This window comes from Hoplias malabaricus, chromosome 5, assembly GCF_029633855.1.
Source record: "Hoplias malabaricus isolate fHopMal1 chromosome 5, fHopMal1.hap1, whole genome shotgun sequence".
Taxonomy (NCBI): Eukaryota; Metazoa; Chordata; class Actinopteri; order Characiformes; family Erythrinidae; genus Hoplias; species Hoplias malabaricus.
This window is the reverse complement of record NC_089804.1, coordinates 45364560-45479867: the sequence shown is the minus strand read 5'-3', so window position 1 is coordinate 45479867 and position 115308 is coordinate 45364560. Positions and strand designations below refer to the sequence as shown.

The window sequence follows — 115308 nt, the reverse complement described above, 5'->3', positions numbered from 1 at the left end:
AAAGACTTTTTCCATGTAATGGAAGACCATTTCCATGTAATTAAATCACCCTAGAACATCAAAGAGCCTCATCTAGTTTGAATCACACTTTGCATACAGTCTTTGTTGAAGGCTTCCTGAGATCTACGATGAACTTAGTGCCTAGCATCATTCACATACAGGCAGAAATGAGATTCTTTTGAAAATATAACACTTTACCAGTCACGAACAGTCCCATATCTGTGTCTCTTTGCCCACTGTAACTGGGCAACTTTGTGAACAGAAGTGAACAAAGGCCTCGTGTGCCACTCTGCTCCATATGTTCAAGGTATGCAACACCCTACGGAAAGTTCTTTCAGAAATGTGTTTGGAAGAAACTGCGTTGAAATCTAGAAGCAATTCTTGCCTGGATTTTTATTCACAAGGCATGAAACATGCCAGCGGTCCCTGTCTGTCAGCTTTCCCTTTCAGCAACAGTTCCAATGAGAATATCTTATAGACAGAGACATTTGCCACTGCTAATACACACATTAAAATATACTTCAATACACCTGCAAATTTAGCTACTTTCTTCACACTATGGCCTTTGGCACACCCAGAAACAATCACTCCTTTTTGTCAATGATTAACCTCTGCTTTGCAACCCATTTTCCACACACTGAATAAGACATTCACTGCACTGTACCACCTCTTCTCAATCTATAAATCCCATTGCACACCCTGCAGAAACCTTAAGTTGCTAAAACCTAAACACACAATTTGAAAATTATAGCATATGACTTTGTGCCAAAGGTCACAAGTGACAAGCAGTTCAAAAAGAGCCTTTCTCAGCACATGACTGCAAAGAATCTTTCATCATCTACTAAATACTGTGAAAAGATTTTGAGAATCCAGAGGAATCTAGTCAATGGAAGACACGGTCAGAAAACACAGTTAAATATTTGTAATCTTCAAGCTCTCAGGTGGCATTGCAAGATAAATTGTCAATTTTCTGACCATCTGAGTCTAAACCCGAAAATAGGGCACTGGGTGAAATACTGCATTAATATCGTTTTTTATTTGGTGCATTTCTTTCTTTTTTCTAGTTTTTTATTTCTGATCTTCAAAATCTGTATTTCAGGAAAAATGAAAATAATGACTAATTAATTTGATTTCTTGAAATGAAAGCAATAAGACTATACCAGCAGACTGTGAGAAAAAAACACCTGTTTTGTGATTGGTCAGTGAGACTGCACATCACTGTGAAAAAAGATTTTGTTTGAACTTAACAAGGATTTACAATTTATTAAGATCTGTTGAAATATTAAAGATTACCCTTTGGCTAATTAATTACAGAATTTTTGAACTCATATGATCCCTCTGCCCTCCCTCACCTCAAGGACGGTGTAAATGTTCAGGTTGTTGCTCTGTGTGTCTGTGTCTAGTATCGACCCTTGAGAAGTATGAAGATGTTATTGGCTGTTTAATGGAAATTCAGAGGTTTACAAGCAGAGAGGTACAGCATGTCCTACAGATCCAGTATGTGCTTGACAGAGGGGCCAGTTTTTATCAATTTACCTATTTACCAGAGTGTGTCATTCATCATTTGAATCATTCAAGACTGTGAAGAGATGTGGAATAATTTGGTTTCATCAGCTGTGCACAGGAAAATGATGGCAAGAACACTGAAGTTTGCTGATTGTAGTACTTTTACACCCAATGTTTTATACAAGGGCGTAGGAGTGAGTTTAATATTGGGGGGACATATTTTCTTAATCAAAGCCAACCCTCTAACCAAAATATTAGCTAGCTATAAGCTGATAGCTATGTAAATAAGACAGTAAAATGCTGCATTTATAATGATGTGGTACAACATTTGTGAAATTACATTCATTCATTCATTATCTGTAACCTCTTATCCAGTTCAGGGTCCTGGTGGGTCCAGAGCCTACCTGGAATCATTGGGCGCAAGGCGGGAATATACCCTGGGCTTGTGAAATTACAGTAAAGAGGTAATTATAAACAAATTGCACCAATGTGTTTTTGTTTTCTATTTATATATATATATACACACACAGCCTAAACTTTCACTAACCCTCAGATCCTCCTCTGTTTCCTAACAGTTATATACAAGCCACTTTCATAACTGTAATTATCCATCGTTGTTATCTGTTGTGCTCTTGTTACTGACCACAAGCCCAGAGCTGGTAAACACTAAACTAGACTCTGACGGTGAATCGGAGGCCAGTGAAGCTGATGATTGGAGCAGATTTATATTTGAACAGATGTATGAGTTGTTACGTGTGAAGGCACTACTGCTGCTTATTGCAATCAATTGAATAAGTTCCTCTAGTAAGTCCATACTTACTTCTGTGAGAGCAATTCCTGGCCTCATTTTGCGTATGCTACGTGTGTAGCTTCATAGATAGAGTGTTTTCTTGACTGGCCTGCAGTCCAGTCTCATATGGCTCTTTATGAAGCAGAGAACTACTGTATGTCGAGCAAACTGCAACAAAAATTGTATCTTTAGTTAGCTATGATTAGGTCTCTACATGACAAAGTTTTGAGTCACACGGTGGTGCAGCAGGTAGTGTCGTGGTCACACAGCTCCAGGGACCCGGAGGTTGTGGGTTCAAGTCTTGCTCCCGGTGACTGTCTGTGAGGAGTTTGGTGTGTTCTGCCTGTCTCAACGTCGGTCCAAACGTGGGTGGATTGGCAACTCAAAGGTGAGTATGTGTCGCCCTGTGAAGGACTGGCACCCACTCCAGGGTGTGTTCCTGCCTTGCGCCCCAGTGACTCCGGGTAGGCTGAGGACCCACCATGACTCAGAACTGGACAAGCAGTTACAGACAATGAATGAATGACAAAGATGCAAAAGAAGATGCTTTCACTCATTTATTTATTTTTATTTTAATTGTAATGTTGCAGGCATATTTCTCTGTACATGCAATGTATCCTTATTTTATAAATGTGTACAAATGTGCAAATTAGTACCTGAATATAGGTTAAATTAAGGTAGTGTATTCTTACTATATCTATGCTTTCAGCAGTATATGATGACTGTACACACGAGGCTAAAGGAAACCTAAAACAGGAAGGATAATATGTAATTTTTTTTTTTTTATGTATTAATTTTTTAAATGATTACCTACATTCTACAGCAGTGCTAGAGATGTGTCTAGCATAAAGACTAGGAAAATCATCTTCTGCTGTGTCTAGAAAGTGGGGAAAATTGTTTTTAGGTCAGTGTTTGGTATGTGGTGTCAAATGAAAGTTCTCTCTTAAAAGAAGGATTGCAAACTTTTTCTCAACAGATAAGGAATACAACAACCTAAAAGCTGGTGTCAGCAAAGACACTCCTTATCTAAATCTGAGTTTGGATCCTTTAGCTGAAATCATCAAAAAACTTGGAGTGTCATAAAATTCATCAAAAAAATCCAGACAAGTGGATTCTAAAGAGATTCCCAATTGTTGTGTAATATATTTGCATTAATACACACTGCGTACTGTAGAGAAACTTTTAAATAACAATGAAATGAAAAAAGAAAATTATTTAATCTGATGTGGGGATATGTTACTGGACTACAGAATACTGTATGACAAAAACAGAGATATAATTGCTGCTTTAAGGTGTGCCTAAAGAACAAAGAAAAGGATTCTGCAAAGTCAAAAATGCTAGACACATTAAAAAGTATAGAATATGCAAGCCTGCCCTTTGACCCTCCCACCCAACACTGAAGAATATTACATGGGAACTGACAGCAGTCGCCCCTTCTAAAGCTTGACCCTGTTGAACAAATGAAACACTTTCACTGGCTTTGATATATAGCACACGATTTTATTAGCATATTTAGCTTTGTGACGTACAGCTTGGGAGGGGGAAAAAAAAGTCACAATGTCATGTTTGAAGACATTTTACCTCAGCAGTGACATGCCACTGGAGAAATCTTCCTTTCAAATCATTGGTTTTCATTAATAAAAGTGATATGTTAGGAGCCACCCATGCTGTTTCGCATTAAACAAACAGAAATGGATTTTTTGTCCTTTTTTTTTTCCTTTTTTTTCTTTAAAGTCTGTTTCTTCACATATATATTTGTCAACACTTTTCTAAAGAATTAACATATTTAGCCACATGTACTGGGGGAAAAAGTATCCACTGTTATAGAGAACACAATAAATATAAAAAAGAAGAATTTTATATAATTTATGTGGAATTAAAGAGGGAAATGGGCTGCCAGTAAGACTAACAATTACATAAATAATCATTTACCTGAGGTTTTTAGTTCGTTTTTTGTAATTTAATACTTGACGTCAGCCCAGAGAAGGGCGTGTAAATGGCTTTTAATCACAAAAGAAATGCACACCCGTGTCCAGGCTAGTAGTCAGAAAAGAGGATCGTTTTACAATGAGCATCCATTTTTTTTGACTTTCTGCTGTCAGCAGTTTGAGAGAGGAATTGAAGGTTTCATTCAAGGACAGCGCTGGCCTTAGTGCTGTTGAAATCGATGTGACACGGGCCCATTTCCCTTCAATAAACAAGGAATCAGTTTAAATTAAGCAATGCATGGGAACAGGAGGGAAAAAAAAAACAATTTACTGCTTTGAATCTAATAAAACAATGTGAAAACAACCAAAAAGAGAATTTCAAAAATCTGTACATGTAAACATCACACTTCCACTGAGTCCAAAATGAAGAGGAAATAAGAGTGTTTCCCATTGGTATATAAGGTACATCTCCAAAGCAGATCTTCAGTAGTTCCTGGTATTGTAAATCAGGAGAACAGAAGAACCAGAAATTTAGGGAACAAAAGCACCACTAAATGATATAGACAGACCATGGAGGGGAACCAAGATGATTCAACTGTAGCTGTACACCACTGTGGTAGAAAAATAAAAAGTTTTTTTTCTCCTTATATTTTTGCTGAGCTATACATCTGGCCAAAAACATACCTTTTTAAGTGTGTTTAAATTAGCAGCTACCGTAACCAGTCACACCAGAAGGCACAGTTTGAATCAAACTGTGTGTATACACTGTACATGTTGTCATTGTACCTTTAAGAGGTCACATGACCGTGACAGCCCACATTGAGATAAGACCTGGTCCTATATGGTAAACATTTCCACCCACCAAATAAACAAAGCCCTGAAGGCCATCTACTTCTGTAGATTCATATTTATTCATCAATAGCGTAAATATGCACAGATCTGAGGCTTAACCATTTGCACTCATTATGGATCTGTAACCCAAACCATCAGCAGGAGTGCGAATGACTGTCAGCTTTTCAAGGCAAAGTACAGTCACAGCAGAAAACTGAAACCAAGCAAATTTTTCCTCTTTCATGGATGCATCTAAATAAATAATGGATGCTATATTGTGATATGAGATAATGTTGAGGCTATAGTATTTTTATACAAGAAAATTAACATAGGGAAATTTAAATATTTAGATAAAAATTATTTTACTTCAACACCCAAGGGCATTTACACAAAACACACACCAATCACCCATAACAATATGGCCACCTCCTTATTTCACTGACCAGATTGTAGAACTACCAATGTTCACCCATCACAGAATGTAGTCCATGTCTTGCTCTGTATACCTTGTTTACTCCTTTCACCCTGTTCTTCAAAAGTCAGGATCCGCAAAGAGCAGGTATTATTTGGGTGGGGGGTCATTCTCAGTGCTGCAGTGACACTGACATGGTGGTAGTGTGTTGCACTGATTTAAGTGGATCAGACACAGGAGGACCCCTTGAGTTTTTAAACCCCTCTGTGTTGTTCCTGAACTGAAAATAGACCACCAAGTGGAGCTGAGAGAATGAACCGTGAGGGTAGAAACAACGGAGGTGGTCATAATGTTATGGTGGGTTGGCGCGCTCCTTCAAGCTTTAAAATATCTGGTGAGATTTCAAGACTAAACCTAGGGAACTAAAAACTAGGCTTAGTCCACAGAAAGCATTGGAGTAGGCTGTCCTCAGTGTGTCTCTAGTGCCTGGTGACTTGGGTCTGGTCAACTGCTTTAATATTGACATCCTTTGTTGGAATGTATAGGCATAGAGGATAACTTCACTTGGGATGTTGGTGTTTTACAAAATATTTCTGAAAAGACCACTTACTCGTAATACAAAAAGGAATTTAAAAAAAGAACGGGAATCATGAGAATTATAATAAAAAATAGAAATCAGATAAAAAGCTGTCGACAGAGGGCTGCTAGGAGTCCTCTGCAGGTAGTGAGAAGGGTTGGACGTCCGAGACGCCGAGAGATGCTCTGATTATGGCTAAAATACCCCACACTCTTCCATACGCACTGTAAACAATAGCTGCACACGGAGAACACAGAGAAGGGAAAAACAAACAGCGAATTAATTACACCTTCCAAGATTGTCATTTGCCTTGTTTTTTGTTTGTTTTTTCTTCTTTTTTTTATACAGTTTGTATCAATAAAAAGTAGCTGTCCATGAGCTGGAGAGAGCAGTCCTCACAGAAGCTTGTTGAGTGGTTTAGGAGCTTTTAGCAAGAGCCTCTTTTTCCTCGATGATCTTACAACCTCTCCACAAATGACATTAGCAGTCCCCTGTCTATATTACAAATGCATAACTGTCACAATCTCAATTTTTTCAAGAACCTTTAGCCGAGCTCAGTGGCGTGTGAGGTTGGTAGAAGTATGTGAGGTTAGTATAAATTCAGCAGCGATCGACACAGGTCATTTTAATGAGCGGTGAGACCCATCCCCCACTTGCTCTGACCCAGAGCATAGAGAGAAAGCCAGGATGAGAGAAGAGAGCAAGAGATCAGCACTCTTACTGGGACTACATATATCTACCAGTCTCTACACTCTTAAAAACAGGCGGCAGAAAGGGCCGTTTGTAATGAAGCCATTGAGGTACCACTGATGGTACCCAAAAGAGCCTTTAAACGGATGATTATTTAAACAGGATTCATAAATGAGATGAAATTGCAGAAGAAAAAAAAAAGAACATTTTAGCAACCATTAAGTGTGTAGAGCTGACAGAATAAAGACAGGAAATTTTGAGAGTAAAAGGGAGAGCAAGAAAGAAAGGAAAAAACAACAACAACAAATAGAGGTACATGTTAAAGAGCCAGAGGGATGGATCCACTAAAACAAGAGCAATATTAGAAAGGAACCTAACATAAGCACAGTGAGGAGAGGACTGGTCATTTTTGCATATTTCTTTATCCTTGTCACCATACCTGCCACGCATCTATTCAATGATTAATCAGTAATTTCACAGATTGGGGGAGAGAGAGAGATATCAGTGGCACTGCTCTACCAAGATCATTCACATAAATCTCATCCCATGGTTGAATAGTGAATCGGGAATTGCCCACCAATAAAGTAATTCTTAATATACTGTGGAGCAATGTAAAGCTGAAGTCTGCACACTGCTAACATTTCATTAGCTAAATAAACACAGGTTATTTTAACACCCAGGATGAATTCAGTATAGGGACAAAAAGGGTATACCATATACCCACTGAAGTGTCAACAATATCAGTCCAATCATACAGGAGCTGCTTATAAAGTACTGTACAAAAGTCAGAGACCACTCTTTTTTTAAATTAATTTCCAGTGAGAAAAAAAAATCTATGCTAACATAGAGAAACTATTTAAAGACATGAAGTAAGGGACTCCTAGCAAACATTAAACAATAAATTATACTTTGAACTTGAGTAAATCTGTGAAAACTTGCAGTAAGGGGTGGAAGGTAAGTTTAAGTGTCAGGAAGCTGTTACTGAGAAAAAGAATATGGGGAAATGCAATAGAACACTGAAATATAACTCTTAACATATTTCACAGACGTTTTATAAATGAAAACAATCGTGTAAGTGCTTTTTCTGCTGCTCACAATCCAAATAACGACAACCAAATATTATAACTAAAATTGGGAGATTCTGAAACATTTCAGATTTTTTTTTTTTCAAATCTAAAAAAAGGTAAATGTCCAGAAAATGGAAGCTGTAATGGGCGACCTTAGGCCACCTTTAGATTTAATGGAAAATGTAGAAAACAAAAGTGGTCTCAGACATTTGCAAAGCATTGTAGTTCAATTAACTTTTTTTTCCTCCCTCTTTTAGGTCTTTTGCTATATCTGCTTCCTGAGGGGTGTTAATATCACTTTCCATATGTGCACGCGCACGCACACATACTCTCTAGGCACAAATTTAACCCCAGATATTTACTTTAGTTTTAAGATGAATAAACCTTAAGGTTCATAGCATAAGGGTTAACAGAGACAGATCACACCCACACTGACAGAGTAGCAGTGCGCTTCATTCTGGAACTCTCATAATTGGATCTTGGTAGTTTCCCACCTCTCGATTTCTCTCACTCTCCTTTAGGACGAATAACGCTTTTGATTATCTTTTGCATTGCGATATTCTTTTTTTTCTTGTTCCTCACTTGCAGTGCAACCTTGAGCTTTTTAAATAAAGGAGCTCCACAGTAGCAGACCAGCACTGCCTCAGTGTGCAAAGAGGAGCAATATTACAGTGACACTCCAGTCAAGCCTGCCTCACTAACTCAATAACAGCTTGCATTTTCTATTCTCATCCTCTAATGTCAGTTTCCCAGAGACTGCACAGGTGAGACAGAAAAGATTCTTCAAGTTGTATGTGCGTGTGAGCGGATGAAAACTCATCCCTACTGATCTCTGAAGTTAAGCACAGACTGAAGCAAAAAGAAAAAGAAAAAGAGATGCAATTGCAAATAAAGAACAGCCCTCAGAGAAAGATTACAGACAAATGTAAAATGCTTTGAAATTCAGACGGCAGTATTTGTTTCTAATAAGGTTTCAAATTGATACAGTTTTCCACTTTTTTATATTCCAGTTCAGGTTCCTTTTTTGCATTTTTGTCATTTTTTCATCTTTGAGGTGCTCTGGTTGTGCAGGAGGCTTGAGGTTTCAGGTCTGTGGCGTAAAGTCCAAGTCCTTTAGCAGCAGAGTGAATTAATGGCCTTTTAGAATAGTCAACAGATAAAAAGACTAAACAGATCTTTCCTCCATGTCTCTACCTCCCTCCCTCCACTGCTCTAAAACAGGGCATGGAAGAGGGAGGAGCTGAAGAGGAGAGGCTGAAGGGCATATTAAAAACAAAAAAAAAAAACAAAACAAGAGAGACAAAGAGGTGACCTGTAGGAAAGGAAGTGGAGTGGAGAGTTGGCATCCAGAGATGAAATGCCTCAAAGAAGGGCTACGGCAGGTGTACAGGCCCAAAAAGACCTTATAATGAAAGAGGAGATATTTACCTCATCAAAACACTTCATTAAGTTCTAATCATTTGATTCCAGTGTATTTCCAGTGTACTTTTGTAATCAATACTTTCAGATTTCAATATGTACATCATGTTATAGGAGCTAAAAATAAAACAGTCAATTAAATAACCAGAGAAACAAACAAATCTCACTCCCTGTATGTACTGCCTCCTGCAGGTCTTGGTGAGGCACTGGACAAATAAGGTAGCGAAGGAGAAGAAGCGATTTTCTCCCTTTGGGACTCACAAAATCAAAAAAACAAAAAAACACAGTAAGGGGCTGGGACACACAAGGATGGGGTTTTCAGACAGGCTGAGGTATTTCCAGGTGAGCTCCACCTGTATATTCATATGCATAAGTTACACAATTTTCTCCCCACAGCAAAAAGAGTCGTTAGGGGAGGAGAGGTCAGAGCGAGTGGAAAAAAAGTGCTTCAGAACACAGAGCGCATTTATTTACAGCGAATGCTAATGTCTCTTTCTCTTTTTTGTTTCTTTTCCTTCCATTTTCTTAATCATTGTCTTTTTTCCAGGCATCTTCCTTAGCCTCAACTCAAGAAAAAAAGTGTCTTCATTTAGTTAGTGCTTAACCAGAGTATTGGCACAGCATAATGCCTCCTTGTAAGCAGGTTAAGAACAAAAGAAAACAATCAAAACAAAAGAAATCAATTGCCCTGAAAAGCAAAGGGGGACGTTTAAAGAAGAACAAAAAAGTGATTAAAGAGCCTTTTAGTAAGTAGGCCTTGGGGCACCGGGGGTGGAGGGGTGTATGATTCACAGGATCAGCATACACATACAGCCAACACAGCTGTACACAGTTCTCTTCTTCTCCAGTGCAGTATCCCGTCCACTCTCCCTCTTATATTAATCTTCTTTCCTCATCTTTTCTTTCTGCTCACTAGTTCCATCCAGTTCATATAAAAATGTTAACATGATGGTGATGCAATGATCGAGATCTCTCTCCTGATATCTTCAGATCTGTAGGCGTCTGGGGATGAAGGACCTAGTTGGCAATGACTTTGAGGTATGGAGGACAAGGGCAGCAAATCCAAGATGAGATGGAATGAGAGAGAGAGAGAGAGAGAGAGAGGCGAAAGAGCAAGAGAGATACAGTATGGTATGATAAAGGATTGACAGCGGAATGAGAGGAGGGAGTGTGTGCGGTTCAGTTCTGTTGCAGTATGAGGTTCTCCAGCTCGTCTGCTGAGCGCAGTAAGAAGGCTGCTGATTCGCGGTAGCCTGCGATCAACTGACGCACCGCTGCCACCTCTGTATGGCTGAGCTGAGCAGAAGTTCCGCCCCCTGCACTACGTCCGAGACTACTGCTGCTCGACGTAGATGAGTTAGAAGCCAGAGACTTCATACTGAGATCAGTGGGCCCTGTGGAAGGACAGAGTCCAAATTAATTTCCTTACTTAGAAAGAATATTTCAAACAATCATTCATTCATTCATTGTCTGAAACAGCTTATCCAGTTCAGGGTTGGAGTGGGTCCGGAGCCGCCTACCCAGAATCACTGGAGGCAAGGCAGGAACACACACTGGAGGGGACACCACTTCCTCGCAGGGTGACACACACACACACACACGGACACTTTTCTGTAGCCAATCTACCTACCGAGGTTGGAGGAAACCGGAACACCCAGAGGAAACCCAAGCGGACACGAGGAGAACACAGCAAACTCCTCACAGTCACCCAAAGCGGGACTCGAACCCATGTGACTGTGACACTACCTGCTGCACCACCGTGCCGCCCCCAAACATAATCAGTCATGTTTTTTTTTATTGGATAATGTTTAAGTGATTATTTGACACCATTTATACCTGGTCACTCCATGTGTCTTTAGTGTCAGGACTATATCCAGACAGAGTTGATTCATCTATAAATATAGGTGTACAGTACCAGTGAAATGCTTAGACACTCCCACTCATGGAGTTTTCCTTTGTTTTGGCCATTTTTCAAATATTGTGAATGTACAGTACCAGTCAAAATTCAATTGTATGAGAAACACATTGTAAATGAATGTAGAAGACACTTAAACTATGAAGGAACACATATGGAATTATGTAGTAAACAAAAAAAATGTTAAACAAACCAGATTATGTTTTATTCTTTAGATTCCAAAGTATCCACCTTTTGCTTTGATGAAAGCTTTGCACAGTCTTGGTGTTCTCTCAATCAGCTTCATGAGGTCGTCACCTGGAATGGTTTTCAGTGAATGGCTGTGGCCTCATCATTTCATTTGTAGGACTGCTCGCCTTCTTAATGTGTTTCAGACCATAACTTGGGTTGTGCAGAGGTTGGGCTGGTACACAGTTCTTTACAGTAATTAGCCCGATTCCACCAATGACTAATGAGAAGATTTGTCCAAACTTTTGACTGGTACTGTAAATGCACCCAAAATGCATATAAAATAAATTTAAATTAGAGCTGTCCATGAATTAAAAAATATATATTAACTAAATAATAATTGCTTTACTTTGCTTAATTCTGATTAATCGCATTGTTCCTTCTTAAGGCTGAACCACTAATGTGTCACTACATTCTGTAGAACAGTGAATTTTGGAATTTTGGGAGGTTGTGGCAAATTTTGGCAAAAAATTTGTGTTAAACGCTTTCATTTTGACAGCACTAATTTAAATATGCGCTCTAAACCACTTCATGAAATTGTTAGACATGATTTTTAGCCAGATGTTAAACAAGAGTGAGTGAACTCATTTCTACAAATCACATTCAACTGCCAAAACTCAAATACAGACTAATCTCCTGATAAAACAAAAATTCCAACCAATACAAACAAACACCAAACTCCTTGCTTTACAACGGGCTACAGCGCATATTTGATCAGGCAGCATCTTAAACACAAAGTAAAATCTAAATTACATCCTATTTTCATCATTATGAGAAATTAAGAAACCAAAATGCAAGTTTAACGACTTTCATTTTGAAAATGCAAGCTATTCCTGAAGTGAATTTTCTTAGGTTTAATGAACTGTCACACTTCCCCAAAGGAATGAGCCAAAAAAGATGGCAAAGCTGGATAAGAGGAATCTAAAATGATCCTCTTTGCGCGCTTAAGGGTGCAGTGAATATAAATAGAATCGACTCAAGGAAGAGATGTTCCAATTATCCAAAGAGCTTTCAAGATCTACAGCAGTGTTTCTTAACCTAGTCCTCGGGGGCCAAGCAAACGGTGCACATTTAGCTTTATCTCAGCTTCTAACACACACACACACACACACACAAAAACCCAACTCATTAAGTACACTGAATACCCGTTACAGGTGTACTGGGAGTTCAGGGTGAGTGAAAAATATGAACCGTCTGCTGGGCATGACAACTGAGAACTACTAGAAACTCAATTAAAAGCTAGTATAAACTTCAACTGAGTTTGACAGACCATTCCATGGCATTCAGTCATGACAGCATACATGAGGCCAGGTACTGATATTTGATGATTAGTTGTGATTACATATACCATTCAAACTCAATCCCAAATATCCAGCACTCAAAATAACGCAGTTTCACTGCTACAGCCCAGTTTTGGGGGATATTAAAACCTTGAAGCCCACATTTGGCACTGATCATGGTGAAATTAAGTTCAAGTGCAGTGGTTCCAGTTAGAGATGGGTGATATTGCAAAAAAAATAAAATCTTGATCTTTTTTTTTTTTTCATATTTATAAACAATCCTCAATTACAACTTCTTTTTTTTTTAAATGACTTTTTAAAAAATAATTTCCATTTAACAATTTGTAAATAGCAAGCTTAATTTTGCATTTCTCTTAAAAAAAAATAATTGAACCATTATATTCAGGAAAACTGTTAAAGCTGAAGTTGCACATAAGCTGTTGAAGTATAATACACCACGTTACTTGAGGTTTGTATCGCTTGTATTTTTCAGGCATTGACGATTGCTTATTAGCAGTGTCCCTGAGTGATTGATGGAATGTTGTCTGAATGGAACTTATCACAACTTCTGTCCACAATTACACATAAGATACACACATCTCACATCAGAGAGATTTGCTCATACCACTAATTATGCACAATCTGTGTCTTTGGTTGCTTTTTAAATTGTTTTCTTTTCTTACTGCATAATTGTTTCGTAGTGATTTAATCCGACTGCAAAATCTTGTTCTTCCTCCTAGTAACATGACTCGGGATTTTGCTCACCATTGCTCTGAGCTGAAGGAGTGGTTAGAGACACAGGGTGCTGCAAACTGCCTCCCAGGCTGCTGTACGCACGGTATGTGTAGCCAAGGCCTCCATTGATATACAGCTGGTCCTGGGAGTAGGCTGAAGCTGCTAGAGAATATGCAGAGTGGGTCAGGGGCATGGGCTCACGAGAAATAGCCTTATCCAGAGCTATTTGGTCCTCCTGAAACACAGACCACAGACAGACGGAGAGTGAGAGAGTCAGAGAAAGAAGAAAGAAAGAAAGAAAAAAAAAGTAAAAGCCTTTGAACTTCTATGTTCAGCACAGCTGCATTTTTCAAATATAAGACATTTGATCGAGCTGAAAAACACTTTATCAATGCTTTAAGTATCCATGTATTTGAGCAGGAAAAGAAAAATTGAACAGAGCATGGGATCTCTGGCAACAGGATAAAAATCACTGGTCTCAGATAAAGCCCCCTTCTACCCTCAAAGATACTGACGTGTGTTTGGTAGACGTCCATCCGCATCCTCTTGGCAGCATTTCGTGTTTCGCTCTCACAGGCAGCAGCCAGAATATTCTCTGCCATGGCTGAGGTCAAGTGTGGTGGCGTGGGCCGAGTCTAATAACATTCAGAGATTTAACAATTACAGTTTAACACAGACATGTTTAACAATTACAGAACGTCTTTAAAACAATAAAGACAAAAAAATCCTTTTCACACATTAATTTCAAGTAATTCTGTCAGTAGAGCAGTAAATGAAATAATTAACTGTTTTGGGGGAATAATTACATGATGTTACAATGGCCACAAGGGGTCACTACAATGTAAGTAATTGCAGGTAACTACAGCAAAATATACAAATACCATTTGTGGTGAAGTAGAGATGAGACATTTGGTAAAATTGATAAAAAAAAATAAATTAAAAAAAAATACAATTTGTCAGTTCTCTTGAAATACTATTTAACACAATATTAAAAAGATTTCTAATGTTTTTATTGAACAACTTGATATTATTTTGTAAATATAAACATAAAAGAGTTGGGACAGAGGCAAGTTTTCAAATGTGTGACATCACATTACTTTAACACTTTGTTAGTTTGGGAACTGAGGATGCTAATTGCTGCAGCTTTGCAAATGGACTTTTTTGCCCGTTCTTGCTTGATATAAGTTCTCAAATCAGCTGCTCAAAACACTGTGGTCATCATTGTCTGTTCCTCCTCTTTATGATGTGGCAAACATTTTCAACAGGAGACAGATGTAGACAGCAAGCAGATCATTCAAGCAAATATCTATGGAGCCACACACTTCTAGAATATGCAGAATATTACCTTGCACTGTCTCACTGAAATAACAGTTGGAAGAAATTGTTTGTCTTGATAGCGGCATATGTCTCCTGTAAATTCCAATATACACCCCCACTGTCAGTGTTACCTTTCTACATAGGCAGGTCACAAATGCCTTGAACACTGATGCACCCCCAAAGCATTACAGAAATAGGTGTTTGCAACTTCTGCTTCACTATACTGTTCCATAGTTTCTGTGTGGCTGTGTTTTTGTTTGTCTTGGTGTTTTTTCTCTGTACTTGCCGTATTGTTAAGCAGCCCTGAGTAATAGAAAGGCATTATATAAATTCTATTATTCATTAATATTATTTTTAATATTATTATTATTATTATTATTATTATACAGGCAGGTTTCCTCTGGGTGTACGTATATACAAAAAAAAAAAAATTTTCCATAGGTGTGTGTGTGTGTGTGTGTTGCCCTGTGAAGGACTGGCGTCCCCTCCAGGGTGTGTTCCTGCCTTGAGCCCAATGATTCCAGGGAAGGCTCCGGACTCACTGCGACCCTGGATAAGCGGATATAGACAATGAATGAATTAGTATTATTCTCTCACCTGTTAAACATTCACCAGCTTATGGTGGAGTGTTTGAACATGATTAATCTGGAAAATTCTACATCAAGTTTACCCTTTTTTTTTGCCTCCCTGTTCCAATTATTTGGAGTGTGTTTCAGGCAGTAAATTAAGAATTTGTCTATATTTACAAAATCATAGGAAATATGAATGACATTTTTTTTATTTGGGACAGAGATTTTAAGGGAGTGTACCTCCATGCCGTTTTTCTTCATGCGGCGGCAGGATTTGAGGTAGGTGCGGATACGTTTCCGAGCTCGTTCCTGGAACTCTGGAAACTGGCGGCTGCAAGACTCAATGATGGCCTGGATCTTCTCTTTGGGCTGCTTGGAGATGGGCACCATACGGTCCAGGTTCTCATCAACGAACAGGCGCACAAACATCTAGGAACAAAGGAAAAGTTTCTAGAAAATGCACTGGCATTACACTGGATTTCATTTGTTAACTCACTCAGGACAAAAGTTTAGGCATATTACATTTAAACAATTTTGTAACTGCATTTAAGATCACTTCAGTAGTGTTTCTAATACCTAAATTTACACTTGAACTTGTATTTCAATTTCATCACTGTCCAAAGAAACACACATCTCCATAAGAGCAACATTATAGGAGAAAAGTGAAATGGTCCACTATGGAAACACTTATGATCCTGAATCTAATTATTTACAGTTGTGGATACAGAAAAATTTAAAGTAATAAAAATTAAAAAGTAATACAGGATGTTAGAGTACATTCAAATGTTTGGACATTTTTTTGCCAAATTACATTTTACTGTTTTATTTCTGAGAAGTAACAAACAAAGCCTTTTTAGTTTATCACAAAGCACAAGCTTCTCAGAAAGTCCTAATGCAGAGTTACTCATTGGTTATCACTGTCACTGATGATCAAATCTGGAATGAGACATGTCATCAAATGTAATCAGGAACTGTAAGGTGAATAAAGCTCTATAATCTTCAAATCAAGTGCTAACACATACAATCATGGGCTCTTCTAAGTGAATGTCAAAAGATCTGAAAATTGAAGTAATTTATGACCACAAGGCAGTGGAATCTGTCATGTTTGGGGTTGCGTTGCTGTCAGCGCAATTGGCATGAGTGGAGGACAGAATGGATTACACCAAATCCTGGGAGCAAATATCAAATCATGTGTTAGGAGGCTCAAACTGTAAAGAGGATGCCTTCTACAACAGGATAATGATCAAAAATACACCTTAAAGTCCGTTAATGACTACCTGAAGACAAAGCAAGCGAAGCTTTTGGAACAGTCTACACAAGCACAAAAGCCTTTGCAAGCTATGGTTTCTGCTTAAGTGTTATTACAGTATACTACAGTATAGTAATAGTATTAGTAACTAAAGACTCTGCAAGGTGTTGAAGGACCCAAATGGCCAAATGATTATGAAATTAATTTAAAAGCACATAATAAATCAATATACCAACTAGTAAAGAGACACATTTAAACGTCTCAGTTGCGAGCTAACAGGTGAGCATACCCCAGAAACTGTGTAAATGTTCGAGCTCCCTGCGTGTTATTTGTAGATCTTGCCAAGATCTACCCAGGTTTAATTGCCACTAGAGCCTTAACCTGCTTTAATAAAAAATGGAACCTGTTCTCTTTTAACCTGCAACCTGTGTCTGTGAAGTCATTTTTGCAGAAAACTAAGTCAGACGTTTAAGGCCTTTTTCGACCTGATAGTGTCAAGACAACACTGATGATTTTGCCTCTTTATTTATATATGATTCTGAAATACAGTGTAACCCTGTATTAGAATATGCCAAAATGGTGTGTTTTAGGCTTAATTATCTAAAGAGGCTGTTTTTGCTGCTTCTCAATACAAAAGATGATGTGTCCTTTGGCCAAGCGTACCAAATATGCAACAATATGTATATGTTTCTCACGTTAAAAGCCTTTAGCCTCTCCGGGTCCACTCCCTCTGTGTCATTAATTTTGTCACTGTCATCGTGGTCGTCGTGGTCATCATCATCATCATCGGCAGCCTGAGAGCGACTGACTGTCAGGTCCTCAGCACACATCTCCATCTTTATGGAGTCATAGCTTCCTGAGCCATAGTGAGGAGACTACACATGCACAAAAACAAGACTATGATGAGCTTCACGTGTCTGAATGCAGAGAAGACTAAGTCAAATGAATTCAAATTAAAGTTTACAGCTCGGTAAACTAGAAATGCTGATGAAAACTACACTCTCAAGGTCTATCAGCCATATTCAATTCTTTCTACAGCTCAGTATACATGACTAACTCTCCCAGTCCCTCAACATTAAATTCCTTCCTGCTGCCAACACATTTCTTCTCTTTCTGTCTAATAAAATACAAATCAAAAATGTGGACTTCTGTCAAAAGTGTGTACGGACATAAAACATGAGGTATATAGTTTTCTGAAAAAAATCTCAGAACGGAAGTGAAATTATGTCCTATAAATAAATTTCAGGCTTGAGGTTTGAGCACTGAATGAAGTATAACACACTTTCATTTCATGAGCTGTGCATTATAAGTAAGGACAATGCTAAACACTGTGGGATATATTTAAAATTGTAGCTCTAGCTATTTAGAAATTGCAGGGTTTAAATGGGGAGATTTTGAGATAAAAACAAACAAAAAACTAAATTCTAGTGGGAGGTGATCTGCAAATGACATTAGAATCAAACCTGACTGAATCCTAACCAAACCCAATACAATTCATTCAGACAAATATTTATAGCTTGTGTGTGTGTGTGTGTGTGTGTGTGTGTGTGTGTGTGTGTGTGTGTGTGTGTGTGTACACCTTGTTGCCGTAGTCCCTGATATCTCTGTCTAGGCGTAAGTCTGAGGCGAGTGGGGGTTTGGAGAATTTTCTGCGGAGTTCCTCTGAGTGTTCGGGATTAAATGTGGCTAGCATGGCAGCAGCAGTGGGCAGACTTTGGCTCATCCTCTCTCTCAGGTTCACAGGCTGCTGGTCCTCTGAAGAAGAGGAGGATGAAGTCATGCTGAAGTCCAGTGGTGCTGATGTCCCGTTGCCGTTAACCTGACTGTAGGAGCCTGTCACTGGTCCCGCCCCTGCTCCTTCACTCAGAGCAACGACACCCATAGAGGGAGGAGTCATGCTGTGGATTCCATTGCCACTCCCACTTTCTGAGGATGAATCATCTGGAAACGGGGGAAAAGGGAAAAAAATAATTATGACACAAAAAGCAAAACAAGCAAAAAATAAATAAATAAATAAAAAATAAAATAAGGAAACTCATAGCAAAGAGATTTTTCATTTAAACACTGTAGCCTATATTTCAGATTTTTATATTCTAAATCAGACAGGCACAAACCCTAGGTCCCGTAAAACATGACTCAATAGCTACTCATCCGTGTAAAACAACTACATTTCATTATTAGAATTCTAGTAAAAACAAGCAAACAAGCTAATATTCGTATACAAATATTTGTATGGAAAATACTCTTAGGAATGGGATTAGTTTTACATTTAGATTAAGACTGGATAACAAAAACATTACTGATGTTTCCACATCTACTTATTCCTACCTGAAGGGTACAACTCAACAATTTACATACACATTCCAAAACAAAAGTTATGGTTAAATTAAATGTCAGGACATGTTTTCTAATTTTGAGTAGCTAAATACGTGTGTACAGATGTGTGCAAATATAACTTGTGTGACATCAATGTGTAAATCTAGTACCAAATCTTATCCCCGTTACTCCTACTAAAATTTCTTATCTATATTACATCATCCCACCTCCATGTCTTAGACAGCCTATTATTTTATTGCCTTAAAACTATCAGATATAAAACGGTCACACTCTGTATTCAAAGAAAAATAACTGTATTCCGACAGGTGGACGTAGAAACAGAAAAAACAAGAGCAACAAAATTGAGGACAATACAATACAAAGTTGTGAATTAGCAATGAGTAATAATTAAATACTCTACAACTTGTGCGTCAGTCACGTGTGTCTACTATATAATCATCCATAAAAGTTATATTAACCCCCTGTGGATGGATATGTTTTGAATGTTTTTCATTATGTATCTATGGAACGCATGAATGCACTTGAAGAAGCATTTATTTATACTTGTAAACTTAAGTCTTGGAATTCCCTATAAGCCTGTTATGGCTTTTTGCCTTCGATTATGAAAGTACAGTAGTCAAACTATCTGCAGAGGGCAGTGTGGAGCAGTGACTCACCATAGCCGTGTGTCATCTGTATACAGTAAACCTGTGAATGTGTATTCAGAGGTACAAGTACACGTGTGAGAGAAAGCACAAGTGTGCACATGTATGCGAATTGCACTGCAGTACCGCACAGCTGTAAATTATTAATTCAATCAAAAAGTGGGATTTAAACACAGCCAATAGACTGGAGAGACTGCTCATCGGCCCATCCCAACATCATTTAAAAAAAGGAAAAAAAATCACCACATTACAAACAATATATGTGCAAGGAATACAAAGGCAAAATATGGGCAAGGAAAAGTGAAACAGTGAGGGAAGGATAATGCCCTGGCCAGCTTCTAAAGCCTGTCCAGAGAAATGAGAAAGACGAGAGTGGGAGGGAGGACGTTTATGTCAGAGAGGGTGAGGGCGAGAGCGAGCGCTGGGGGTTGGGAAGTGTGGCTAGCACTATTTGGATGGGCAGGAGAGGTAGAGGCTGAGTGGTGGTGGAGCCTGAGTGGGGGATGCGCACACAGGACGTTAGTGAAAACTAGGGGGTGGGGAGGTGGTGGGGGGTGGAGATGCAGGTAGAAAGAAAGCGAAAAAGGGAACCAGGTCACAGTAGGGTTAGGTCAGATGAGGAGGATGCAAAAAAACGAGCTGTGTAGAAGCGACAGCAAATCACTATGCAAAAATGTGACAATATTAAAAGTCAAACAAAAGAAAAGCATTCTATTAATTTTGCTTAATGCTAGACTTAGATATGCTCCCTCTACAAAGCATTTTGATGGTTACTATAAAAACGATGGATAAAGCTTTATAGAAAAAAAATCTTATTCAGTTTAAAAAGAAGTTTAAGTTCAATATATCACTTTGGATGTATTACAAAAGGTCACCACATAGGGATAGGTCTGGAATAAGTTAAGTTTACATGAATAATCACCAAACTCAACCAGCCCTTATGTGACCATCTTTAGGCTATGAGCTGATCATTGTTCAGTGTTAATATTTTCAAATGCAGCTTCTACATCCAGATACTAATCAGACCGTGTTTTACCAGGCAACGTTCAAATTAAACCCTATGCTCCATGGCTGACTGTCCTCCATTTACTCTGCAACAAGAAGAGGGTGGGAACAATATTAGAGAATGAGGGTGGAGCTATATAAGGTCAGGCCATGAACATGGACAAGCCTCAAATATGTTTAAAAACAAACACACACACACAGACACACCTAATCACAATGCGTTTATGAACATACACATTCAATATGCCCTCAACTACCCCAGAAATCAGGAGATTTTCACATGGTTTGATCACAATTGTAGTTACACTTGTCTTTTAAATAATTATATTGACATCTAGAGAGGGAACACACTTTAAATCCAACAACAAAAACAGCTATAGAGACTTTGTGTGGCTTATCAAAGACATCCAAAGATTTCTCCCTGTGGTTATCTCCTCTCCTTCTTTGCTGTGACTGTGTAACATGTTTTTCCTTAGAAAAGTCAAGACAAGTTTGAAATAACTGGGATTTTAACACTAACCGCTGGCATACATATAGTTGAATACACATACAATACACACTTTGCCACATTAGCTTAGTAGTTCAACAGCATGATTCGAGATTCACAACCAATGCAGTGTAGCATATTCAATATGTCAAACAATTAATAAATCTTTATTAGTAGTATTTTTAAAAAAATGCTGCACAAATCTTTGTAAAAACACTAATTAAGAAACAACAATAAACAAATTACCCAGATACAAAGTAAGTAAGATTAGTGTATTAGCAACTCCTAGATCAGAGAGATCAGTTCACTAAAAACACGGGTATCGAAAATGCCAGGGGACAGGCACAGAACATGTGAATGTGGGGACAGGCACAGAACAGAGCTGAAGAGATGACAGTAAAAGGAGGAGAGAGACAGAAATGTATAGAGTGTGTACGATAAACATGGTAGAGGCAGACGCCTATTTATTAGAGTATAAAAAGTATTCATGCATAGAGAAGGCCAGCCAAATACCTGTGAGCACTGCCACAAACCCCTCCATTTTACCACACAGTCTTTGTTTTTCAGAATTTGGCACGATTTGGAAATGCCAGTTCCCTTTAAACTGTCTTAAAATGTACAACACCATTTGAAGAGGGCTTTGGATGAATGATTCTACATTATGATTAATACCAGCTTCATCCGTATTAAAAAGGTGTTTTTAAATAAGTGTATTTCCCCTTGTGTCTCAACCTTTAATGACAACCAGAACATTATAATTGGTGCCCCCCACACACACACCTCTTATCTGGTAACATTACTGTTAATTTAACAGGGTCAGTATAGATGTACCTCTGTGCAATACCAATGTTTTGAAACTAAAGATATATCCAACAATAACCCCAGTAACCAAAAAGAAATGTCTTGAAACATGTAGAAAGAAAAATGTAAAAACAGTGAGGACATTCTGGCTTCAAAATATACGCATAAAAAAAGAAAAAGAAACAAACAAAAAAATAAATAAATACACACTGTACACACCAGACTGTCTATGACTCACTGATGTGTCTTCAGACTGTGTTTTAATGGTAACTGTGACAGCTCACTTTTAATGCATATAGGGGTGTGTGTGTGTGCGTGTGCGTGTGTCTACATGTCTACTAGAGGAACTGTATGTGTCTGTTACTGGAGCTTCGAGGTGCTGAATGCACTATTTATCTCATTTTCTCTCTTTCTCAAAAATGAGAGTCTACAGACCTTTGAAGTGCAGATGTGGCAGTTTAAAGCACTGCTGACAGATGATTTGGTGGGTGACAGTAAGTGTGTACGCACATGTGTCAACAAACATAAATCTGTACAGAACAATGGCACAAGAGGAATTTAGTTACTGATTATGAACGGTTACACAAATGCTGCACACATTAAAGCTTCCTTGACATACAATTAGAAGCATGTATTGTTTCTTTTCTAATACTTTGTCAAAAGCTCAATTGCCTTGGTGACAGCTGCCAGGTAGGCAATTCACCAGTCTCTTGAGCTACATAACATGGTATGTCAAATGTTTGTGGGTACCTGCTCATTCGACATTTCTTCTGAAATAAAGGACATGAAAAGAAAGTTAGCTCCTCCTTTGCTGCTATAACAGTCTCTACTTTGCTGAGGAGCCTTTACTCGCGATTTTAACAGGCCTTTACACTAGACAGAGAACAAGGAAAAAGGTGACAAACAAGCATGCAGGGGAAGAGATGGATTACACTCTACCAGAGTGCTCTTGTATGGTCAGTGGGGTTGAGAGAATGGCCAGTGAACATTGAAATAAGGAGGTGGTCATAATATTATGGCTGATGGGCATAGTCATATGAATTCAACAGTAAAATGTTGTCAGCAACAACAATTGAAAAAAACAAAAGTACATTTCTTTTGACTGAAAACAATATCTAGTACCTCTGAAATGCATGGGAACATTTCACCTGTAATGAAGCGCACACACAATCTCTGAGATAGTTTAGTGTGTGAGAGGGTGCCGTATGTTGTATTTAGGCTGCCAGATACAACATACATACAGTATTCCGTTAATAAGCACAATAACACACGTCTTTCCTCTCTAGCAAAGAGCAAAACAACAAACCTTTAAAAGTGTTTCCAGATTAATGCACTTTACTAATCCTCCAAAGCAGGCAGTTACATTATCAAGTCTTGTTTCTTATTTGAGGCAAACAATGAACACCCAATAAAACCTTCTTACTATGTGCCAGCAGTAATATGACCAGCCCCAGCTCTAGACACTCAGCTGGCATCTGTCCAGAACAGTGCTTTAGCCAGTTTACATTCTAATAACTAACAAGCGACTGTGTGTTAGAGGAATGTTTCTGCTCTGCTACGGCGCCTCCTTCTTCCCTTAGTGAACATTTCGGTGAGAGTTGTCTGAACCACCTTAACCTGCACCATTGTACATTTCTTATTTGACTGAAGGCTGGCTGCCACAACTCTGACTGGCTGACTGGCTTTGTTTTGGAGCCAGTCATGTAAAGAGATGCCAAACAATTTGCAGGAAGCGTGAAAGATTAACAGCACTCAGAGGAGAACATTTATGTATAAACTGTTCTTTCATGAATCATAAATTCATACATTGTCTGTAAGCACTTATCCAGTTCAGGGTCGCGTTGGGTCCGGAGTTTACCCATAATCACATCTTCTGAAATAATGAACACCAATGTACTGTAGTAAAATATAAAATGAGACAATATTTATCGACTGAATTTGGAACATCTACAGATTAGGTGAGTGGCTCAGAGCAGCTGTTTATGCTTGGTGTGTGTGTGTGTGTGTGTGTACGCACACGTGTATGGTTATGGTTGTTTGAATGTATTTGCGCATGTACCAAATTCCTCCTACACGGCACAGTAATTGGCAGATTTGTAACTCATGCGGATGACCTCCAATTAGCCGGCTCTTCTGATGGGACTGAGCCAATCCTGTCACTCATTTAGAGCTGCTGCCGCATCACTGCATCTGAAACAAGCACCGCCGCCAGCCACACACACACAGGCATGCGCACACACATGCTCCAACACCCAGCCCATCTCTCTAGCCCTCTCTCTCTCTCTCTGCCCAAGTCTTTATTTTCCTCCTGAAACGCAGCTCCTGTCCTCTACCCTCCCCCACCCCATCTCTCCTCCTCCATTTGTCTGCACAACAGAGACCCACCCAATTTTCTGTCCTCCACCACTCCTTTCCTCCCTTATAAAAATGAAGCACAACACTCCCTCGCTCCTTTACAAGCTCTTATGTGTGATTGAGCAAGTGAGAAAAGGAGAGCGAGAGAGAGCTGACTGTGCGGTCCAGAGGCTCTGAATGTCACTGTGATTCATGGAGCCGTTTAGCACGCTTGGGGACAGGACAACACGAGAGGGTGTGTTTGAGAGAGAGTGAGAGAGCTAGAGATCGAGAGAGATAGAGAGAGAGAGTCAGACACAAGGACACACACACACATATATATACACACACACACTGTTCGATTGAGTCTAGGAGGATGTTGTCAGGTTGTGGGGTTGGTCCACACACGGTCAATCAATGCATTACCCATGATGCTGTGGTGGGGGGCTGTCATAGGGCAGGCAGAGGAGTGCTGCATCAGCCACCAGCTGCCAACACACTCGACCCAGAGCATATCCCCAAAGCACATACCCACATTTAGGAAAGGAAAAAAATAAAAAAAATTCAACAAACTTCACTTTCAACAACTGCAAAAAAACTGTCCTTCAAGAAAACTATCACACTTTTGCTTTCACTAATATAAATCACTATACATACATTAAATCACTGAACTCAGCCTCACGCTAATTACATAAAATAAATATGCAGTCTTTCTTAATGGTACTCGAAGTAACAACAGTTTAATTTAAGAAAAAAAACTATATATCAAATATCACTCTGTCTAAAATCTTTCAATCAATATGATTTAATCTTGTACAGCAATTGTATATTACACGGAAGGCAATATAAATCAATGGTTTCTTTGTAGTCTGGTCTGGTACATTGATTTAAACTAACGGCACGGATTAAAGCCAGACATTAATTAAGAGAATTGTTTCTTTAATGTAGCAATGGGACAATAAATTCAAGTCAACTTTGCCATGTATGCAAAACAACCTGCAGCTCCTCAGTCAGGGTGTGTGTGTGTGTGGGAGACAGATGCGAGATGCAGGAATCTAGATCACCATTCAACCAGCTCAATCTAACATCAGAGGAGCTGAAGCTTGAAACCAGTGAACTATAAATACTGCTCGACAACGTGGCGTTTTATAAATACTCAAGCAATCACATATAAGAGCATATATCATGCATACAGCACAGGTGCATATATGTTCAGCATATACAGCATAGTGCATGTTTTAGGCCTCAAACACATTGCTATTAAAAATTAACTGTTTATATGTATCGCTGTGTTAAAGCGTGTTAACTTAAATATTTCCAAGGCTCTCAACGTGGGGACAGAGTTTTTAATCCTCTTCTGATACCGCCTACAGTGTTGTTAATTAAATTTTAAGACATGCTGGGGTGCAGTAATCAGTCATGGAAAAACATGCCTCATATTAACTGCATTTCAATATTAAAATCAATAAAATAAAATCAAAAACAACAACATTTATACTTTTCCCTTTATTCAAAATCACTTAAAGGAGATGTTGGTTGTGGGGAAATGCTTATTTTTTTGTTTTGTTTATATTCAGAAGCTCTGTGTCTTCAGAATGGGTATACAGACCCATTCCAAAAAATATCATGGAAAAGTTGATTAATTTCCATAATTCCATTCAAAAAGTTAAACTTTCACAGGTTATAGATGCAAGGCCCACAAATTTAATGATTTCAACGATTATTAATGATTATTTTTTGTTTATTTTCACATAATTTGGGCTTCCAGCTCATAAAACCCAAGAAAACAGGATTTCAAAAAAATTAGAATACTGTGGAGAAATCAGCCCAAACTACTTCTCAGTTTTTGCAGAGAAAAAAAAAAAGAAATCTGGATCACATCAAATCAATCAAAGTTTGGTACTTTCAAAACGATATGTCAATCTTTAATACTTGGTCGGGAATCCCTTTGCTTTAATCACTGCCTCAAATCACTGCCTGGGAGTTATGGGAGCCCAGATTTCCTTGATGCTTGCTGTCAGCTCTTCTTTGTCGCTGGGTCTGGTGGCCCTCATTTTCCTCTTGAGAATACCCCATTGATTCTCAATGGTGTTTAGGTCCAGCGAGTTGGCTGGCCAGTCAAGCACTGTAATGGCATGGGCATCAAACCAGGCTTTGGTGCTTCTGGTGGCATGGGCAGGGGCCAGGTCCTGCTGGAAGATGAAATCTGCATCTCCATAAAGATCCTCAGCAGAAGGAGACATGAAGTCCGCTAAAACATTCTTGTAGACTGTTGCTGTGACCTTGGATTTAAGAAATCAGTGTTTACCAACACCTGCACCGGAAATTGCACCCTGGACCTCAAGCAGTTTGGTTTCTGTTCCTCACCCGTCTTCCTCCAAAACCTTGGACCTAGATTCCGAATGAAAGGAACACTTTACTTTCATCGGAAAAGAGGACCTTGGACCACTGGCCAACAATCCAGCCCTCCTTCTCCTTGTCCCAGGTGAGATGCTTCCTACGCTGGCTCAGGTTCAGAAGTGGCTTGACCCGAGGAACCCGAGAGTTGTAGCCCATCTCCACGTCTGAATGTGGTGGTTTTTGAAGCTGTGATTCCTGCCTCATTCCACTCTTTCTGGATCTCTGTCAGATTCTTGAATCTTCTCTTTTTGATAATCTGCTGAAGCCCGCGGTCATCTCTTTTGCTGGTGCATCTTCTCCTGCCACATTTTGTCCTTCCACTAGACTTTCCATTAATATGCTTGGACACAGCACTCTGTGAACAGCAAGCCTCCTTAGCTATGGCCTTTTGTGGCTTACCCATCCTATGGAGGGTATCAACGATGGTCTTCTGGCCAGTTATGTCTGCAGTCTTCCCCACATAGAACCAAACTGAGACAACTGAACCAATCTGAAGCAATTTAATGCCACCTGGGGAAACCTGTGCAGGTGCTTTGAGTTTAGTAGATGATTAGTGTGTCACTCAGTTTAAATCATTTATGCCCTGCAAATTTTGAGCCTATTTATCCACAGTATTCAATTTTTTTGAAATCCTGTTTTCGTGGGGTTTATGAGCTAGAAGTTCATGAGCTGGATATTATGTGAAAATAAACAAATAAAAACTTGAAATCATATAAATTGTGGGCCCTGAATCTATAATCTATGAGAGTTTAACGTTTTGAATGGAATTATGGAAATTAATTAACTTTTCCATGATATTCAAATTTTTTTGCAATGGGTCTGTATGTGAGGGAGAAGGAAAAAAAAAGAAAAAAAATAATTTTTGTATGTGCCTGGAATTTAAATTGTATGTCTTCATTCACTACCAAAAAACCTCATTTGTAACTCGAGTTGTTTAGTTTTGTAGCACTTGGCCGTCTCCGGAGTTTGGAGACATTTCCACCTTAAGTCATTTTTGAGATGCGTGCTTTTGGTGAAGATTTTGTTCTGACCATGTTGATATAAACTATTTTTGTGTACATATATGGCATATACAAGCCTAGCCTTTTATGAGTCATGTATAGTCGTATATGTATCCAAAAAAAGAAAGAGGGATGAGGGGGGGAAGAAGAGGGGAAAAAAAAAACACACATTACAAGCTACAGTACACACATGATCACAGAAAGCACACATGCTGAATCTACCCAATATACACACATAGACAGGCTGTCTATGGGGCCTTGTGACTTGTGAACAGGTCATATGATTCAGCTAGTGACACAAACAACTAATGCATAAAATTGCTCCCTCTCATTCACTCTCTTATACACACATGCTCTCAAGCACATATTCAGGCACTCACCCAGCCTGACTCTAGCACATGCTTTCATATGTATGTATGCATGCATATACATTCCTGCTTGTGTAAATGATACATGTGTATGTATGTATGTATGAGCATCAGTGTGGTATATATTATGCTAGATTTGTATGCAGGTATTTGAGTGCGATTATGAGTGTATGTATTATGTATGTTACGTTAAAGTCACTGCAGTGCAAGGACTGACAATGAGAGAGATTAGGACTGACTGGAACCCGGCACCAGCACCACGGCACTGAACCAACCAAAATAAAACCAAACCCAAAGATGTCTGCTGTAACAGTAAAGCAGCAGATTCTACTGTTCCCCAGCTCTCTCTGATCTCTAACACATGAATTCTCTCAAACAGTTGGCAGCCGCAGTTGCCAATATGCTCAGCAACAGATTTTAAATAAACACCCTACAGTCTGACAATTGCTAGGATTTTTTCCCCCCCGAAAGCACTCTGAAGTACTTTTAACAATCACTTGTTTATTTCACAGATTGGCTTTGCTCTTCATGATCTGAGCATCTCTGTTTAAAGTGGTTTATTCAAACATATCCCTGTCAACTGTCAAAGTGTATGTTTTTTTTAGCTCAAAATATTTGTACACAGAAGAACATATCTTATATCGATTCAAATTTGATGAAAAGGATCAGTCTTTTTTTATTCTCACCTTAAGCGAATTTGGCAGGCTGATTTCACACATCTCTGTGAAGCCCTGTCGCAAGTGTTGCACAATAATTCTGGGTAAAAGTTACAATAAATAAATATATAAAAATCCACCCATGTTTTGGTGTAGATTATCAGGATTTTTAAAAAACACACTCATGTCTCAGTTCACCTCCAAATTAGATTTCAGGCTAAAAAGCCATAAGCAAATTAAATGACTTAAGTCATGACAGTTTATATAACATCCTAACCAGAATTTAGTGCTTTCTTATTAGATTAAACAGACAAGAAGAAGGCCGAAAAGCCCTTTTCACCATTTCTTTTAATGAAAGCCAGAATGGACAGAGAATCTTGAATAACTGCCATAGAATATTAAGAGACGCATTTTGAAGCTTCTTTTGACAGACAAGAAGAATGCAGAATAACTCTTTCCAGCTTGTTTATGATGAAAGACAGAAAGGAAAGACAGTCATATATGATTAGAATAACTGCAAAATTCAGAGACGATAAATAGGACCTTCGTTTTCAGCAAAAAGAAACGTTTAATCACCTTTATTACTACATAACTACATAACTTAGTGTTTAGGCGTGCAATTGGGATAATCTCAAAATTACAAAAAGAAATAAATGTACAAAGCATTTATTTAAATAAAAATATACATAAGATTAAGAAGGAAGAAAAGCACCCTTCCTCAAACACCCAAATATTTATAAAATTAATACAATTCTATTATTTGCACAGATCTATGAACAGGCAAATGCCAAAATGATACCAACTGCTGCTACACAATATTCCACTCACACATCCTTAGTGTTTTTGCCTAATGCTCCTGGTTTTGCTCAGTTGCCGTATCCATGGTCTACATTATTTCAGAGCTAAAGGTAAGCTGAACAGAAGGCTGGCAAACAATCAGTTCTACCTTATGAAATATTGCAGAGCATAGCTCAGCTTTTGTAGAATCTGTCGTTAATTTATTATTAATTAATTTTTCTTCATTAAGTTGTTTATTCAAATGACATTTGTTGCATACATGAGAAAATACCTGAAAACTCAAAAACACTGGATAGGATTGATATATTAGGTATATTTTATACTGATTAATGGATGTTTTAAAGCATGAAGCTCTGAATAATTTAAAACAAATATGGTTCGTTGGTATGGTGTCAGATTTTTAGTTTACTAAGCTGAATCATATTATGCACTTCCTCATTATACTATATTCCATCCCTCAAAATATTCTCATCTAAATGTAGGCATTTTAAAGAAAGTGTAAACTTCAGTTACTCATTACACCTGAATAGTTCAAAACGAGGCATCTTCACAAATCCAAATGTGGTGCATCTGACAGTGAATGTTTTAACACAAACATAACTGAAATGCTAAACTATGAACTGAGTTTATTGGGTGCAGAAGAAAAAAAGCCTTCAAGACAAAGTAATCGCTGCAGTTTGGTCAATGCCCAGGACTTGCCACAAGGCCTTAAGCTCCAGCTCTGCTACATGCCACAGCCATACTGTGGGCTGACTGTGCGATCACCAGCCCCATTACGCTTACATTATTAGCCACCTCAAGTGTTCTCAGCAGATCGATGGGCAGAGTGTGTGTGTGTGTGTGTGTGGAGAGAGGTGCTGATGAGATGGGCCACAAGTGGACTGGGGGTCCATGTGCACGGGAGGGTGAGAGTGTGTGTGCACGCGTGTGTGTGTGAAGGGGTTAGTGTTGGCCCTGTCGTTTTTCATTTGCGGCTCTGGTAGGTTCTGACAGCTTGAGGGTTTTTTCCCGGCCTCTGTGGAGCTGACCTGAGCGCGAGCAGTAACAGATGCTAATTCCTTCACTCCCACTTCCACAGCCGCCCCGCAGGGAGTGTGTGTATGTATGTATGTATGCGTGTGTGTGTGTGTGTGTGTGAGGCTCCCCTCTGCGGGATTACAATGGATTATCCAGCTAAGACGCAGCACGAGCTGCTCCCCATGCCTGGACAGGGCCTGGCATCGCCATAGCAACGAGACCTACCCTGCTGATGCCCCCCTATTACTGTGGTAGTAGCAGCTGTCCCCTTTGAGAGAGAGAGAGAGAGAGAGAGAGAGAGAGAGAGAGAGAGAGAGAGAGAGAGAGAGAGAGAGAGAGAGAGACGGACGAGACAGGGCAAGTGTAAGAGTGAGGAGATTTAAATGGGGGAGACTAAAGTAAAAATACTGATTGGGGAAGGGGAGGGGGAGAGAAACAGATGGAGGTGGATGGAGAGTTAAAGTGACAGAAGGTGAAAAGGGGAAAGAGGGAGGTATGGAAGAGGGAGGAGGAGAAAAGTACAGGGAGGGGGAAGAAGGGTAGAAAGAACGAAAGAGAGAAGGAGAGAGAAAGTGCTCCTGGTTGAGGTTGTCCTCTACTGTCTCAGAGCTCCTGACACAGCACATAATCTTCACCTCTGACTCTTCAGTGAGTTGCCTTGCAAATTCATTAATGCACAGACACATATACCTTATATTCAGCACACTCACAAACATCAAAGTCTACACTCTCAAAAATACACAAAGAAGTATTATAAAAATGTACTTATAGTAGTGCGAAAAAGTATTAAGCACCTAAACCATTTCTATTAAATTATCTCTGCAGTGTGGTGCAATTAGTTAGGGCTTTCAGACTGGAGTCATCAGAGCAACAGCACATGAGCAGGTCAAGCTAGGAGAATACGTTCAGATCCCAGCCCTGTATATTAATGGTTATTAATATATATATACACACACATTATATTTAGTCAAGTTTGTGTGCTGCAGTGAAATTTTGATGAATTGCTCTGCACTTTATTTTAATGTTGTACAGTATTTTACAAACTGAAAATATTGCTGTCGACATAAAAAGCTCAAAAATAATTTTCAAGTCTGCCTAGGAGTTAGGAAGAGACATTTACTGAATAAAATTTGTATATGCATTAAGGGGGGTGGGGGGGAGTTAAAGGCTCTGAGTGAACTTCCTCAGTTCGGTTCGAAATGAACAGAGATTCAATAGTTTTTCCCCCTTATCTCTTAACAATCTTCCTTCCCAGTCTTCTCTCAGAATGCAGCACCATCCTTGAGGGTAGTCCCTCTGATAAAAAGAGCCTTTGTCTTCTATCTTATGGATGTTCAATCTGTTGTATGGTCTCTGTAGATCAGGCATGAGTAGGGGAGACTGTAAATTTGGGTTTAACCTAGTGTTACAGATATGGCCAGACTTTGTGTTAAATATATATCTGATCATGTGCCTGGGACCTTCAATCCCTCTGAATGGAGAACACTGAACAGGGTCGTTGGCTTAAAATAAATAAACAGAATTAAAAAAAAAAAAAAAAAAAAAGTGTATGAGGCAACACTATCTGTCCCTAACATCTGTGCACTTTTCAATGCTATAAGAACATTTGAAAGACATTTACAAATGCTATAGAATTATGTGGAAAATTCCCATTTGTAATTATAGTTGAATATTATAGTATATTGAAGTGAAAGTAATGACTTGACGTCATTAAAACAAGACACGTGACAGCACTTAAAATACGTGGCATACGATAGTTAATTAATTCAACAAAATATAGGCTTGTGCAGTCGAAACCTAGAGAGTTACTGCAATTTCCCTCTGGAATCAAAGTATTTCTGATTCAGACCCTGTGATGTTCCGGATACAGTGCACGTGATGATAAGATGAGTGCTGTTGAATAGAGGTTTATATCCAGGGGAAGAATTGAAGCATGTGGACTGTGCAGCCAACCTGAAGTGTGGGCAGTAGTTTTGCTGGTAATAGGATGTGAGCAGACAGGCCTGAGAGAGAAGAGAGAGAGATGCCTGACCTCCCTATTCCCCTTTAACCCAATTCCCTGGATGTGCGAGTGTGAGCGTCTGAGTGGGAGAGGAAGTAAGTGTGTGTGTTTGTGAGTGAGTGAGAGAGAGAGTGAGATAGATAGATAGATAGATGGACAGATAGATAAAGCCCTACCCTTTTGTACCAATTTACTGAAGCACAGCTTTCTACAGTCCAGCAGCTATACAATGAAATTGTTGTTGGAAATGACATTGTTAATAATGCCTATGTGATAAAAGCCACTTCTCACAACTGAAATATAGCTAAGAAACACAGTGCTGTCGTACTTTGTATTTCCACCCTGAAAGCTTAGTCCCTGAAGTTTTCCCAAACACTTTACTAGAATTTACTAGTGCTGTAACTAGTTAAACACTGTACAGTAATCTCTGCCATCTGTAATTTCCCTCATCCATTCAGGTGATATACATCTGTAATTAACAAACATTTATAAATGACAGCATCTTATGATAAGACTTATTACCAAGAAGTTTAAGATTAGGTGTTGCAGCCCTAAAGGATATTATTTATTTTCAAATGCAAGCTTCTGATTCTGCCAAGATATTTATTAATTCTACAGTGGCCTAATTTTAACAGGAGATAAGACTGATTCAGATTACTGACTGCTTTAGCCTTTAAAATTGTTGCCTCTATGATTTATAACCCTCTTCCCTACCCAGTTTATTCGGATAAGGTGCAATTATTGATGAGGGTGTTCCGAAAAGATGGCTCGCGAAAGACTTTCAGTAGAAATCAAACAGGAGGATCCTTGTTTTAAAGATCAATATAAATCAGATTCATTATTCAAGATGTAACCATCACGTTATGTTTGTATACAGATGATTCTGATTAAACTTTGAACAACTACTAAATGTTAAAACAATTCACACAAAACCTAAACACGTTTTACAGTTTAAAGAGAACATATGCAAATACTCACTTTAAATGTATGAACTACTATCCATGGATTTTTGGCGAAGCAGCGAGACAGAGGCAAGCAAGACGGAGAGTGTGCATTTGTGTAGGAGTAATAAAGAGGCAAACGCAGACGAAGACGTTTGTGTGCGTGTGTGTGTGGAGGAATAAGATAATGAGGAACAGAGCAGAACAGGGGAGTGTGTGTAGGCACAGAGGAGCAGACAGGAGGAGGCAAAGTCTCACTTCTGAATAGATATAATTGTATTTAGGGGAGACAAAAGACAAAAAGACCCTTTAACTGGGCAGATAGGGGACAGCTCAGCCTTGCCCGGAGCAGAGCAGAAGGGAGAGGGGGAGAAATGTACAGAAGAGTTTTTTTTTTCCTTTTTTTAAATCACAGACAGAATTACACTCATACACCATTATGCTGTATTTCAGGTGCGAGACAAAGCACAAAGAAAGCTCACCCACACGAAAACCCAATGTCGTCTTGACTACTAAAATCAAACTTTATAACTAAAAATATTTCAGGTGAATATACCTCAATTCTCATTTTGTGATTGATGTAAATATACTACGACTGTTTCTTTTTAAATAATTATCAATTTAAATGACCTTAAATAGGCACATCATTTTTTCACATATCCTCCAAACTATCAAAACCATGAGCTAACAAATGAAGTAATTTTATAATAACATATTAATATAAATATCAATCGCAAAATGATACATCAACAAGACTTAAGATGATTCCACTTGCTAGACATAAGTTATCTTAAGTTGTCTGCCACTAAAACGTAAGACAATCCAAACAGCAAAGGAATTCTTAATTCTGTTGTAAAATGCAGCATGTGGAACATGTGACAGAGCTCTGTCACTCACTACTGTACATTCAATATGCATGTCTCTCTGCCTCTCTCTCTCTCAGACATGCACACAAGGGACACAAGAAAATGAGATAAAGTGTGTGGAGAAGTGCTGCATTTCATATAACACACACACACACACACTTGTATATTTATAGTTATAGGCAAATTAGGCAGTTGCCTAGAGTACCATCAGCTGGAGAGGGTCAAGAAGAATGGAGGGGGGAAAGAAAAAAAAAATAGGCATTGATGAACTTGACTGCCCATCTAACTTTGAACAGCTCTTAAAGTGGTTGTTTAAGATAAGGCTGAGATATACAGCAAAAATACATCTTCATGGTATTTAAACATATCCAATAGAGCTAAACTGAATTGAAAATCGTGTGGTGAGGCCAATATACAATAAAAAGCAGTTTAGAAAATAAATAATCATAATAAATTAATCATATACGCTGCTGCTTCAACTGAGTGTGTGGTTCAGGTGAAGTAAAGGAACACAACTGTTTTTTTGTTTTTTTTTTAATCTCTATCGTTTTAATTTACAATCAAATTATTTCTTTTTAAAAATGCTTTTTATTTAATTCTTTTTAATACTAGCTTTACTAATCACTACTAATCACTAAACCCAAGTCCTGCGGTTTGTGAACAGGTTTGTGCAGGCAAAAGCGACCAGGAATGTCTTCTCATTTAAAAAAAAAAAAAAAAAAAAAAAAAAAAAAAAAAAAAAAGCTAAAATGGGCAAATATCATATGTCCACAACCATGTTTTAACTAGCTTCACTTTTGTAAATGTTATGTCAGCCTTGGGTAAATATGTAATTAATGCCACATTGTGTTTTACCAGCCATGTTAAACCACATTCATATAAAATAATAATATAATATTGACTGATTAATTTACCACAATCTTACTCATAACAAGTGTAGTTCTGGTAAATCGAAGGCAATCTGTGCTGATCCATTTGCATGCTTGTCTGCAGTCTGTCTCCCTATTAGACAGCTCATCAGTACGCAGCTGTTAGTGTTGGAGAATCAGCCTAGTTTTGTGGGGCCAGACGAGAATGTCTCAGAAACCACAAGAAATTCAGGGCTAAATGCTGAAAGGAGCAGGAACATTTGTTAGGGAACAATCTGAATGGGGTATTTGTAAATCAGCTCTTTCATAAGGATGACGCTCAAGTTGAGGACTGTGGGTGTCCCTCAGGACTGTCTGACAAAGTTATTCTGAAATGGTTCTGGAACAATCATTTGTTTAAACAGTCCCTGTAACAGGATAAATAGGAAAAAGGTCCAAATATTAGTATATTTAATAGGAAATATTAAGGTCCAAGGCTGGTTTTAGTGTGTTACACACCATCCTTTACAGCAGGATGCCATTTGGGTTTGTTTGTGGTGTTTGAGAGAGAGAGAGAGAGAGAGAGAGAGAGAGAGAGAGAGAGAGAGAGAGAGAGAGAGAGAGAGAGAGAGAGACAGAGAGAGAAAGATGATGAGAGCTCACAGTAGGTGTCTGTCCTTGGTGTGAGCAAATATATACTTGCACAAACACACAAAACCCTTGAGTTTTGCTGATAATAACACTAACCCCATATACATCCCAGCAGTGTACACACACACACGAATTTTGATTCCTTCTAATCCTAGCAGATAGCATTACGTATTATTTGCTACATGATTTTTCAGAAGGTCCTTATGGGTTTATTCCTGTATGTGTATGTTTCACAGTATTATTTTTTATGTAATGTCAGGATGCAAGGTAAAATGATTGCCTCGTGTTCTATATATACATTTAATTAAATACCTATATGTGGAAAGCAGAACCAACATTACTAATATACAGTATTACTACTCAGTGATGTCATAGCGACATAAAACTCTATGCAGGAGTTGGGTTGATGACATAGAATAAGAAAACAAGATTATTTTATAAACATTTTTAAGTAATAAATATAAAAACATGCTTGTGTACTTAGCTGTTCCTGACATGCTGGAGGCTGATGTAAACAGAGGTACAAGCAATGAATGACAGGAGCAGCTCTCTCCTGTGTGAGTAAAAGGCAAGCATGCTGCCTGGCACTGGGCCAGAAACATCAACCCTGCCCCCCCTACCACCACCCCACCCCTGAAGCGGGTGGGAGAGAGAACAGGGATGGTGGGCGGCATACAGAGCGGGAGGAGAGAGAAAGATGGAGAGAATGTATGGGATGAGGGTTGGGGGTTGACCACAGAAAGCTGCACAATGGAGAGAGGAGTGATATGGAGAGGGAGTGAGGGAGTTGGGGGGTGGGGGGGCAGAGGAAGGTACCAGGAGAAAGGCACGTGTGCTGAGTTAAAAAGACCAATTTTCCACTCCCAGTGGCGTGGAGAGAGGGAGGTGCAAGGAACGAGAGAGAGAACCATGGAAGAAGCAAACACAAGGACAGTGAGCAACAGCAAAACACTGGTAGGGCGAGAGAAGCAATAAAACTAAAGGAGAGAGAGAGAGTGAGAGAGAAAGAAAGAGAGAGAGAAATAGAGCAAGAGAGAGAAAGATAAAAAAAAAATCAGAGCAAATGTCTCCACTGGCAGCTGTAGAGCAAATACTTCACCACTAAAAGTATTCCCCTGAGTGTAGGAGATTGGATGGCTTCATGTCACCTCTCTCCTCAGCCATATTCACAAAGCTCTGATAAAGGGCCAAAACTTAATGACTATGCCTCCTCCTCTTTTGTTCCTAGTCTATGAAAATTATCTATGCTCCATCTACATATGCACTCTTCTCTAGCAACTGTTGACAGGTAGGACAAGCTTTACAGCATGCAAGTAAAATTTATAGATTTTAACCTAATAATACCATTTACAGCTAAACTAAAAGGAGTTTGTTTAGGTCTTTTTTTTTTTCGTATCTGAGTGGAAAAAAGGGCAGCACTGGGGAACACAGCTCCATGGTCCAGGGGTTGTGGGTTAGAACCCCACTCCGGGTGACTCTGTGTGACCGTTGGGTGTGTTCTCTCAGTGTCTGTGTGGGTGCCCTCCGGTTTCCCCCCCATTGTCCAAAAAACACATGTTGGTAGATGGAATGGCTACTCTAAAAGTGTCCATAGGTGTCAGAGTAAATGTTTCAGTGTGTGTGTGTGTGTGTGACCCCCTACCATGGACTGGTACACCCTGCCTTGCCTTGTGTTCCTGCCTTGCGCCCAGTGATTCCGGGTAGGCTCCAGACCCACTGCAACCCTGATCTGGATAAGCGGTTACAGATATTGAAATAATTAATTAACGGAACTTTGGCAAATACCGTACAAATGCACTTCAAAGCTGACCTTTTATTTAACTTATTTCAAAACAAAAAAGGACGTTAGACGTGGCTTTATGTAATATGAAATACCAAGACAAATAACTAAAAATCTCAGGAGTGTCCAAAACGAGTGTTCAAAAATAAAATTCCTACAAGTTTGTAACTCGGACCCAACAAACCATTTCCAAAGACCGTTAAAAACTCACCACTGGACAAACAGGCTCCACCCATGCTGCATGATGTGTGTTTTATCAACGATACTGAAAACCTTGTCTGACCTTGTAATATGCGCTGTGCATTTGCGTATATTAGGCAGAGCATGGCTACACCTTTTCATTTGCATTTGCAGACTTTTAATGAATACTGTAACAAATTCACTGTGCTGTGATGTGAAATGCAATCCATTGTTCTGCAGAAATGCTGCAGACACACAGCCAAGTGAGAGACGACGCCTCTGCCACCTACAATTGAACACTCTGAATTTAATCTGCACCTCTAGTAGGTTGTATTAAGGAAATCTGTTCAGTTACACAGAGCTACAGGGGCTGCATTACTGACAAACACATGCCTGAAGTTCTCCCCCACGCGCAGCCACAGACAGACGCAGCGGTAGGCTGACGAAGGTTGATTGTGAGGGGGAGAGAAGGCTAAGGCTACCTGCAGTCCAGGCTTTTTAAGAGAGTGACTCATCAAGAATCTATTCCGAGATGCCTCCCCCTCTCTCTCTCTCCTCTGTCTGTCCATCTCTACCCCTTTATCTGGGAGCCACTAAGAGAAATCAGTACAGGGCTGAGACACAATCACTCAAGGGACAGGCATTTGACATATTCCTCTCCACTAGCTGATTCTACCACACACCTACACCTCTCACTGCCTTCTCTATGTAACACCCTGCAGAGCAGTGGTCATCAGCTACTCTGACATCCAGCAAAGGCCTTGACTGGAACACAGTAAGCGCTTAGCAAAAAAAAGCAATAACTGGAGAACTGATCAGTGTTTCAAAATCTTCAAACATTTCTATTACATCAACTGAAAATATCAGTGACCCTTTATATTGTGTTCAAATTTCAAGATGAATGGATCAATAGATGCAAGGTTTTGTTCTGACAGCACTGATAACGTATCTGTGTGTAGATCAGCTATCCCCGAGTTTCACAACATTAACCACCACTGCTCGTGTAGCAGATCCTTTTTTGTGTCTCATCTAATCACCCGCATTAATGTAAATTACCTTCTCAAAGGCAGATGTTAGCCAGTGTGTTAAAGGCCAGTATGCAATAGTGTTCTATGGTTAGAAACATGACAAGAGGGTTTGATGAAAGTAAGATGAAAAGGCAATAATGAAAACAGACGAAGGAACAGATAGTTGTTTCTCCTCTCACTTTATATTCTAATCTAATGTGTGTCATGTGTTCAGTCAGATGTGCTTTTAAAATAAATGCATGTGAAACATTGTCACCATTACAAAAAAAAAAACATTCAGGTCAGGGTGCTTAACCACTTGTTGCAAATGTACACTTGTTTAGAATTGGCTAAGATTGGGCAAGACATAAGGAACATGCCTGATGCTGATTAAGTTTTAAAAAAATGCATGTCTGTTTGTTTTATAAGAAAAAAAAAGATGAAGTAAACATAACTCAATTATTAATTCCATAAGTTGCGTTTAAATATATTCCATTATCCTCTCTACGATTATTCTGGGTGTAGTATATTGGTACATAGTAAGAGCCTACACCCTGCTGTCTCTGTATATTTGTGTATATTCTTGCATATTGAGTGTATATTTTGTCTGTTCATTTAATATATTTCTGGTTCTTCAGTAGATTTAGTGTGATTACTTGTGCCTCAGAAATGTCCTGAGCATCTTGTGCAAACGGCCAATAAACTTGAAACTTGATCAATTCCATGGTCAGCAAACATGAATGAATTGCATCGACTCTTCAAGCCATTCAGTAATGGTTGCTTGCTTAGCCAGACCTTTATATGCAGGACATTGTGTGACCAGGTCATAACATTTTCATAAAATTACAGTGTTACTGTGTTTAAAGTAAAGCTGAAGGTCACCTGCTAGCAAATCCTGTACTAAATCTCCAGTACTAGAAACGCATACCTTTTCACTGACCTGGGTGCTTGTAGTCCGCTGTGATCTTCTTCAGCTGCCTCACTATATGATGTGTGTGTGTGTGTGTTTGTGCCTAGAGAGCATGCTGGCACTCAGCACCAGCATGTGATGCGAGTGCCAATCAATCCCTCAGTCTGAAAGCTGCTTAACCCCGACTTAACCCATCTGTCTACCACATGCATCCTCTTCTCTCTGGCTCTTTTTCCTCCTGTTGAAGAGGATGCTGGAGGGTCTTGGATGAGAGCAGCACAATGAATGGTTTTACTCTAATCTAGTCAAGGCTTTAAACACTTCACCCTCAGCAAACATCCATGTTCCAGAAACCTCTCACAATTACCTAATATGGACACAGCATATGAGTATTTTTTTCTTCTTTTTATTTCCTATAAAAAAGCTTTCAAGTGAGATATTAATTTGGACTAATGGTACTCCTCACTAGTGAGCTGACCAGTATTGGTAGCTAATCAGACACATCCACAGTGACCTCTGCCCTAGTACTGATGGCAGTAACAGGCCAATGACACACAAATAGACTGCCCCCTTAAAACAGTTAAAACACAGATCACAATAACACTTCAATTGTTGAACATCTGAAATTGTTCCATGAGACAGAGGTATACATTTCGTAATTAGAGCTAAGCTGTGACTGCCTAAGCTTTTCTCAGCAGGACCCGACACCCAACTGACCTACATTCTGAGTGACCCGCGGGAGTCGAGGGGGAGGGGATGGGCACTGGGAACCGGCCTGAGGGAGCCACACTTTAAAGGAGCTTCTTGTGCAGTGATGAGAATTTACACTTCCTTATCATTGTTGTAATTATAATAATATATTTAATATGTATAGCTCCATTCCAAAGCTCATAGTAGTTTTACAAAGCACCAAAAGTAGATGAGATCGCAGTATTACGTCAAAAACAGGGATTGAGAGAAGATTAAAAAAATACTAATAATAAGAATGGAATGCACAATTATGTGTGTATTAAATATAAAGTTGCTGTAAATTTAACAACTTTGTCTGATGTCTAGTGCCTAATCCGCTGGCAAAATGGAGACTATCTAATACTATCAAATATAATTTTTCCCCTCTAACGCCACTCCCAGGCTGTTGTGAAAACAATGAACAACTGTTCACAAAGAAGCCCATGCTGAGATAACAAGCTGAAACATGCTTCATGCTGAACAAATAACAAAAATAAAAAGGCATTAAATCCCAACAAAAATGCATATATAGATGTTGATTTGCCTGCTCCTATTTACATTTGCAAACCAAATACATTCCTGTTGAAATGTATTCTATTAATGTCATGACAGAAAACACTGCACTGTTTAACTCTAGTCTATTAGGCCTACTGTAAAATGACTGTGCTGTGTAGACTGTAGTACTGAGCAGAGTTTGAGTACAGTAAACTAGACCCTGGAAGGTTAGGGCAGATGTATTAGAGTTGTATTTCACGCCATCAGTCAGCCTAAAGGAATAAGTACTCCACCATGATACCTCACTTTACTACTTAATCCCCAGATTACTAGGCGGCTCAATCCGTGAACATAAAGTTCATGCATCTCAATCCACATGCTTAGCCATACGGTCATCCTAAACTCATTTCTCAGAAATGAGAGCATGCGTCCATGCCAGAGAGCACAAAATGCATCACATGGGCACATAAAAGTATTAACAATACCATCCTTAAACAGCTTCCAGAGAAAGACTAAAAGGCCCAACTGAAAACCCTCAGTGTTCAGCTCCCCTTCATTCGGCACTGTGCCACTCTCCTCACTGAATTAAATTTGCTCCAATTTTTGTTCCCCATAAAAGATTCAGCAGAAAGGTGATCTCAATCTGGGTCACTGACATTCTGCTTTCCCTTGAAGGAATGTCATTAGGATTTACATTATGTTTAATACTCAACCTCTCGCTTTCACTCATTTTACTTTACATTGAAGCACACTCTCACACTGATGCAGACACACACAGGCAAACTAGACAACAGTGTAAATTTGAAGTAATTCTCTTTTATTAAACATCTCTTCATTCTCCTTCTTTTTGCAATAGCGCTCTCTCAGAGCTCAGGTTTAAAATGCACACAGAGCCCATCATCCATTTGCCCATCTAAAGCCAATTTAGTAGCTAAACCTATTCGGTGTTGTTTTTCACCCCTCGCTCTTTCTCTGTGCAGTGATGGACAGTGGTACAGTCGAGCTGCTGTGCTGCATTCTGTTTCACACCCCCCCCCCTCCAAATGGCCTTGAGAGAGGCTCCACACTGCCCCTCCTTCCTGTATCCTACAAGGGTGCAGTCAGTGCTTAAAGAGCAACAACGAGACACACTTTTGCTCTATAGTTTCAACACTCCTCTCTTCTGGCACAGTTCTAGAAAAATTCAAATATACTCCAGTATTCTACAAATCTATAATCATTCGCCATACCAGCAGCAATAAACCACTCCAATACAAGTTTCAAGAGGTGTGTTAAAGAGGAATCCCATGTATTTTTTCAGAAATTCTTCATAAATTAATTCTCATTCGTAGTAACTTGATATGAAATTCTCAGGTTGAAAGAAACATACAGAGACAAAACTGTTCACAGCAGCGGCGATGGGAGCAATGGATCTGTATACATTACTCTATACAAAGATTTTGTTCGGATGCTTGAGACACTGTTTTTCAATAGTTCCAACATAAGCTTAAATAACATCTTACAATTGCAATTTAAGCAACAGTTAGCAAAAAGCTAATGTGCTTGTAATTGTAAAGCTAATTAAAAGAAACACAAACATTAAAAGAGAAATGCTTACTTCTTTAAAAAGTGAATGAGTTGTGCACTATGGACACATGCTCTATTTTAATCTTTCCAACATTGAAAGAAAAAAATGAGAACACATTAATGAACATATTCCGACCAGAGTAAATTTAAAATTACACTACAGAGTAAAATAGCTTTAAGTGTTGCAAGAAGAGAAGCTTTGCTTTGATATTTGCTAACATGGAACTCAAATACATGGGCTACAGAGGTCACCCTAGACAGAATCAGACAGTTAGCATTCTCCTCCCAGCACTATGACATTTCTAACAACTGTGAGTGTGGGTAGCAGGTCAGAGAAGGAAAAAACAAAAACAAAACAAAAAGCTTTAGACACTCTGGGTGAAGGCACTACAGAACAACGGCAGAGGGAAATGGCTAAATGAAAATGGGGGATTCTGCATAATAAAATTGCACTGCTGTTAGCTGCAACCCTACTCGAGAGCTGTTCATATTATTTTACATATGTAAGTATTTTCCTGTACAAGCCTGAAAACAAAAATAAGTAGATTAGCTACCTTACTTCCTAGCTGTGGTCACATCACAGTTCACAAACATTGACAGATAACTCAAAATAAGCTAGCTAAATATATACACACACACACACACACACACACAAAATGCAGACTTACTGCTACCTTTTAAAAGGTGTTAGAACACATGTCAGAATTTAGAACTATTTTCCAGTGGTGTACAAAGTACAAAAAGTAGAGGTCCTCATTGTAGATCTCCACTTGAGTAAAAGTACAGAATTATTTACCTTCAAATGTAGTTTAGTATCCAAAATAAAAGTACCGTGACGTATTATGGCTCTAATCTCCTATTATAATTTTTATAATAAGACTCAAGCTTAACACACTGCATGTGAAAAGACTGTCACTCTTGGTTCCTCAGTCTTTTAATACAATGTCATTAATGTCATCTGACATGGATGAACACAGCAGAAATGGCCAGAGATTAAATACAATGAATGTTATATCAACTCTTACATACACTAAAGGTGCTGCCCCTTCAAACCAACAGAGGTCACTATCTCGAGTATTAAGACCATTTTATGCTTGTGTGTTGAACCGATGCCGTAGGCAGCGCGGCCTGATGCACACCTCTCCAGAAATGTCACTAGTCGTGTCTATGCAAACCACAACGACACACTCCCTAAATAGTGCGCTTTAATTATTTGTAAAACTAATACCACTACATAAACTTATTATTTTAAGATTTATTTATTTTTTGAAATTCGGCCCTAGTGGTCTGGTAGTGTAATTGCAGCGCAACAAAGACACAAACAGACAAGTATAAACTTCCACAATGGCATAGAACTCTTATGCATGCTACAGAATGGGCACTGCATTGAGTCAATGCAAAAGCATAAACTGGCCTTTAGCGTGTTCTCCGCATCAGAACATAACATTTTTTTTATTCATTTAGGAACACTAGGTAAGATTTGGGGTCTTTGCTGGACCACCTCCCGGGCCGGCCTACAAGAGGCATATGCGCTTACTGACTGATTAACGTTGAAACGTGCATGTGCGAGTAGGTTAATTCGGCCGTATTTAAGATGGTGCCACTACAACACTATGCCGTCTGTTGTTAGTTCAGCCATATTTCACATTCCAGTAGATGTACTTGACTACAAAAAGACTAGCACCAAAACTATTGACTTATCGTAACAAATCTTAGCTACTTCTTATAGCAGATCATCATCAGCAAAACAACTCGTTACAAAACACCTGTTCTGACCGTGAGTGGGAGGGCCGGCTCTCTCTGCGGCTCCTGTGCTCCCAGAGGACGGAACAGCCAGTCAGTTAGCACAGCAGCTCACGCTCATCAGAATGAGTGGTGAACGTACAAATTGTGCGGCCAAAGACAGGTTTGCTTCTGTTTACCTTTAATTTGTGTCTTTTTCAGACATTCAGCTTTATTCAAACAGTAAACACACATCTTATGAATTTATGACAAGGGACCTTAGGCGCGATTGGACCTGGAAACGGTGAAACGTCACACGTGGCATCACACTTAACAAGCGGATATGGCTAATGGCAATTTGGCTAAACTAGGCTTGTCTAGTTTCTTTTTTGCACTTGTTTTCTGCTCCTGGGACTCCCCCTAGTGCAATTAACTTTGACATTTTATGACTTGCATAGGGCACTGTATATGGAGGAGTATGGGTTGGGAATTAAACAGCTATTTTCTCCATGCTTCTTGGTGTTTTAATGTCTCTCTTTAAGAGGTACTCTGGCCCCCTACTGGACTGGCATGACAATGCAATTATTTTCGGCTTCGTCGAGATGAGGATATTTTGCTTTACATTCAACAATAATCAGGATTCCTCTGCAGCATAATGTTACTTCAACTAGTGCATCAGTGGCTTTTCAGTTTGGTTAATTAAAGATTGTAACAGGTATTTTTTTTTTTCCTTGAAACTGTACTCGCTGTCAGGAAACTCACTACACCATCTCTCCCACACACTGTGTACATATTCTGTCAAGAATGCAATACAGACCGATGGGACATGCAGTAACAGCAGCAGCTCCCCAAGGCACTAGTGCGCCCAAGTTTCATTACAACGTGAGACAGAGAGAACCGCTGTTGAAAGAACTGGGGGATTAAAGACCATTTAGGGGGGGTGTTACAGCCCCTCCTTAAACAGGTGTAACAACGCCCATGCTGAGAACAGTCTGTGAAGTCAATGTTGCTGAGAGGTTTTGCACATTGAAAAAGTTTATTTAAGACAACTGCAATGTGAAAACATTCATCAACTAATTCCACTTACACAATTCTTATGACAAATGGGCCTTTAATAAGAGCTGAGCATTTTCTGAAATAGCATCACTTTTATTGGAACCTCTTGATTATCTCTAATGCATTTCACAAAGACAGCAGCATAGCATCCTCTTTTATTTTTCTCCTCCTTTCTATTCAATACACACAAAAAATACAATCTAGTCTGCCCCTCCAGCAAATCTGGCCAAGTTGTCCCTCACAGCAGCTGTGTGTGTGTGTGTGTGAGCGCGTGTGCATGCTGAGACTGAGCAGCGTACAGTATGAGCGGCCCACGTAAAGGCGGGTTCACGAGCGAGGGCAGACGAAGCCGGCGGCTCCAGGCTCTCTCTGGGTGGATAAGGGAGTAAAGAGGAAAAGCTGGAGGAGGCTGAGTGAGAGTCCTATGCTGCCTAAGCCATCAGGACCAGTCTCGCCCACCACATTGGCCTCACAAACACCACCACGCTCCCGCAGGCTCCAACACACACACACACACACACACTGGGCGACACTTGCAAGCCAAACTTTCCAAAGACCCTGCTTATTTTAAAAGAGTACAATGGCATTTACAATATATCAGTTATTAAAAATTACTGCCGATACTTGAAAATAATATTTGCGCAGTTGCAACAAAGGACCATATAAGTAACATTTACACAGACACCTCTTAAGCCAAAAACAACATTGTTTGATGCTCTTTTTCAAATAATGCATTTTGTCACTAAGGCATTTTGTTTATTATGTAATTGTCACCAAATAAAAATAAAAACAATTTCATAATACATAAGAACATAAATATTGGTTCTGTGCAAAGACAGAGGCAACCCCTTGAATTTATTTAATTAAAATTTTATGTAAATACCTGAATATTACAATCCTCCAATTTGCATTTCTTTATTTCGTTTTAACTATTTTTCAATAAAGAAATGACTTGTAATTCATGACATTGTTGACTGGAATGTAAAAGGAAGTACTGCGTACTGTATTAGAAAAATAAACGTCGGGGGACAATAAATCGTATATGTACATCGCTGTTGTACATAAATTCTACCAGTCAGTTGACAATGAAATGTATGTGTGTGTGTGTGTGTGTGTGTGTGTGGTATCACCCTCTAACCTGGGGTCCTGTGATGGTGGGGCAGGGCTACTGGTCCAGAGATGGAGGGATGGGGGAGGATGAGAGGATAGGAGGAGGGGTGTTGTTTGCTATGGACACAGTTCTGTGGAGGAGGAGCATGAAGAAGAGAGAGAGACAGACTGCAGCTCTTTATTTGGTCCAGACTACACAAAGCCTTCTCTCTTCTCTCCCTTTCACCCTCTCCTGATGGCAAACAGGCTCTCATTTTAATGGGCTGCAACAGTGGAGGAGGGTTTGTGGGTGGGTGTGTATATGTACATGGCGCAGACTGCAATGACAGAATCTGTTATTTGACATAAGATTAAGCCTCAAAATCCCTATAGAATAAATCCTTATACATTTAATATTTTTGTTGATGGACTTTCATAAATGGCTTAAAACAGGCGCATTCACCGAGAGAGAGAGAGAGAGAGAGAGTCAGGGAACCAGTGCAGCCACACAAAGGCCTCATACTGCAGCGTGACTATCCAATTGAGTATGAGTATTAAAGCTGGTTGAGCGTTGCTTGTGTGTGTGTGTACTCCTATGCCGCATGTTGTAAGTGTGTGGAGTGTGTAGAGGGCGAGAGAGAGCAATGTTGAAGGTTTGGTAGGTGAAGACAACAGTCTTTATTTTGGGTCTGTTTGCTCCATTACCTTCAGCACACTCATAGCAGCTTTACTGCAGCTATCCCCCATCTATCACTCATTATAAACCCTTTATGACCTGCAATAAAACTGCACAAGCCAGTCAAGGCCTCAGATTTCTATTAGGCACAGAACAGATGGGTTCCTTTCATACAACATCATATACATGTACACTAGTAGAAAACCACAGAAAGAGAGGGGGGAGGGAGAGAGAGAGAAAGAGAGAGAAAAAATTAGATGACTTTTTGCTCACCTTATTCTCATAAGATGTTACCAAGGGAGACGACTATATGTGGTGGACCTTTTTCTGTATGTGCAGTGTTGCATTATGCTGGCTGTATTTGATGAAATTCAATATCACTTTATTTTTCAAACGCAGAATATATGGCCAAAAGTTTGTGGATACCTGCTCATTCATCATTTCTTCTGATATTAAGGGTATTTAGAGCGCTGGTATCTGCTTTACTGTAGCAAGAGCCTCCACTATCCTACATTCTCATAAAGAAAAAAAGAAAAAAATATGGTAGAGGTACATTATTGTAACTAAAGGTACAAGTAATGTACGTGTAACTTTAAGGGTACAAAAGTGGTGTCAAAGTCTAGTTTTGTTCCCTAATCGTACATTTTCTTCTCCAGAAGGAAACAGGAATATATACATAAGCTTTCATTACAGAACTGTCGTAAGTCCTGGACATAAAAACTGGGCATATGAATTCCCCACAACTTTAGAATTAACAATTATTAATAGAATAAGGTACATTTACGTTCCCTAATTAAAAGTAAATGAATCCATGAGGGTACAACCACAGTGACCACTTTTCTAACAGTGTGTGGGAAGGCTTTAAATTAGACGCTGGAATATTTCTGTGACCATAGGATGGAACTTGGCCCTAAAACTATTAGAGCTCATGTACTGATGCTAGATTATTAGTTCTTAATTACAAAGATCAGTCCAAATGTTAGTAAATCTCCCTCAACCACCCCAGAGAATGCAGTTCCATTGCTCCACATCTTAGTGCCAGTGGAGCGTATACCCTGCAAGCCCATGTTTGGCAACGAGCATTTTGGAGTTGATCACGTGCCACTGCACCAGAATATTCCGCTTCATGTTTTTCTACAGAGATTACACAAGCTGTGTGCGCATAACTGAACTGTATAAACAAGGAGTTCTTCCTAAACATTTGTCACAGTTCAAAGTTAAATATTCAAATAAACTTTAATAGTGGGAACTACAGTACTTTGCAAATCTCTTAGGCACTTAACATTTTTTATTACTATCATTATTATTATTATTATTTAATTGGTATTTTCAATAAGTGTGGTGCTTGAATAAAGATATATATAATTCAAATAAATACAAAAACAAATGCAAACGAATTGTTTTTCTTTTATTGCCGGACCGCCTACAAGGCCAGCCTAGAAGAGGCATTTTCGCTTACGGACTGACTGACTCCTACTTATTGAAACACACGTGCGCGAGTAGAAACTGTTAGATGAGCCATATTTCACAGAGAGAACTTAAGGTGGCGCTGCTACACTGTCTGTTGTTAGTTCAGCCTTATTTCACATTCCAGTTCGTGAACTAAATTTGCAATCGTTTGGTGTGTTTCCAGGGAAAAATTCATTCCCAGCAGGATCCAAAGGACAGTAGGTTCTTCAGTGCGAACTGTGGCTGAATAATAGGAAATAAGGCACGAACACGCACCATTTGTGTGTGTTTCTGGGGCTGTATTTGGCACGACACCATGCACATTGGCCAGAGCCTCGGCTCAGTGTTCGTTAGTTCACAAGCTCAGCAGGACGGCTCAGAAGTCTGCAACATTTACACACGTATATTTCACAGAGAGGACTGCTGAATTTGTTTTATTTTATGTAAGTGTGGGTATTTGCCTGAAATATTGTAAAAAGAAGTGGTGATGAGACATTTTGTGGCGTTAGAGTGTTTATAACTCCACATAGCTGCACACAGCCACATTAAACTTCACGTACTTTAACCTGTTACACTGAATAAATAAGTAATTGTCATTCTTAAAACCAACAAAATGTTCTTCCTTCTTTAGTGGTAGATCATCTAGTATTTATAAAATGAACAAGAAAAACACTGATGCCTTATGAACAAAATGTTGTGCTCTTTTTTTCATTTCTGTATTCATTAGTCCTGCCCCCCATATTTTCTGTACAACACAATAGCATAATGAATACCACATGTAAACAAACTAGAAAAGCTTCTCTAGACCTTCCAATGACAAGGGTATGTATTTTGGGCTTTCCTGTTTTTGAAATGCCAGCAACACCTCTGTAACAATGACTATATGGCTAATGGGGTCTGACAAAACTAGGCTTGCTGAGTTTGTTTGCTCTTGTTTCTAAAAGATTGTAGATGTGTTGAGAGTGATCACATGGATTTGTTAAATCAACAGCACACTTGATTTAACATAATGAATTTATTATGACGTTTTTTGTTTTTTAAAAAAAAAAAAAAACCTTACTGCTCAGAAAAATAGCTTTATAGATCTCATTTGTTCAGGAGACTAAATATTTTGTACTGTATAATATTTAATAAAGTAAAAATCAGACTACTAACTGTTATGACTGTTCACAGACAACAATCAAATATATAAATTATCAATAGCACAAAGTCACAAATATACAAATGCTGTTATTGTATTGCTGGAGTAGAGCACGAAGTGGCCACATTTTATCTGTGTTTTTTTTAATGCATATTTACCTCTAATTCTGAAACAAACAGAAACGTCCAGCATAGACATACAATGCGATTAATGTCGTTTTTGTTATCTATCAGCGACAATGACTAAAAACTAATATTGTTGGGTGACCTCAATATCAGTACTCTGGCATAGATGATGTACTGCCCCGCATGTGGGATATATTACCCATGATGGAGGCACTTTATGGAGTTATATTTCTGATTATACACTGCTGCACTGTGTCCTTTCTCTACATACCTAACCAAGATCCCATTTACGCACACACACATACACACTACCGAGGGCCCAAGGTTATAGTCTGCCAGCATTTCCTATCTGCTAAGATGAAGGACTCCGTTTCATAACCCACTTGAACACACGCAAGCAACCCTCACACACCCTGGTCATGACTCTCCCCACCCCCTCGCCTTGTTCGTCAACCACAAATGTACTGGTCTGCACCTTCCCTAGGATTTGTTTAGGGAACAAATACTCTATTGCCATTCCAAATAATGCAGCATTGGCTCACTCCAGAAACAGGCATAAAAAACTAAGCACATGGATGGTCCAAGCCTCATCTCTGTGTGAACAACAAGGCAGCTCATAAAAACCTACACAAGGATAAAACTGAAGCAATTTATCTTTTGATTTAAACACGAGAGAAGGAGCCTCAACCTGTACAACAGCCCTGAGCTCTACCAGCTCTATACAGCTTTTCCATTACATAAAAACTCAATTTATCCCCATATGAACAAGGGCTACAAGATATGGACTAAATACTAGTAGAGTAATTATATCAATTCATACTGCAACTGCAATATGCCTTCCTATATATTAACAAGGACGAACAGTGTCATTGATGCAAAGCACTGGTTTTATAAAGCATCAAAAACCATATATGGTGTTTTTCCGCTGCATGGAACCAACTCGATTCGGCTGTTGTTTCTCCACTAGCCAAATCTGGCACCTAGTCCCTGGAACTGGGTCCTTTAATAGTCCCTGCTCACACCTGGTTCACAGCGAGCTGAGTAGGTACTAAAATGTGACCTGTAAATCTTGCAGAGCTCTGATTGGCCAGAGAGAATTATTAATCACCACAAAATGCAGACCTCCAGCACAAACTAGCCGCTTGTAAACTCTCTGAAAGAGACGACGCAACAAGTGCAGCTCTGCCGTGAGTACTGGGGAATCTGTAAGGACTGCGGCACAGAGCAGTGTTCAGTCCCAAAAAATAAAAACGCGTGAATGCACAATGAGTAAACAGTGCCTAACGTTACCTCTGCCACTATTGTGTGGTTTTCATGTGGTTGTACATGAGTCAACAACCGGCCAAGTCAATGAGATGCATCAGAAAAATACACTGCTGAAACAATATGCCATGACTTAAAACCAGCCTAAAACAATTTAAAGAAAATAAGCCTTAGAGAAGAGACACTGATCTAGAATTGTAACATGTCTAAGATGCTCACAACACACACCAAAAAATATATAAATAAGAATAAAGACAAGGGTCAAGGGTCAATTTGAATATTGTGAAAACCATTAACAAATGATTATTTTCGTGAAGCCATAACACACGCGCGTGCACACACACACACATACAGAGAGAGAGGCTAAAACTGCCAATATCCTCAAGGCTCCCAAGAAGATAAACTGGGAGAAAGAACGTAAAGAGAAAGACAAGCAGTTAAAAAAAGCAAATAACAGCCTCAGGGCCAGACAACACTACCAGGTGATAAATACGGAGGTGTTGCAAGAGACCTTGGATTTTCACTCGAGCTCCAGTACTTAGAGGGAGGAGGAAAAAAAAAAAGAAAAGAAAAAGGTAAACCAGATTTGAACTTAAAAGCATCTAAACAGAGCTTTAACAAACCATTCAGAAGAAAAACTATAAAACTACACAAGGAAGCTCTAGGCCTGAATAGTGAAATCATGTCTGGAACAGGATTTTTGAAAAACTGTAGGCGACGTATGCATTTGTAATACTACACAGTGTTTATACAATGTATAGCTGCTGTCAGGGGTCATTTCAGCCTTGAGCTCCCGTGACCTTGCTATGGAGCCAAAATTATGTTTTGGTGCATCACAGAAAAATGGAACCATCGTAGCAAGATCATGCCTCACTACAGAGCACTAAAGCTTAAGCTATCCATTAGACCATATGTGTGTGAAGAGCCATGGGTAAAGCTTTATCTGATCTCATTTCCCTGCAGTACAAAACTCCCCAATCTCTTCAGAGGATAAAGATCAGGAGGGGTAGAGGCCACAATCACAGACTGTGTGTGTAAAGGCAACCAAAACAGTCTATATCAGTGCTTCTCCAGCGCTAGAAAAAAAACAAGACTTCTATAAAAGCAAGAAGACACCCTGAAGACTAAGTGAGCGTCAGCATATGGACCACAGCAAAAGAATAACAAAAGAGCAGTTTAATCCCATCAGACTAAACAGATCAAAACAAAAAACATGCAATCTATTCCTATAACAATAATCCCCAAATAACTTTGAACTGCAGTAAAAATGGTTATTTGCTGCACGTTTCTTAACAAATGTTTAGGTTTTAAAGCAAATATTAATTACCACTAAATATAGCTTATATTGTTGTGAATATAAAAATATATCTCAAAGGTGTTTAGTGTGTTTCAGTTGATACAATTAACCACTAGTTAACAAATGTCACAAATGTTAACTAGTAATTACTAGTACTAGTAATACTGATGACACAAACATCTTTTAAACAACAAGGTTGTTTTTTACTTACACAGAGATGTAATATCAGCTGCTTCTCTCTGGAGAAGATAATTAGGGGCGCACAACAGGAATCCACCGATTTTTGCTCTAAACATGTAACTGTAAATCCGCCAATTTATTTATTTATGTTTGATTACTTTTGCTGATCTGTGCTGGGCTGTATTTTAATGCCATTGTTACACCCACACCAAAATGTCTCAGGACTCATGGTGTTAACCAGTCGGCTCTCGCTTTTGATGTGGTTTGTTTCGTTAAAGGCGGAACGATGTTATTTCTGTTGCAATTTTGGCTACTAGAAAGTACAGGAAATGTGCTAATGTGCTGTATGTGCTCTCGTCGCCCACACAAAAATCTGCTAAAGAAAAACCTGCCATCGGCTAATTTGACCGCAAAGAAATCAGAATCAGACATTTCACAACTGGTGCGATTCTGAAGATAATAAATGCCTTCTTTCATTTTGCGTTCAAAACTACACGCTTTAGTTGAATATGTGGCAAAGTAAACAAACACTAAGATGGGTCTGTATGTCTGTAAACTCAAACAACACCTATATGAAGATATCAAAATAATTATTAGATTTACTCAACCTATGTATTTACAAATCTCACTCACCACATCACTGGCCCAGTCCATGAGTCACAAACCTTGGTAAACCAAGAAAGGGACTTAATTAAGAATAAGAACAAGCTAATATTCAAACACAGATCAGGAAGTCCACTCCTCATATGGGCTTCTGAACACTCTCAGATAATACATTTTTGGTCTATTTTGTAGTAAAAAACCAACTTAAAGTGCTCATAACGCATGCTGATAATCTCCATAACAGTTTGCTCAAGTTTAGTTTGATCTCAGATGAGGATGTCAAGGATTATGCGACCATGGCATGAGAGGCCTTTTCTAATTTTGAAGAACAATCCGCCGCTTTTACAGTAGTTCATCTTATCTCATCTCTCCACCTGGGCCACCTGACTCCCTCTCTGTAAAAGCAGAGGAGCCGATAGCAGCGGGTCCAAATTTCAGGGGCGTTTTGGAGATTTATGGAGCAACCTTTACACTGCTTTTCTCAAACACACCCTACCAACTCCCCATAAAACAATCAGAGTGTGTGCTGAAATACAGTTATTGTACACACCCATTCTTACATGCATTCTTACACTGAATAGAGTTCTGAGAAAATCCCAGCTTGCCTAGGGTCGCCGTTCATCCAGGCGTTTTCTAGACAATCCGGTTTATGAAGTGTAAATAGCTTCTGGCATGTTTAAAAAAAATAAATAGACTGCACAACAACATGATAACTGAGAAGCAGCTGAGCTCATATCTACTTACCTTTTCCCATGAAGAAAAAAATCAAATAAAAGATACCAGAACCAGCAGAACACAAGTTAAATAATAGCCAATGTTCATAAGCTACTAACATGGAATCGGCTTCAAACTTTCCCAGCAGCCTTAAATTAAATCTTTCTCACTAACAGAAGAACGCTTGAATGAGAATTTACTGTTCACTATATTTAAGAAGTTTGAAAAGCTTATCATCCTCCTACGTTCAACACATTATTAGCAGCCAATTAGACCCCAAAATGAGTCACCAACAGAACATTTGAATGAAGACAATTTTGAATTCCGAGAGTCCTCAAGGTACACATTAATTTATCTAAAAACTATGAAAGTGTTTAATTGACTAACCACATAAAGTCTAGTTTTTGCAACTTGCAAGCCAGCCGTTTTGGTTATAGCCAGTGAATCGATCTCATTTGATGTTTAATGTGGCCATGGTGCATAACAAACCATCACAAAACAAATTACAGCGCTTACAGTGCATCTCAAGTGTGTGGGCTGAATCTGAATTTCTATTTACGTTATTCCTCTAAATAACTTCACAAGTTCTATTTGGGCTTCTACAACTAGATAATGAAGTTTTACGTGGCTGAGGTTGTAACCTGAAACAGGATGAATGTTTCTGTCTTTCAGAGGTCATATCTATAACCTCTTTATCCATGTCTGTGCACTCACACCTCATTAGCAATAAACCAGGAGTCTGTGGCTTGATCAGGAGTCAGCCAACTAATTGCACTTACTCATGGAGACACAAACACACACACACACACAGCAGTGTGCACTAAATCTCAGCAGGCTACCATTCCTGTAAACAAAACAAATTGTTAGCTATCAGTCAAGCCAGCGATCCTGAGCGTATAATAATTAATTCAGGCTCTTCTTATTTGAGTGTGGCGTAGAGGGGTGGCAGTTAATAATTAAGCAGCCTCTGGCCCTGACTCAGTGGAAACCATCCGCACCCACAGCAAACAAGGCCCCAAATCAAGCACCCCACACCTCTGAACGCCGACACACACACACACACATTTTACAAAAGCAGGAGAAAACCTGACAATCTTGCAGTCAGTGTTCTGTCCCTATGTTTATCTTCGGCAGTTTAATAGGCAATATATTGGCAGTAATAGAATAAAGAATATTTATTCTCTAATGACTCTCATTAGTGGACACATTATGCCATTATCGGGAGGATATGGGAAAAATGTGAAAATAGCATGAAGAAAGAAGTGGAAGCAAGAGAGAGAGGAACAGAGAGAAAGAAAGAAAGAAAGAAAGAGAGAGAGAGAGAGAAAGGAAGAACTGCCCATATGTTTTAGACAAAAATACATTTCTCAAGAATTCATTTGTTTTTCACTCTCCCTCCCTCCCTCATAATTTCGCTGTAGATGTTATCTTTATGTAGGCTTTCACTCTCTCTCCCATTTCCCTCCCCCACGCTTGCTCTTGGTCCCCTACAATAACTTAGAAAACATACTCCCAATCAAATAGAACGCGCACTGGGAAATGTCATATGTTAATGGCCCTGCATTTTTAATAGTATTTCCATTAGGTTATCACATGATTATCACCCTCCGCCTTCTCCTCTCTCTCTCTCTCCCCCGCGCGCTCTTTACTGTCTATGTGAACTCATTCAAGCTACAATGTTTAAGATGCAAGATGCAAAACATTTCCAACTGCAGCACAGACTACAGAATAGCCATCTGTTCCGCATGAATTCTTACACTACGCTACAGTCAAGGGCTGGAGATCTGGGTGGATCTGCTCTAAAGCTCACTGAGCTCTCTGGAGCTAGCAGCTAGTCACATGCCCACTTTACCAGAGCCCAGGGTTCATCGAGAAAATTATCACCACTTTTCGGCTCAGGAAATTAAAAGCCATGCGCTTTATCCATGTACTATATCCAGTGGTTTACACCTTGGTGGCTGTGAAGAGCTCGAAAAATGTGTTTTTACACAGAAATATCTACACTGTGATTTGTCGTCTTGTCTCTAGGTTACAGAGTCACTTTGGGCCTCCGTTCAGGCACAGAACAATTCAAAGGTAAACACAAGTCAGTAAAGACCTGCTGGAAGCAGAGAGAATGACCTGACTATGTCAATAAGCCAGTGCCAGTCAACCAAATGTGGCTTGCAGTCTGTTTCTGTTTTGAGCTTTGTGGTTTTTATTTTTCTGAAGTCATTGCTGGATGTTACCTGTGGCTGTTGGGGTGTGCTTTTGTGATGTAAATTGCCAAAAATAGATGTCTATTGTCCTATTGCCCTTTTTGCATTTGGACAGAAAAGGTGCATCTCTGTGTTTGAAACCAAGAGTCTCTCACAGGCAAAAAAGGGATCATACACTAGTTTGGAACCTTTTTTTTTGGTCTGTCTACAGTTTGTCAGTAATTTATCTGAAGCAGCACTTCATGCAGATCCCACTGAATGAGTAACAGTCTGTCTGAGCAGGAGGTTTTGTCTGGCTCTTCAAAACACCAGCTCAGAACAAGCAGACCAATGTCTGCTCCTCTCACCTCGGAGACACTCTGCCCACTGCTTTCTGTTTGACTGACTCTATTGTTCTGCTCTATTCAGTCTGTGCAATACTGATTAGATGTAAAATCTGTACCGCTGTATTATCTCACAAACAGTTCATATATATTCACAACAGTGCCACAGTGAATAGCGCTGGGCTATGTCTAATCAGACAGGTAAAGTGCAGCTGGGCTTGGTTTGAGACACAGCATTAATCAGCCAGTGCAGCATGTTAAACTAGGGATGGGCAATTAATCAAAAATTAATCGAAATCAAAATTCAGAACTTCTAATCAACATAATCTTCTCTATATCGATTATTTTTATTCCGTTATGTCCCCACCTAAACACAGAGGCTGACCAAGCAGCTAGTACCAAAGAAAAACACAGCGTCTGTGGTTCGAATATACTGTATTTTGACTTTCATTAAGACAACACTGAACAAAAAGAAGTTAAATGTAAACGCTGAGTGACCAAAGCACACACCAAATATAAACAGTGCTCATAAAAGCTCCCAGCAACATTACAAAAAATATCCCATGTTTAACAGTGGAACATATTTACATTACAAGCCTCATGACTGAACTATGAGTGTTAAAAATAAACTTGTTCATTAATCGTAATCATGGTAAAATGTACAATTAATCATGATATTGATTTGCGCTCATATCGCCCAGCACTATGTTAAACCATTTATGGTGGAATCAAAAACATAAATAAGGAGCTTGTACATAATAAGTACAGTCATTCCATATGTAAGAAATGTGTGTTTGCATCTTACACAAACTATAACCCTGATCTCGAGAAACAATTAAGTAGCAGTACGAAACAGTACTTCATAGAAATGAATCTGTTCATTCATTATTTTGCCCTGGCTCAAAGCTGAATTGACCACATGCTGAAGTCAGATGCACGGCCCTCTAAAAGTCAGTTAGAAGTATGAGGAGACACAGCCCACGTAAATGATGACAGGACGCAAGTATAACATGTAGAGGTCCTTTAGTGCGCTTGCTGAATTGCAGTGTGAAACCAAAAACTAACATATACAATGTAACAAAACACAAGCCCATGTTCAGACCTTCATCTAGACCTGCATGTGTGTAAAAAAATAATAATAATTTAAAATACATAAATAAATTCATTCATTCATTCATTTTAAAAAGCTCACAGTTTAATTTATCGTAGCACCATCTTTCTGTGGCCGGTTTAGTATCTCACACTAAGTAGATCATATTTCTTTTTATTTCCAGAAAAAAAAAAAAAAAACATTAAGTAAAAAACTGAATAAATAAATCATGTTACAGGTCGTACGCTGAGGACGTAAAAGGATGGGTTTCCTCCCACAGCCCAAAACATGGAGGTTACGTGAACTGGCTGCTCTAAAAATTGCCTAGGTGTGAGTGAATGAGTGTGTATGTGAATGAATGTCTGCCATTTCTCACCAGTGTGTGTGTGTTGAGTATTGAAAGTGACATTCTTTGCAGTGTTGATTGTAAAGAGTCATTTAGAAAGGTGCTACACAACTGTAACTGTACATAAGTTAGTAAATAAATAAATACATCTCACAAGAAAGAATAAAATATGAAGATATGGGGGTAAATGGGTGTTTTCAAACCTGGCACTCAAAAAAAAAGTCCTAAAAGAGACACAAAAAAGTGAAACACAAAGCGGTCATTCATTGTCTGTAACCACTTATCCAGATCAGGGTCGCGGTGGGTCCGGAGTCTACTGGAATCACTGGTCGCAAGGCAGGAACTCACCCTGTAGGGGGCGCCAGTCTTTCACAGGGTGATACACACACACACACACACAGACACTTTTGAGTCGCCAATCCACCTACCAACGTGTGGGAGGAAACCAGAGCACCCAGAAGACACCCACGCAGACACAGGGAGAACACAAACTCCTCACAAACAGTCACCCGGAGCGGGACTTGAACCCACAACCTCCAGGTCCCTGGAGCTGTGTGACTGCAACACTACCTGCTGCGCCACCATGCCTCCCCCCAAAGCGGTCACCACCAGATAAACACTACTTAAAGCTTTCATCTATGAGAAAAGGGAGAGCTTCAGATGTTTTCTCTGCCAATGTCAATTCACTGTGAGAAGACTCAGCATTCGCTTAGTGCTGTGGGTCTGAAAGGATATGTAACTGTCAGAAAGCATGCAAAGAAAAGTAAAAGACCCAAAAATTAAGATGCCCAGAACCAAACAAAGCTGCTGCTGGTGTTCTTAGAACTATGGACTGCTCCCCACACGACCAGTGAGTGACTTGTACACTAAATACTAACGCAATCCTGTATGTGTAATACTTACAAGGTGTGCACTTACAAAAACAAATCCCTCATATGCGTCGTGCACATTTGCTGCAGCTACTGGAGCCATTTTCTTGAATACCACAACACCAAGGATTTGAGGGCAGATCAATTATAGTGGAAGAGGAGAGGAGGAGGGGAGGAGAATGCCTTCTGTCTGGAGGACAGAACAATTCTGAAGAACAGAAGAAGAGAAGGATAAAACGTCCTCAGCTCTGGCATGTTGGTAAAAGCCTGCTCTTAAAAGCACATGTCTCTCTAATGTCCTACATTTCCTCTAGGAAGAAAACAATCACACACCTGTCATTATGCAGCTTGAAGAGCTATCTCAGAACATCAAACACTGCTCTCAGTCTGCCTTTATGCATACGCTCGCGGCGCATACCATATGCCTTTAAATGACAATGGTAGACTCTTCTTCATTACAATCTGGTGAATAGCGTACTTTGTGACATTGAAGCTGCAGCAAACCTCAACTCTAAAAACGAAAGGCAAATGCATCCAATAAAGACTTACTAAAGCACACTTGGCAGTATAAATCTTTTATATTGCTGTGAGAAGCTAATGGGTGTGTAGCACATCAGGTCATTGACGTGTTTCTTGTAGATTGTTTGATTGTTGACTGCAGTGACAGCTTCATTATGCATCTGTGAGCCTGAAGGATGTGCTCTATGGTGAGTTTTAACTAAGCCAGCGTTATTCTTATCTAATTATTTACTTTTACACTTAACCTCCATCACTTAGGCCCAATGGGAGTGCCATCAAAGCCGTGCTGTCATTCTTTCATGGCCTACTTTCCCCTCAGCCACCATCATTCTCTCCTTTTCTCTGTGTTACACACACACACACACACACACACAGCAGAGTAACAATGAACTGTGAAGGTTCCACAGGTCGCTTTGCCACAAGGGTCAAAGCAAGTCCACCCATGTAACATCAAAGGTCATTCAAAACAAATCCATCTACAGCTGCATCTCAGGTTCTACAGAGTGTGTATCTGTTTTTCAAACTCGACCACAATCCAGTGACAGCCTTTAAAGATTTCTGCTGATTCTATACGTTATCACATACGTGACCAGAGAGCAGCCCGATATCTGAATTAACAATTAAGCATCGTCTCTCTTCCGAAGGACCCCTGCACTGAAAAACCCCCTGGGACTATTAGTTAATGACTGGCTTTAGCTACTTGCAATTGCCATAAATATTGCTACAGACAAGATTCAGTTACCTGAAGCGGCAATAAACATTACAAAGAACCACAGGAGCTTATTTACTGAAGCTTTGTGTGTACAAAAAAAAGCCCATTTCATTTAAGCTAAAATAAGAGGGGGATCCTGAATGGGCAATCTGGAAAAGTATGCAGCAGCGGAGAGTACTACTCTTCTCATAGAAAATTAAACAAGGACTGATTAACATCCTCTGTCAAATGTAACCACCTAATTAGGCAGTATAGTGCAGGCTGCACTTCAAATAACATCAACATGGCTTTAATACTTGTTTGAACCTGAAGCGTGAGATAAAACTGCGCCAAGAATTGCCTGCAGTAACCGTAATGTCCTTATTTCGTGATCAAATATTGCCTAAGCGCAACAGATAAAGCCAAGATTTGACATCTTCAATTAACCACCGTTACCATTTAAGGTGGAATGGAAAATTCTAAAGACATAAAAAAGTATCAGCCCCAGTTGAAGGGCTTAACTCCTGACCCAAAACAACCAGCTACCAAACACAGTGCTCTGCTGAAGCAGTAACTTCATTAATTGAAACCTTCATTTCATGAAACTTATTTTATTGACATGAAATTTGTGTCAATATATTTATTAAAACCAGGAGTCTGATGAGAGTGTTTTTGGGGAAGACAAACAGGACACCTCATTGCCTAGGCATAATTGCATTTTATTCTTATTAAACATAATTATGCATCTCTATGCAACTCTGTGAGAGAGGCAGACTACTTAATTCATTCATATAATGGGGGTTTCTGCAGCATTAAACTAAACAAAAGACAAAGGCTACAGAAACACTCGGTGCATATTTCCACAAATAGATTAATTCTTCTCTGATTTATAAAGCCTGAAAGCATTTGAGTAATTGCTTGTGCTTTTTCACACCCTGTTGAGTGAAAAATCAGACAGGTAAATGCTACACGTCTGCTGTTACCAAAATACGGGTGTAAATTGTGTTGTAAAAACAGTACTTTGAAAAAAAACAAAACAAAACACACACGTGACATGCTCACAACTACTGCAGAATAAAAATAAACAATCCAAACAAGTGCTCTTAAGAAAACTACAGAAGAGAACCATGGGGTTAGCAATGTGCCATGAAGTATCCAAGGCGCTCTCCGAGGTGCTGTATCTGCTAGTGCCCACATTCATTGTTCAGGCAGCTCAGCCTCGTACCAACAAGATCAAGACCGGCACACCATTTGTAGAAAATTTAGGACTCACTATCACATTTAATAAGCCTTCATCAGGTTCGCCACGCACCATTCTTTTGCTTCACCATCCCCTCATCACATGCTCACCATATCACATCTCATTAAGGTAATTAGCCCAAGATCAAAATTCATTTTACCCACACAAACTTCACATGCTTTAATTATCTATCATTAGGTCTGTGAAAAGTAATACTAAAAGCACTCTTCAGTTATTCAGTTAATGAGGTCCACCGCTGCACAAATAAAACCCACAAGCAAACTGTTTTCATTTAGCACTGAGGCTTTTGAAGACAAAAACGACTGTTTCAACTGGAAAATATGTAAAGCCTCTCCACTGGAGCTGCAGAAGTCTGTTTTTTCTATACACCCCCCATCCCTCCTCATCTGCTCCATCTGCCCATTCTTTCTGCTTCCCACCCCCCAACCTCTCTCTCTCTCTCTGGTTGTGGGTGTTGAGGGGAGCAGAGCCTCAGCACAGAAAGCTTCATTGTCAGCCTTCACACTCTTTCAGTGTGTGTGCGTGCACACACACACACGGCAGACCACAAAGGTGACACACAACAAACACAACACACAATGGATAAATCTGGCTTCTCTGTCACACTTAACACTGACACTTACAAAGTTGTCTGCAATGGCCCGAGTTCCAAGGTCAACCCTGTCAAACCTCTGACTAATGTTTGACTAGGTCTTCTAATAAAACATATGGCCATGCAGCACACAATGAAACCACAGACGCGGGTCAGCTGCCATAGGAAAACATGAACGTTTCTAATGTAAAACAGGCTTCGTCACTTGCTGAAAGCAGCCTAGATTAAGGGTGTGTACAACAGCAGAATACTAGAGCATTAATACACTGTCTATCACATTGAAAAGAGATGTCAAACCTTTAACTACTATAGACAAGCCTTATGTGCCATTCAAGTACGAGTCAATAACTGGACATTCGCTTAATCACAGGGTGGGAAAACAGAACAACAACAAAAGCTATTAAGGCTAACTTATACCCTCATCAGGTGCTAAAGAAGATTCTATACGTAACATTTCTATTTAATGAACAATACACTAACTGTGTTATGTTTTTTTAGATGCAGCACTCACTGAGAAAGGCTTTAAAAAAATATCCACAAGTAGCTTTTGTTGATCTTTTCTTTGCCCAAATATGCTATTTTTAGAGCCAACATATGGATTTGCCAGAGAAAGGTTTTTCACTTTTTATGGAAAAAAAAAATCACTTCTGATAAAATCACGCTTCGTCTGACTTCTTAGTATCCCCTTAAAATGTTCTGTGCAAAGCACATGTATTTTAGAGTAGCACAGTACATAAATACCAGAGCTTCAGCTGGGAACTTTTGGTGCTGGTTAATGTTTCTAAGTGTCAATCAAGAACTAAAGCACATCCGATATGATTCTAAAGATCTTCTTTGTAATGCAACCTGCAGCATGCACAGCAATAACAAATAATAATAATTAATCAAGTCTACGCAATCTTTTGCCACCTCTATTTCTTTCCTCCCGCTTACTCTCCCACATTGTTTGTCTGTTTCTAATTCTCTAGTCGATCCCAGGTGATGGGAGGGGAGTTAGCAGTGGCAACTGCACTTGTCTTTCTGAGCTGATGGCTCTGTCCCTCACTTCCAAAGGGAGAGCTCCTTAAGGAACAGCAGCTTAGCTCCCAGTAGAGGCTTCAACACACGCAGGTCAGCCCTGTGCTCTCTAGAGCTTCCCCGTAATCAGTTTGGCTGCTGTAACAACACTGAGATATGACATACTCACTCTCAAGATGCCCGAGGATCCCCGAAGAGAGCATATACAGCACAGAAAAGCCATAAGTAAGAAGACAGCAAGAATTCACACAACTGGTTTAACCCGGCTTTCAGACGGAGTGTTAAGGGTCTGACATAAATCCTTCCAAAAAGGGAAGATTTCAGGAAATGTTCCCAGCTGCTGTCTTGCTGAAGACAGATACCTATGGTAGACAGACACCATGGTGTTTCAAACAATTACCAAGGATGTCACAGGGGCTTTCAGAGACTCTGTAGTGTGACAGTACAGGATTTGTGCGTGTGCATATGTGCGCGTGTGCTTCTAATAGGTTTCTATACATTACTGCTATAAAGAGAAAGGGGGAAAGACAATGGGAGAGAGAAAGGGAGCAAGTGAGACTGTGATTGTGGAAAAGATAAAGTGAGAAGAGAGGATAAGTGTGATGGTGAAAGGGGCAAAGAAGAGAAGAGAGATTGAAAGAAAGTGATCGTGAGTGAGGAAGAGAGAGAAAATGATGAAAGGAAAGAGTGTGTGTGTGAGAGTGTGAGTGAAAGTGAGGAAGAGAAAAGCAGAAAGAATTAGTCTGAGAAACACTCAGACTAGTGCTGGGCGATATGAGTGCAAATCAATATCACGATTTATTGTACATTTTACGATTATTAGTATTAATGAACAATTATTTTGTTTTTTATATTTTTTATCCTCATAGTTCAGTGACTCCTGTATGTTCCAGTATTAAAGCTGGGATATTTTCTTCTATTGTTGCTGGGAGCTTGTTCCTCTCGTTTTCTGAACACTCTTCATATTTGGTGTGTGATTGTTTTTTTTGTCAGTGTTTACATTTGACTTTAATTGTGTTCAGTGTCGTCTTAAGGTCAAAACACAACATGTCCAAACCACAGACACTGCTTTTCTTTGTTACAAGCTGCTGGAGTCGATCAGTCTGCCTCAGCGTTTAGGTTCTCCTCCATGTTGCAGATAGAGGCAGAAACACAGGACTACAGTGTAGTAGTGTGGTTTAGAAAGGACAGTACATGAAGACACCATGGGGACATAACAGAATAATAGATTAATGAATAAATAATTGAATAATTAAAATAAGATATAATCGACATAGACAAAATTATGAGGATTAGAAGTTCTGAATTGCCCAGCCCTAACTCAACAAGAAACAGAAAGACACACAAAAACAGGGAGAGAGACAGAAAGAGAGAGAAAGTCAGAGACAGAGCAAGTGAGAAAAAGAGGTGTGTCCTCTGCCCTCTAAAAGCAGACCCCTCAATGAAGCTAATGTCACAGCACACGCACGGCAGGTCCGTAGGGGACCATGGTAGTGGGACGCTTTGACCTTTAGAGGAGCTCAGACACACAGGCACACAGACCTGGAGGTGAGCGTCATGGGGAGGTGGACTTCCTTTCCCCGCAGGAGCTCCCTGCAACACCCTCTTCATCAGTTTTCTCACTGCTCCTTAAGCCTCACTTCCTCCCTCCTCCTCCTCCTCTCCTGCTATTCCTCCTCTCCGCTGAACTCTGGCAGCAGGAGTTCTGCCCCGGAAGCACAGAGGTGGAGGCTGTTTGATCAAAATCGATTCCTACATTTCTTCGCACTTCACCTTGGCCCTTCCACTCTTTTCACATCACCATGTGTGTGTGTGTATGCGTATATACACTTGTGTTCAAGAATGACCAACGGCGCACACTTCAGCATAAGGACGTATTGGTTTTCCACACCCACACACACCGGGTCATTTCATTTCAAAGTCCATCACTTCTCTCCTCCCCAAAGCGGGGGCTCAGACTCTCCATTAAGATGGAGATGAGAGTGAATGAGTGAGAGTGAGTGATAAAGAGAGGGAGAGAGGATGGGCGTGAGATTAAGAGCGAGGGCAAAAAGGGAAAGAGAGCAAAAGTGTGCGAATGACAGAGGAGACATGGACAGGGAGAATAAAAGAAGTGAAAGTAAAGTGAGGTAAACAGAGCAGAGTATTAAAGAGAAAGAGAGATAATGCTGTGTGTGTTGACCATTTAATAAACAGATGCAGAAAAGGATTGTTTGAGCGAGAGAGAATAATAGAGCTTAAAAATAAGTTCACAAGCGCTCCTACCATCTTCCTCTTTGTGGGTGTTTTGGGGGCTGTGCATTCTCTCTATGCTGGTAGGCCGGTTGGGGTCAGAAAATGTGCTGTGGTGCTCAGCTGAAATCCATGTGGGGTCACTCATATCAAACTCCTCACTGCTTACTGAACTTTCATCCTGGAGAGAAAGAGAGAGAGAAAAAGTGTAAATAAGAAGGAAAAAACAAGACAATGTGATGAAGAAAAAGGATAGAAAAAATTAGAGGGACAAAACAGACAAATAGGAAAGAAAGAAAGTGCACAACAAGTGCAAAAGTGAAATACAGAAGATGTGGGAGGTTAGTCAGAGTGAAGAACAAGTGGTTAAAAAAAACAGAAAAAAGAAGGGGTGGATGAAGAGAGGAAGAGAGAGAATTAGAATTACACAGTGAAGGCTGAGACAGTGGTGTGTGTGTGTGAGTGTAATCAGAGCGGAGAGCACTTTTGGAAGAGATGTTGACAGGCACATGGGCACATGCTGAGGAAGTTTGTCAGAGAGAACAGTCACCCCCCACTGAGTGACAGTAAGAGCTTCGTCAGGGGGGCATGCAGCCAGACACACACACACACACACACACACACACTGGGAGAGGCGGAATCACATCGTACTGTAGGGCCACAAGGCTCGACTTAGGTAGCGCACTGTTCAGCATGATTATTAGAACACTGCATATGAGAGAGGGATCTTTTAGCACTTTGGTTATTCACTTTATAAGAAAATAACGCTGTTCTCTTCAGCTGCACCTGCTTTGATTTCCCAGTACAGAGGTGATGCTCAAAAGGCTGCTTTCCTCCAACAGCACAGCTTTAATCAGGGTCAGTGTCAAATCGTGCTGTGTTACATGTTACTGATAAATATGAAACACACGGGAGCTTTTTTTTTTTTGTGCGCTACCTGGCAGAGTGTACATGTGTGTGTTAGTATTCTGGTTCAGGTGAGTGGACCGTGTTCTTACAAAGCCCCAGAGCTCCAGCAAATTCCAGCACACTCATCTGTATTCATGGCTTCATTTCACAATCATTTTATTGTCTGTGTGTGGGCTTGTGGTGCGCTTGTGTGTAGTTTAGGTTAAAGAGTGTGTGTTTAACAAGTCTACAGAGGCAAAGAAGAGAAACAGAGGTGTGTGTGTGTGCGTTTGTATAGGTTTGTGAGAGGAGCTACATTTAGAGAAACAGCACTCTTAGTAATAAGGTCCAGAGAGCAGTAGCTTGTTTTCTCAGATAGGAAAAAAAGATTTTAATTCCACTCCCCCCCTACATCCGACCCCTCCCTCAAACACACACTCATTACACTCTGTTCTCACTCTTCAAATATGCAAATCCAATGCAGAGGATGTATTCAGATTTTGAGAGTGGAAAAGGAGACTAAATCAACTAGCTGTGAAACAGCATTCACATGATATTCACACAGATGTAAATGTAAGTGTCACAGCAGGGAAAGATGTACGTGAAGCACCGTTAAAGCAGTCAAAAATCACGCTTCACTTTTTATAATTAGAATCTTAGAATTACTATTGGCCACTGTGCTTGCACACGGAGGAATTTGTTCTTCGCATTTAACCCAATCCGTGCAGGGAAACAAATATTAACACACACACACACACACTAATGAACACTGAGCACACCTGCCCAGAGCATTAAAACATTCGGCTTCAAAACAGTCATTAAAAGTAAGACGCTAATATTTTGACCTTGAAATTACCGCTTGAACATCACTGTAAAGCTTTATTCATTCATTCATTATCTGTAACCCTTATCTAGTTCAGGGTCGTGGTGGGTCCAGAGCCTACCTGGAATCATTGGGCGCAAGGCTGGAATACACCCTGGAGGGGGCGCCAGTCCTTCACAGGGCGACACAGACACACATTCACTCACACACTCACACCTACGGACACTTGAGTCGCCAATCCACCTACCAACGTGTGTTTTTGGACTGTGGGAGCAAACCGGAGCACCCGGAGGAAACCCACGCAGACACAGGGAGAACACACCAACTCCTCACAGACAGTCACCCGGAGCGGGAATTGAACCCACAACCTCCAGGCCCCTAGAGCTGTGTGACTGCGACACTACCTGCTGCGCCACTGTGCCGCACTGTAAAGCTTTACTGACCTGAAATTAGAACAGAGCCTCTGACATTGCTGCTCCAGACATAGCACTGCAGAAACTGCATTATGTAACTTTTGGAGGACGGCAGGAAACCATCCCCTTTCCCTCACCTTGATTTCAATAGAGTGCTGTGAATGTGACTATCACTCTGCAACTCTAGGGGGAGCTCAGGAGCAAATTTATCCTTGCTTAGCAGATTAATAAACAAATATCCCTAGACGGTTTAAGACAAATAGCTCAGCACATAGTATTTAATGTATTCACAGACATGGCTATGTTCATTTATAGTACAATTATTATTTTCTATCCTGGCATTCAATTAAACAAAAATACTTCTCATGTTTTATTTTGAACAGCAACATATGAGCATGTATGATCAAGCTATTAAAAAACTGAAAGGCCAAAACTCTGCAGGAAACCAATTTATAGGCACTCATTCAGGAAAAAGGACACAAAGCAATCCAAACATGAAGAGACTTGAGGCTCGGTCTGGAGAGTAAAAGGAAGAGGAAAAAAAGCCCACTGGAAGGAGAAACAAGGTTCTCCAACATTCAATAGAAACATTCAACAGAACTTTCTTTGAAATGAGAGAAAAGGTGGAGAGACAGAGACAGAGAGGGGGAGGTCTACACTGGCCTTGGCTTGTACAATATAAGCTCAAAAAGAAGTGCAGTTTCCATCATCCCTGGGCCTTTTGCACAATGTTTCTAAAAAGAGTCTGAAGCTTCCAGAACTCAAAAGGGACTGTATAGGTCAGAGTGCACTTTGGCTTGTTTGGCCGCCACTGTTCCTGCCTGTAGTACCCGGCTTGAACTGCTGGGTTTCTGTGTAATGAAATGACACGTGTGCACCTGCTTGATTTATTAGACAGGCCAAAGCGAGCCACTGGCGGGGACTTGGCAACAGCCGGCGCAGCGGATCCATCTGCTTGAGTCTGTATTTTAAAAGGGAACTTTGTGACCCCGTGACCTCCATCTTTAACCAGACGTGCCTCCCCTCAAACCTGCCAATCAGCCTGGACCCCCTGCACAGCCCAGACACAGGCTTGATTGGGGAACCTGTTTCATTTGCAAATTGGCTCTTACATTATTGATGCGCTGAGAGGTTTTGGAGACGGGCTGCGTCGAAATCTCTCAAATTTAATTCCCTGTTCTTGTCGTATTGGTTTTCTCTCTTTCTTCCCAACTAGACCCAGGGTATTGGCACATCTTTCACGAATAACCATAAACTCTTTCACCCACATCAAGCGTGTAGGTGTGTGTAATTCATATGAACATCTGTCAATCTGCGTTGCTGTGTCACAACTACGACAGTCGAGGTCAAGCCAGGCAGTCTCCAAGTCTCACATTTGGACATCAGTTACTTCAGTATATTTGCATTGTTGATTTGCCCTCCGTGCTCCGAAGCACTTCACTATCCAGCTAAAAAAAAAAAAAAAGGTCAAAACTTATTTATTCGTAAAAAACATCGTCCGAAGCTGTGCTCCTAGTCGTTAAACCAGAAAACCTACGAAGACTACTGTGGCATCACTGTAGGACTCTTAAACAAGCATGTTTGGGGCATCATAATTCTCCAAGTTAAAAAGCACACAGCATACTACATTAATAATTGATATCAACAATAAATAAACTTTAGTTTTTAGTAATTTTGTGTTTAAAATCCAGTACAGGTCAGTGAATTTCAAACATACTTAAAGTATACCTTTAACTACACTTAGGGCTGGGCAATGAGTCCAAAATTGATATAACAATATGTTTCTTCATTTTGTTTGATACGATATAATTCCGATATTGATACAAACAGTATAACATCCACTTGGAAAAACTTCCCAGAACAAACAAAAAACATGACACCACCATCAAGCATAAATCTATTGGCTTATAGTTAAAAATGAAATAATTATTATTTTTAACTATATTTTAAATTGAATGCACTGAACTGACAACAGTGCCCTGTAATGAACATCAGTTGTAAATAATGCATATGGAAATATTAAAAATCTTAATCGCTGTTATTGAAACATTTATATTGCAATATATATTGATACTGAATTATCATCCAACCCCAACTACACTGTTAATTACCAGGATTCATAGGTGTGTTGGAGAAGAGAAATCGCTTTCAGGCCCAGAACACTATGCAGTTGGAAACAGGACACAATATAATTGCAGGATATGACACTGCAGCAGCAGCCAGTGAGAAAGGAGATGCTGAGGTCAAAGAGGTCAGAAGAGTGTCAACAAGTACGCAGGAGATGAAAGTCAAGTAGCTGAGTGAGAGACTAAACATTAACGATAAAAGAATTTCTCTCCTCAGCCTCATCAATGTTCCACCATGTGCACCTTTCTTAGCTCTGAATCTTGGGTAATGTATTTCTGTTCTTCTCTTTCTTCCTTTCTCTCATTTTCTGAATGGAGTGTGGCATGTGAATTCTTATACGCAGCGTTCCACCGTCTCATTAATCACTCTCTGAGCAGCAGATCTAACATAAGCTTCATTTAATCTCTTTAACTCCTTTTCAATTACAATCATATAAAACCACGTTTAACCACTTCGAGTCCACGATCTACGTTCCAGAGATGATCCAATTTGGAACAATGCTTCTTATCCGTGGCTGTATCTCTCGGTCTTCATCTTCTCACACCCCTGCGGCTCAATCCTGCCAGCCTTTTATTAGTTTTATTGTTTATTAACGACCCTGCTAATGCTCGCCACTCATCTATATGCAGATGACGGCCCTCTCGCTCCCCCACCCCCCGACGAATTGCTGTCTGTGCGGAAAAAGAGGGACTGCCCCAAAGGGTCTGCCCCATGTTCATTCGCCGTGCTCGTAAAAAAACACAAGCGCTCTCCTTTCTTCAGTAAGATTTACGAAGAAGAAGCTTTACTGAGGCTGTATTGGACCCACTGGCCTCTTTCACTCGATGCGGACTTGATTGGAGCGAGTGGGTGTGTGTAGGCTTCAGTTTTTGTGGAGGCTTTCTTTGTCTGCGTTGTGGGCGAGGATATGAAGACAGACAAAGCACACAGCGGACGACCTTGGGAGCCCGTCTCCACCCAGGCTACCTTGGGCGTCAGCTCTCACTCCTCTCTCCCTTTCATTAGCTCTCTTCATTTAGTAGATTAACGCTGCTCACATAATGACCGTGCCGTCACTACTTTTGCAAAGAGGGACGGGGGGACGGGGGGATAAGGAATAAGAAAGAAGAGGCATCTATCACCGTGACTGATTTAAACTACGGCTTTAACCTCAGAGTTAAAAGCAGATATGGAGCTGACATTTGCAGAATAGGTTTATTAGCCAGGTTAGCCACGTAGCTGCTCTGGTGGATCTGGAGCAATAAATCCTCAAAAGCAGCGGGATGAGTGTTTCAATTAGGAGCGCAAAGGGGGTAAAGTCTTTAAAAAATCATTAACTGAGGAGCAAGTCTATTTTTAACAGTGTACAGCAGGGAGCCTGGGCACATGCACTTGCTTTCATCTTACAAACATGACTGGAGCGCAAAGTCTGAATTTTTGTTATGCCAGAAAGGAGGGAGTGTCAGTGAGGAGCTCAAAACATTTAATATGGCACCTCGCAAAAGCACTTCATTAATACAAATACATGCATGTGGTCTTGTATGCTATTACGGCAATGACTGATGTGCACGTTGAACAAAGGCGCAGGCTTATGGGACACTAAAATTTAAATATATGCTCTGTGCTAATTAAACCCAAGCAGAGCTACCATTCATTTACAAGGCCTTTATGTAAATAACGTCACTATAAAGATGGCGAGTCTGTTCGCCGATGGTCAACAGTGACTTGGGGACAAGTCGCCCAGGCTGGTGTCACTGAGGAAGCTTTCAGGGCAGAAGCCGGATCAGTGCCACAGCCATTTGAAGCTAATCCAGTTAGCAAGCTAACTCTTCCTGTCTGCCACTCCTCTCATATATCAACTTCTCTTTCCGTCTCCCCGTCCAGATTTACTTAGGCTTAAAGCATACAAGAAACCTATTGGCAAGCGCAATTAAATCTGATAAGTGGTGCATACAGAGTGCATTATAAACATACAATGTAAAATCAATAACGGTTTCTCAACAGATACGCTCAATATTGTGTGGTTTGGTGTTGGGCGAGTGGGTTTTGCACACTTGTTACAATGTTTTGTGTCCAGATGACTTAATTCGACTCAAACATGGCGTCTTATCAGAAATCTTTAGAACATTACCACACTCTTAGGAACCGCCAAGATTGTCTTTGTTCATCTCCCACTTTATCCCACCTATATTTCTCCTCTCTCCCTCTCTCTCTCACATATAGATTTCAGAGACGACTGGGACGTGGACACTCCTCTAAAAATAGGGGACAGCATAGCCTGTTAATTGGCTACCATGGAAACAGATCAAGAACAAAGCTTGAAACGAGCTGAAAAGAGAAAAAAAAAAAAAAAAAATATGTTTTATATATTTTTGAAGTTTAGAGCGCAGTGTATTTTCCTGCAAGATGTTCATATTCAAGATGAGTCTAATGAGCCATTTTCAATGAACAATTTAAAAACACAGACAAATAAAGTGAGTGGTATTTAAAGTTCTAATCCCCCTCTCTCCATTCACGAGGATCAAGGCTTGCAGTTCTAAATAAATCATCTAAGCTCCTGGAGATCAGGAGTGATAATGGCTAGCGTTCTAAGTTTCTTTTTTTTTTCTTTTCAGAAATTGCATCAAATGAAATATCAACCAATAGATGCATGAATTCCTTTTCCATTAATAGATAAATAGCTGGACATGGCATAACGTTTAATGTAGACACGAAGAATCAAAAATATTATTTATTGAGAGTACTCTAGACTTCAGGAGTCCAACCCATTTCCACCTTTAATATCGATATGAGGATAGTCTGAAAAACACCATGCTTCAGGTGAAACTGCTTGTACATATTTCAGGTGAAACCTGGTCTGTGCTCAGTCCTACAGATGTGTGTTTGAGCTGTTTTCTCTTTCTGTGCTCATCCACTTTCTGCATCTCACCATTCACAGGGATCAATGGCTAGCAGAGAGGTCAGGCTGACTGTATCATTTCTACACAGATAGGTGAAAGTATTGATACGAGACGTGAATACAAAAAAAAACACATACACACAGAACCAGCACTAGTGAGGATTAACAGGGAGCAGACTGAGTTTCCTCTGCAGAGTATTGATCGCACAGGAAAACCAGCCGTGAAGAGGGGGAAATACCAGCACTGACATATGCGCACACACATACACACCCCTAAAGAGTCCAGCGACTGAGGCAGGCAATCTGTATCTGAGATGTGGACTCAAGAGGGAGAGAAGAAGGAATGAGGGAAATTGCCAGTAGAGCAAACCGACAGATTAATATTCCCATGTGTTTGTGATACTACAGCATGTTGTCAGCCACAGGCTTTTTTTTTTTTATTTTTTTTTTATTTTTTTTAAAGCATTCTATTACACGAAGACAGGCTATAATCGATAAGCGTGCCCTTCATTGATCAGACCGGTAGAAGGGGGCAGCTATTTCTGCCTGTTGTCCTGTCCCTGCTGCTGCTGCTCACCTCACAGCAAGCACGGGCGTGCGGCCCTGAAACCAAATCTCCGCACTCAATTACCGCCGCCGCATGTTATTCTATACACAGCCACTCGTCCCACAGCGCCAAACAAAAGAGAGAGGGAGGAAACAGACGAGAGGGCGTCCCAAAATCCCGCTGCTCCTCTTTCAGCCTCTCTGCTCATTCACTGACTCACGCCGGAATGGACTAGTCATCATCAAAACGGCACCAGAAGCCTCGGGCACTGGGCATGCCTATGCACTCAAGCCATGATGAAAAGTGGGTCCAGAAAAAAAAAGAGAAAAAAGAAAAAGGAAAAAAAAAACTGCTATCCATTCACTGAAGGTTAGCAATTTGTTTCCAGTTCCTGCTATTTACAGTAAAAATTCTATAGAGGAGGCCAATTACTGACTCTAGGAATTTGTGAATTGTGTGTGTGTGTGTGTGTGTATAGTGTGCGTGTTGGGGAGGGGGGGGGGGGTCTAGTCATTAATTTAATTGACTCTAAATACCTTAGAATAGCTATTCAGTCTTTTTATACAAAGCACGTAAGATAATCACAGACAAATAGGACACACACACACACACCAGCCATAACATTATGATCACCTCCTTATTCCTAACATTCAAAGTGCTGTTGTGTAAACAGTGTAGTTCTACAATAACAGACTGTGGTCCAAATGTTGCTCTGCATACTTTGTTTGCCCCTTCAGCCCCTTTGTGTCCTTCAGTGGGGCTGGACCCCCACAGGACTGTCACAGAGCAGGTATGATTTGGGTGGTGAATCACTCTCAGCGCTGCAGTGACTCTCACGTAGTGGTGATTCGTTAGTGTGTGCTGTGCTGGCATGAACGGATCAGACACAGCAGTGCTGCTGAAGTTTTAGACCTCACAGTGTTCCCGCTGGACAATAGTCCATCAACCAAAAATATTCAGCTAACAGCGTCCTGTGGACAGCGCTCTGTGTCCACTGATAAAGGGCTAGAAGACGACCAACACAAACGAATCAGCTGCTGTCTCTTATTTTACATCTACAGATGGATCAATGAGGTACGTGTGTCTAGTAAAGTGGCTGCCGAGTAGACACCATGTTTAAAAACTCCAGCAGAACAGCTGTGTCTGATCCAATAGTACTAGCACAACACACTACCACCAAGTCAGTGTCAGTGCAGCGCTGAGAATGGTCCATCACCCAAATCATGCCTGCTCTGCTGTACTTTGTGGAGGTCCTGACCTTTGAAGAACATAGTGAAAGGACCCGATGGACAACAGTTTGTAATTGTAGAAATACAAAGTGCTCCTGTGTGGCCAGTGGAGCTAAGACAATGGATAGTGATTGTGGAAAAAAGGTGGTGATAATTTTATTGCCTAACTGCTGTATAACATCATACAGTTTATTTAACTAAAGAATAATAAACTACAACGCAATGAAAACCACAGGATTTATAAAGTCAGAATTAAATTTCAATGCAGTTTATCAGCAGATAAAAGAACTTAAGGGCCCAGCCATATGTGAACATACATTTCAGCCTACCAAGTAAGAATAAATGAAATATACTACACCATTCACTGCATCAGATTAATAGTTCCTGCAGGAATAAGTATGTACCCTTGGTGGCTTTGCATGAAAGATGAAAGTAAAAGCTTTTACAGTGCATACAAGGGGCTTGGCACTACACTAAGCTGATGTCGTGAGGGCTTGTAAATGCAGAGGAAGGAATGTGCTATTCCGGCTCAAGGCCTCTCTTTGTGAAGGTGTGACAAGTGTTTGCCTCTCAGTGTTTTCAACTAGACACTGCTTTCATTCCTAAACACAGAAGGTAATGCTTTCATCTCTGTCAAGAAAGCACATGCACCGTACAATGCCGCTGGTCTTTATTCCGTGCGCCTGAGCTTGGGTCAGACAGCCCCTCAATGGTAAGGTCTCTCGGCCCATTGTGTTCAGCTACACTGCTGCCAAGACTTCTCATTTCTCAAAAACTGCCAAAAAGTTAGAGTAGTTCTTATAATAAAAAGTTAACTTTGTTTTTAAGGAAGGCATTCATTTTTGACTTGTAGTAGTTACATACTCACTGCAAATGTGTTGAAGCTTGCAACTGATTTATTTCATTCATTCATTATCTGTAACCCTTATCCAGTTCAGGGTCACGGTGGGTCCAGAGTCTACCTGGAATCATTGGACACAAGGCGGGAATACACCCTGGAGGGGGCGCCAGTCCTTCACAGGGCAACACAGACACTCACATTCACTCACACACACGGACACTTTTGAGTCGCCAATCCACCTACCAACGTGTGTTTTTGCACTGTGGGAGGAAACCGGAGCACCCGGAGGAAACTGATTTATTTATTTATTTTTTTTGCACAGAATCTATATTCATTTGAACATCATTTGGAAAATAGATATAAATTTAAGGGAATACCAGGATTACAATAAAAATTAACAACATACAGCTAGAGAAAGCAATCCAATTCATCCACAGAAATGGCACATAACGTGTCTGCCAAATATATACAACAAACCTGCAAATCACTCGCAATACTACAAAGCCTAATGTGATGTAGCAATATTTAAGTTTTCTTATATTTAAAAAAAAAAAAATTAAAAAAAAATAAATAAATAAAAACCCTCTCTAATACTACTTGGTCCTTATTTCCAAACTTAAGCTCAGACTGTTCTGAGCTTCATCTCAGCTGCGTATCTGCTACTTGCCATATCAAATCTGGAACTGCCACCAATGTACAATTTCCTCACTGTCTTGGCATGAGGTGTGCTTGTTTGCACTTGCTGTTTCTCCCTGTGTTATAGCTTAGTGCAAGTCAGGATGTCTACCATGCTCAGTAGCAACCAAATGACAGTGTAGCAAATGCATAAACATTGCAGTGGATGTGTATGTTACGCTGAGCTGTGCTGCGTTCTGCAGCTGCCTCGTGAAGGCCAGCTAGACATAAAGGACATGTGGTCTGGCAAAGGAACGCTGCAGTATAAATACTAAACAAATAGCTACTCTCTTTCAAAAGGCACAACTGTAAGCAACAGGCATCCGATCCAGACTCCAGCTGAGACAAGGCAAACACAAATTCTGACATTGTGCATCAAACGTAGATGTATTTTCCCTATAGTGATTGGCACAGCAGTTATGTTTAAAGGTAGATGTTTTGATATGTTTTTTTTCCCATAGACCTTGTCTGGGTCTATTTACTTCACACTGACACAAACACATGACTGACAAAGCACTATGTCAAACAGAAAATTGCTACATCATGTTGTGTTTTTTGTTCTGCCCAGCTTGTTACTCAATTATCTGCTTATCTGTTTTTTTGTTTTGTTTTGTTGTGTTTTTTTTTTTTTTTTCAGAGCAAGATGTTTTACAGAATCAAAAGCCTACAAGGTACAACACTGCTCTGAGAAAAGATCCTTTTTGAAATGCCCTGACTTCCTCAGAAAAGCAGGCTGCAGTAATAGTTTTGTTCAGGTCACTGGAGAAGAGAGGAGCAGTGCTCTTGCTGCAGCTGACCTCTGTCTCCAATGGCTGTTCTCTCAGCAAAAGCATTGCAACCAATTTCTGTTCTGTCTCAGGGACCTCTGCTTATTGAGCACTGTCCTCCCTCACTAGGCTCTCCCTGAGTGCAACAAAATCGGCTGGGATCAGTTCCGGTTCTCAGAGGTGAATGAAAACAGCAACAAAACAACAAGAGCAAAGTGCTAATGAGGAAAAAAAAAAAATATATATATATATATATATTATTTATTTATTTTTTTAAACATGTAATTTACATGTGTATCACTGCGCAATTTGTGCACTGTTGTTATCTGTCACAAGGGACGGTAAAGTAAGAGCAAAATAAATGCTAGCTAATTAGCAGTAGACAGGAGTTGCATGCTCTAATCACCGTAACAACAACGAAGGGCAGCACCATGCCACGTTTCCAACTGAAAAAAAAAACAAAAAAACATTTGGTTCTTAAACACTACTCTCTGCCAGGTCAGCTTTTGTTGTGGCGCTAGTCAAATGTCTGCAGCAGAGAGCTCTTAGCCACACTGAGTGAAATGGACAAATGATTATGAAATGAAGCTAATCCTTTCTTTTGGTTCACTCAACTTCTGGAGTGGCCACCAAAGCAGTAGATTCTGAAATGAGTGACAGTCAAAGCCCACGAGATCGCACCAAACATCCAACAGGCATGCGCTCAGATTACTACCAATCCTGCTGCTGTATTTTCTTAATCCTGTCAGCCACAATTGTCCCTCTCAGTGGACTACCACTGACCCCTTTCTCTCCTCCGCAAATGATCCTACAAATAAAGCACAGATTAAGCTCCAGTAGGTCATGGTCAGAAACCAGCTGCAGGCTACAGTTAATAGCTTGTGCAGGACATCCCTGGCAGAGTAAATATTAAAAGCAGTGGAGTAACCCTAACATATTTATAAAATGCATGTGTGGCAAAACTGTTCTTTGGAGTGATGTGACACATGAACCAGTTCTGATCTTCTAAAAAGGAAAATAATTAAAATAATTATAACCCCTTGTAATTTCCTACAAGTTTCTCATTAAGCTTATTTACAAAAATGATTCTTTGGAGAAACATCCACTCAAAGCCTTTCAAGAAACCAAAAGTGGTTCTTCCATGGCATAGTTCCAAAGAATGCGTTTTAGCTCCTTTATCTGTATGAAAGCCTTGAGAGGGTCTGTAAAGAGGCTCACAGTTCCGCTGGCTGGGTCTTACGCACAATACACCACAGGCAGCACCAGTCGAGTGCAGAGCAGCCAACTGGAGCAAGAGGGCAAGAGGGAGCCTGTATGTCACATCCCATATTGCCCCCTGAGTCTCAGCGCATACTGCCTGAGAGGAAACGAGCCGTGAAAAGACAGGAAATTACACGACGCAAAACACATCAGCACGTTGCGGGAGTAGCCTATGTCTCTTTGGTTAACTCAGTGCTCTCGTGGGCTGGAAGAGAAGCAAAACAAATAGAAACTGGCTTTCCTCACCACCAAAAAAAAAGATGCCTGAGGAGGTTATGTATGGTAACACTATACCAGCTACAGTGATAATGAAAGAACCAAGTGAATCTCAGTGAGATTAATTTCAATATAGATCACTGCCAAATCATCCTACCACAAGGGAGAAAATTAATTGCCCAAAAAACTGCACCTCTGATTAGTATGCTGTGCTAGGCTGCTCATAAAAGATCTCACAGAAATCCCAAATGTGTTTGTAATCCTCCGAATTTGATGCCAGGCTCCACAGTAATTTGTAGAGACGAGCGTAGGGTGGTACAGGCCCTCTGAGAGGCAGAATGGAACATTCAGTAGAATGCAGATGAACAAGACAAAGAACAATGAGCGAAGGGACAGAGAAAGAGAGGGTGGAGCAGGGGAGAGGGAGAGGAAAGAGGGGACAGGGCAGGAGAAAGCAAAGACGGTGGGGTGAGAGAGAGAGACAGTAGAGGGAATGTGTGAAAAACAGCTGAGGAGTTTATGAAGGAAAGGGGACAGTGGGCAGAAAGGAGAGAGGACGGAGGAAAAAGTGGAAGAAGAACAGAAGAAGGGAAGGGGAGAAATAACTACCACACAGCTTGGCTCTAGGGATGGATTATGGCTCCTGCTGGACAGCCTGGCACAGGGGTTAGGAAAGTGATTTTATTTTGGAAGGCTTTATCCTCGTGAAGCTCTGGCAGAAGGCAGCACATGATAAAGAGATTTTTAAAGCCTTTAACCCTTCACTCCCTCACGTGGACTGTGTACTCTGTCTAGTATTTATTTACACACCAATTTGAGTACGATGATGGTAACACAGATAGAAAAGCTGTTCAAATGCCGTGCAGAAATGGATTAGTGCGTTGTGGCATGCCCTGGCAAATAAAAGATATATCTTCATTCTGAAGAACCAACAAGACACTGTCACATAAAAAGAAGAGGCATTATGTTTCTAGAGAGATAAACAGATGGATAGACTGATAGATGGATAGAGTGAGACACAACAAGATAAAACAGGACAGACAGCAAAAGATAAAGTAACAGCAAGCGAGCAAGTGTGTGAGAGAGAAAAACCAAGAGTGAGAGGATGCAAGAGTGTGTGTGTGTGTGTGTGTGTACTGTTTTGTTTGACCCACTGCCACACTGCTCTGGTTTTGAAGCACAGATCTACACGTGTCCCAGTCTTCTAATACTTATACAACAAGTCACAAACAACCGTCCTCCAACTCTATTTTAAGCATGCAGCTCAAAGCAGTGAGTGTGTAGCCCAACAGCCCTATCCTGCACAACAACATGAATCTGACACAAACTCGTGTATATTTCTGACCGCTCTCCAAGGACCGTTTTTTATGCCCCGAGCCCTGAAATCAAAATGTCTAAAAACTGGCTAATTTTCTTTCTGATATGGATAACAGGTATGTTCTAGGCCCAAACAAAATGGTCACGAGACCTTAAAAATTTTAATCTGTTTAAAAATGTTAATAACAAACCTCAGTTGGGCATTAGCAGAACACACTACGAGTTAATCAGATAAATAACAAAGGACTAGCCACTGGCCATGTTTCTGCAGAGCACACAAGCCGATGGAATACATCTAAAAAGTCTAAAATCTGAAGCAACGTCTGATTTCAGTCCGTTTCCTGGAGAGGCGGCGGGCTGATGACATTAAGTTGGCCTGGGTGGCTTCACTTAAATGTGGAGCAAACTATCTAAAGTGGTAGTGGTCAAAGTTCTGTAGATTTCTTGTGGAACAGAAAGCAAATTAGCCAGCAGTAGTTGGCTGATTCAGCTGATTCAAGAGGATTTTGACTGTAAATAGATTAACGTAAGCTATAAAAAATTAAATTAGGTACAAAATCCTGTGATTAATGGTCCCTTTATAAAATGTAAGCCGGGCTTAACCCCTAGTCCCACTCATTATTAACAGTAATGCTGTAATATTCTACAAATACAGCCTATTACATAATTCCTTAGGTTAAGGGGAATCAGATGTTAAGGTTAGTACACAAGGATACACAAAAACAGAAGGGCAAAGACAGTGCTTAAAAGGAACTGATCAGAATGATCAATAAGCTCGGACAGACACTGCATGTTAATGCTGCTCTGCAAAGGTGTCGCTCTTGTGCATGACCAATGCGGCTCAGCAACAATAATTGCTGGATATATTTCTGGCAGCAAAGCCGTACCACTTTATACACTAAGCTCTTCAGAGGACCACCACCTTCACCATGAAGACCCTGGCCAAACGCTCTGAAAATAATCACACCTTAGAGTTAGTAGCACATTAAAGACGTCTGTCACACGCCTCGAACAAACGCCGCTCTTTACTGAGTGAGTGAGTGAGCCAAGCCGGCGACATGTGGACAAACCAAGCGCGTTCACAAATTACATTTCACCCTCTCAAACCGCGTCCATTTCGCTCCAACCGTGGGATTCTAACGCAACACCAACTCGTCTGAAACGTCTGTGCCAAAGCCAGCCCTTACCTCCCCTTCAGGTCGTGTTTCTGTGGAATATCCGTCTTCTCCCCTTTCCCTCTGTCCCTCCCTCTCCTCCGTGTCTCTGCTGTCTTTAATATTTCAGCAGATCCACAGAGAGCAGCGGCGCGCGACTCACTGTCCACCACACAACTGAAGAGGGGCGGGGAGCGCGCGCACTGACGTCACACCGCGTGCCACAGACTGGAGTTTACAGTCCGGTACTCTGTTATATTTGCGTCTGATATTTTCCTGGCCTTTTTCTCCTAAGGCTCACTTCTAAAACCTGAGTGGGCTTTACATACCCAAAGACGAAACATCTGTGCATTTTTACTGACAATTTCCAAAAGGCTCTTTTTTGTGACTATGCCTTCTCAGGAGGATTCCACAGATTATCCCCACCCCCCAAAAATCTGGTTTAATTCAGCTGCTGAAGAGCTAACGCAGACATTCAGAACAGTTTAATGTGAAGTGTTGCATTTTGGATTAAATGACCGTCTCTGCTTTATATAAGGTGGTGACAGGTGACTGTAATAAAAAAAAATAAAAAAAGTTTAATTTACTATCCAAACTGACCAGATAACCAAGAGTCTTGTACATTTTGTTGAAGGGTTCTTTGGTGAAAAGATATGTTTAGCTGTGCATGCACATTTTGTATAATTTCCATTCTAAAAAACAAAAATAAATATTTGTGTCAATAAATTTGCGCAAATCTATATCAAGATTAATTGTACATTTTACCACGATTACGAATAACAAGCATTTATTTTGTTTTTGTATTTTGGTGACAAGGCTTGTACTGTAAATATGCTCCAGTATTAAATATGGGATATATTTTCTAACGTTGCTGGGAGCTAATTCCTCGTTTTTTGAGCACTGTTTATATTTGGTGTGTGATTGTGCTTTGGTCGCTGAAACCACAATCACTTCGGTCGTTTTTTCCTCAGTGTTTACATTTGACTTCTTTTTGTTCAATGTCATCTTAATTAAAGTCAAAACACAGTACGTCCAAACCACAGACGCTGTGTTTTTCTTTGGTACCACCTGCTTGAGTCGCTTGGTTGGCCTCTGCATTTAGGTGGGTACATAACAGAATAAAAATAATTGATATAATTGATATACACAAGATTATGTCGATTAGAAGTTCTGAATGTCGATTAATTATCAATTAATTGCCCAGCTCTATGCTCTACTTTTTGCACATACATACATCATATGTGCATAACATAAAGGGCCCCAGACACATACAGGACATTCATGATATTAAATGCAATATAATGTATCTAATGCATATTAAATACTAAATTTCATTCATACTTTAAGATGTTTTCAGATGTATATGTACTGATATATTTGTATTTACACATTTTTTCAGGAAAAATGGACCACTTAGTGGATGCTGTGATAATGTGCTGAAATATCAGGATTTTACAGTAATTCTTACATGATTTTAATGATAATGCAAATGATTCTATTCTTAATTTCTACAATTTTAAGTGCTTATGAGTCATCGCTGGTATGAAAAATCAGATATCATCATTGGAATTAAAAGCAGTGCTTCTCTATCCATTTTAGGTTGTTCTTGAATAAGAACTCATAACAATATATTTGCATTTGTCACAGTGGCATCGTAGGCTGCACACTGCAAATCATTCTTTTATGTAGCCTACAAAGACAGTCTGCAGCAAGCAATGGAGGTGTTTCTCCTTGCCTCAGATCAATTGAACAAACTCCCCGTACCTAGAGTGCCAATTACTGTATATACAGCATAGTATAGCTTGAATACATGAGCGCACACACACAGAGTTGGATTTGCTCACCTATAAGGCCCACAGCAAGGACAAATATATAACGGAGGAAAATACAACACTTAAGATTTAGTCACAGTACACATTTACAGACACCATGTGATCCATTTCAAACTTGTATCCATAACACATTACAATAAACATAATGTGCGTTATAGATGAGTCTCTGATATAATCATACTCTACAACTCTTTTAGTGTTAGCCTGTTCTTAATCTGTTTTCATGAACTGGTTTAGGAGACCCTTAAATATTTACACAACTGAAATTTTGCTTGGGAAACCTGCCACCTACAGGCAAAATGGAACAACACAGTTGGATAAAATAATCAAACACTAAAGCTGTGACTACACTCTACACTAATATCAAGGTGGTAAACCCCAGACGTTTTTTTACCCATGTTTAAATACAGCTGGTTTAAAAACAAGATCCTGAAAAATTCTCAAGTGAATTACTCTGACATCAAATTAAGAGAAAAAAAAAATAAAAATACTGCTATTCCTCCAAAAACTATTTTTTAAGACTTACAACTGCTTCCTTTTTTACTCTACCATTCCAACTACATATTTTCTATATCTGTAACACCAATCATGGACTGAAATGAAATTACCTCCTATGCAGCCTTGCAACCTGCAAAACATATGGCAGGCAGATTAGAAAAACTGGCAGGTTTTATTAAAAGAAACATTCATTCTTCCTTACTGAATAAATACCAACATACTGATTAAAATGTCACAGTTCAAAAATAAACCTGACACAAGAAATTAGTTTTGATCACTTTCAAACTTTCCTGACAGCACACACACAAAAACGTCTAAGTAGTTAATTGAACAAATGTCAGCGCAACCAAGTACATCTCATTTTCTCTCCATTTCCTCATTTCCTTTTTTTCCCCAGCTCGATCAGTGTCTTATCTGAGCCCTTGCTATAAACTCCAATTATTACCTCCTTGGTCCCATCACCCCTTCTGCTCATGCCCTTCCAAAAAAAGCCAGAGAATGAAATGAGTTTCTTTAGGAGAAGATACAGTAAATGGGAAAAGAGGCCATAAATGAAAATGAACAACCCCTCCCACTTTAATTCCCTTCAAAAGCCCTACACACCAACTCCCTGTTAGTAGCCAGAGTCTGGAGTCTGGAGGAAGGATGCTGCTAATTTCCTCCTTTATTGAATTGCGCTGGATGCACACGTCCTGCAATGCCAGCCAACCTCTGCAAGCACATCCTCCTCCCTCTGTTCTCTTTTTCACACTGTATCACTATTTCACCCCTGTCACCCACTGTTTGTGTGGTTTTCATTTTGCCAATATTTTTGTGCGACTTTTGCCAGTTTCATCTAACCTGTGTTTTCTGAATATTTCTCCTTTGCATTTCCTTACCACTCTTTCATCCAACCTGATCTGTCCTATGAAGTATTTCCAATTCAAAAGCGTTTTTCTCCTACAGCTTCCAACCCCCCTTTCCTGGTTGGCCTCAACTCAAGGACAGGGGTTTTGTCTCATGCCACATATACAGCACAAACATGCTCACCCATTCGTTTTCTACAGAGAACGGCTTCAAGCAATATTCCAGTATGTTTCAATCTAATCTCTGTCTGTTACATTACTACAATTATCTTGTACTCAGAAACCACAGACAATTATTTCCCCATATCCAGAGAAGAACAGATGAGCTGTTATATATATAAAATGTATAATAGACCCCAATGGGCAGGTGCTGAATTTAAATCAGACTGATTTAGAGTGTAAAAAGTTGACACTTCTGAGTGGGAGAAATTTGGAAACTGCACGTATCTGTGTGTGCATCAGCATGTATGTGTATTTCAAAGTGTGTGTAGGAATAGTGTTGTGTAGCTGTCAGTTTGGTTTGGCGTTCCGCCGTAAATTGGCACGCCACTGGTTTCCTCACACCTTAGCTAATTAGCCGGCTGCTCACAGAGCTGGTTAATTAGAAAAGAGCTAACCCTGATTCTCTCTTAGGTTATCAAACCACACATAAATACTTAACCACCCACACATATCTGATTGACAGGTTTTGCAGATTTCTTGCCATTGTACACTAATGGAGGGTGCTTGAAGAAATTTCAGTAGCAGAAAGAGCTAAACATAAATGCAGTTCAGAAAAGTAAGGAGCAATTAGCAATTAAAACAACTCTGCTTAGCAGCGTCAAAGAGCATGGTCATTTATTCTTGCCCTCTTCCATAAAAAGACAACCTTGTCTGCAGCATCAACATATCACCAAGACTGTACCACTGAGTGCCTTGTTAGGTTTTGTTTTATTTATTTAATTTTTTTTGATAGTGTGTGTGTGTCGGGAGGAGGGGTGTTCATGCATTTATTATTTAATTTATTTATTCACCCACCTTCTGTTACCACTTCATCCTGATCAGGGTCACGGTGGGTCCAGAGCCTACCTGGTAAATTGTGCCCAAAGCAGTAACACACCTGGGACAGGGCACATGTCCTTCATAGTGCATCATACACTCAATTTAATACAGTCAATTGACCTACCAACATGTGTTCTTAGACTGTGGGAGAAAACAGGTGCACCCAAAGAAAACCCAAACAGACACAGGGAAAACACACCAACCACAGCATACTACAGAGTGCAACATTCATTGATTCATTCATTCATTCAAAGTCAGGACAAATCTTAACATGCAGCAGTGCTGGGACGTTCTCTACCTGTTCGTTGTTGTTCATACACTGCAGTTTCATCTGTTTAAGGTAGGTGGTGGTCAGAGGCATGTTGTAGTCAATGACCTCAGGGACAAGAGAGGTTGGCTGGTCGTTCTCTGGAAAACAAATGCAGGCGTGCTCAACACAATCCAGTGGCATATCAATTAATAAAAGTCAAAATAACGTCAAAATATTTGTCTTTGTCTATATCGTGAAAAATACAATTTGCAGCAGGTCAGAGTGTAAACACTGGTGCTGCTATAACCCAGTACATTGTCCTCTGCCAAGAGAACGGATGCGTCTACTGTAGCGTTTGTGGTTGTCCTTTCCGTCACCACTAGAGGACAGTAAATGAAGCACTTTAAGCTGCGAGCGTGCCCAATTAGACCATGATGCACACGGCTCCATCTCTTTGTCCCATTAACAATGCTTCATTTCCAATGCCCTAATTATAATAGCATATGCAAATAGAACATGCATGCATTCACATAATTTCAGAATCCTTCACTCTTAATGGGGGAACTGTATTTCTTTCCCCCACAAATGTTTCCCAAACAATCCCATGGTGCCCCGTGCACTAAATGAAGAAAAATGGAAAAAAACAGATTTTAAGGCAGAAGATGATCATGATGATAATAATGAAGATGAATTTGCTGTTGGATGTGTGTGTGTGTGTTTTAGGGGGTCCTGTATATTGGTCATGTTTGTCCATGTTCATTCAGTCAGTCCACACAAAGCCACAGTTAGTTATTGCCTAGGTTAATGCACTGAGAAAAGGTGAGATTTGTAGCATAAATAAATTGTAGCACAAGTCTAAAAAAGGATCAATTCTTTTATTTTAAATATTCTTATATGTATCATGACCATGTGCCTGTTATTAATTGGTTGAATGCATCGAATGCAACCAAACTGTAAACACTAGTGGTTTTCCTACTCATTTGCTTTCTTTAAAGTCTTGAATAAATGGAGTCTTGAAACGAACCATTACCTGCTCGTCATCTCGCAGATGCATACACACACTCTTAGAGGCTTCATCAGTAATCGATGAGCACTCATATGTTTGTTTACTGAGTGGTATTGACCAGTCTCCTCATATTGCCATCATCTATAGATTTTTTTTTTTTACCATGAACAGAAGGTTTCTAAGGAAAAGCTGAAAACCAGCAGTACTTGATACCTATTCTGCAGTGTTATCTTCATCATTTTAATGATGTAAACATAGTGGTAATAGCAACATTTCACCCCATCTTTACAAAAAATTAAACCCCTTTATCAGTGTTTGTGAGGGGTTATAAAAAGAGTAGGTGAAACTGCCAGCTTCCAAGTCAATTAAAAAAATCCTGTTCGCGCGGTAATTAATCACTTTTAATAATTTAGCGCTGAACTTTTGCGTGGGTAGCTGGAGCTAAAAAGAGGGAGAAAAAGGGAGGTGGGTCAAGGAGGGGGTTTATGGACCCCCATGGGGTAGTAAGCCAATTAGCTGCTCTCTTCATGAGCGACACCCAACGTTGTCCCAGCGCTGCAACACAATGCTGTGACAGATCAGGCCTGGGAGGTGTTCTCTCTCTCTCCCTTTCTCTGTGTGTGTGTGTTTATCTCACAGCAAGGAGGGGGTCTAGCAGCAGTTATTCGTGATGGTAATTGGTTCCTATCCACACTGTTGGTTTTGGCATTTTACATCCTAAATGTACAGAACAGCCAAGTCATTAAGGCTCAGCAAAAGACTTTGGACCTCATTGTCTTTCATTAGCCCAGACAACACCGCTCTACCCATCTCTCCTCCCCCACTGGACTCCTCTTTCCATTCCCCGTCCCAAGTATTCCCTTCTCCCCATGTTTGCTCTGCATTTCTGCCCCTATCCATTGAAATGTTCCTGGGAATGATGCCTCCCCCCTTTTTCGTGTTTTTTTTTTTTTTGGTAAAATTGCTGTAATTGGGCTAATTGCGATGCGTAGGGAGGGAGACAGGACACTCCAGTGATCAGAGCTTAATGAATGTCTGTGTGCTGTGTGTTGGAGGTGGTCTAGTAGTTGGGGATTCGTTAAATTCAGTCTGATAGGGTGTGGACAGAGAGGATTAGCCAGGGTGGATGGGGAGGGCAGGACTGTTCCAATAAAGACCTGGAGTAGAAAGTCTCTTGGTTCTCTGGGACTGTGAATCTCTTTAGTGGCAATCAATTATCTCTGCAAAGCCTATACCTACTTGGCACAGTAACAGAAGAGGATATAGAATATTTTAAACTGCTTTATAAAGTCACTACCTGACTTTTTACTTCATAACCAGAGTGTTCTGTGCTTTATGGCAACCCCTTAATATCTGTGGTGTATTATTCAGAGCCTATGTGGGCTACTAGGAGACTGGCTAGTTATTATTATTAATTTAGACCCACTGGCCAGTCCTGGCCATATAATAGGGTTAATTAGTGTGAGATCCTCGTTAGACTCATGAGGTGCATATATTTTGCTTTGATAAAAAAAAAAAATTAAACTGGTATAAAAACACTTCAGGGAATGTCCATAAAGAAAAATGTTCCCTAAAAGTAATATAAAAACAAAAGGTAAATTTTTGGATTTTTTTTCCTTTTTGGAAATATTTGGACACAAAAATATTCTTCACACATTTATTTAAAAAGAAATGATTCTATAAGAAAGAAAATATGGTTCTTCTATGGCAACAATTAAAGAACCAATTTTATTTATTTATTTGTTCATTTTTTCTTTCACTTGGTTTGAAATGTTCAAGAATGGCCTCCATGAGTCAGTGCCAGGTAATTCCAGCTTCATGTGTCATAGACTGGTTCTTACAGAAATCATTAATATCCGCTGTAAAAGCTATGAAGTTTAGAAATGTTTAAATATTTAAATGTTAAATGGCACTGCTAATTTTTTAAAGGCAAATGAGAAGCTGTGATGTAGGATGGTCTTATGGGAGTTGCCATACCTTTGCATTCGGCTCCACTCGGACTGATGTGCATTCTCTTCTGACACTCTCCACAGCTCATCAGGAATCGGGTCACTGCCTCTCTGGGCAAAAACGCATACGTCTCCGCTATCTGAGATAATCAGAGAGAAAGATAGAGAGTGAGTGAAAGACAGATTATGCCTATTATTTCATCTTTCTGTAATCGGTTGCTAAGTTTTAAAATTATTTTTCCGCCGGATATTTTTCTTCTATTCTCAACACTTCCATTATATGACCACATGTGGACACCTTTTCATCCAACATTTCTTCCTAAAACATTAAGGCTATTAATGTGTGGTGTTTTTCCCTCTTTGATGCAGTAAAAGCCCTTATTTGATGTATTTGATGGCATTCAGCCAGGTATTTTGGGTGATGTTGAGTTAACACCACTGCAGTTCACACCTGATGGAGCATGCCATGTCATATCAAGCTTTTCTGTGTGAAGCTGAACACAGCTGAATAACTGATTGAATGAGGTTTGGATAAACATTAGCATTCACCTAGCTATGTTTTATACTCCTGCTGAAGAAAACATCCACCAAAACACAATGCTTTTTGACCCAAAGTGCACTTTTTTGCACACTTGTTGGATGCTGAATGTGTTACCCATCTGATTCAGCTACATTAAACACACATACTAATATAACTATGGACCACATCCTCTGCATCCACACAACATGATCCAGCCTTTCATCCTTTCAGCTGATGGAAGGTTTGGTTACTTACTGCAGCTTGTGAAAGCCTGTTGTCACAGGGTTTCATTTTCCTTGGATCAGCTCAGGCTTGAAAAATAGTTACAAGCGTTGCTAGATGAATATGGGTTGTCTGATAATTAGGGAAATTAGTGCCAGGGCCACACTAGCACAGATAACTGTGAAGTGTCTAAAATGGTGTTCTCGAATTTTCACTACTGTTCAAATTTATTTCTTACATTTAATATAATTTCATATAATTCTGAGATATTTATACAGTGATATTTTAATATCATGAAATGAACCTCATCTACATCCTAACCAGTCAAATTAGGATATTTAAACTGGAATCCACAAAAAATTATCATGTATTACCCGCTGTATTTGTTTTCACTTTTTAAAAAAACACATTTAATATGACCAAACTTTTGAATATGACTGTTAATGTATAAGCGTATCTCATTGTTGCATATCTTTGACACCCCTACTGGTCGCCTGGAGCTGGACAAGGGGGCCACGAGTGGGCACTTTGTCATGTCTCCCTCGGCCTTGTGCTGTTGTGACTTGCTGTCAGTGCCCTGCGTCTTCTGCCTGTGTATGTCCTTCCCATTGTCCAATGAGCCCAACATGCTGAGCACATGGCCAGTGGTAAAGCTGTAGCTACTATATGAATGTGAGGCATCCATGGTGTGTGTAGTCTAGGGGTGTGTGCGTGTGTATGTATTTTTAAGAAAGAAAGGTGTGACAGTGAAATGTCAGTTGCAGCTCTAGGTCCCTGTCAATCAGACCTAAACACCAGCAGGATATCTGGATTTGTGTGAGCGCGCGCACACACACACACACACACACACACACACACACAGAACAAAGGTAGTTTATCAGTAGAGGGAGAGCATCCAATCTAAATTTAAATTTCATTAATTCAGAGGGAAGGCAAATGAAGTGCTAATCAGCTTCTTAAATCAGAGAGCAGCGGTGACAGAGACAGAGCTGGAGGGGCCAGGCTCTTATTAAAATGTGGAGCAACTGCTATCCCCCCTCTATGTCCTAGTCTGAACTCAAACTGTCCATGTGCATGCAGTTTGGAAGTATTTTAATATTTGTATATTCTGTTGAATATTATCTGAAATGTTGGGCTATTCTCTGAGGATCTCCATAAAGTACTTTTGACACGGGGAAAAGGGTTTATTTTTTATTAATTTATAAACAACATGGAGCACTGTTAAAGGATTTTACTGGTTTGCTTATAAGTTCTTTACAAACGGCAGTGAGTAGTAGGGCAGGGGTGACATTTAATGACTTCATTAAAATTAACAATGATGGTTGATTTGTATAAGTGCTCAGAGAGTAATCAATGATTTTAATTGTTAACAGAGAAGTGCCAAACTTCACCACTGTGCCCATATTTTCACCCAGTGCGGTCTGAATTATATTTCTACAGCAATACATTTTCCACCTTCTCATTTATTCCTGCAAATAAATGCAACCAAGAACATGCTACTGAGCTTGAATCTAATTTGAGCTGCACTTAGAATTAAGATGATACTTTCTCCCTAAACTGCTGGAGCCGTTTCAAGCAGTGCCACTTTGTTTTAATTTCCAATCAATCCGTGGTGCACAAATCCATCTTTCATTTTAAGACAAAAATATAAAACAGTTCAGTTTTACTATAATACATAATACTACTTTATTTAAAAGACAAAGTCCCATGAGTTTATAAATAAATAAAAGCCTTCCACAGTTTCTTGTATTCCTTCCACTATCAACTGCTGTTGTTAGTTTCTGCATTCACTGGGCCATTATTTATAATCTATCCTTTGGCCCTCTTAGATACCTTTTCTTCTTGAATATTCTCCCCTCCTCCCAACCAACCCGCAGCTGGCCAGCCAAGCCAAACGAGAGAGAGAGAGAGAGAGAGAGAGAGAGAGAGAGAAAAAAAACATACACCCCCACACTGAATATCAACACTCTCCCCTGAGGCTCAGTCATACAAACATGGGGCAACTATGGCACCATTGCAGGAGGTGAATGAGTGTGTGTTTTTCAAAAAAGCCTGAATTTATCATTTAAATAAATAAATAAATAAATGAACCCACATACTTCACCCCTGTGTATTATTCTGTTTGAACCAACTATTTTAAAAATCCCTGCTGGAACCCTGCTTCCCCGTCCAGAGCCAGTACAACACAAATCTGTAGAGGAGAAGAATGGAGCTGGGTGGGTCCTGATGTCTAGGGAGACGCTCCACTCAGGACAGCTTCTGGAACGCTGCCACAGTCAAACAGCCGGAAAGCAAAAACAGAACAAACAAACCCAGCTGTGTGTATGTATGCATGTGTGTAAAAGATGGAAACACACAGCACATCAATTATACATAAGAGAAAAATGAAACAAAACAGTTTATTTATACACCTGTTACAACGCCTGTGATGCCAACCGCAAAGGTGCTAAAGATGTTTGTTGAGGCTCCATCCATGGTTTACCTGTACTCCTCTCGTCATCCAATAGAGGGCAACATCACAAGATGAACTGAAGGGCTTGGATTAAAGGGAAAACTTTTTTTTCTTCCACAAATATGCATTAGACTCACCTGTGCCTCTGTATATGTGTGTGCGTGTGTGTGTGTGTGTGGCCTACAGGTAAGAAACTGCACCCAAATGAGTCATACCCCACACGAGATACAGCATTTATTCAAAAACAGTCTCACCACAAAAATACTCTTACACACAACTGATATCAAAGAGATGGAGAGTTTGGAAAATATACATGACAAAAATTAACTCAACAAGTGAGAGGGAGAAGAGATTTAATAAGTCAATTAGAACAAGTAGCTGCGGGGGTCTTGAGATGTGTCATAACTAATCATGAAGTAAAAAGTGAGAATGAAATATGAGAGAGAGAGAGAGAGAGATACACAGAGAGAGAGAGAGAGAGAGAGATACACAGAGAGAGAGAGAGAGAGAGAGATACAGAGAGAGAGAGAGAGAGAGAGAGAGAGAGAGAGAAGCAGGATTGGCAAATAAACAGCCATCAGCAGTGCGAGAGAGAGGTGCCAGTGTTCACTCACCGCTTTGTAGGTTTTCTTCTGGCCTGCATGTTTAGGGGCTTTGGCCGGGTCAGAACTGATCTCTACGTGCATGGCGTAAATGATGTCGTAGAAATCCTCCACTACAGCCACTCTCTTCAGTGAGGAACCCTCCTGACCTGCAGCTCCATCCATGCACTGTTTGAGAGAGAGCAAATATTTATACAACTGTCTATAAAGCCAAGAGCCATACATGCACTGTGAGATGTGGGGTTGTGATGCTACACACACACACATATATATATACATACATACATACACACACCCTAGCCTTCACACACCACGGATGATTCTGTTTCACATTTATGTAGGTTGCTCAAATGCAGTTACAAATTCTGTTAGATTTGTGAGTATTGTTTTTGACCCTTTTTTGACTCCATACACATGAACATACAACAAAACACAAACTTTTTACACAGTATTTAACCTTACCGTTTACTTATTGGAATATTAAACATTCTCAAAGAGCTATTCACATGTCCTTAAAACACAACAAAATACACCACCATGTGCACAACCACGATAAACACAATTCTACACACAAATACATCAACTATGTTACAGTATGCCTCCTTAAAAACATACCTTCACATAATATATTTTATATATTTAAACTGCCCACTTTTTATATGTAGTCAGGACAACGAACAAGACATAATACTTTGGAAGTTATCTAGTAAGGCACGGGTAAAATTTTAATGCATTAATTACGCATTTCCCACTTTTAAAATTCAGAATGTATATGGAAGACTAAGAAGAATGGTTCTGTATTTATTGAGATGTTAAACACACAATAAAGAGAATGATTCATGTATTCGATGCACTACATCTATAAATGTGAGAAATGATGTTAGTACAATCAAACAAAAAATGTAGACTAACTTTGTTGAGACATTAAAGTTAAAAAAAAACATTTGGGATATGACGGCAATATCACATTTCTACTTCCACAAAATGCACCACACAAGTACTCAAATTCAAACGTACGCACATTTTCACACAGCCAAATTACATACAAATAGGGCTCTCCCTGAAACTTGTTCTCAGCAAAAAATTAGTTTCTAATTAAATGAATATATAACAAATCAAAACTAAACTGCAATACTATAATAACGTAAAAAGAATGGGCTCCTCTCACCAGTTTGTCGTGCACATCACACTACACAACCTCCCTCCCAAAAAAAAAAAAAAAAAGGACTAGCATTTTAACTTTAATTGTTGTGATTACATTTTAACAGACACCACTAATAAATACAATATTAATAATATCTATAAATTAAATAAATCAACTGATTTGTGTCACAGTCGCACAGCTCCAGGGACCGGGAGGTTCTGGGTTCAAGTCTGAGGTGACTGTCTGTGAGTAGTAGTTTCCTCCGGGTGCTCCGGTTTCCTCCCATGGTCCAAAAACACACACATTGGTATATGGACTGTAGGTAGATTAGCGATTAGTGAGTGTGTGTTGCCTTGTGAAGGACTGGCGCCCCTCCAGGGTGTGTTCCTGCCTTGCGTTCTGTGATTCCGGGTAGGCTCCGGACCCACCACGACCCTGACCTGGATAAGTGGTTTCAGACAATGAATTCATTAATTAATGATTCCTTTGTTTATTTTACATTTAAATATCCATTATTAAATGCTTCAGTCTCAAGAAGAGAGAGACAACGCGATTGTGATTCATTTCAACAATTGTAACAAATTGTCCAACTAATTAGTTACATCTTTTTAATCGATCAACAGCACTGTTTTATATATATTCTATTAGTTATATGTAATACTTCAATATGACATAATTATAAAGGGATATTCTGCCACGCTGAATGAGCAGGCCACACTGAGGGAGCCTTCCTTTCTCACACGGTGTATTTCTGTGCTCTGTGTTTGTGTGTCAGGGAGAGAGTCATGGTTTTGGTTTGTTTTAAGTTTATTACAAGTAGGGTTAACCTGAACAATCCCTTGTCATATGCATTTTACAGTGCTTTGTTTATAAATCATGAGGTGATCCAGCATGTGCTCATGGGGTGTGAAGGATCAGGAACAGATCAATGTGAATAGTTACCCACCACTCCAGGACCCTGAAACTGTCTGAGAGCAAGCTGCCCCTACCCCGCAATTAAGCAGCTGTACTCCACTGTAGATGAACTCAGTAAAGATACAACCACTAATTGTAGTCAACTAATCTGTTGATATTTAGAATTTGTCAGTTACTCTGTACCCTATCATGGGAAAGGGACCAGGGCAGGACACATCACAGGACCAGAGTTGTGGAACATTCTCAGCACAGTAATGATGCCAACATTTCAGCTTATGTATGACCGCTGAAGTATTTAAATCATTTTATTTCATTACAGGTATAAAAAATAGTATATAATAATACTAAAAAGAAACAAATGCTTTTTGCTCTCACAATAAAAGTCCACCCTGGTTACCATGGTAACCACGATCAGCATAGTACGCAGGTGTGCTGGGCAGAGGGTCATCTGACACCAGGAACCTCATGTTTACCCTGTTGCAGTGGCCAGATTCTCCATCATGTGGCCATTCTGTATTCAGACACTCTTACTGTTCTCCATATAAACTGCTTCAAACTCCAAATAAATATGGAATTTTTAATGTAAACCTTTCCCCATCCTCCATTTCGAAACTCTACCCCCTCACCTCCCCCCACCCCGAGTCTCATGACCCTCTCTGCCACATCCAGCTTCCTTATGTTGGTTGATGACGGTTGCCATGGTAGCCAGGGACATGGTGTATGGGCTAAGCTTAATTCAAGGCCTGGTAATCTTGACAACTATGAAGATGATGATCAAACGTGGAAAGCACTGGTTCTATAGAGTTTAGGCTAATGAATAATACTGGTCCAAATTTAACAGAACTGGGTTTAAGCAATGTACTATAAGTTAAGAACATAAGATATTAATGCAATCTGAAAGTCTGAGAGTAATAACTGCAACAGACCCTAGGGAGTCCCTAGCGGAAGTAGTTCTGTTGGCACCAACCTCATAGCAATGTAATCACACACACTGAAAACTAGTGTTGTCACGATACCAAAATTATGACTTTCGATATATCTCGATACCGATACTGAAACAATAATTGCAAACCATTGCAAAAACCTTAAACGTCAGGAAAAGTAATGTACTTTCTCTACAAGCTGAGGGTGGTGGGGAAAATCACTGGTATCTGTTTGTTAAGTGTGACGCCACACGTGACGTTTCACCACTAGTGGGTCCAATCACACTTTCTGCACCGTTCATAAGACATGTTTACTGTTTGAATAAAGCTGAATGCCTCAATCATGTGACCTCAGTTCAGGAGTGCTGCTCCATCACTGGAACGAGCCAGGTCAAGGGAGCTGTGTCTCTCTCCGGGAGCTCAGAAACCGCGGAGAGAGAGCTGTCTCTCCCGCTCACGGTCAATCCTGGTGTTCTAACAAGTCATGCTACAGGTGATTCTCTTACTAGCTAAGGTAAGGTAAGGTAAGGTACTAGCTAGTACTAGCTAAGGTTTATACAGAAAGTCACTGGTGCTGCAGGCGCACACTGCCCCCATGTGGCACTTGTTGGAAATACTGCTCTTATTTTAAAAACACTCCATCTTAAAAAGGACCAGTACTAATTCAACGGGGTATTGTACTGTTTCTAATAACAAAGTATTGAGATATTTTTCTAGCATCAGTATACCGTGCAACACTACAGCAGACTGGAATTGCCATGTTGTTATTCGTATTGAATGCCACACTGTTTACATAATTGTAGTATCTTTGCTGCTATAACATCATAATAAAATTAACACAATTACTTTACATTTACTTTACTAGGTTTACATGAGTCTGGCAATAATGTGATTTCTGCTTTGCAACAACCAATAATGTCACAGAAAGACATGACAAACTTCCTGCTGTAAAAACGTATCTATTTTACCTGCAAATACGAACACACTAATTTCTATACAAATGAATTCCATGCTACAACTGTAGGGGGAGCCCAGGAGCATAGTTCATAAAACTGATGCAAATAATGTGCATTTCATGTTTTACAGCACATATCCATCACTCTGTCCCTTCACAAATTACATCACTGAACCCTCCTTATTAAACGAATCCAGCTGGAAATGTGTTAATGATTATTTTGTGCAAAGACACAAAAAAATACACTTTATTCCCCTCCACTCTGTTACCTCCAGGAGATGGGGCACGTGTGCCAGACTAGGCCAGTGATTGTGTGTGTGTGTTACAGACTCATTCTGATGTAGCAGGATACTGCCCTGCCCCCACCCCCTGTCCTCCTGACGGTTGCGGGGCACATCAGCGGCCCGGGACGTTAGCGTTGTGACAGCAGCAGGCCCTCCACACACGCCGATGTGGGACATGAGGAAGAGGGGGCAGTGCAGGACCTCCAGGCTCAGTAGACCGGACACACACACACACACACACACACACACGGGCTGCACCTCAAGGCAGAGCCAATCGGACAGAAGCACACGCACACACACTAACATCCTACTAAACCCCTCCCCCAAAATGCCAACATGGGGTCAAAGTCACTTCACCCTGAGAGGGCAAAGCCAGGCTGTCCTGCCATGTGCCACACACACACACACACACACTGTGGCACAGAATCATGGCAGCATGAGAATGGCACTCTGGCAAGGTTATGGCACTTGGGTGTGTGTACACATGAATAAAATATGTAGGACGATGCCACCTTTCTAAGACATTTCTCTTGTATGCAAACACACGCACACACACACACACACAACCTACAGGTAACTCAGACAGAAAGGAAAAAATGTGAAGGACAGACAGGATAAGAAAAAGAGATGCTGGGTGAACAGAATAGCTCAGTCTGCCTGACAGGCTGTTTTCAGAATAAACACTGTCAGTTGGACTCCTTGTGCACCTTTAACCATCTTCATGTATCCTCTAAGCCACTCAGCTAGCTTACATGTCTTTTTCACTCTCTCCCTCTCCTTATACCCTATACTCTTTTTGGATCCCTACTCCTCTCTCTTCTCCCTCCAGCTCTGCGCTCTGCCCTCCACCTCCAGGCCTCTGCTCTCTCCAATGGCACAGAATAATTGCAGCCTTCCCTCTCCTCCCATACTCTCACTCTCTCTCTTTCTCTCTCTCTCTCTCCCCCTCTCAGCTTCCACTCCCCCGTCCCGGACCAAACAGCCCTGTTGCTAGGAGACAGGCCGGGTTGGTGCAGCAGCACCCCCACCTCTCCGGCTCTTTGAAAGAAGGGATGGAGGGATGAGAAGTACAGTGGAGGAAAGAAGCCCTTCAGACATATGAGACCAGCCACAAGGAAAAAGCCTGACCCACACACACACGCTTTCAAACACGAAGGCATGTGCCGACACGCACATAAAACCTTCATACATGTTCAGATTTCTGTTAAAGAGGGTAGACAGGTGCTGGTAAGTTAATAAACACTACAGAGAAACAGAGGCACTGGCAGGTTGTAGCACAGGCCACGGCGGGTTTTCCTTTTGTTTGCAAACCATGCTCGGTTTACCTTTCCTCACACTAAGGGCTTTTTCTATTTGACATATTTACTTAGAGGAGTCAGGATACAGAGTGAGTCAGTGGGAGGTGAGTACCAAACACTGCCAACAAGACTATCAGTGAGATGGGATAAAGAATGTGTGTCTCTGTGTGTGTGTGTGTGTGTGTGTGTGTGTAACATAGAAAAGGAAAACACAAGCTGAATGAATGAGCCAAAAGACATGATCCAAAATGCTGGGAATTAAATCTTAAATTAAAGCCGTCATAAAACACATTAAAGAGAAAGTTACTAGATGTATGAGATTTGCTTAAACAGGTGACAATGTGCGCAGTTGATCAGAACTTAAAGTCAAACACAGCCTGACAAACTGCTCACCTGTCTCAGCTCACAGGGATAGCATTAATGTTATGGTGGATGCATTTGCGAGTGTGTGCGGAGAGAGAGTCTGGATGCTTTAACACAATGATGTTAGCCAACCACTCAAACTCAAGGACAAGAAAAGTGTCAGACACTTTCTCACCTTTATAGCACCTCCCAACTTATTCACAACACACACACACACACACAGAACTGGGAGTTACTGCAGTATACGGTGGGCAGATAAGGCACACTGTGAGCCCTGAGCCAATTAAAGCACTGTTAATTTTTTTTTTCTGCAAAGGAGCAGCCATGGCACAGACCTTCCTCACCATGGCAACCACAGGAATGCAGGGAAGACACACCAGCGTCCGCTCTGAAGGCAGCCTGTCCTACAAGGCCGAACAGACCACCATGTAATATATTCTAACACTATATGCGATTTCATTGTTAACATCCTGCGCCAAACCTAGATCTCAGTTAGCATTCGGTTTTTGGCTAATAATTTGTAGCAATATACTAACGACACATTAGCCTTTTAAACCATTTTAAAAATGGCCCAATTTTAAGCGTCCGCTGACAATTTCTTATAGTTTTTCTTTGTTGGCACCAGAGGGAGAATTTATAAAGAACACTTAATATGAAAATTGTAGGGAGCATATTTCATTATTAACATACATTTGACTTATACAGTTTAACTCCAATAGCCCAAGTCACACCAACTGATAAAACGATCCATCCGTCCGCTCCGATGGGGAAAAATGGAGAGCGATCCTACCTACAACTAGACAAACGAGGTCTACGCGGCTCACAGTGAAAACACATTAAATAAACTGTACCAAGTGGACCTTGGGGTTGGCCATTCTTCAGTGTCAGCTGGGTGCATAAAAGCCCTACATAATATACTATGAAAGTACTCCAATTAGGTGCAGGAAGTTGGGCAACAAACAAAGAAAAGCATGTACCATATGAGTGTGAATGTATGCATGTGCATCGGTTTTATTTATTACATTATTTCTCTTCTTAATGAGCTCTTAGTTAATCTTTACAGAGTTTCACAGCACTAATGTACCTCACGAAAGACTAATAAAGCTCTGGTGCCAGGTAAAGGGACAACACACGGCTACTTCCTTTCTCTCTTCATCACTGACTAATGAAACTAATCTATTTTGGCCTGTCACCAAGACTGTGGGTGAGTCCACTAGACATCTAGGACAGCAGTCTTAAAGCACCACAATTCAATATGGCATTAGCAATCCGGACCTGTGCAGTAACCAGTTCAGCTAGCATGCATTTAGACTTGCAAACCAATTTGCAGTAAAAAGACAAAAAAAAATACCTGAGATACAAAGTGTTAAAGCAGGTACCTTAAATGTAAAACCGTATATCCTTTATTCATTTTCAAAGTGATTAGACTCCCCCTAAATATCAAACATTTTCCACTGTAATGGATCTAGGCCATGCTCTATTCTTTCTAAACCCATAACTGATCTGTAGACCACCACTCAAATGATACCTGCTTTGTGGTGTTCCTGACCATTGGAGAACACGTTAAAATAAGTAACATAATAAATAAAATAAGACTAAGCAACAGACAAATATCGAGACGACTTTTTGAAATGGGTGAGTTTTAACAGTGTTAAAACTCTGGGGGTGTTTCTCTCAGTGAATGGTATTGGCGGATGTCTCCTTGTCCTGTGACTGTTCACCACATAGACTTGGCCTTCCTACTAGGTAAAGCCTTCTACACAAAAACAAACATGGAGGACGCGTACTCTGGTCATGAGGTTTTCGTTTTGAAATGGGGAAAATGGGAGATGACTCAATGTCCAAAATTATTTTCAGAGAATGGGTCAAAGCTGTCTTGCAGCATCTCTGTACAAACTAAGCAAACTAAGTAAACTAAGCAAAGCTACTGAACAGGAGTTGACTCCCAAACGAATCAATTCTTTGGTCATCTGGAAGTAGGGATTGACTCATTGAGTCGTCTCAGTTTTCGCCTTGCTGCAAACAACATTCCCACATGTATATCACATAGTACTATTATCTGAACCCACTATAAAGAGTGGATTATATGATCCTATTCCGACTCGGTTTATCTGTGGCTCTGGTGCTGTCCAGCTTTTTGAACCGTGGCTTCTCCTAGTAGGATATACAAATGTGGGCAGTCACAGAACCAGGAGACATCAGCCAATAGCATCCACAATGGTCAAAACACACCCATTTCCAATCCTCTCGAGTGCAGAAAGGACCTGAGGGAAAAATGCTTACTGTGCGAGGGAAACGTTTAAATTGAGAGGGTATAAAACCATTCGAGAATGACAAAAGACGGTCTGAGAATGAGATTGTGATCAGTGTGCTCATAAAGAGGATATTTACATACAAAAAAATGTTAAAAAAAAGTACAGGCTGATTTTTTCTCACCCTCTACTTGTGTCACTGATGTGACTCCACATCTGTGCTGTTTTATTTATGCCATACAGTAAAGCATATTAAGTCCATCGCAGCAGAGTAACACACTCCTGCTCCAATTATCATAGTTTCCACACTAGTTTCCCTTGTCTCTCACTGCCTCCCTTGTCTTATTGCTCTCTCTCCAACCCTGAAACCCAGGAGTCCCAGTAACACAATTACTGCCAGACCTTCTACAGCTCCTCAAACAGCAGAGGGGCGCCAAAGACTGTGTGTCTGTGTGAGCGAGCATGTGTGGTGTGGGTGTGTGTGTGTGTGTACACAAGTCTGAGATAGCTGAAGGATTTCAGTGGAGTTTAGTCTGAATGAGGGGAGGTGGGTTATGGGCACAGTTTTACGTAGCACTTCTACTATTCTACTTTTTCTTTTACTACTACAGTTATAGAATTAGGAAAGTTCTATGTTAAGGTTTATCCATCTCTAGCAGGTCAGGTATACAGCTGATACCAAATGTCTGGGGTGAGTGTGCAGAGGGGCATACAGCTGTCAGAAAAAGCAATTTTTTTTCTCCATCTTTTATAAACACTCGCTTTAAATTATATGAACATTTACTAACAAACTGACCAAAGAATGATTCAATATTGTTTGGGATTAAAGCTTTACATATTTAGATACATTTTAACTCAATCTCTCCATTTAAAGGTAATATTAATATTTCAATATGTATATCAAAATACTAAGCTAAAATCTAAGCACAGATATTGGCTAAACCTAAACCTAACTTTGACTTCAACCCGAAACTTTTACCTAAGCTAGACACAGCACTGCCCCCTCCAGGGTGTGTTCCCGCCTTGCGCCCATTGATTCCGTGTACACTCCGGACCCACCGTGACCCTGAATTGGATAAGCTGTTACAGACAATGAATGAATGAATAAACACAGCCCTAAAATCAGATGTTTTACATTTCCAAACATCTATGTTGTCTTAAGTATTATATACTACAGTCTCTCAGATTTGATATGAACCTGAGAACAGAACTGTGTTTTGTAGTGCTGTACCACTCATGAATTAACACTGCTGTTTCTAATTCTTTAAAAAACTAAACTGGGTAATGGCTAGAATAAAAACAGGCTATTGATCGCCTTTATCATCATTGTCTGTTCATTTTTTTAATCATATATTGGCACAAACTGGTCAAACTATAAATGATAAAATTGGCTGATTCTCCTTTGACTGTTCAGAGTTAATAGTAGTTGATTCTGATCTTGAATGCTTCTGATAATGCATGCTGAATTAACAGGATTTATTGGAGTCTAAAGGGGGGTCTTTTTGAGGTTACTGAGATACATGGGCTGATAAGGTGGGACGTCCCAATTATACTCTCCCTTAGGCAAGACTTTCTCCTCTAGCCAGAGACAGAGCTTAGTCACATAGTACACACACACACACACACACACACACACACACACACACACACACACACACACACACACACACACACACACACACACACACACACACACAGCAGCCCAGGCAAATCAGAACAGTTAACAACACAATGAAATTGAAAGAGCACATACAGAAAAGAAAAAGTCCCCAGAAAGTGTTTCTTCTTGAATGTCATCTTCAGGCACTACACATAAATATATTTTTTGCTGAAACTTTTGCAAATAGCTTTCCCAAACATGGGAAAAATCCCGAAGCACACACACAATCACCCTCTTTTCCCTATTTCAAAGCAAGCAAGATCTGTTTGTCTAACATACAAATGTTTAATTGTAGAAGATGCTGCATGTAAAACAGAAGAGCTCTTATGTGACGGCTTCCTGCTGCTTCTCTGCTCTCCAAGCCTCTAATCCCTCCCTCTCTCTTTCGTTACCCACTTTTAGCTTTGAACATACAGAATATTAATGTGTTCAACTACGATACTGCAACAGTTGCCCGGCGCACTTTATGAGCGAGGGGGCTGGGGAATGTTGAGTGTAACAGAGAATGAGGGCAAGAGAGGGGAGAAAAAAAAAGACAACAGAAAGAAAGACATGGGAGAGTGGAGGACAGTGAGAGAGCGACAGACAGAGGAAAGAAAGGTACGTTATGGTTCTATTATTAGTGTCCACAGAGACACGGGTGTCAACTGCATGTGATGGCTGTGTGACTGTTTCCTCTCGTCCCCCCCTCAACCAGCCCTCACTAGCTTTCAAAATTCCCCTCCCTCCCTCTCACACTCTTTCACTCTGTGTCCCTCTTCAAAAACCCTCTGTCTCTACTCATCTCTTTCTGACTCTTCACCTTATTCTACCTCGCTGAATTTATGCCTTGAGTGGCAGTCCCTAAAAAAACCCCTCTACATTCCCAGCATTGCACATTCTTCCTACTGTGCACATACACACTCACACAGAGTTGATCTTTAATGGTTTTCATTTACAGCTTTGCTATTCAATTACAAAAGAACTTGTGGTATGTGCAAATTAACCTCTGATCAATCATTTTTTTATTAATCAAGCTGTTAATTCATTAAAAAATCATAACTTTCAATCTCTCCAGTGTTATATTATTGTTCTTGGCAACGACTATTTCTGCAGAGAGGATTTGATGGCATATATCCATTGGAATTTCAGTGAGGTCCGGTAGCAATGGTGGGTGATCACAAAAGCCCATATAAATCACGCCAAAGGTTCTACACACTGTTCCACAAGGCTCTCTTTCCATTCCATTTCTAAAAAGATTATAGACACTGCGATCACAATTAATCAAATCTTGAATCATGGAGCAACATAACAATTGAACGGAACCTTGAGGCATCCTCAACATTAAACTGAACCACATTTAAAAACTACACTTTCATTGCTATGAATGACCATTAGCTCCTTTTTTTCTTTGTTCTTTGGGTTCGTTTTGTTTTAAATATCAAAACACAAGTCGTGTACAAAAGCATACAGCAGTGCTATATGTGTGTGCAAACATGTTTCTAAATAAGCTAGGGCCCTAGTAATTCACACTCTGCCTTGACACAGTCAAGCCCCACCCTACACACACACACACACACACTACACTCAGAGAGGTAGAGAGAGAGAGAGAGAGAGAGAGGTAGAGAGGGAGAGGTAGAGAGAGAGAGAGACACTCTCCTGTGCAGTCATCATCTCTTATGTTCTACGGGTAAAGGTCACTAAAGGTCAGACCGATGAGGTCTCACACCCACCTGTGCACACGGCTCAAATTTCATACACAGCGCTGCACTCGTGGGCAGCAGAGCACTGGAAACAGCTGATCTGAAACAGAAACTTTTACCTCGGTAAAGCATGCTCCAATCAAACTCACTGTCTTTCTATTAAACCAAACTATGCCCCACATGCACGCACAGGTCAAGAGGAACACCAGAGCGTACACCATGACGACACAGTCAGTTAGCTCACACTGATCATTATCTCATTGCTTTACTCATGAGCGGTAAACACACAGACACACATACGGTCAACTCAGGAGCCGGCAGCCTGCCATAAACTAGCACTATTTTAATAGTAGAACTAAGGAGTTGAGCTATTCGTACACTCCTAAATATGACTTAAACGCTATAGAAAAAAGTTGTCGAATTTCTTTTTTTAAGACATTCCAAGAGCCCTCAAAGGTTACTATGCTTGTGTTTGGTCAGTCCATTTGCTCTGATGCTTTTTTTTGTTCCTTCAGTTCAATAGCGCAGATCTCATTTCGCCAAGAAGCATATCTTTCAGAACACAAACAAGCAGACGACTTCTCCACTAGACGAAGTGGACGTAGACTGTTGCTAAGGTCACCTATCATTGCAGGTGATGGTGTTTAAATAAAAAACAAGCAGTGAATCTACCCTATATACAGTCTAGCACAACCAAAAATGACCCTGAGCTGTCCATCAAAGAGGGACTTTCACCTGCTGCTTGTGTGCGGCTGTAATAGCAGTAACAGGCCTGTCCCTTTATCTCCTCCCATTCAGCTCACTCAGAGGGCCTAATTGAAGTCAATTGGGGAGTGGAGAAAGGGGGATGAAGAGGGACAAAGGGGAAGAATTGTGGAGAGTGCGCGTATAACAAAGAGACAACGCAGAATGGTAGAGTGATCGAGAGAGGGAAAGTGAAAAAGGTGGGGGGTGAAAGAGAGAGAGAGAGAGAGAAAGAAAATCTGGGGCAGCCACTTCATTATCAGTAGATCAGAAGTGCAGAAAAAGAAAATCCATCTTAGTTTCCTTTCTGTAATAAAGTAGCAGAAGAATGAATATCTGTTTGCAATGTTCAGCTCCGGGGTTATTTGTTCTGTATTTATTATTTATTTATTTATTTATTTTCTTGTCTATTCCAGTAGTTTGCCCTACTGCCGTGCACATGCACACAAAAAGGCATACAGTCAATGACTCGTCCATAATGCCTCTCCCACAAAGTCCCACTGCGCAAGAGGTGAGTCAAATACGTGCCCAGCAGGTGCATCTGGGCTCTGGACAACATGTCCCCATCGGCTACATCCTCCCATTCAACATGTAATGTTTGTGCACAATTCAAAGTCAAACTTTTACAAGAAATGCTCCACATTAAGGTCACTGATGGACTAAAATTCAAAGCTAGTTGTGAGTCACTATAGATTCCTGTAGTAACTCAGCTCTATGTGAAATTAAGGAACCCGCTGAAAGAAATGGCACAAATGCCTTGAGTAAATGTGCTTTAAGAGGATAAAACAATCACAAATGGCTGGCTGCCCCGGAAACTTTTTTTTTTTTTTTGCAAAAAGACACATCTCAGCTAATCCTGAGAGACCTCAGCATCATATCAGATGATTTTAAACAGGGGTTCCCATTTGTTCTACACTTGACACAGATCAGGAGGAGCTCCAGGTTCAGCGTTAGTGTTCAGTGAGTTGTATCAAATGTTCCAAAATTTAAGAAGAAAATAATAATAATAATATACATTAAAACAATGTGGGGTCACCAGGACTGGGACTAGGAAGCCCTGATCTTAACACCAAGACGCTTATGGGAGAAAATGGGACCAGATCCACTTCAGTCAAATCATTAAATGAAGCTGTGCACTCTGTCTGTTAGACAGCATCTCCTTCCACAGAGGAAACGTGTCCCACTTACACTTCTCAGAGGTTTCTCGACCACTGGGCTGCAAACCACAAGTGGACTACAGTCACCCTCTTTAGTGAGCTGCCAAAAGCATTTGGTCATAAAAGAGGTTGACTTAAGACAAAACTGTTTTCAAACTGCTAAACAAGGGGCATGTTCTTTATTTGTACATTAATTTAAAAAAGCACTTTCCTGGGGGACTTCATGGGTCTGGGACTCTGAGGAAAAGGCTAAAGATAACGGTTTTCTCACCGAGATAACCTTTCAAACCGCACTGATACTGAATTATCAGCTTCTGTTCGGTAAATGACAGGCACACGCACGCGCGCGCGCACACACATTCTACGCGCGCTCCCTCAGCGGGACGGCGCCGTTCTTCATTAGGCCACGTCTGCGCTGACACCCGGTGGGAACGGGGAAGAGCGAGCGAACAACGACCCGGAGGAGGGTTCGAAACGTAGAGAAAGTGGCAGGGGCTGAGAGCGAAAGAGAGACTTGATAGACTGGTTCAATAAACTTACCGTTCCTGTCTAAATGGGGGGGTGTGCGCGTTTGTCCTAATGCACGTGCACGCGCGAGATAGACGACCGGCTCCAAATTTATTTGCATGAACAAACACGGCGGCTCACAGAATGAGAGTAAAATGAAACTAAGACAATACGAAAGCGCCAGGGCAGAGAGACAGGGGGCGGTTGGTCGTTACTCACCGCGGCTTTGATCGGCACGTATAGGACGGGTCTGTCTCCGTTCCTCTCGCGTTGCCCATCACTGCTGCCCACCTGGAAGCCTTTGGATTTGACCCAGAACTTGAACTTGGCGTTGATGTGGTTGTGGTTGCTGTCCGCGAATGCGTCCGGCTCCTCGCCCTGGAGCAGCGTCTGGAGGATACGGTTGTATTTGCGGCGGGTCACTGTCTTCGTCTTGCCCGAGTCTCCATACGTCCGGAGACACCAGTCCTGAAATTCACCGAACATTTCTCCGTCACACACAGAGGGGCTCCTCTTCGCCAAATCCGCGTTGTGTTTTTTGCTCGACATCTGCCCCTTTATCTTCCTCTTGGAGAAATCCCGCCACCCCTCTCTCTCTCAGCTTTCAGAAACGAGCTTCTCTTCTTCTTTTCGTCCAAATATGTCCCGTTTTTTCCCCTCCTCTGTGAAAGGCACAGTGCTTCTCCTTCTCTGAGCGTCTGAAGCGTCGTATCCCGTCTCTGAAAACAACGAGTCTACAGGAGGAGGAGGAAGAGGAGGGGGAGTGAGTGCCCGGCCATTTCTACTGTCTCCTCACACCTGTTTGCAGAGTCGTGTTCTCCTCACTCCACACAGAGCGGTTAAGCACACCAGCCTCGCCCCCTCCCCATACAGTGCTCCGATACAAAAAAAAAACAAAAAACAGGGCGCTGGAGCCTCGCTCCCCTCCCGCTCTCCCACAGGTGTGCGCGTGCTTTAGCTCCACGAGCTAACGTTCATCCAAACGAGCTTCTCTCCCCTCACAACAAAACATACACTCGCTCGCGGGCGAGGGGAAAACGCGTCAGGTAGAACAAAATATGGTGCGGCTCTGTCAGAGTGAGAAACCAGGGGAAGTGGCCTTTGTTCGGGTTCCTTACATCGGACGAGGCGGAAAGAGGGGTTCTGGAGGTGAACAGTGAACGGGCCCTCCCTCTCTTTCTCTCTACCTCCCCCCAACCCCCGTTCTCTCTTTCTACTCGAAGCTGCTCTTCCCACCTGTTAGCTTCAGCGCGCGCCTCGAGCTGCTCTGTCCGAGTAGAGAATGTCGACAGAGCCCGGGGAGACGACGGGACGGAGCTGAATAGGTTGTAGCAGCCAAATGTATTCATGATTTTATGATAAATAAGTCATTCTGGTATTCATTTCTCACAGATTGTTTACATTTTCCGTGTAGATTTCATGTATGAATGATACAGGAAGTGCTACACAGAGAGAGAGACAACTTGGCTGCTTCTAAAACACAAATACCACACAACACGCCTTAACCACACAGTACTAATGAATGTATCTCAAACCCACAGTTTATATTGTGGCGTCAATGTCAAAGAAGGCAAGGACAATATAATGTGTATGAGCAGAACAATCTTTATTCAGCATGCAATTCAGCAACAGTCTTTACAAAAGAAAAAAAATCCCGTCCATAAAAGCCCCCAGCCCACCACTAGCTACCATAGAACAAGACATACCGTGCACAGTGGACAGACTCATTAAAACCACAGCCACAAACATAACAACTGATGAAACACAAACCAAAATTTACCTACAAATACACACCACAGAATAACCAACAACAAGAAAATCATCCCCCGATTCAGCCAGGGTGTGGAACATTCTGGATGCCACCTCCTTAATGATCAGCCGTCCAAGCAACCACCAAGTCCAGACAGTCCCACGGACATCCCAGGGCACCTTAAATATGACACCAACAACTCCATCACTCCAGGTTGGCTCCAGTTCAGACAGAAGTGTGATGTCAATATTAAAAAAATACTTAAGTAAAATCCTACTGAAGAGCAAATTCACCAATACGTTTCAGAAGAGCCTTGAACCACAGGGGTCAGGGACAGGTAACACATCATATGTGGACAGTGGACTGACATACAATATAAACAACTGCCAAATAAACATAAACTATAACCTACAACTAGAGACCACACAATAAACTATGTCTCACTGAGCTCCTCACCATACAGGTGCTGGTCATAAAATAAGAATATCATGAAAAAAGTTGATTTATTTCCAAAAAATGAAACGTGTATATTATACTCATTCATTACACAGAGACTGATATATTTCAAGTGTTTATTTCTTTTCATTTGATGATTATAACTGACAACTAAAGAAAATTCAGCATCTCAAAAAATTAGAATATTACTTAAGACCAATACAAAAAAAAGGATTTTTAGAAATGCTGGCCAACTGAAAAGTATGAACATGAAAAGTATGAGCACGTACAGCACTCAATACTTAGTTGGGGCTCCTATTGCCTGAACTACTGCAGCAATGCGGCATGGCATGGAGTTGATCAGTCTGTGACACTGCTCAGGTGTTATCAAAGCCCAGAGCTCTGATGGTGGCCTTCAGCTCTTCTGCATCGTTGGGTCTTATTGCATCTTCCTCTTCACAATACCCCATAGATGTTCTATGCAGTTAAGGTCAGGTGAGTTTGCTGGCCAATTAAGAACAGGGATACCATGGTCCTTAAATCAGATACTGGTAACTTTGGCACTGTGTGCAGGTGCCAAGTCCTGCTGAAACATGAAATCTGCATCTCCATAAAGTTGGTTAGCAGCAGGAAGCATGAAGTGCTCTAAAACTTCCTGGTAGACGGTAGACTGCATTGACCTTGGACCTCAGAAAACAGACCAACATCAGCAGATGACATGGCACCCCAAACCATCACTAACTGTGAAAAATTTTACACTGGACCTCAAGGAACGTTGTTTCTGTGCCTCTCCTCTCTTCCTCCAGACTCTGGGACCTTGATTTCCAAAAGAAATGCAAAATTTACTTTCATCAGAGAACATTGGACCACTCAGCTCCTTTTTGTCTTTAGCCCAGGCAAGACGCTTCTGACGCTGTCTCTTGTTCAACAGTGGCTTAACACAAGGAATGTGACAACTAAAACCCATGTCTTGTATACATCTGTGCGTGGTGGTTCTTGACTCCATCTGCAGTCCAGTCTTTGTGCATCTCCCCCACATTTTTGAATGGGTTTTGTTTCACAATCCTCTCCAGGGTGCAGTTATCCCTATTGCTTGTAATCTTTTTTTTCTACCACATCTTTTCCTTCCCTTTGCCTCTCTATTAATGAGATTGGACACACAGCTCTGTGAACAGCCAGCCTCTTTAGCAATGATCTTTTGTACCTTGCCCTGCTTGTGTAAGGTGTCAGTGGTCATCTTTTGGACAACCGTCAAGTCAGCAGTCTTCCCCATGATTGTGGAGCCTACAGAACTAGACTGAGAGACCAGCTGTTTTGAGTTAATTCACTGATTAGAGTGTGGCACCAGGTGTCTTCAATATTGAACATTTTCACAATATTCTAATTTTCTGAGAGACTGAATTTGGGGTTTACATTAGTTGTCAGTTATAATCATCAAATGAAAAGAAATAAACACTTGAGATATATCAGTCTGTGTGTAGTGAATGAGTATCATATACAAGTTTCACTTTTTGAATGCAATTGCTGAAATAAATCAACTTCTTTATGATATTCTAATTTTATGACCAGCACCTGTATGTAGATCCCGCAATATAACCTCCACAGAAAAGCACAAAATGAGATGGGATGTTCTGAAGCAACAGCACACATATACAAGGACACCAAGTCCACATGAAAACATCCCCAGCACTGGGTGGTTCACAAATCCATTTATAGGTAAATACCATCTAATCTACACAATGAACAATAAATAAAGGCTTTTTCAGAATAGTAGTAACTAGCTGTGAACATTTGACCATAGTGTATTTCAAATCTGGTTTTGGACACACAAAATATTTTAACGCAGCTTAGAATGACTGATTTAATAGCCACTGACCACATTGAAATACAATATTTTTATTATGTCTTATTGCAAATGGGTGTATAGGTTATCAAGCAAAATGTAAAAAAATATAAAATAAATAAAAGTAATTTAATTGCAATCAGCTAATATTAACTATATTAATATTACTGTTAAATTTATAGCTTTAATAGTGAGCGTTAAAGAAATTAAGAAATTAATTTGCCTATTAATTTCTGTTTAGCTGACGCTTGATGGAAACAGTATTTTCCACAGAATACATTTCAGGCAAATTAGGCCCAGTTTTAAAGGAGGTGTGAAGAGTTGAAAGGAGCTGGTGGTATTAAATGGGCTGCCAAAAGTCTTTAAAAATAATTTAAATTAATTAATAATTGACTTGAGAATAAACAAACTTACTTATTACACAGCTACATAACAGTGGAGAACGAGGGCATGTTTTTTTAATTAATTCCCAAACAAATGAGGATGAGAAGACAGATGTGGGTAGGTGGTCACTGGGTATGAAGCAGAAGTGTGTGTGTGCGCGCACATGCTTTTTTTGGGAAGCCCCTCACATCAGCTGCATGTTTTCCACACATTTGTCAGTTAAACTGTCTTGTTTTTCTTCCAGACTGCCGTATGAATGCATGCTCCTTTCAAAATGAGCAGATGCAGTTACAGCAATTTTTTTTTTTGACAAGGCACAAACATACACTCTTACCTTAAAATAGAAATGTGCATCATGTTCCTAGAAACCTCTTTAACTGCTGCTCCATATGTTGACCCAGCTAATCAAGACCCTTAGACGCTTCAGCAAATTGTAGGCAGGTGAGTTAGATTAGTTTGGAGTTAGAAGTGTTGTGCTCAGAAAGCAGGTTTTGTGATTTCCTGAATTAGCTGACCAGCAAACAAGAATAAAACACGATTTATTTTACTTACTGATCAGTTATAATCAGAAATCTAAGAAGTTTAGCTTGGCACTTGTTTAGCCGAGCCTTGAGCTTATATTTGAACACTCACGAGTCAGCGTGTACGTACTGAATGTAACAATTCAAGGACCTAAATATAATGACATTTCTACCAGAGCAGAAATATTTCAAAACACAAGTGCTCTTCAGCACATCAAAGGTGCTTGGTGCAGTGTTGCTGTCTCAAAGCACCATGCAGAGAAACAATGGTGTGGATGTGAGGACTACTCCGTGAAGGCCTTGACGGTGCCAAGTGAATAGAGGAAGCCTGGATATTCTGTGTGAAAATAGATGTCTGTGCTTCTGCATGTACTGTGTGCCTGGGTCATATGCCACACACACACACACACACACACACACACACACACACACACACACACACACACACATACTTACCAGGCAAACACCAAGTAACAGCAGTATTATTTTTTTTAAATAAATAAACAAATAATTAAAAAAAAACTAACAGTTATAAAGTTCTGTACATTGCTGTAAAAAAAATTTGCTTCAAGTATCATACGTAAGACCATATATTAAAGTAACTTGTATTTACAAATTCATTAGAATGGCATCTCTTCATAAACCTACAGCAGATATTTGTAGAGGCTTTTAAACATTCCAGTTGGTAAATATAAAACTGTTTATTCATCTTCCGTACGTTTGTGTACAAGAGGAAAATGGTTTTACCTTTTTATTACATATCTCATTACTTTTCAAAGCATTCTTTCAGCACTTCTAGCATTTGTAGCAGAAACATGAAAATGTAATGAACAGTGGCATGAAGTTCTATAGTAGACACACCACTTGTATAAAACGGAAGGCTCTAGATCAGCTGCAAACAAGCTTAAAGGTCGCCATGCTTAATTCCAAGTATGAGCTAGGAGGGTGTACATTTATGTACATAAAGCACTTTGTGGATTAGCTGGAATTCCTTTTCTAGTGAGGTGGAACACCATCCAATACATCTGGGATGAGTTGAAATGAGGGTGGCATGATGGCGCAGCAGGTAGTGTCGCAGTCACACAGCTCCAGGAACCTGGAGGGTGTAGGTTCAAGTCCTACTCTGGGTGACTGCGAGGAGTTTGGCGTGTTCTCCCTGTGTCCATGTGGGTTTCTTCCAGGTGCTCCAGTGTCCTCCCACGGTCCAAACACATATGGTGGTAGGTGAACTGGCAACTCAAAGGTGTCTGTAGGTGTGAGTGAATGTGCAAGTGTGTTGCAATGTGAAGGACTGGTGCCCCCTCCAGGGTGTGTTCCTGCCTTGGGCCCAATGATTCCAGGTAGGCTCTGGACCCCCCGCGACCCTAAATTGGATAAGCGGTTACAGATAATGGATGGATGGATGGAGTTTGATTCAACATTAGTGCTTGAGCTCACTAATGCTTTTGTAGATGAACGTCCAGTCTGAAGCCTTCTCAGAAGGGCAACAACTACTGAGTAAGAAAGGAAAGACTACCTATTAACATTCTACATTTTAGAAATAAAATTCAAATTACCAGGTATCCAAAACTTTTGGCCAAATTATAAACCAACATATGTCACTGCATTAGTCAGTAGTCTTTCAGATTTATCCATAGGAACACCGTGTTTGAACCAACATTCTGTTAAAGACTAGTTTTCATTAGTAAAACTATCTACAACACCTTTGAACTAAATATTCAAAGAATACCCAACTGTGAAATATAGGAAGAGTTGAACAGTGTGTTAACTGGTGTCTGGTGATATTTAGTCATGATCCCATGACTTGTTTTAAGACGAATTTGAAACATTTCCCTCTTGGGACAGTTCTGATGACAAAAGTGCTTTAGATTTCTGTGCGCGTTCTTCCCCCCAAGTAAAAACACAAATCCCCTGTCAGCAAAAGCCAGTGGCCCACAGAACAAAACCACATGACAGCAGGGCTGTATCGAAATAGTTTCTCACTTTGGGAAGTGAAAGTGGGTTTCAAAACTCTCCTGTCTCCCTCCCTGCCTACTTTTTCCCCTTTTTGCTCTGCTGGCCCAAAGAGAAGTGTGCGCCTGGCCTGAGAGAAAAGCGGTCAGTCATCTGCGGTTAGCCCACTCATGCCTGTTCTCTAAAAGTGTATGTCACCCTGTCTGTCGAAATCACAACTGCTGCCGTACACTGGCTGCTTTAGCACTGTGTCAGAACTGGGATGATTTTCATACGAGTGTTTGTTGGTTATTTCTAAGCTATAAAAACTCTGTTGACAGGTGTCCATCCATCCATTATCTGTAACCGCTTATCCAATTCAGGGTCACCGTGGGTCCAGAGCCTACCTGGAATCATTGGGCGCAAGGCAGGAATACACCCTGGAGGGGGCGTCAGTCCTTCACAGGGCAGATTTCATTACAGAACTGTGTAAAATAAACATAATATACACCGATCAACTATACCATTGTAACAGCCTTCCTGTTTCTACACTTCTTTGAATTCCACTGATCATACAATATTACTTTATAGTTTTATAATTACAGACTATAGTCCATTTGTTGCTCTGTACTCATTATTTTCCCCCTTTGACCCTGCTCTTAAATGTTCAAGACCCCTACATTTGGGTGGTGGATCACGCTAAGCGCTGCAGTTACACCATCTTGTGCAGCAAGTTACATCATTCGTTCAATGTCTGTAACCACGTTCAGGGTCACGATCGGTCCGGAGCCTACCTGGAATCACTGGGCACAAGGTGGGAACACACCCTACAGGGGGCGCCATTCCTCACACATTCATGCCTAAAGACACTTTGGAGTAGCCAATCCACTTAATATAGTGGGTTTTTGGACTGTGGAAGGAAACCAGAGCACCCGGAGGAAAACCACGCTGACATGGGGAGCACACAAGTTACATTATCTTCCATTTATTAAAACTAATAACTGATTTTTTTTTGCAGCACTTCCAACAAACTGTGAAACAGAACTAAGTATACAGTACCAGAAAAGAAAGTTATATTGCACATTTATTCTTCCAGAGTATTTAATGGAGGTCAGAGCAGGCAAATATGAGGGTCTAAGATAAACTTTACTGGTTTATGGTGCTGTATTTGAAAATCAATCTGTATTAACCACTTAATAAATCACTTTAATCCCAGCCTGGCGGCTGGTAACAAATTATGTTCCTTCTGACACAAAGGTAGCACTGCTTCCAGAACCATTTTGAGTAGTGCTTTTGTGTCAGTGAAGCAGAAGGAATGGACAGTGTGCTAGAAACCATGTAGTGGTCATGTTAAGGCAGATCGGTGTAAATCCTGCAGATAAATAGGAAATATAAAATCAACACAACTTTTAAATCTACACTTAATATAACATATGGTACAGTTATGTTCCCTTATTAAACATACCTCTTGAAAGTACCACCACAGTGAGTTTTTTTATAGGTGTACAAGAGAAGTGAAGCCAACCACCATTTCTTTTCAAACTGCTGTATTTCATCACTAGACTTAATGCGCTTGGAGGAGACCTCTGACTTGTCAATTCCTGTTGTATCTTAACTGATGCCAAGCTTGGCATTGTATTGAGTGATGGGGTGCAGCAAATCCATCAAAAAGAGTGTGAGAGAAAGAGAGATCCATCAGCTGGGATCAACTTACAAGAACAGAAAGAATCTTGTTACAAACTCAGTATATTTAAGCTTAGCACATATTGTTGTGTCAGTATAAAAGAGTCCAAAGAAAAAACGTTATCTGCTCTTTCCCCTGTCTAGCATTGCATGTTTTTAGCTGTGGATATTAATGACTTTTTCACTTGAGCATACATTTACATTGTAAAAAATTTTTAACTAACAAAAGAAACCCTTAGGTATCTGCTTTATTTTTTAAGCAGAGGGCATTGACCACCCAGGCTTTAATCATTTACCTATTTACCTGAAGAAAGAAAGAAAGATTTGTCATTGCAAGAGCTCAACTGATTAAGTTTATTTTGTTCACTGAAATTTATAGAAAGATATTTATGGTCAGTGCAGAACAAAATACAGACAGTAACCCACAAAATATTTACGAAATTTTCAATGCAGCATTTAACCTAACCATCAATAAAATGTACAAGTTCTTGAAGTGGGTTCATGGGGCATCATCGTGGAACATTCATTAGGAATCACACAAAAGATGACATAGTGATATGAAGAAGGTCCCTTACATTCTATTGGGTACACCTATAGCTGTATTCAGTGTGTCTGTCCTTTTCCCAGCTCCATAAAAACATACAAAAAACCCATAATGTGTGACTATAGGTAGTTATGTCTATCTGTTGCTATGACGCCAGTGCTCACCAGAGGCTCTGTGGGGGCGTTGGGTACAGTGTGCCGCAGAGCTCCATTCTATTACTCTGCCTATTTTTGTGTGTGTGTGTGTATATATATATATATATATATATATATATATATATATATATATATACCCCAACTAAACAGACAGTTCATGGTTTATACACAAGCAAGTGTTTTGGAGCATTTGCAGCAGTCTCTCAGTAAGAATACAGACTAACAGGCAGGAGAAGGAGATGACAGTTGTGGTGCAACATACAGACTTCACATCCAATAAAGCAATGTGTCCAAAAAAGAAAAAAAAATCACTTCTAACACTGGGGCAGCTACAGTAGAGGGATTTCATTTTGATCTACAGACTGCAGTGACTTTTACTATTAAACTTTAAAGTACATATTTATCACTATTGATATTCTTGTTTGCAGACAACATGAGCAATCAGCTGGATACAAAGGTTTGGCCGTGCAGGATGCATGCATCACAAGGCACAGAATTATATTATAAAAAAACCTCAATCAAAGTCTTTTTAAAGAAATTTAACACCATTAATTCCCATTTAAAGATCAAATTCCTCAGTTCCCCTCTTACATGGCTTAAACATTTTCATGCTCCTCTCCAAATGTTCTTCCACGGTTAATTCCTTACAACAGATATACACTAATTTAACATTTATGAGACTGTGCCATATTTCAGACTGGTTTTGTTAAATGATTGCATAATTTATTTCTCTCTAATATTGAAGCCAGCACATTTTTGCCAATTCTGGTCCAAAATGTGTGAATTTCTACCAATAAGCTGTGCTGCTGAGCCCATGCCTTCAAATCTGGAATACTTTTTATGCAAAAAAAAAAAAAAGACATAAATGTATTGCTAAAAATGCTGTCATTCAGGAGAACTACATTAGCTCTGGTATGTTTTAGCTGCAACTGATGAGCTGTAACTAAATGTCTTCTCATGGAGATCAGTTTTACATGCGCGTTCCCTCCTCTGACATTCTTAACAAAGCAGCACAGAATTAATGATGGTGAAATCC

The 115308-nt window shown here is 40.2% G+C and overlaps 1 protein-coding gene across 3 annotated transcripts; it reads right to left on the bottom strand.

The window, feature by feature from the left end:
• Nucleotides 1-3329: 3329 nt before the first annotated feature.
• On the bottom strand, nucleotides 3330-109796 carry nol4lb (nucleolar protein 4-like b). 3 transcript variants are annotated; one of them, XM_066670574.1, is made up of 12 exons: nucleotides 109772-109796; nucleotides 91154-91309; nucleotides 87374-87485; nucleotides 84439-84548; nucleotides 64823-64970; nucleotides 18093-18454; nucleotides 17209-17388; nucleotides 15505-15693; nucleotides 15200-15244; nucleotides 13894-14013; nucleotides 13409-13613; nucleotides 3330-10614 (listed from the first exon to the last, which is right to left on the bottom strand). In XM_066670574.1, the coding sequence occupies exons 2-12, from the start codon at nucleotides 91304-91306 to the stop codon at nucleotides 10400-10402; spliced, it is 1839 nt and encodes a 612-aa protein (XP_066526671.1). In that variant the 5' UTR covers nucleotides 91307-91309; nucleotides 109772-109796; the 3' UTR covers nucleotides 3330-10399. The 3 variants fall into 3 exon arrangements, with proteins under 3 accessions (XP_066526671.1, XP_066526669.1, XP_066526670.1); XM_066670572.1 differs by lacking the exon at nucleotides 109772-109796 and adding an exon at nucleotides 105245-105895; XM_066670573.1 differs by lacking the exons at nucleotides 15200-15244; nucleotides 109772-109796 and adding an exon at nucleotides 105245-105895.
• Between the last annotated feature and the right edge of the window lie 5512 nt (nucleotides 109797-115308).

What these genes read in the sequence shown, in the direction of transcription:
- nol4lb (XM_066670572.1), bottom strand. Translation starts at nt 105,574, where the DNA reads ATGTCGAGCAAAAAACACAACGCGGATTTGGCGAAGAGGAGCCCCTCT. An exon ending in AGAAGAAAACCTACAAAGCG is followed by an intron (nt 87,486 to 91,153) that starts GTGAGTGAACAC and finishes TGATTATCTCAG; the next exon opens with ATAGCGGAGACGTATGCGTT. An exon ending in CACCCACAAAGAGGAAGATG is followed by an intron (nt 18,455 to 64,822) that starts GTAGGAGCGCTT and finishes CCCCGTTTCCAG; the next exon opens with ATGATTCATCCTCAGAAAGT.